The sequence below is a fragment of the Pipistrellus hanaki genome (genome assembly GCF_964339955.1).
Source record: "Pipistrellus hanaki genome assembly, chromosome: 8".
Taxonomy (NCBI): domain Eukaryota; kingdom Metazoa; phylum Chordata; class Mammalia; order Chiroptera; family Vespertilionidae; genus Pipistrellus; species Pipistrellus hanaki.
In genome coordinates, this window is record NC_140510.1 from 28,495,981 (window position 1) to 28,640,159 (window position 144,179).

General features: G+C 39.5%; 1 protein-coding gene across 2 annotated transcripts; it reads left to right on the top strand.

Annotated features, from left to right (window-relative positions):
• The first annotated feature begins 2,849 nt into the window (after positions 1 to 2,849).
• Positions 2,850 to 109,992, top strand: EPC2 (enhancer of polycomb homolog 2). Of its 2 annotated transcripts, XM_084893036.1 has the most exons (14): positions 2,850 to 3,311; positions 41,030 to 41,189; positions 70,778 to 70,923; positions 75,589 to 75,795; positions 82,028 to 82,176; positions 82,961 to 83,093; positions 85,311 to 85,502; positions 89,045 to 89,134; positions 90,467 to 90,612; positions 90,717 to 91,060; positions 102,819 to 102,955; positions 105,743 to 105,902; positions 106,815 to 107,148; positions 108,077 to 109,992. In XM_084893036.1, the coding sequence occupies exons 1-14, from the start codon at positions 3,159 to 3,161 to the stop codon at positions 108,147 to 108,149; spliced, it is 2,424 nt and encodes an 807-aa protein (XP_084749162.1). In that variant the 5' UTR covers positions 2,850 to 3,158; the 3' UTR covers positions 108,150 to 109,992. The 2 variants fall into 2 exon arrangements, with proteins under 2 accessions (XP_084749162.1, XP_084749163.1); XM_084893037.1 differs by lacking the exon at positions 85,311 to 85,502.
• Positions 109,993 to 144,179: the final 34,187 nt, after the last annotated feature.

The window sequence follows — 144,179 nt, forward strand, 5'->3', positions numbered from 1 at the left end:
AGAAAACGCAGGCTGTGTCTCACTTGAAAAGCATGCTGTGTTACCTGCCTCCAACTGTTTTATTCCGGCTCTATCATCATTGCCAACAGGGCAGGGGAAAAGGTTACATGCTCAGAGAAAAGGACAACAAAACAACAACTACCGTAGCAAAAAACCTGTTTATGTAATAAAATCTCAGATTTTAAGAAGTTTCTTCAAATTGCTTTAATTGGTTCTAACTCCTATGCTCAAGGTAGGAAGGTGGAGAGCAGGGCGGGCCATAAGAACAAATACTGGCAGCGATGGTGACGGGCCACTGAGGTCTGATGAGCTCTAAGCTGGAATGAAGTGGTGCATCAGAGTCTCTTGAGGTGATTTATCAGTCAACAGATATACATGAGGTATCTGCTCTGTGTGAGGCACAGAACTGGGGATACAAGATTAACAGAGCAGGTGTGGTTCCTGCCCTCAGTGAGGGCATTGCATCTTTAGGCTCCGGGTCATGCACTCCCTTAGCCACTGGACTGCAAGGTGGCACTGCAGAGGAAACAGGACTTTTGGGGGCCAGGGCTAGATCTGGTTTTGAACCCATTTCTGCGAGTTTAGTCGTGTTGAAATGTGGCAAATTATCTGTCTGAGCTTCATTTTCCTCATTAGTCAAGTTATAATAGTTCTCCATAGGGTTGTAATAAGAATGAAGAAGAATTTAATTAATATGTATATGTTACCACTGCAGTGCCTGGTATATTACAAATACTCAATATTTCCTTTCTTGATGGAAAGTAACAATAAATATGGGACATAGAGAAAAGCTATCCTTTCTGAGCCCGAGAAGTGCTGGGCACCCAGATGGGAGCTCTGCATGACTCATTTCTTCAGCCACCTTGAGGCCTGAACAGGGCTGACCCCTCGCAGCAACATCTTGTCCTTCCTCGCAGAGAACTGGAACTGCTCCAGAGGGTAGCACTCAGAGCTAGACGTGCCCATCAGCCTGAGGAAGGTGTTGCTTACAAGAAGTGAGTCACAGCATCTCCATTGTTTCCAAAAACAAAGTGGAAGGAAAATACTCAAGCCCAGCTAAACTACGGCTCCAAGTCTTGCTGCCAGGTTAGACTATGTAGACAGACACTGCCAGGGGTCCATATGCACCATTTTGCCTTCAAGGAGGGAGATGGAGAGAAAAGGCAGGAGGGAAAAAAGGAGAAAAATGGATGAGAAGGAGGCGTTAATGGAGGAAGTTGGGTTTTTGTTTGTTTGTTTGTTTTTTATAGAAATGACTGTAGGAATCAACTGTTCACACGTCTGGACTTCAGTACACCATCTCCTTTTCCCTGAACGAGGCAGGGTGTTTATTAGCTATTAGAATATGGTAAAATGTGTTACACGCTTTCTAAGGGTTTTGTAAGAAAACTTGAATGCTTAAAGACTAACTAAGAAACTTGGCCAAACGAGGCTGGTGTCAACAATAGCTGGGATAGTCGAGCCAACTTGATTTCCCTTCCTCTTCCCAACTTTCTCTAATCAGTTCAGGCTAACGCAATGCCTCCTCTCTCTGAACTCTCAGGCAATCATTCGGTAATGAATCATGTCCTCCTGCCTTGCATAGTCTCCTGCATAGTTTTCTCCACGTATTCACACTGTGGTTGTTGTCTTGTGGTTCATTTGTTGCTTTGCTGCCTTTTATGTTTCCAGTTGCCCGGTTCTTCCACCCTGGATGGCTCCTACTGTTAATCCATCTCCCCAGCGACCTGTCATCCCACCACGCGGGCAGGAACTTTTATCTCAAACTTCGTTTGGTCTTTCACTCGCAGCTAATACTGTCCCCAAAGCTGCCACTTGGGAAATCGTGCCGCCTTCGTTAAACTTGATCTTTATAATTCTAAAGGACTCTAACATTTTTGAAATCAGAGGAATATATCTATGCGTCCACTACATAACCCTATAAACAGTTTGGGTGATGAGCTCCAGTGCACTTGTTGCATCTAGCAGCCGCAAGCATGAACCCTCGCAGCTGCCACTCCATCCTCCCCGCCCAGGTGAGGACGAGCCACGCCGCCTGACCTCGGAGAGGGCTTTCGGTCCGGTCCGCACTCGAGAAGGGGCTCCGGGGATGGAGGCCGGGGCTGCGGGGATGGAGGCCGGGGCTGCGGGAGCAGCGTCTGAGCGGCAGCGGCGGGCTGGCAGCTCTGCGCCCCGCGGGCAGGGCAGCCGGGGTGGACCTTTCGCTCCTCCCGGGGACCGGCGACCTGGAGGCTGCAAATGAGCCGGCGCTCGGGGCGTCTGCAGACCGCGCTCCCGGATTCCCCGAACAGGTCTATACGGGACACAGCCTCCAGGAAGAGCGCGATACATCGTAGCACGTCCCAACAGTGGTTACATAAGTATGGAAACAAGTGTGCAAGCGCCGGCGGGGCGGCGGCGGTGACAGCCCGGCTGTCACCTTCCTTTCCCGCTCGCAGACCCGGGCGCGCTCGCTCCTTTCCGCGCGCTCGGCGGCGCTCTGCCCAGCGCCGTCCCCCGGGCGCCGGGCGAGCGGGAGCGGCGGCCGCGGAGGCAGAGGCGGCAGAGGCGGAGGCAGAGGCGCACCCGCTCCGTCCGGGCGCGGGGACCCGGCGCACCTGGCACCTGCCGCCGGCGGGAGCGCGGGCCGCCGCCGCCGAGGGCCGCCCCGCGCGCGGAGGGCCGCCGCCCCGCTCCCCCGGCGCCCGCCCGAGGCGGAGCACGCTCCCGCGGGCCGGCCGCGCCGCGGAGCGAGTGGGTGGGCAGGCGGGCGAGGGAGGGAGGGAGGGAGGGAGGGGAAGGCAGAGGCAGGAGGGAGGGAGGGCGGACGGGGCGCGTCCCCGCGGCGGGGGCGCGCTTTCGCGCGGGCTGCCGGGATCGCTCGCCGCCTCTGTGGTAATGTCCGCCATGTTGGCCATGGCGCAGGGAGCGGAGCGGGCGGGCGAGCGGCGGATCTAGTGTTTGGAAGCGGCCGCGGGCGGCGGGGGGCTGTTTTCGGGCGGGTGGGCGCCCATGCTGTGGCCGGGGGCCGTGCGGCGGAGGAGGAGGAGGAGCGGGCCGGCCGCGCTGCACTGAGGAAGGCGGTGGAGGAGGCGGCGGGAGTCCTCCCCCCCTCCCCGCCCGCCCCGCCGCCGCCGCCGCCGCCGCCGCCCGGGCTGTTCCTGTGAGGCGGGGAGACAATGAGTAAACTCTCCTTCCGAGCGCGGGCGCTGGACGCCGCCAAACCGCTGCCCATCTACCGCGGCAAGGACATGCCTGATCTCAACGACTGCGTCTCCATCAACCGGGCCGTGCCCCAGATGCCCACCGGGATGGAGAAGGAGGAGGAATCGGTAGGGACTCAAGTGTTTATTACCCCCCCCCCCTCTTCCCTCCTCCCCCCTCCCCTTTGTCAGTCGGGCCTCGCCATTCACAGCGCGCTTTACGCTCGCTGGAGGGCGCCGCTGCCGCTCCAGCGCAGGAGGCCGTACGCCGGAGGAGTAGCGTAAGCCCTCTCGGCCGGCGCGGCGCCCGCCCGCGGCCGCCATGTTGTTGCGTCCCAGTGTTGTGATTAGCTCGCCGCGCCTCTTACGCTGCCGTAAGGGGGCCTCGGCGTAAGCGGCGGCCGGGAATGGCGCAGGGGATGTTCTAGCCGCACTTGGCGTAGGGCCTCTGTTTACCTTTTTTTTTTTTTTTTTCTTCCCCCCCCCCCTTCTTCCCTACCGGCGACACTGGGGTTAACTCATGGGAGAGAGGGATCGTTTGGCCGGGAAAGCGTTGGTTTTCACTTTTTCAGTTTTGTTTTTTTTTGCATTGGGTTTATCTTGGAAATGACTTAGGAGAGGAAAGCGCTTTCAAAAACAAACAGCTTCCTCCCGGCAAGGTGATCCTGGTTCCTTCCCCGGCCCGTTTGGGGGTGCAGCGGGGCGAGGCGGCGGAGGCCGCGGCGGGCTGCCCGGCGGCGGGTGCAGCGTTAGAGGCGGGGACCTGCTCGCTCCGCCGGCCGCGCTCGGACGGCGCCCGCTCGGTGCGCGGCCTCGGGAGGAACCGGGGGGGAGGGGGGGCCGGGAAGCCGCCAGCCGCCGGCTGTGTGTGCCGTCCCGGGGCCGCCTCCCCGAGCACTGTCATCGGAGGGGTGGGGAGTCTTGTAGGGAGTTGACCTCGTCCTGGTGCATCTAATCTGACAGTTGCATTTTTTGGTAATGCAGCGCATTTAGGCTGAAATGCTGTTTTGTTTTGTTTTTCCTCCCCGATGGGTTACGTTTTGCATACGGTTGAATTTCCTCCGGTTTGACAATGTTGTTGACACCGGAGGAGCGGTGTTCCTTGCACGCGAAGTTTATAGTAACTGCACCCTCAAGGATTTCTTCAATGAACCTGCAGTCCCGCCTTATTGTCAACCCCGGGTGTTCGTGGATTGGCTCTCCTGCTTCTGGGACTGTCAGAGGAAGGCGCGAGGTTTCTGTGATTGGCTTTCTCCTTTGACTTTCAGTATTGCAGGAAATGCTTTTAACAGCCTTTGATTGGTTGCTCGGTTCTGACCTCATTATATTGCCCTGCCATTACTTTCTTACCGCGATTTAATCTGTGGTGGTTGATTACTTGAAAATTTTTACTATTTTCAGTAGAAAATGAATACGGCCGCTCTATCAGGACGAACATTCAACTTCTCTTAAGAAGATGAAAGCCCAGCATTTATGCTGAAAATTTAGAATTAAGTCAACTGTGAAAAGTCTTTTAGTTGTTTGAATAAAACTTCTTAGCTCTTTGTTCCACCGGAAAGGTAATTAAAATAAAAAAGTTATAGTATGCACCGGAATTAATTGAACTTTAAATAACACAACTTTGGATTCCACAAATTTAAGTTTCTGTTAATGTTATTTTGTGGGTTTTGACCCCAAAAGAAAAGTGGCTTCTGAGCCTTAAAGTACAGTTGTGAGAACGTGAGACAGTTTATTCTTGTATTATTTATTATTGTATTTTTTTCCATACCAACAACTGTAAACCTTTGCCCCACCCTGTATTGTATGTAACTACTTGGATCCTATTATTTTGGTTTGGAAAAAACTTGAATCAAAAACTAGAATGAATAATTAGCCTGTGGAAGAAATGTTACTGTTAACAGTGATCAATCAGCATTATATTTAGTTACGGCTTTAGGTCCTTAGTTTGCCGCATGTGCCTTGGTATTTTGTCTGAAAATAGGGGGAAAAACTTGGCAGTTATTTATTTTAATGATATATAAAAAATAAGTGCTTAATTAACCCTAGCACAATTTTATTTATTAATGTTAACATTGGATTATTTTTAGAAGCCTGCATCATCTACCCAATTTTAGGCAAGAAGAAATCCAAATTCTAATAGAACTAGAGTTGTAACTCAGGACTTCTTGTCTCTGTTCTGTCCTTTCTGCCTCTCTAATGTTACAAGTGGAGGTTCTTAAAATTAAAGCAAAACTAAACAAACCCTGACAGTTTAGATTTATACAGTATATGCATTCTGAAGTCTTTTGCTTCCCAGAATGTTTAAATGGGATATTAGTTTTTGCCTTTTCTTTTTTTTCTTTTTCTTTTTTTTAATATATTTTATTGATTTTTTACAGAGAGGAAGGGAGAGAGATAGAGAGCTAGAAACGTCAATGAGAGAGAAACATCGACCAGTTGCCTCTTGCACAGCCCCTACAGGGGATGTGCCCGCAACCAAGGTACATACATGCCCTTGACCGGAATCGAACCCGGGACCTTTCAGTCTGCAGACCGAAGCTCTACCACTGAGCCAAACCGGTTTCAGCTAGTTTTTGCCTTTTCTTTTAAAAATTAACGTAAGTCGGAAGACTTGTGTTTTCATGAATGATAGCCAGTTGTCATCTTTCTGTATCTTGGTTTCTGTAGTGCTCCTCATTGCTTGGTCTAGGTCAAATATTGTAAACTTATGTCTATTTAGAATCTACACAACCTGAAAGATCAGGTAATCAGTGGTTCTACCACCTCCCCTTGAGTTTGTATAGTGGAGGTTGATGTTTTTAATGTATCTATCATTTTTTGAATACTTCTTATTCACCAGGTACTGTACCAAGAACTTTGCCTTATTATTTTACTTAGTCCTTTTTACAACCAATTTGCATAGGTATAATATAAATACAATAAAATGTACCCATTTAAAGCATAAAGTTTAATGAATTATGACAAATGTGTATTCTGATGGAAACATCATAATCAAGATATAAAAATATTTTAAATACCCCAGAAGTTCCCTTATACTTCTTTGCAAGTTAGTCCCTCTCCACCGTAATTCTGAGCAACCACTGATTTGCTTTCTCTCATTATAGAATAGTTCTGTCTTTTATAGAATTTCATATAAATGGAACCATACATACTTTACTGTGTCTGGCTTCTTTTGCTCAGCATAATGCATTAAGGATTCATCCTTGTTGCATATAATAGGCCATTCCTTTTTATTACTGAATTTACATACTGTAATACAGGTGTGGGCAAAAGTAGGTTTACTGTTGTAATACAAATGAATAGTTAATAAACAATAACATACGAATAAACTGTTTTGCACAATCACGACTATAAACCTACTTTTTGCCCACCCCTGTTTCATTTCCTTCCTCCCATCCTCCCTTCCTCATTTTCTCCCTCCCTCCCTTCTTTCCTTCCTTCCTTGATCCCTTCCTCCTTTACTCTTTTCCTCCCTCCCTCCCTCCCTCCCTCCCTCCCTCCCATCCATCCATCCATCCATCCATCCATCTGTTGGATTTTCAGTTGTTTTTAGTTTTTATTTAATCCTGTAACAGCCCTTTGAAGTTTTTTCTATTTTATAGATGAAGAAATTGAAGGGTCTAACAGCTAGTAACTGGCTGGGGTAGAATTCAGATCCTTGCCTTTAATGTCACAAAAGCCTGTTCTCATAACCACTGTGCTTCATATTGACTTCTTACAGAACCCCGAATTATCTTACAAACTATTACTAAGTTAATTTTAGTTTTTGTAAAGAAAGTACTTTTTATAATTTTGGGAACTGTAAATTATATTGATTTGATTAAAATATTAAATTGATTAATATATTTTTTTAAGTATAATTTTTCATCACTGACTTTCGCTCTTGGCTTTTCAAATTTTCTCTTTTTTTTTTCTTGTAAGACTGTTAACTTTGCTTTTCCCTAATGTTGGTGTCATTATGTTTATCTGAGTGCTTGTTATCCTAACCATATAATAAACTTGTAGGAAACTATCCTATTTTATTACTTATATTTTCTCCTAGTAGAATGTAATCTCTATAAGGGCAGGGATCTTTGCATGTTTTGTTCCTTAATATATTTCAGTTCCTGGAACTGTGACTGTCATATAACTTAAGCTTGTTATATGTTTGCTGAGTATTGAATGAGCTTCTATCTCATTTTCTATACCAATAGTTAGGTTTTTATAAAACACTGTGTGTGTGTGTGTGTGTGTGTGTGTGTGTGTGTGTTTTATATTAAACTCATTGTGCGTAATTCATTAGCAGAATTTGGTAAGTTATTTCCCAGGGATTCCTTTTGGTTTCTTATTTTGGTGTACTGTGTACACTTACATACTCATTTGTTTTCCCTCTTGAGTCAGGCCTCTTTAAATATTGAATTTTTTGTAGATAGGTATGGTTGCAATATTAGTCTTTATCTGTGTTAGTTATCCCTCTCATAGGTGTATATAGATTTGTGTAAGATCTCTTTATATTGGAATGAACCAAAATCTACATGAAGCATGTGTTTACATTTATTTTCAAAGAAAAAGATCATGACTGAATTAAATTGTATTTCTCCCCTATATATTAGTTATCTAATTTTTGTCATCTTAACATGTGATATTTTGAATGGTGGAGTAGAAATATATTCAATCTTTTTACCATTTCAAAGTTATTTTTGGTACTAACATATTTTATGTTTCATAATAGAGGGGTTCCAAAGAGGGAATAAAATGAAGTTTTGTAAGCTGACATTGTAAAAACATTAAGCTTTTTTTGTTTGGCTTGGCTTGGCTTGTGTTGTGTTTTTTTTTTTCTCCCCCAACAAAAGCAAATAACAGCCAGGTATCATCTAGGTTACAGGTGTTATCTAAATAAGAGATTGGGAAACTATTTAAAGGGTTCTGTATGTCTATGTGTGTAAGGCTGTGTGCTCAAGTGCTGTTACGATTAAAAGAAGAATATTGATACTGATCTTGACTTCAGGGAACTTAAATGAATCATTGAGGTAAAAAACGTATTTGGAAAGTTAGCAGAAACTACCAGTTTAAGTCAGCCTGACAGACATTAAAAGAGCATTAGAAAAAGTTAATTGTTGGTGCTGTAAAGAGGAGTAAGAGAAAACTGTTACTGGAATATATAGAGATGGCTCCTTAGAGAGGGATTTAACAATTTGGACTTTTAGGTTTGTTTGTATGGGTATGTTGAAGCAAATATTTAGTGCAGAAACACTTAAAACTAGTTCTATGGATGTTACACAGACTAATGGAAGATCCTTAGATGTCATATATATTTTTATCCTCATCCAACCAAGCCACCTGACTATGGCTCTTGCATGTATCTATGTGTTTTTGAATCTATCCTTGTCTATCCTTCTCCTGCTTACAGAAACTTGAGGGGGTCTGCAGTCTTGTCATTTCTGAGCATGCCATTCTCTTTGATCTTTCTCCCTTTTTTGGACATGCAGATGACTTTTATTTCTTTCCCTCCCTTTGTTTCCTGCTATGTCTAAAGCACTAGATACTGTTTATAATCTGGAAGTCACTCAGTAAATGTCTGGTGATTGAATGAATAAAATTGTTGCAGTGGAGACTAGGTTGAAAAAGGGGTAGGATTATGCCAGATTATACAGAATTTTGAATATTAGGCCTAGCAGTTTGTAGGATGGTGTAGAAGAAAGAGAATTGAGGTAGAAACGTGAAATCTGTTTTCTAAGTTTTCGTTCTGTTGTTAACTGGCCTTATGATCTGGAAGAGTTGCCTACCTTCTCTGAGCCTCTGGTTCATCACTACCATCTAAGCTACCATTTATTGAGTGTGTGTTATTGAGTGTGTTGAGCATGTGCCAGGCACTTTCATAAACTCAGTACATGGTTTAGAGCTCATTATGACGCTGGGATGGGTGGGTGCTATTATTTCTTTTCCGGAAAAAGAACCCAAGTTTTAGAAATTAAGTATCAACAGAACATGATAGTGGTGGTATCTGAACTCAGGCTCTGTAGGTTTGTGATCCTGAGTTCTTTTCTTCACCATTGTACTGCTCATCTGTAAAAGGAGTGTGTAGAGAAGCAGATGATATCTAACTGTCATTACGTTTCTACTGTTCTATCACTTACTATTCCTAGGCATAGAGGAGGTACTAAGTTTTGCCTCAGGGAATATTATGAAAGAAACTTCGTGGTGAATTCTTTTTTTAAACACATTCCTTTTTTAAAAATTCAAAGGAATGATCTATCTGTGGTGTAAGTTTAGATTTCATCAGTATTAATTCTCTAAAAATGAGGCCTAAAAATGTTTGGTGGGATCAGTAGGTTGGTTTCAAGTAACAGAAACCAACATTCTTGGAGGTTCTTTCACAGACTCCCAAGAAAGAAGTGAACAGTCAAGATTTGGGAAGGCCATGAACAAGGCAGGTATGGCGACATTGATGTCATTCCAACAATTCCCAGTCTTTTGAGAATATAGGATAGTGGTTAAGTACATGCGTTCTGGAGCCAGACTGTATGGGTTTTGAGTCAGCAGGCAGGTTAATTTCATCTATGAAATCTAATGGAGTTATTGAGATGATGAATTGTACTGTGCTTGGGACAGTTCGTGGCTTGCAGTAAGCATATAATAAGTATTAGCTATTATTATCGTCAGTGTTATATTTCTTTAAGTTCAAAATTCCAGATTCCTGAGGTGAGGTGTTGTTGGTTTGGCCTGCATCAGGTATATGTCTCCCTCTAAGTCCACCAGTCGAGGGGGAGACAGGGGGAGTTAGTATACATGTGCTGTTAAAGTCTTCCTTCCTGAAAATGGGGTTTAGCCAGGAGCTGCCCTGAGAGATCTTCTGGTGGGTATATAACATCATAATCAAAAGTTGTGGAGGTAAATTGTTTAAATTCATGGTTTGACCCAAGGTGAATTTGTATACTTGTTGTGTTTTTACAAACCTTAAATTTGTAAGGTGTTTCATTTTTTTGTTTGGATATTTTTTCCATTGCTTTTCAGAGTGTGTGGAAGAGAGGAAGGGGAGAGAGGGAAATACTGATGTGAGACACATTGACTCCTTGCCTCTGGCATGCGTCCTGATTTTTAGGGGGCGGGGTAATTTGGGGGGCATGAGGAGAAACCCACAACTCTGGTACATGCCCTTGACTGGGAGTCAAACCCATGACCCTTTGGTGCATGGGCTGACACTCTAACCACAGCCACATCAACCAGGGTTGTAAGATGTTTTAATGAGATTACAATAATTTTAATGTATTACATTTCTTGATGGAATTTGAATTAGAGACTATAAAAGAAGTCTGCAGAATCCCTTTAAAGAAAGCAAACCCTTCATTCACATTTACTAATTTTCCAAGTAGCAAGGAATGAATTTTGTGTGACCTCAAAGAAGTTATTTAATCTTTTTGGCTCTTAGTTTTTTCATTTGTAAAATAGAATTGGACTGAGTGATCTAAAAATTACTGCATCTGAGAATCAACATGTTTACCTAGAACTAACAAATGAGAGACTAGATATTAGGAAAATATTAATAGGCAGGGTTTAACTCCTAACACTATTGTATATGCTGTCAATTTTGTTTAGAATCCTTTTTTTTTTTTTTTTTAAATGAGGATCAGTTACATTTACCTATAATGAGACACTGATTTTTTCCTAGAGATCAGTAGGCAGTCCACACTGTAAGTTTTGGTTATAATGAGTTCCCTTGCTTTCATAAGATTTTCTTTTCCTATCTTTACTACTCTTGTTGCTGTAAATGTTCTGAATTTTAACCACTACTACTTGAGTTTATTATAATTTTCTAATATCTCATGTGTGTATGTATGGCTGTAGATGTATGCATGAGAGAATAAGAGCACAAGTGAGAGAAAAGACACCTGTTTTCTCAATTAAACCAAATACTTTAAGGAAGGTATCATATCTTTGTTTTATTCAGCACAGATACCTACCCAGGCACTTAAGTGATAGTTTGTAATTCAGGCATGGCCACTGGGATTGAGTTGGATTGTATTACTAAAAATATAGCCCTGCATCTTTATTTCATTTTAAGTACAGTTGAGGTAGAAAAACTGTACCTTAGGACTGATCCTTGATTCTTCTTCTTCTTCTTTTTTTTTTTTTTTTTTGTTGCATTATTTACACTTAAATGGAATAGACCTTAAGATTTGCCTGCTCATCATGTAGTACTGCTGCTTTTGGGATTTATACTAGAAGATGGCAGTCACTTCCAGTTTCTTTTTAGCACCATTTTCATATACTATCTGCTTGTAGGTTTTTTGTTTGTTTGTTTTTTGTCTTGTCAGCTAGTATTACTGTACAGTTTGAGTAATGCAGAGTGGAAGAGTCAGCCCATTTGCTTGCTCTCTAACTCACATCCTCATATCTTTACCTCCAGCTTTCTTATTGCACTCCCCTTTTTTTGGTGGGCAAAGGATAAAGTTGTTTGGGGAATCTGCAAACAACTCTTAGTTGGTACTGCTAATCTGAGGAAGTTGTTGGAACTTCCAAATTGTCAAGTTCCAATTTTGGTCTCTATCACTTTCCCTCTGGGCAGGTTAAAGAACTTTATCTTATTAAACAACATTTCTTTATCTGTTTAATGGGAAGTATCTAAAAAAAGGTGTAACTTAAAAGATTACTTTTTTTTTTTTTTTTTTTTTTTTGTGTGTGTAAAGACCTAAGTTAGTCCTTTCTACTGGCAATTGCTATTATTTATTACTGGTAATTTTTAGTTATACAGAATTATAAATAATAATATGGAAGAATAAAGTACACAGAGTATTTCCATACATTATTGTGGTATAGTTTCTTTCACATTTTTATCCTGCCAATTAAATATATTTTTATATCTGATAGACGTTAGCAAATTGATACTTTATTTCTCTCCTTCCATCTCTGTTTTCTGGCAGAGCAGTTAATCAAATTGATTTTTAAAATTAAAAACTGAAAATTAATAGCCAAGAGAACTAAATCTTTAGTGAATCCTTGGGGTAATAATTTAGTCTTGAATAATTGATGTCATATTTGTTTTTTAGATTAGAAAGATTAGTTGCTCATAGGTGAAAATAGGTTTTAGTGGTAAAAATCTGTTCAGTGGGTGGTACACGCTGGAGAGCAGAAGCAAGTGAAGTGATACGTTTTAATATATCAGTGAAGCTTAGATGAACACTTAAGTTTGGAAATTTTGAAAATATGCTACTGAAGAGAATAGCCTTGACATTTACTTGATTCTTGAGATTGTTCTCTGGACTGGGACTTTTATTTTTTTATGTTTGTGAGTAGTTAATTGTTTAGGGCAGACATATCAAAAAGTTTATTAATCAGTCCCCTGCCCACTAAATTTTTAAAACTATATATATTTTACTGATTTTTTACAGAGAGGAAGGGAGAGAGAGAGCTAGAAACGTCGATAAGAGAGAAACATCGACCAGCTGCCTCTTGCACACCCCCCACCGGAGATATGCCCGCAACCAATGTACATGCCCTTGACCGGAATCGAACCCGGGACCTTTCAGTCCACAGACCAATGCTCTACCGCTGAGCCAAACCGGTTTCGGCATCCTGCTCACTAATTTCTAATAGCATAGCAATTGCAATAACCCCATAATGTTTCCTCCTTCTGTTCCAGATGGGGACTATTGCACTTGATTTGAGAACCATTATCCAAGCCTTCTTAACCTGATTTGTGACTTGGACTCCCTTGTCTGGTGAAATTCCTCAGAATGATGTTTGGATGCATAAAATAAAATAAACCAATTATATTGAAATGTAGTTATCAATATTAAAACAGTTTTTAATTTACGTATTTAACACATTAAGAACTGGATCTAGACTTGAGTCTAATTAAATTTGAAGTAGTGATAAGTATAAACAATATTTTGACTAGTGCAACCATTGTAATATAACAATTGAAAGATCTGTGGCTGCTTTTGTATTGCTAGTCAAAAGTATTACTAGTACCACTGAGGTCTAATTACATCTATAATAATAATCTATAATAATAAAAGGGTAATATGCTAATCAGACCAGACAGTTGAATGACCTTCTGGACATCATTCCAGACATCCTTCCCAACAAAGCCACGGCAGTGGGAGCCCAGGCAGAGATTGTTGGGGCAATCAGGCAGGCAGAGAGCTTAGGAGCCAGGGTCCCTGATTGCAAAAGGGTGCAGGCTGGGCTGAGGGATACCCCCCACATAACACACACACCAGTGCACAATTTTTGTGTACCAGGCCTCTAGTTAAAAAAAGGAAATGTTGCCGAAACCGGTTTGGCTCAGTGATAGAGCGTTGATCTGCGGACTAAAAGGTCCCAGGTTCGATTCCGGTCAGGGGCATGTACGTTGGTTGCGGGCACATCCCCGGTGGGGGGTGTGCAAGAGGCAGCTGGTCGATGTTTTTTTCTCATTGACGTTTCTAGCTCTCTATCTCTCTCCCTTCCTCTCTGTAACAAATCAATAAAATATATTTTTTTAAAAATAAAAGGAAATGTTAAATATGTAACAAGTTAGTGAAATTAGAGAAAGGATTATTTTCTCACTTAAGTTCATGAATTCTTCAGAGAATATTTTAGGGAATCTAGGGCCTGTGGTTTAGAACTCCTCAGAAGAATTTCCATGGCCCAAGTGACAATCCCATTCTGTGTCATTCTTCTCCCAATACATAGCCAGGCTATAGACTTTATTCCCATATACTTTACAAAGTGGTCCTCCTGATATTTTAACATTCCTAGCTTTTGAAATACAGTAGCTCCACATTATTTAAATATAAAAATTTAATAACACAAAATGATATACATAAAAAGTGTCTTCCCCATGTCCCCAGACACTCTATAGAGGAAACTGTGTCTGTGAGTGTGTCTCCTAGAAAACTTCTAAACACATGCTTTTTATTCAGTGAAGTAGACAAATATTTCTCTAGTTGTATTTGTTTTATAAGTGAGTGATATGTGACCTTATATTTCCTTAATCCACAATCTTACATCGGATAACTTTAAAATTTCTTCCCTCTAAAATCTCTGAGAAATTCGCAGACTGTAGCTTTCTGATAAATTGTTTGGAATTTGGATATCAAACCTTAACCTGTTATTCCCATGTGGGAATTTGGTTGTCACTAAGCTTTGTATATTGTGTATAGACTTTTATTTATTTTTCTATATATAAAACATTAAAATCAGATTAACTATTTTGTTTATATATTCAGATTAACTGTTGATTAAGTGACTTGTCTCCAAGTTTGTTTGTTTTTTTTAACAATTAGATATGGTCTTATCACATAGCAACTTTGATCAGAAAGAGCATGCGTCACATTGGTAAACTGGATCTTCCTTACAGACCACACTCTCAGCTTTTGAGAGTGATGTTTGTGATGTTTATTCATTGAATAAATAGCTCCATGAGCACTGGGACTGTCTGTACTTCCTTTGTATATGTCATCTGGTACAGTGAATGAGATATGGTAGCTGCTTACCAAATATTTGCTGATGGAATGAACAGTACCTGCTGTGTACTTTAAACACGGAAAGAGGTAAAATGTGGTACCTGTCTTCAAGCAGCTTCCAGTCCCGTAGAAAAGACTTGCACATGGATAACTCCATATGAGGCTTAATGTGTCACGTGGAAGATAAAAATGGTACTGTGGAAATTCATGACAACAAGAGACCTATTTGAATAAGAATATATGTTTTTACAAATTAGTTTCAAAATTATGTCCATGTGCCAGAATGCCATAAGTTGTTGGTTTTTTTTTTTTTAATAGATATTTTTTCATATTAGGAAGTGTGTGATGCCCAGGAAAGTTGTTAGAGGATTATAATTTTTGTGATTTAGTGCAGATTCACCTTTTAGGACACGAATGCTGGTGTTAAGAACAGTACCTTTTAAAGCAGCAGTCATCAACCTGTCAGACCTCACAGACCACCAGTGGTCCATGGACCACCGGTTGGCGACCACTGTTTTAGAGTTCTGAGGACAAGAAACTTGGTGTTATGGAGGATGGCCTAAATAAAGAAACCATGCTGCTTGATTAGTATACAAATAATTTGCAGTTTTTACTGGTTTTGGTTTAAAGCACAGGGACAATCTCCATAAAGAATCTACTTGAAAGAAGCTTGTCTAATATTATAGGTGCTTCAATAGCATAACAATAGCAGATACCCTAATGTTTTATTTGAAACTCGTGGTTGGTCTGATACACAAAATTCATGCGAGGGGCTTGGCCCTCTGAGCCACACAGCTGCTTGCCTCGGCCCTCGAGCCCCGGCTTCATCTAGATTCTAGAAGGTTGTCTGGAAAGTCATTTGGCTCTCCAGTCTGAATAGCTTATTACGCTTTTATTATTATAGACAGCCTCAGCCATATTAGCAGAATACATCAGGGCTTTCAAAATACCTCTAAAAGAAATACAAAAGATTAGGTCAGGATCCTCAAACTTAGGCATGCACCAGAATCACCTCGAAGGCTTGTTAAAACACTGATCACTGGTGATTCCCAGAGTGTTGGATTTAGTATAGTTCTGGGATGGGGCCCAGAAGTTTGCACTTTTAACAAGTTTCCGGCTGATCTGATCTTGCTTGCCCAGCAACACCACTTTGAGAGCCACCAGGTTAGGAGGGAGAAGCATGGTTCTCACGTCAGAATATCTCGATACTTTTCTAAAGTACATATTTAGACTTTACCCTAGATTTACCAACCGATTTAACCTTTATGGCTGATTTTGACTTTTTAAGTAGAAAAAAATGGTTAGCATGCATGCCCATGATCCCTTCCTGACTGCCTTGCCATTTTACCACTTCATTAAGAATTTCTGTGCTCTAATTCATTGGCTTTCAACCTATTTTGGCTATGACAGTGTGTGTGTGTGTGTGTGTGTGTGTGTGTGTGTACACATTGATACACACATACATATTTGGTGGATTTTTATATTTCACAGAAGTATAGAGTTGCCATGAACAGTGAATGACTGAACCATTGCTCCTAGAGGAAATACAGGGTTAGGTTCCTGTAAGCCTCTGGGGTGTGTGTGTGTGTGTGTGTTCATTCTTTTCTTTGTTTTGTTTTGTTAATCCTCACTTGAGGATATTTTTCCATTGATTTTTAAAGAGAGTGGAAAGGAGAGTGAGAGACAGAGAAACATTGTTGTGAGAGAGACACATTGACCAGGGCCCGTGATCAAGCTTTCAACCAAGGTACATGTCCTTGACTGGAATTGAACCTGGGATGCTTTAGTCTGGAGACCAATCCTCTATCCCACATGTGTCAAACACAAGGCCCGCAGGCCAAATCCAGCCCGCCAGGCCTTGCAATGTGGCCCGCACCGCGCTGTCATCACTGCACTCCGCTGTCAGTTTATGACATTGTCAGTTTATGACTGTTCAGTAAACCATTCGGCCCGCGATTTAGGCTGGATTTTAGATTTTGGCCCCTTCTCTGATTGAGTTCGACACCCCTACTCTATCCACTGAACCAAACCGGCTAGGGTTGGTCTCAGTGTATTTTCATCAACCAATCTATGCTTACATAACCTTGTTTAACATCTGTTTCTGTTTAAAGATACTTTATATAATATATATTACCTAAGAGGAGCGCCTTAAATTTGTTGAATTTTAGGTCCCATCCTACACCTAATGAATCAAAATGTGCAATTAAAAAAATTAGAAAGGTCCTGGGTAGTTCAAATGCACATTAGAATTTGAGAAGCTTTGGTTTAGAGCAGTTGTTGTTGTTGTTGTTACTCTTCATCCTCCTTATTCCTCCTCCTCCTTCTTCCCCTTCTACTTCTTCACCTTCCTCCTCCTCCACCTCCTTCACTTTAACACACTTAGGGCTTTGACACATTTGTATGACATTCTCAGATGGGGCTGGGAGATGCAGTATTGTTTTAAAAATTCCGACATAATATTGATAAATTCTGAGTGTTCTGCCCTTCTTCAAATGATTGCTTCATAGTGATTTACTTGTGGTGGTAATTTTCTGCCTACTGCCCATTTCAAATATAGTAGTGTTGCTAATGTTGTGATACCCTGGTTATTATTTAACAGGAGAGGAGTGAAAGGAGAGACCAAAAGATACAGGCATCATTTACATATACTTTGCCAAAAAGCTGCATTTAACATTCTCTAAGTGTATTCCCACTGATTGATGGGGAAAGGATCCAGACAAAGGCCCAATAAGATCTGAGTGATGTGGGAGGCTAATTGCCAGGCAATCACACCTAAAAACTCCAAGTCAGTAGCCACTGCAAACGGGCAAAATCTAAATATATAAACTTCCACAGGGAGTTCGCCCCCCTTCTCTCTCTTCCTCTTGGCTCTTACGCACTGGCCCTCTTGGGGCTCCTACTGCAGGGGACTGCGCTGTGCCCACATGGCTCGTGGCCATGCGGGACTTCATGTATGCACTAATGCAGCGGTCGCCAACCAGTGGTCTTCAGGCCACTGGTGGTCCATGAGGTCTGAAAGGTTGGCAACCGCTACACTAATGGACTTTAATCTGGGCTAAATACTAAACCACAAACAACTATAATAGAATGGAAATTCTGGACACTAACCTTGTTTCTGACTCTATTGAATACCCAGCTGCTCCTCTTTCAGGACTGGCTTGGGGGAAATAAAGCATTGTAACCTGAAAAATATAACTCCACGCCAATGAAGACTTCCACATTCCATCTTTCCCTGGAGCCTTCTAAAAATACTTCTTTTAACAGTGCCCCAAGAGCCTGACTCCCACTCATGTCTGGGAAGTCTAGGCCGTTAATTATTCTGGCATCAGTTTCAGAAGGAATTACTTCCCAAGCATTTCTTCAACGTAGAGCTATCTAGCCTGGCACAGTTTTTTGTGTAGGTGGGTAAGTGATGCCCATTTTCTTCTTGAAAATTTTGTGTAATTTATCTGGTGAATAGGTCCATTTGCCTTTTTTGTTATTTCTCTTTTCCCCCCCCCCTCATAACCAGTGATCTAATTCTTGGTTACTTTTTTATATAGGTATTCTGAAAATTTCTGTATGGGTTATCTATCTACTCTTAGTATTCAAGGAATGCAAAGTAATTTCAGAAATGATTTTGATATTTAATAAGTTAACAGGATATCAAATAATGCTTGTTAAAGCCAAATATGAATAATTTATTTTGCCTACTGTTTTAAATTTTCTCTATTGCTCATTTCCATTATTGCATAAAATATTTCAATCAAGCTACGGTATATTACTGTCACCTTCCTGAATTAGTGTTAATGTTAAAGGTCATGGTCTTAATTAGTATTAAGAAATTCTCAAATTAAAACAAGGTTTCAAAAAACCAATAATTAGATTAAAAGTAAACATTTGTTACTTTATCAAGTGAAACCAGTTAGTGTTATGTAACTTATAATTGAGTTCTCCAAAAGTTGATCTATAAGTCAAGTATTCTTAGATTTATACAGTAATGCTTGTGGTAAAATATTTCTACCCAATAAGATTGCTTTCACTTTTATATTTTTCAGTTGTTCAGGCCATTAAAACCCCCTCACCCACATTTCTTTTTTACATTCCCACAGGTCATTAATAAAGGTGGAGATGCTATGGGTCAGTAGTCAACAAACACATTAGTTAACAGAGCAAAATATCAACAGCACAATGATCGAAATTTCTTTTGAGAGCCAAATTTTTTAAACTTCTTCTAACGTCACTTCAAAATGGTCTTGCCCAGGCCATGGTATTTTGTGGAAGAGCCACACTCAAGGGGCCAAAGAGCCGCATTTGGCTTGTGAGCTGCAGTTTGCCAACCACGGCTATGGATGACCCAATTCTTATTTAAAGTTTAACATGTTTTTCAGAAGAGAAAAATCTTTATCCTGTTCTTAGATTTTAAAAGGAACTTATTGCAAACTAGGGTCCCTCAGCCTGGCCTGTGCCCTTTCGCAGTCCAAGACTCCTCAGGATATTGGATAGCTGGTTTCTGCTCCATCCCCACAGGTCCAGTGCAGACAGAAGGGAGCCTGATCCCCACAAGCTGGATCCAGACAGGGGAGAGCCCCATCCTGTGCATTGAGTGCCTGTCCCCTGGTGGTCAGGGCACATTATAGTGACCAGTCGTTTGGTTGCGTAGGCTTTTATATAGAGAGAGGGGCACTTACCTTATTAATTGTTAAATGCCCTTAAATACAGTTTTTAGAAAAAACAGAAAGCTTAATAAGGTTAGTTTCTGTTTCATTGATTTTCAGCTAAACCTGATGTATCTCTTTGGGAAGCATAGTTAATGAAACAAATGTAACTTTCCCTTCAAAGATTGCCATTGGGCAATCGGAGCCTACTGGTTTGGGGGGGGGGGGGGGGAAGGAACCAAGAGGTTGTCAGAGTGGTCAAGTGGTCGTCCTGATTGTTCCGCTATTCAGTCAGTTTGCACATTACTCTTATGTATATAGTAGATTGGAACTTGTTATAAATGTACATTGTTTGGTTCCATCCCAGAACTACTGAATCAGAATTTCTGGTGGTTTGCCACAGCAGTATGTTTTGAAATGAGCTCTATAAGTGATTCTGAAGCACACGAAAGTTTGAGAGCCATTGCTTTGCTGATTACTTCGGCTTTCTAAGGAGGAACTGGGTAGTCTTAAACTCTCTTTGAGTGCAAACTATGTAATTGAAAGTCTGAAAGGTATGGTTGGTTAAAAAGTTAAATCTGTCATGGATTCTTAGATAGGAAATAACACATGTAATTAAAGATTGAGATGTTTGAAAATATATGTGCTAACTGAAAAAAGATTCTGGTGTTTTAGGTACTAGGAATATGGGTTGCATAATTAAAATTATCTTGATGGATCTGAGAAGCTTGACTGAGCTCTCACCTAGATGAAGACTTCGCTGGTTAAAACCGTCATGGTTTAAGACCTCTGGGTTACATAGCAACTGATTCATATAACTCTAAGTTGGAAATTAGGCAGGTTGTTTCAGTACATATTAAAAGGAACTAGTACATTGTTGTATTGGAAGTCACTTTGGATGGAAATGGAATCTGTCTTGAGTAATCTATAAATTAATTTGTGTCTGTAACTGATGCATAAAAATACATTTGACTTGTATATTGATCTTATACCCTGCAATATTACTAACATTATTAGTTTTAGAAGGTTTTATTTTGTTTTTGTAGATTGCATCAGGTTTCCTATATAGAGAAGGTCGTGTTGGTCTGTGCATAAAGCAGTTTTACTTCTTCTTTTCCCAGTCACTCGTTCACTCTTTCTGTCTTTCTGCCTGCCTTTCTCTCTGGTGATTACAGTGACTATATGACTCTCAGTACAATATTGAATATAACTCTTGACAGTGGATATCCTTATCTTGTTTCTAATTTTAGAAAAAAAGTGTTCAGTATATCACATAAGTGTGACTTTAGTTGTGTTTTTTTCATTGGTGCCCTTTGGAAATGCCTATTTTTAATTTTCTGAGAATTTTTTTGAAATGGTAGCTGGGTTTTGTAAATTTATTTTTGCATATGGAGATGATTTATTCTCTTTGATTTATTAATATGATGAATTACCTTGATTTTTTTAAAAATGTAAACCAATGCTGCATTTCTGGAGTAAACTCCATTTGGTCACTTACTATCCTTTTACTATATTGTTGGGTTCTATTTGCTAAATTTTTGTTTACAATGATTGCATCTGTGTTCACAAAGAATATTTGTAGCTTTCTTGTAATACCTTTTCCTGGTTTTGGTGTCTTAGAATGAGTTGGGAAGTATTCCTTCTACTTCAATGTTTTGGAAAAATGTTTTTAGGGTTGGTAATATTTTCTCTCACATATTTGGCAGAATTCACCAGTGAAGTATCTGTCCCTGAAGTTTCTTTGTATGAAGGTTTTTATTTTTTTATTTAATTTATTTATTTTTTAAAATATATTTTATTGATTTAACACAGAGAGGAATTGAGAGGGACAGAGAGTTAGAAACGTCGATGAGAGAGAAACATTGACTAGCCGCCTCCTGCACACCCCTCACCGGGGACGTGCCTGCAACCAAGGCACATGCCCCTGACCGGAATGGAACCTGGGACCCTTCAGTCCGCAGGCCGACGCTCTATCCACTGAGCCATACCGGTCCCGGCTGTATGAAGGTTTTTAACTAAGTTAAATTTCTTTAATGGATATAAGGTTATTCAGGTTATCTATTTCTTCCTCATTGAGCTTTGTTTCTTTCAAGGAATTTGTTCTTTTCGTCCAGTTGAGTTTATATTGGTACGAAAGTGCTCATAATATTCTCTTCTTTCTTATTCCTGACATTGGCAGTTTGTCTTCTTTTTTTCCTTCACTGATCTGGCAAGAAGTTTATCAGTTTTATTGATTTTGTTTTCTGTTTCCATAAAATTCTAAGTACTGCTTGAGATACTTTGTAATTTCCCCTTTAATTTTGTCTTTGTTCTTGGGATTACTTAGAAAAATGTTATTTAGTTTCCAAATATTTAGTGATTTCATAGAAATCTTTATCAGTTACTAATTTGATTGCATTGTAGTCTGAGAGCATAATTTGTATGATTTGAATTCTTGCAAATTTTTTGTAATTTGTAATATAGTTCAGAATATATTTTGTCATGCTAAATGTTCCCTTTCAACACGAAAAGAAGGTGTATGCTGCTATTAATGGGTAGATAGCATTCTGTAAAAGGCAGGTCAAGTTAGATATTATGTTAGAGTCATTATACCTCTGCTGATTTTCTGTGTATTCATTTGTCCTATTACTACCCTGTTTCCCCGAAAATAAAACAGTGTCTTATATTAATTTTTGCTCCCAAAGATGCGCTAGGTCTTATTTTCAGGGAATGTCTTATTTTTCCATGAAGAAGAATACGGTACACATTTATTGTTAAATGAAAATAAAGGAAATGTATTACCTGTGTTCGGTACGGTAGTATGGCAGTTGTCAACACAAACCAGACAAACTGTGAATCCTACAGTATCAAGAATTTACTCATTTATTCAATGACAATCATGTCATCATCTTCTGGAACATCATCATAACAATCCAATTCCTGAATTTCCTGGTGAATTTCATGTTCAATTCTCTCATGTTTAGCCTAGGGGGGCCTTATTTTTGGGGTGATGCCTTATATTTCACTCAGAAGGAAACCTGTAAGTAGGTCTTATTTTCGGAGAGTGTCTTATTTTCGGGGAAACACCGTGGTAGTCAGTGCATGAAATTAGTGCACATTAAAAGGGAATTAATTAGAAGAAATATTTTAACCCTTTGCACTCTGCTGTCCCCTCTCAGGGGACATCAGAATTCTAGCATATCACTCGGATGTCCCCTCTCAAGGGACATTGCAGTTTATTAGTGATTACGGGGAATTGAGTTATTTCAATGCACGTTTCCGCCGCAAAGTAGCGTCGAGTAGCTGGTAGCCAATGTCCAGAATGGTTCGGAGTGCAAAGGGTTAATAATGCTATTTGCTCTTTCTCTATAATAGAAGTGTCAGGCTGGCCCCACCCCCATCAAGCCCCGTAGGGTGGGGGAACATAGCTTTACATCCTGGTATTGGGGCGGGGAGCCCAGCCTCAGGTCCCCTGGCCCTGGCCCATGCCACACAGCCTCACCCAGACCTGCCGCACCACAAGACCCCAGACCAGCCGTGCTGTGGGACCCATCAATGTGCCTCCTGGTGATGGGTTGTTAAAGATGAAAATAAATTCATGCACGTAAGCATGCATGTTCATGTTCAATGCCTGATTTGTCTAAGTTCTCTAAATTGCAAAATAAGTAAGATCTTCAGCTAGATAGCATCATAATGCCAAGTTCTTTATACAATGACACATACCATTTTCTCCACTCAGTATGCTCCATTTGAGTGGATTAACTATATGTGCCTCATATGAAGGGCACTGCTGCTTGCTCTTAATAGAGGAAGCACTAGCTCATTACCTAACACCACAGTGTGGTTTAAATGGCATATACTAACGTGAAGAACAGAAGGAAAAATAACAAAGCAAAAAAAAACACAAAAAAACCCCACACAACATTCGGTGCTATGGACTGCAGAATTCTCTCTTTCCCTTTGTTTTTTTTCTGCTTTTCCCATGAACCTATTTGTGCTCTGCCTCAAATCAACACAGGAGACAAAATTAGATGTCGTAATCTGCATTTTATAGTGCCATTTGAGTACAAAGAGACAAAGAGGTGTTTTTCAATCTTCACTTTTTTTTTTTTTTTTTTTTAATCTATGCAGCTCAAACATGCTCCCAGTGTTCCAGGAGCCAGGCCAACATGGCTATGCAGACACACCTTTGCTAGGTGCTGTCAGGCTTCAGGTCTGGGACAGGGAACGTGCCCGGTGTTGCTGGAAATGAATCAGCTCTCCTCTCTACATAGCAGGAGACTTTTCATTATAAAATGCAAAGCAGCAGCCGTTTTCCATACCCCCATCCCCAGCCCTCCTCACCCGGGCATAGGAAGGGGCTGGGAGGATATTGACTCTTGGCTCTTGGATTTCTCTTATTTAACTGAGTCAGTGACAGCTGCTTCTCTGAGTGCAAGCCAGCCGGCTCAGGGCTAGCTGCACCTGGAAGGCAAGCTGCAGAGCTGACCAGGGGCTTTGACCAAGCCCAAGCACACAGGTCACAGCAACCTCGGCAGATGGGCTGTTCCCTAAGACTCTAGGCCCCTCCCAGCTCCGCACCCCAGCTCCCTGCTCTCCCCCTTTCAACCACAGGTGCCACCAAGGCTTGGTGTGCAGATTCCAGGGTTGCAGGTTCAAGATGCTCTGACTCCTCCTTTCACTTGGAGCCATAATTGCTGGCAGGGACCTTTCCTCTCGGTCTTGGTCTTTTGTCACTGCTGAGGTTTTCTGGGCTCGCTAGACCAGGGACAGCTAGGACCTTTGCCTCTGACCAAGGCCATGCCTGCAGCCTGCCAGGGATACCTCCACCCAGAAAAGTATGGGGGCGTGGCCAACCTGGGTGAGGGACTATGGGGGGGGGGGTGTTGGCTAGCTGCCTCACCCTCAATTGGGGTGGGAGAGGCTGATCAGGGGAGGGGTTGGGCAGGGCAGTGTTATGGTGTGAGGGTCAATTTGCATATTACCTCTTTATTATATAGGATTGATGAATCTCTATAGTTGTAGATATGTCTCTATAGTAAAATCTCTATAATTGTAGATATGTCTGTTTATCCTTAAAATTACACTAGCTTTTATTTTACATATCTTGAAGCTCTGTTGTTAGGTGCGAATTGGGTAGGTTTGTGATGTCTCCTTGACTAATTGACCCCTTTAAACAGTGTAAAATAAACTTCTAAATCCCTTGTGATTTTCTTTGACTTGAAATCTATGTTGGATGTGAATGTGGTCACACAAGGTCTCTTAACATCTATATATATGTATCTTTTTTTTTGTTTTTACTTTTAACCTGTTTATATCTTTATATTTAAAGTCCATTTATTATTGGTAGTTTATAATTGGGTCTTTTTAAAAATTCAGTCTGGCAGTTTCTGTTTCTTACATTTAATATGACTTTTTAAAATAAAACATTTTTAGAGCAGTTTTAGATAGTAAAATTGAGAGGGACAGATTTCCCATATACCCCTGTACACATACATGCATATCCTTTCTATTACCAGAGTGGTACATTTGTTAGAATTAATGAACCTGTATTGAAAAATCATGATCACCCAAAGTCAGTACTTTACAACTGTAAGCCTACTTTTGCCCCACCCTGTAGATTAACTTGGGAAGAACTGACATTATAATTTTGGTGTTCCTATTCATGAAATATAGAATACTTCTTCATTATTTATTTCTTTGATTTTGTTCTTCAGAATCTACACTAAGAAAAGAGAAAGATGCAAATTGACCATACCTTTACCGTGCCCACCAGCCAATCAGGAGTGGGCATGCAAATTAATTCAGTAAAGATGGTGGGTTAATTTGCATACACAGGCGCCTAGTGGCCAGGGGCAGGAAGCTTGCTTTGTCACCATGGCGATGGTGCAGGCATTCCGCACCATCCCAGCCTATCTGGGTAGAGTGGGAAGGCGGAAAGGTGACTCCAGCTGGAGCGAAGACAGTACCGGCAGCCAGGGAAAGGAAGGCTCACTCTTGCACAAATCTTCATGAATTGGGCCTCTAGTTTTATAATATTCCCTCATAGATATTATATATGTTTTGTTAGGTTTATACATAAATATTTCATTTTGGGTGTTGCTAATGTAAATGGTATTTTTTTTAAATTTAAAATTCTACTTGTTCATTGTTGGTATATAGGAAAGAGATTTACTTTTGTATAGTAACCTTAAATCCTGAAACCTTGATATAATAGTTCCAGGAGTCTTTTGTCAGTTTGTTTCAGATTTTCTACAAAGGTGGTCACTTCATCGCAAAGACAACTTTGTCTTTTCCCTGTCTTTATACTTCTTATTTCTTTTTGTCTCATTGCTAGAACTTCTTGTTTGATGTTAAAGCACAGTAGTGAGAGGGAACAAGTTGAGGAAAGTTCCCCTCTATTCCTGTTTTACTGTGATTTGATATGATTTTTTTATATGGTTAGGTAACACTCTGTTACTGTTTTCCTTTTGTTTCTTCTGTCCTTCGTTCCTTTTTCCTCTTCTTCCTTCTTTTGAGTTGATTATTTTTTATGATTCCATTTTAGTTCATTAGCAGTAACTTTGTTTTGTTTCTTTAGTTGCTTTAGGAATGGGATTCTCAATGGGGTCTGATTTATTTTCCAGAGGATACTTGGTAATGTCTGAAAACATTTTTTTATTTTCACAACTTGGGGAATGCTACTGACTTCTTGTGGATAGAGGTTAGGGATGCTGTTTAAACATCTAGAGTGCACAGGGCAGCCTCCCACAACAAAGAATTTATGCCCAAAATATCAGTAGTGCCAAAGTTGAGAACCTATGATTTGGGGATTATAATATACATTTTTATCATAGTCTACATTCAAGTGATATATCACTTAATGCATAGTGTAAAAACCTTATAGTAGTGAATTCCACTTCTCCTTGCCCAGCCCTTTTATTATTTTTTTATATACATAAGCTCTATAATACATTCTTATTATTTTTACTTAAACCACTTATTTTTCAAATACTTTAAAATAGTATAGAGAGATGTATGTATTGACTCTTGTTACTACTACTCCTGCTTTTCATCAGTTTGTCTTATATTCAGACTTCCATCTGGCATCATTTTTCTTTTTCCCAAAGGACATTTCCTATAATGCCAGTCTGCTGGTGAGGAATACTTTCAGCTTTTGTATATCTAAAGAAATCTTTATTTTGCCTTTTTTGTGTGTGATAACATAAATTTATCCTTTTAACAAGTTATAAATACACATTACAGTATTGTTAACTGTGTGCATATTGTTGAACAACAGATCTCTTATTTTTGCCTTGCTTTTCAAAGATTCTGGATACAGAATTTTAGGTTGACAGTTTTTTCTTCTAGTACTCATTGACGATGTTCCAGTCTTTTTTCTCATTGTTTTTGATGAGAAGTCGATGTCATCTGTATCTTTGTTCCTGTATACTAGCTGTACCTGTTAATAATGGCAGGTTTTGTAATCAGAGAAAACACGATAATTTCAAGAGAAACATCAAAAGTGTTTTATTCAAAGTAATGTCCATTGCTCGCTACACATTTCCCCATCTTTCAGGTAATTTGTGGATACCATCCCAATAGAACTTTTCTTGTTTTGAGGCAAACATTCAGAGACCCAATTTTCCACTTCTTTGTACATTTTAAAGTGCTGCTCAGAAAGTGCGTGTGCCATCGATCTGAACAAATGGTAATCTGAAGGAGCAAGGTCGGGTGAATACAGCAGGTAGTTAACCCTTACCAGGCAAGATCTTTTAATGTTTCTTTAACTGGTTTTACAGTGTGTGATGGTGCGTTATCATGAAGCAAAATTACTTAGCCGTGTCTTTTGGCCCATTCTGGTTGTTTAACAATCAAACATGTTTCAAATGATTTTTGTTGTCGGTAACAATCAGTATTAACTGTTTCACCTGGTTTTAAAAGCTCATAATCCATCACACCTTCCAGATCCCACCAAACACAGAGCATTGCTTTCTTTCCAAAGCGATTGGGCTTTGCAGTCGGTGTTGATGGTTGACCTGGAACAACCCATGATTTTGTACATTTGAGATTCTCAAAATCACTTTTCATTGCCAGTCACAATTCTATGCAAAATAAGACTTTATTTTGTGCCATTGAAGCAACATCTTACTGATGACTTTTCGGTTTTCCATTAGTCTTTTGTTCAGGTGATGTGGCATCCATTTTCCCATTTTCCTTCCTTTAAAATTTTTCCCATTGCTTGTCAACGATCGGAAATTGTTTGCTGAGCAACCTTTAATCTTTCTGCAAATTGTTTTTCAGTTTGACATGCATCTTCATCCAATAATGCTTGTAATTGTTGAACTTCAAACTTTTTTGGTTGACCTGGACATTTTTTGTCTTTCACATTGAAATCATCACTTTTAAAACATTTAAACCAGCGTTTACAAGTATCTTGAGATGGAACATGTTCACCATAAGTTTCCCAAAGGATACGATAACCTTTTCTTTAAAATAAAGTAATGAATTAAAACTTCCTGTAAATGCATTTTTTTGGCATGAAATTTGACATTTTTAAGTGTAAAAATATTTATGATATTAACACCTTCAGCAAATTTGACATATGATGTTTTGAAGCTTGCTGTGTGTCAATACAACAAAATAGCATACAAATCAAATCGCATATATATCAACATGTGTGTAATTCCATCTATTGAAAAAAATCTGCATCATTAACTGGTGTACCTAGTATTCAGCCTGTCTTTTTTTCTGGTCTGGTTGGTAGGAACAGGTACTCTTCCTGACCCTGAGTGGCAGACACCGTTCCCTCTAATATTTTGGGGGAGTTTGTTCTTCATTGTTGCATACCTTTGCTGAAGAATCTCTGCTGAATACTCCAGGGAACATCAGGCAGATTTCCTGGGTTCTATCTTTGTGTAGTTCTTTCTCTTTCCTCTTTGGTACTCTGTCATGAACTTTAAAGGTACCTTAGTCTTCCTGGCCTCTTATTTCTGTCTATGTAGCTCATGAAGTCTAGGCTCTGCCTCAGTTCATTCTTTGGCTCCTTGGCATGGAAACTTTTTCAAGGTAGTAAGCAGAGGCTATCATAGGCTCATTCACCTGATTTTATTTTCCATATAAGTCTTTTATTGCCTGATGTCCACTGCCTGGAAAACCATTGTTTCAACTCTTGTCTCATTTTATTGTTGCTTCAGGTAGAAGTGTAAATTCATTCACTGTCTCTTCATCTTTTTTGGGGGGTGGGGGCAATTTTTTTGTGATAAACTTTCACATAACATAATTCACCATATGAAATTGTGCAACTCCATGTTTTTTTTTTTTCTTTTTTGTATATTCATACTGTTCTGCAACATCACAACTAATTTTTTCAGAACACTTTAAGCACCCTAAAAGAAACCTCATACCCATTAGTCACTCTTCATCCTACTCCCCCCACTACTCTACGACAACCACGAGTATACTTTTTTCTCTATGGTTTTGTCTATTTCTGAACATTTCCTATAAAAGGAATCATATACTATGCAACCTTTTAAATAGCATAATGTTTTTAAAGATCATGATGTAGCATAAATCAGTACTACATTTTTCTTTATGGCTGAATATTTCACTGTATATATTCTATCTTTCTTGTAGAGAAAGTTGCTGAAGCATTTTAACTGATTTCTGCTGCTGCTTTTATCTCCCATAGAGTCTATATTTGGCCTTCCAGGTAATTTTAATATGCTGCCAGGGCTGAGAATCAGATTTAGGAAGCACTAGAAGAGAAGCAGTTTTAAATAGATAGAATAAGGACTCATCTTAGATTTTTTTTTTCTTTGTCTACTTTTTTCTCTTCCTGACTTTGATTCTAAAAGGGATCATTTTAAGTGATTTTAAAGATTGGCATTGGTTGCTCTCTGGGTAAATTGTAGAAAATATAGAGAAGAAAGTAAAGATCATCTATAATTTCTTTACCTAATACTTTGGCACATTTCTTTCCAGCTTTTTTTTTTTTTTTTTACTTTTTAATTCTGTGCTTATATATCCCATCATGTGTCATCTATTTACCTTATTCTATTTAAATTATCTTCTCTATTTGAGATTATCTTCAGTGTGTGATTTTGGTTCCTGCTTTTTTTATTTCGTGCATAAACATTTTCAAATATTAATTATTTTTCAAGACATTTTAAGTGGCAGTGTATAAGCCCAGTGTATGGATATACTAAATTACAATTAGTCCAATGATTGAGATAATTAGGTTGTTTCCAATTTTACTTAATATGATTATCTATCTATCTACTATCTGTCTGTCTGTCTGTCTATCTATCTATCTATCTATCTAAAAGCCTAAGCAACCATTATGACTGGACAACCAGCGGGTAGCTATGACATGCACTGACCACCATGGGATATATACTCAATGCAGGAGTTGCCCCCTGGTGGTTAGTGCACTCCTACAGCCAACCTCCCGGGGTATTTCCAGGCTGGTCCCAATCAGGACTGGGTGAGACGGCCCTGATCGGCCCCAATTGCCAGCTAGGCCGAGGGACCCCACCCATGTACAAATTCGTGCACTGGGCCACTAGTTTAAATAGTAGGTTAACTGTTAGAAAATTTTTAAGGCTTAGAAATATATTACCAAACTGTTCTTCAGAACATGCCAGTTGGCACTTTTAAGACATTTTCTAGCACTCATTCTTGAAAGTGTTTGTTTTACTCATCACAATTTTACCAGCATTGCAGATATTGCCTAGCCACCATGTTTTGTATATGTTAAATGTTTATCACACAAGTTAATTTACTAGATTTTAAAAATTTGCTTTGTACTTTATAGTATAAAGCAATTATTTTGTGTGTGGTTCCTTGTTTTAATAAAAAGATATACCAGTGTAACCAGTACCCCAAATAAAGAATAGAATATTTTCATTCCCTACAAAAATTTCCTTTAACCTTTTTGCAGTTTTATCCTCCACCCCCATTTTAGGCAACTACTGATCTGATTTCGATTACTATTGGTTAGTTCTATCTGTTCTCAAACTTCTTATAAAGGGATTCACACAGTATGTAGCTTTCTGTGTGATTGTTGTTCAGTATACTTTTGAGATCCTGAGTGCGGTTAGTTTGTTCCATTCCTTTTTTTTTTTTCCTTTTAAACAAATTTTCTATTGAATAAGTATACTCTTATCTATCCATCTGTTGATAAACATTTGTATTGTTTCCAGTTTTTTGCCATTGTGAGTAAAATTGCAATTAACATTTATGTGCAAGTTGTTTGTGGACATGTATTTCATGTCTTGGGTACATACTTTGTTAGCAGTAGGATTGCTGGGTCAAATGATAAATGTATATTTACTTTATAAGAAACTGCCTGACAGTTTTCCAAAGTGTGATATCATTTAACACACCATCAGTTGTGACCAGTTTCTTAATTCTAGTCATTTTGTGGGTGTCTAGTCAAAACTTTCTGTGGTTTTATTTTATGCTAGTGGCCCAGTGCATGGATTCATGCCCATTGCAAGGAAATTAGAATGAATATTTTAATATCACTGTTTGCCCTTTTTCTACAATAGAAGTGTCAACCAAATTCACAATCAACAATGACAGATTGAAACATGCATGTGATTGGCACTAGTGAGAGCTTTGTATGTATTGTGCATGCGCAAGTCAACTTAACCTTTTATAAGAGAATAGACCTGTTTTCTGGTGGTGTTAAACTTTTTCCAGCCCAGTGAAGCACCCCAACTTCTCTTTCAAGTAATTGTTAGCAGCACAGCAGTAAATATCAACATGAAGCAGGTTATTATTGTTGATCACACAGGGAGACAAAGGATAAATACTTAACTGCAGCAGTGTTTGACTATATTCTGCACAGTGAGAAAACCTGCAGTCATTTTCAAGGTCCACCATTTCTTCTTTTCAGTCGAGTTAAGTTTCTAAGCTTTCTAAATTTCTGTTTTCCGGCTAATGAAGAGAAAAGAGGAATCTACCGAGTCTCCTATCTACCTGCTCCAAGACTTCTATGAGGATCAAATGAGATGATGAGGCACGTGAAAACACTTCACATATATTTGGTTAAAGTGTGAAATGTTTACACCTGACTATAACGCAAGTTGTGTTCCTGGGCTGAAGAAATTGCAAGGAGGCTAGTCGTCATTAGGGAAAGGAAGCCAAACATTGCTACGTGACATCATTACCGGGTGCCCACAGTGACCATTTCTGGGCAGGGCTGTGGGCCGCATTTTACTCCATGGGGTCTCAGTAGCGTCGGCTGCGATTTGGTGAACTGTCACTCCAGTGTGGTGGCAGAGTCTGTGTCCCACTTGGGAGAAGCCAAGTGTTGCTTTGTGGTTTTTTCAAGTTCGAGGTGCCACTGCACATCATGGCAGCTCCTCTGTTGAGTGTCTGCCCCCTGGTGGTCAGTGCGCATCATAGTGACTGGTTGGATGGTTGTTAATATGCTAAAAACACTTAGCATATTAGCCTTTTATGTATATAGATTTCCCTGATATAAAAATTTTGAGCATCTTTTAATGTGTTTATTGGTCATTCCTGTATTTTTATGAAGTGTCTGCTTTCTTTAAAAGTTTGTTTCCTTAGTGAGTTATGAGTTCTTTTTATACAATTATTTATATGGAAAATAATACAATAATCATGTAAGAATAAGCTCTTTTGTGTGCTCACAACTATAAATCTACTTTGCCTCATCATATATTCTGCATACAAGTTTTCTCATGTATATTGAGAATATTTTTCCCCAGTCTGGCTTATCTTTTTTGTTTCCTCAAGAATGTAACATGAAAAGCATTTTTTTTTTTAAAGGAACTTCAGCTTATTAATTCTTCCACTTATAATTTACGCTTTTTATGTCCAGAGAAGTCTTTGCCAAATCCAGGGTCACTGAAATTTTTTCCTATTTTTTTTCTTATAGATATTTTATAATCTAGGCTTCATGTTTAAGTCTGTGACCTATTTTGAGTTAATTTTTGAGTGTAGTATGAGGTAGAAATATCGGGCTCACTTTTTTTTTACCAGTTCATTTCCAGACCATTTGATAAAAAGACTATCCTTACCTCATTTAATTGGCACCTTTGTCTAAAATCCATTTTCTGTGTGTATATTGGTCTCTTTCTAGACTACTTTTTTTTTTTTTATTCTGTTTTGTTTTTTTGCCTTTCCATATGACTTTTAGAATCAACTTGTCTATTTCTGTGGGTGTTTGTCTTTTTTTTTTCTTTTTTTTTTAAGCCTATTGGGGTTTTATTAGGATTATGATGAGTCTATGTTTAAATCAGCTTAGGGTGAAATTTACCTGAGAACGTATTTTTTTTTTTTAATGTTATTGAACCTTCCAGTCCATGACCATGTTATATTTCTCAATTTATGTTCCTGTGTAAGTTTGGCACATACTTTGTTAAACCCTAAATATTTAGTTCTGATGCTGTTATAAATGATATTGCTTTTTTTCTTCTCATTTTTCAGTTGCTAATGTATAGAAATAAAATTGAATTTTTATTATTGACTTACAATCTTGTTAAATTTGCCTTTTAATTTTATCAGCTCTGTTAAGATTCCTTATGCTTTTCTCCCTACATGGTCATATCATTTGCAAATAGTTTTTTACCTTTTTGTTTCCAATCTGTATGTTTTTATTTTTTCCTTCCCTTGCTGCATTGGCTAGAACTTCTGGTAAAATGTGGACTAGAAATGGTGAGAACAGACTTCCTTATTTGTTTGTTACTGATCTAAGAAGGAAAGCATTCACTCTTTGACCATTAAGTATGGTATTAGATATAGGTTTTTCATAGGTGCTTGCTCTTTATTAGCTTGAACACATTTCTTTCTGACAAATTCTTGTTTTGAATGGGTGTTGAAAAAGGTTTTTAATTGTCAAGATTTCTAAATTTTTTTGCTTTTCTTAAAATTCCACTATTTGAATATTGTACCTTTGTGATATCTATTCTATCGTATTTTCCGCATATAAGACGACCCCCTAATTTTACAGTTAAAACATAGGTTTAGGCCTATATTCTCTGTATAAGACTACCCCCCACTTCCGAGGCAACACCAGTTCTTTTTTTAATAGACCGCCTCTCTGACTCTGGCCAATCTGAGCAGGCTTTTTACTAGAACACAGTGTAGCTTTGGGTACAGAACATGTATAATTTGTATACATAAAAAGCCTGCTTGGATTGGCTGAGTTAGAGAGGCAGTCTATTAAAAAAGGAACTGGTGTTGCCTCGGAAGTGGGGGGTCGTCTTATACGCCCGGTCATCTTATACACCAGAAAATACGGTAATGATAATGGAACATGCAAATTGGCCAGGATGCTGTCATGTAATGACCAGTCAGAATGGGGTGAGGTCGCAGCGGCAGAGAGCTCTCAGCACATCTGCACTGGAGGTGTGAAGGGCGTGGAGAGGAAGGGAGAGTAGAAGGGCAGTTAGGGGGATCAGGCCAGGAGGGGAGAGCAGAAAGGCAGTTAGGGGGATCAGGCTGACAGCGGAGAGCAAATAGGGGGATTGAGCCAGCAGGGGGAGCAGTTAGGCAGTTAGAGGGATCAGGCCAGGAGGGTAGGGCAGTTAGGGGTATTAGACCAGGAGGGGAGAGCAGTGAGGGGGTTCAGGCCAGCAGGGGGGAGGGCCATCAGGTCAGCAGGGAAGCAGGCAAGTGGTTAGGAGCCAGTGGTTCTGGATTGCAAGAGGGATTCCAGATTGGAGAGGTGCAGGCTGGGCTGAGGAACCTCACCTTTGTGCATGAATTTCATGCACGAATTTCATGCACCAGGCCTCTAGTGTTTTAACAAAAACAAGGAACTTTTATTCCTTATACCATGGATTATTCTGAACATGTTATTAACTTACATAATCACCACAATAAACCTTTAAAGAATACCTTATCTGAGTTTTACAGATGAATTTCACATCATTATTTTCTAAAGGAACTTAAATTTTTTTCTTTCCCATCCCCTTTCTGGTAGGTATATGAGTATTCATTTCTAATAAGTGAGGTTTCTGTTGTTTTCTCTTTGCATTCTATTTTGGCTTCTCCCCACATCTTTATTGACTTCAATTATTTTTAGACTAGAACCCTGGTACACAAAATTCGTGCACTCATGGTGGGGGATCCGTCAACCTGGCCTGAACCCTTTCATAGTCCTGGGAGCCCTCAGGGGTGTCTGATTGATAGCTTAGCCTTGCTCCCGTCTGGGCCTAAGCCATCAGTTGGACATCCTTAGCGCTGCCGAGGTGGGAGAGGCTCCGACCACTGCTGTTGCACTTGCCAGCCAAGAGCCCGACTTCTGGCTGGGTGACAATCCCCTCATGGTCAGTGCACATCATAGTGACCAGTCGTTCAGCCATTCAGACGTCTTGCATATTAGCCTCTTATTATATAGGATCACATGAAATGTTAACATGGTTCGAAAGTTCCAAACAATACAAAAGGGTATATGCTCAGAGAATTTTCACTTTGTTCTTGTACCTTCTACTCCATCTGTAATACCGTATCTTTGTAATTCTTAAGTTTTATCTAATCAGTTTTATGAAAATTCTATTTGGGACTTTGGGTATAAATCAGTTTTAAGAAAATTCTATTTGGGACTTTGGGTATAAATCAGTTTTATGAAAATTCTATTTGGGACTTTGGGTATAAAGTTCTATAAACTGTAATAGTCTACCTTTTAAGTTGTGCAGGTAGGTCTATAATTTTTTGGTTTTTTTTGTTTTTTGTTTTTGTCCCCTTGATTTGCCTTATGCTGAGTGTTGGGTTAAAGTTACTGATTATTATTGTTTCTTATTTATTACTACTTGCATATCCTATAGCTTTGCTTTGTAAAATGGTTGTTATGTTATTTGATGTGTAGATATTCATAAATTACATAGATATTCAAATATAGGGTGTCCCTCAAATATGGATAATATAGGGTGTCCCTCAAATATGGATGCACACACTTTGAATAATTATAAAGGCAGTGTTTATTAAAATAATTTTATTTTCAAAATTATCAGCTATTAAAATGTGTATACATTTTGGGGGGGACACCCTGTATATACTTACAATATATAGATATAGGTATTTACAAATGATACCTAGAGATTCAAAATCTTTGCTATGAAGTATGGTTTATAGGTCATGCTTGTTGTTCTTTGGCTTGAATTCTACTTGTCTGATATTAAGGTCTGCTTGTTTTTCTTACTGTCTTCCATTACATAGTAAACTTCATATGTGCCTTTTATTCTTTCGGAATGACTTGAACCTGTGTGTGTGTGGGGGGGGGGGGGGGGGGGTGTGCGCATGTGTGCACGAGCTGTGTAAGCATATAGTTGAGTATGAGACAAGTTGAAAATCTTGTTTTAATAGTTGAGTAAAGACCATTTACATTTATTGCTGCGACTAAATATGTTTGATCTCAACTCTTTCATATTTAAATTTTTAAAATTTTATTATATTGGCTGTTTTTAGTTTTTGCTCTTTTCTAAAAAGACTAGAGGCCTGGTGCACAAAATTCATTCACTTGGGCGGGTCGGGTCCCTTAGCCCAGATTGCGAAAGAGCACAGACCAGGCCGAGGGACCCCACTGGTGCATGATCCGGGCCAAGGAGGGATGCAGGAGGTTGGCCAGCCAGGGAGGGACCTGGGAGACCTCCAGGGTGTGTCTGGCCCATCTCACTCCTTCCTGGACCCCAGCAGCAAGCTAACCTACTGGTCAGAGCACCTACTCCCTGGTGGTCAGTGCATGTCATAGGGACTGATCGATCTGTTGACTGTCAGCCCCCTGGTGGTCAGTGCACATCAGAGCAAGCAGTTAGCATATTAGCATATTGCTTACACTTTGGTTGATGGCCTATCAGACACAGAATATTAGGCTTTTATTACATAAAACTATATTTGGTATTTGAGAAGGGTTTTTTTTTCATTCTCCCATTTTTAGTTATTTCCACTTTGGAGTTCAGATTTTGAATATTAGTCTTCCATCCTTTCTCCATCTTTGAAATATGTGTGTTTGTGTATACAGAATTTTGCTGAAATTTTCCAATCTTGGTTGATGGAAACCATGTGAAGATGGACACTATCCAGTATGTTGCCACTAGTCAATTGTGGCTTTTGAAGCACTTGAAATATGGCTAGTCTGAATTGAGGTGTTCTATACATGCGAAAAAGCAAACCACTAAATTTTTTTATCTGTTATTGCAACAGATATCATTTTATAAAACTGAAACTCTGTTCAGTAAACAACATCTTCCCTCTTTCCTCCTCCCTCCAGGCCCTGGCAACCAATTTTTGTTTCTATAAATTTGACTACTTTATACCTCTTACAAATGAAGTGATGCAGTGTTGGTCTTTTTGTGGCTGGGTTATTTCATTTAGCATAAAGTTTATAAGGTTTATCCAAGTTGTAGCATGTGCCAGGATTTCTTCCTTTTTAAGGGTGTGATATATTCCATTACAGGTATGTACAACATTTGCTTATCCATTCATTGGTCAATAAACTCTTGGATTGTTTTCACCACTTGATTCTAGTGAACATAGGTGTGCAAATATCTCTTCAAAATCCCATTTTCATTTCTTTGTATATGTTACCCAGAAGTGGGATTGCTTGATCATATGGTATTTCTTTTTTTAGAATGGTCTTCCAATACATAAAAGCAAGGTGTCTTTCCTTTTTACTATGTCTTATTTAATTTCTTTCAGCAGTGTTTTGTGGTTTTTTCATGTAGAGTTCTTTCATCTCCAGGATTAAGTTTATTTTCTAAGTATTGTTCTCTTTTCAATGCTGTTGTAAATGGGATTGTTTTCTTAATTTCCTTATAGATTGCTCATTGTTATGTAAAAAAAAACCAACTGATTTTTGTGTGTTGACATATCTTGTAACATTGTTAAATTTATTAATTCTAATTTGTTTATTAGTTGAGGTAATTTTTTTTTTCTGTTCTTAGTTTGTTGAGTGTTTTTTCTTTCCATGAAAGAAAGTTGAATTTTTTTAATGCATTAATTGAAATGATCATAGTGGTATTTGTCCTTCATTCTTTTATTATCGTGTATTGATAAATTTTTGTAACTTGCATTCCAGGAATAAATCCCACTTTGTCATGATATATATAGTCACCATACTCTACTTTACATCCCAGAATTTTATTAACCTTGTAACTGAGTTTTATACCTTTTGACTACCTTAACACGTTAAACGCTGTATCACTATACTTTCAGTGTCAGTCACTATACTTTCTGTCTGGAAGACAAAACAGGCTGGGTGCTTAATATGTTAACCCGTTTCCTCCTTCCTTTACCCTCCTCTTTGCAGTATTTTTGTGATTTTGGTATTGGTAATATTGGCTTCATAAAATGACTTTGGAAATTTCCCCCTTTCTTTAATTTTTTAAAAATATGTTTTCATTTATTTATTTTAAGAGAGGAAGGGAGAGAAACATCAATGTGAGAGCACAACATTGATTGGCTGCCTCGGGCATGTGCGCTGACTGTTTATCAAATTTGTGACCTCTTGGTGCATGGGATGATACTCAATCCACTGAGCAACAACATTATTATTATTTTTTTTTTTTTTTTTTTTTAAGAGTTTAAGGATTGTTGTTAATTCTTTCACCAGTAAAGCCATCTGGCCATCAGCTTTTCTAGTTACAGGTCTGTCCCCACTTTTTATTTTCATGACTTAGTCTTGATAGGTTACATGTTGCTAGAAACTTATCTGTTTCTTTTAGATTACCCAATTCATTGGTGTATAATTAATTGTTCTTGGTGGTCTCATGATTCTCTTTATTTATGTGACATCATTTTTAATATCTCATTTCTGATTTCTAGTATTTGAGTTTACTCCCATTTAGTTCAGTAGCTAAGGGTGTGTCAATTTTGTTGATCTTTAGAGAGAAAAAAATTTCAGTTTCATGGACTTTTCCCCCCTATGTTTTTATTTTCTATTTTATTTACTTCTCTAATACAGACTTTCTTTTGCTAATTTACATTTTGTTTGTTCTTCTAGTTTCATGAAGTGTAAAGTTAGGTTGTTGATTTGAAGTCTTTTTAATATAGATAGGATTTTAGTGCTATAAACTTCCCTCTTAATATTGTTTTTGCTACATCCCTTAAGTTTAATTTTGAATTTTTGTTTCCATTTGTGTCAATATTTTCTAAAATCTCTTGAAATTTCTTTTTTATCTTTTGGTTGTCCAAAGGTATATTGTTCAATTTTCATGTTCAGGAGTGGGAAAAATTGGTTTACAATTGAGGTTACACAAAACAGATTATTGTTGTATTATTTATTAATTATTATATTATTTTCCATATGAACAACTGTAAACCTCTTTCCTACCTGTGCATTTGTGAATTTTTCAGTTTTTCTGTTACGGTTGATTTCTAGTTTCATTCTATTGTGATTGTAAAAGATACTTGGTATCATTTCAGACTTCTTAAATTTGATAAAAACTTGTTTTGTGTCCTACGTGTGATCTTTCCTGGGAAATGTTTTGTGAGTACATGAGAAGAATGAGTATTCTGCTATTGTTGGAGTATTCCATTAAGTTCAGTTGGTCTGTAGTGTAGTCTAAGTCCTTTTTCTTTTCTGATATTCTGTCTGATTGGTCTTGAAATCTCCTGTTTGGTAAAATTCTGCTGTAAATCCATCAGATCCAGGACTTTTGTTTGCTGGGAACTTTTTAATTACTGCTTCATTTTCATCAGTTGTTATTGGCCTATTCAGGTTTTCTGATTCTTCCTGATTTAGTTTTAGATTTGTATTGTTTCTAGGAATTTGTTCATTTTTCCCAGGTTGTCCAACTTGTTGGCATATAAATTGTTCATAGGATTTGCTTACAATCCTTTGTATTTCTGTGGTGTCTGTTGTTACTTCACCTCTTTCATTTCTGATTTTATTTGGGTGCCCTCTCTTTGTTTCTCAATGAGTCTAGCTAAGGGTTCATCAATCTTGTTTATTTTTTCGGACTACTACCTCTTGGACTCATTTATGTTTTGTACTATTTTTTTAGTTTCTATGTCATTTATTTCTGCTCTAATCTTTATTATTTCCTTCCATCTACTTCCTCTGGGCGTTTCTTGCTACTTTCTTTCCAGTTTGTTTCGTTTTAGGGGATTTTTAAACACCTTTAATCTTAATATGAAGGGGAATTCTTTTGGGGGGGGGGTGGATAAGATAATATAATTTTCCTTCACCAAGGTACAGCTGATTTGGGAATGGTCTGCTGTGGGTCAAGGGAGAGCGTATACATTAAATGGGAGGTGATTGAAAGTATTTTATAATCTGTGTATTTTATAAGAAATTTTTGTTCAACTTTTGTCTGTTGAACATCATTTTATCTTTCTTTGAATTATCCAGAATTTTTATTGTTGAAGTTTTTGTAATATAAATGCAGACAACACTTAAAAATCTGTGATAAAAATTATTTCTTGTCATTTGCATATTTGTAACTTGGTATTGGTGACAAATACCTCAATCACTTTAGCAAACTAGGGAGCAATTTTCTTGTAATTAAGGTGTTAAATTCTAGTTTATGAATATGTATATATTTAATTCTAAGAAATTCTGTTTATTAAAATTGTAATCATCTAAGGTGACATCTAAGTATGAACCACAAGTGTTAAAAGAGGGCAATGGCAATGTTTTCTCTAATTTTGTGGCAAATGAACTATTTATAATTGACTAGAGGCCCGTGCATAAAATTTGTGCACGGGTTGGGGGCATGTCCCTCAGCCCAGCCTGCACCCTCTCCAATCTGGGACCCCTCGAGGGATGTTAAACTGCTCTTTTAAACGGGCAGTCGGACATCCCTCTCACAATCCAGTACTGCTGGCACCCAACTGCTTGCCTGCCTGCCTTCCTGATTGGCCCTAACAGCTTCTGCCTGCTAGCCTGATCACCCCCTAACCACTCCCATACCAGCCTAATTGATGTCTAACTGCCCCCCTGCCAGCCTGTTTGCCCCCAACGTCCCTCCTCTGCTGGCCTGGCCACCCCTAACTGCCCTCCCCTGCAGGGTTGATCACCTCCAATTGCCTTCCCTTGCAGACCTGGTCCCTCTCAACTGCCCTCCCTTATAGGCCTGGTGCCTCCCAACTGCCCTCCCCTGCTGGCCATCTTGTGTCCACATGGGGGCAGAATCTTTGACCACATGGAGGCAGCCGTCTTGTGTGTGGGAGTGATGGTCAATCTGCATATTACTCTTTTATTAGATAGGATAGAGACCTGGTGCATGGGTGGGGGCCAGCTGGTTTGCCCTGAAGGGTGTCCCGGATCAGGGTGGTGGTTCCCCTGGGGTGTGGGGTGGCCTGGGCGAGGGGCCTGTGGTGGTTTGCAAGCCAGCCACGCCCCCCAGCCACCCAAGTGGAGGCCCTGGTATCTGGAATTTATTTACCTTGTACAATTGAAACTTCGTAGCCTGGATTGGAAGCCTGGGCCAGCCAGGACAGGTGGAAAGCTTGGCTAACCTCCGTTGCCGGGGGCAACCCTATCCTGCTCTCTCCAGCTCCGTGGCTGCCACCATTTTTCTTGGGATTTATCTTCTATAATTGAAACTTTGTATCCTCGAGGCCTAGACCAGCCAGGGTGTGTGGAAAGCTTGGCTTCCGTTGCTGGGGAAATCCAAGCCTCTCAACTGCTCTCTGTGGTCCGTAGCCATCTTGGTTGGGTTTATTTGCATACTCGCTCTGATTGGCTGGTGGGCGTGACTGGTGGGCATGGCTTGAGCAGAGTGATGGTTAACTTGCATATTACTCTTTTATTAGGTAGGATTCTTAAAACACCAAGTAAGATTCAAATATGATTATGCGTTAATGTTATTAAAACAACTTATGTTGCCTACTTTACATTTTCCAGGAACATCACTTACAGCGAGCTATTTCAGCACAGCAAGTATTTAGAGAGAAAAAAGAGAGCATGGTCATTCCAGTTCCTGAGGCAGAGAGCAACGTCAACTATTACAATCGCTTGTACAAAGGAGAGTTTAAACAACCAAAACAGTTCATTCATATTCAGCGTAAGTTTTTTTAACTCATTATTTTCTGTTTGTAATTTAAAATCCTTTCTCTCTCTTGTCCATAGAAATTTAAAATTTTTAATTTGTATATACTGATTAGTAGAAATGTAAAACATTAGATAATAAATCTCTCTGTGCTTATATCTGAACTTGGAGATCATTTTGAGTGTTAGTTGCATTTGGAGCATTTGATATTAATGTAGTGTAGGATTTTATATAGCACTAGTTTTTATAAAATTTTAATTCTGCCTCCTTGATACACTCATGTTTCTTTCCATTGTTATTAGTTAAGTGATAATTTCTTGCCTCTTTTAATAACCTCCTAATTATTATATTAATACCCCCCATCTCCTGATCTTAGCCTTTTCTAATTTATCTATTCACAAAATCCATTAGCACCAGAGTGTCTTTTCGAAGTGTCAGCCTAAATCCTACTGTTCTTTATTGTCTACTAGAGGCTCAGTGCATGAAATTCATGCACTGGTAGGATCCCTAGCAGCTCCTGGCCAGGCACTTCCTCCCTTCCCCCTGGCTGCCCGTCATCTCCAGCTGCTGGCCAGGGCCTCCCTCCCCCAGCCAGCTTGCCCCCTGGTCAACTCCCATAACTCCAGTTGAGGGGACAATGTGCATATTATACTTTTATTATATAGGATAGTAGGATTTTTCAACCAACTCCTCACAGACATGCTTCTGTCTTGTCTAATAGTGCATGCACACACACACACACATACGCCCTCAGGCAGTTTGTTAGAATAGAGATTCCAGCATTCTGTTTAGGCCTACCTGCCTAAGACTCTCTGGTATGCAACTGTTATAAAGAATGTTTTAGCAGTTTCTCAAGTAATTCTGAAACATCTTCATATTTATAGTCACAGGACTTTAAGATCTGTTTTTTTACGTAGATCCTAAGATGAATATTTTTTCACTTCTCATCTTTGAAATGAGATTGCATTTTTAAATTGTTATTGACCTGGATTGAAGTTTGGTTTAACTGAAGAAAATTTACATTTGTTTCTGCCAGGCATCTGAAGATACTTGTCAGTCTGAGAGCATTTTAAATTATTGGCTTGTTTGTTTTATTTATTTGTTTTTGTACCACACTGGTAACTTTAGTTCAGACTACAGACTTGTTTGGAGTTTAGTTCTCAGGGGGAGATTTTCTCCTTCCTTCCACATAAGTGCAAGTAGAGAAATGCTTTTCCTTTCTGTACGACCAGTTTATTTTCTGACCTTACACTGAAGTTGTCCCTTGTGTAGTGCATGCAGCTTTTATGTAGGAGTATGCTATGAAGTCTCCTAATAGACTCCAGTGTAAAGTTTTGGTTTTTTTCTTTTCTTACTATACATAAAGTCATGGTAAATTTGTAGTTGATGGTTTTTTGGTTTTTTTTTGTTTTTTGTTTTTTTGACAATATTTAGTAATAGCCAGATTCTTCATTTTGAAAACAAGCTACTTTGTGATTTATTCTCTGACAGCTCTGTTAACCTCGTTTTCTGTTGTTCTTTCCCTTATTCTCTGCACCATAGGGACTAACTAAAAATTATACACACTTGCCTTGCTTTACATTTCACAATTCCTTGCATGTACTATTCAAGTGTTCTTTCCCTTCTTATAGCTCATTTAAGACATAACTCACTTAAAAAGTTTACCCACTTTTCTCATTCTACTTATCTACTTTGCGTATCTCAGTATTTTGTACATACTTCTATAAGAGGATTCACCATATGCGTTGCAGTTATTTGTAGCCATTCTTTCTCTCTTTTTAGACTGTGAGTTCCTTGAGGACAGAAGACTGTGCTTTCTTTTGTTTTTGTATCTTTAGAATAAAGTGCATGGCTTATAGATGTTCAATAAATGGCATGTTTGTTGACTGATTCAGTTGTTTTTAAATGGCTTTTATAAGTCTGTTAGTTGTCATAACCATTTTCCAGAAACTTTTTTTTTCTCTTAAGCATTCAAGAAAAACATATTCAAACATTATTTGTGATCAGTTTCCTCTGTGTTCTTTCATTTTGAGTTCCATTAGCTTACTGAATTTGCCTTATCTTTGGATTAGGAGGGAGATAGCTGTTTACACGAGGAATTTAAAAAATTTGTCAAGCCAAAGTATATATTTTTTACTTTATTTTAATAACAGTATAGCCAGATAATAGGACTATTTGTAAAATCTATTCTAGGAAACCAAGAAGCAAGAAATTGGATGTAACTGTCCAGGTCAGGCCCATTGGATTCAGTAAACATTAATTTTGTATTGGTGTTTGTTTATTTTTAACTTCATTTCATTCTATTATTGTAATAAATAATTTGAATAAAAATAACAGTTATTTTAACCCTTTAGTCTAGGGGTGTCGAACTCAATCAGAGAAGGGGCCAAAATCTAAAATCCAGCCTAAATCGCGGGCCGAATGGTTTACTGAACAGTCATAAACTGACAATGTCATAAACTGACAGCGGAGTGCAGTGATGACAGCGTGGTGCGGGCCACATTGCAAGGCCTGGCGGGCTGGATTTGGCCCGCGGGCCTTGTGTTTGACACATGTGCTTTAGTCTATCAACATATATATTCTACATACAATGTAATTTTATACTATACATACAAATTTTTTATTCTGCTTTTCTACTGATGTTTTTTTTAAGTTTTTCAAGTTTTTATATTAATAGTCTCTTATTTTCATTTTCAATGTATACTACTTTTTTATCAAGTTGATTTTCCACAATTTATCTTTGTGGTTATTATTGGCTTTAAGGTTATCTGTAGTAAAATGTAATCTTTTGTTACTTAGGTGTTATTTTTTACAGGAAAGCTTAAAAAGTATTTTTTTTTTTATATAACTCCTTTTAAGTCCTTAAATGCAAGAAACTTCAGATAATATTGCTCTGGAGTTTTTCTTCTTTAAATGATAGATTTGAAAGAATCCCCATTAGCCTGGCTAGAAAAAAGACATTGCAAAATTGCCACAGTAAGGTGGCTAGTGCAGGCCTATCTTATCTTGTTGCTTGCCTGGGCTTTGGCAGAAACCTCTTTATGGTCCTGCTCTAGCTTCATGCCTTCCGGTCCGTGGTCCACACAACCACTGTTATAATCATTACCCATTTAGAATTTTTCAAAGACTCTCTGTTGTGAATAGGATAACATTTTAACATTTGTTGTGCCTGTCCATCCACAGTTACCTGTGTGTTTTTTCACTGTGACACCAACTTTACTGAAATAACCTTTTATAGAGAGTTTCCTTCTCTTGACTCTAAGCTCCTGAGGAACAGAAGCTTCAACTCACTCACCATATAGTCCCTATAGTCACAACACCCTACACCCCCAATTCCTGTCTTCATACTTTCATCTACAATAATGAGCTCCTTGCAACTCTCTGTTATGTCTTATTTTCTAATGCCTCCATGCTGCACATAGCCCTTTACTTGTCTCCTCCACTTGTTAAAATATATAACTAGTTCTCCAAATCTCGTCTTTAGGATTACCTTTAAGAGCCTTTTTCTGACCCCGTTAAGTCTTTGGCACTATTTACCTCAAGCTCTCCTGTGCCATGTTTCCACCCTCGGTGTGGCATTGACTGCTTTCAGTTGTGATTGTTGCCCTCTGTTGCTCAAAGGGCATAATGCTCATTGAGAGCTGGGGAATTTTTTCTTTCATTTCACTGCCTAGTATAGTACCTAGCATGTGGTTAGGTATGTAATTATTTGCTGAATAAATAAATGAGTGAGTGAATGGATGGATAGTGTGGATAAAAGCATGCATAATAGGGCATTTTTTTTTACATCCATCTTGTAGAACTCAAAATTGTATGCAGAATCAAATATAAGAATAAAATTATTGGTGTGTACAGTGAAATTGAGAAATCTGTTGTGTGGAGAATAGGGGAAAGGATATGTAGGGTAGCACCCTCTTGTTATCTGTTAGACAAAGAGGGGAACTCTCCCAAAGTAAATTGAATTCTGCTGTTTTGGATCTGTGGCCAAGATCTTAAACTTCGGCAAAATGCCTGTGTGTATACCCTACTATATACCTCAGTATACTTGAAGCTGGCTCCTTCTCGGTCTGATAAAGCTGACCAGTGTATACTGGGAAAAGAAGAAAAATCCCACTTATTTAATGTAAAGTGAACCTGTCTAGTGCATTCGATTTTTAGCAAAAGGGAGACAGATGTTGGCCTAACACCCAGCTTCAATCTCATTATCTTGGAATGTCCTTTTCTATTTTCATGAAACAAAAATGATGGTAATTGACCCTTAGTACTGGCAGGACAAGCATGTTTTGATTAGAAAGAATTGGAAAAGATCCCAAATGAAGAGCATTGTTTTGTTTATATAGTAAAACTTCTTGGTGAAAAGCATGCATTGTAGGAAGATCATTTTCTTGTAAAAATGTCACTAGGATATGTATTAAGTCAAATTGAGCACAAATCCTATTAGATGACATCACACTTTTAAGTAAATGCTAAAAAAAAGTCACAAGTACAAGCTGATTGTATCAAATTTGTGGAGAATCACATTCCAGTGAGGCTGGATTCCAATTTGGGATAATTAGAGGGATTATAATAGGGACATTTAGCAAGGCCTGCTACTGAAGGTCCACATTCTGATAGGTACCTTTAATTAGTTTCCTCTCTTCTCAAGAATGAGTTGACCCTCCTAACTTTGGATAAACATGTGAATGCAGATCCTAGGGCTGAAATGGTCGACCATTATCTGGGTACCTACTAATCCAAGAAGGAGGAAGAACTCCAGAACTCAGAAAATATTAAATATTAAGATAATGCAAGGTATTTTGGGCAAAAACAAAATAGTCATTTGGCAGTCTGGGATAGAGAGACCAAAGAGAAATTTGGGTACAAGGAGAGTACCCCTTGGGCCTATATGCATTTATTTATGTCCACGATGAAAAAAAGTTGTTTGAGGTGATTGAATAAATAATATATTAAAGACCAGGGTTAAAAGAAATCATGGAGAAAATAAAGATAGTATAGTAAGAGGTAAATTTGATGCATAGTGTTACATATTTTAGGCATGATGTAATTAATAGACAGCAAAAAGTAATGCTGGTCTTTAGGTGCATATTTCAGTGCTTGTTTCCTGACACTGAAGCATTCAGGGCCACACAAAGAAGATACTATGATATAACACCTGATTGTGCTAACAGGAGTTGCCAGAATTAGGCCTCCAACACATTCACTTAGAACTAGCATCTCCAGGAAGATTCTTCAGTGACAACACACACACTGCCCTGAGAGTTGACACCTTTTAGCATCTTACCTATCACCCTGTCTGTCATAAAAGACCAAATTTTCTTCCATCTGATCCCAGTAATATAATTTCATGAACTGCCTATGTATAAAAATATTTTCTCATATGCTTATTTCCTGAAAATTTTAATAGATTAATTTTCCCCCCTACAATTATGGGTTAAAAGCAATATAAAATATTTAACATTTACTAATTTTGCCCACATTCCAGTGTTTTACATATGTTAACCAGTTAATTGCCACACGTCCAAAACGGAAATTATCCCCACACCCTATGATATTTTGAATATAATTTAAAAAATCATCTGACTTTGGAGTTGAATAAAGGATGTCTTCTTGGTAGGTGCTTGGCTTGATTATTTCTTTATCTGATGCCGTTTCTGGGGATTGAATTTTATTTGCACAAAATCGCCATACGATTTTGAATTGTGCATTGGGCTCCTAGTATAATATAACAATAAATTCATTAATAAAATGATAATAATTTTCAGTTCTATGGAAATATCAACAAAAGCGAGCATGAAATAAAAATAAACCTTCAACATGAAAAGCCTCAAAAACACTCAATTTTGTTGATGAACCAAAGACGAAATCTATTAAAAAAAATAATGAAGAATGTACACCATGTTTACCATTTTAGGTATGAAATTCATGAAAACATAAATCTCAACTGTCTCAGTTCATCTCTCTTGTGTCTGAGTGGCAGCCCTATGTATCAGTATTGGAATTTCTTCCATATGTGCGAGGATATTTACAAATTTTCTTTACAAAACGAGATGTAACTAACAAGTCTAATTTTACAAATTTTCTTTACAAAACAAGAGATGTAACTAACAAGTCTAATTTTAAAATTGGGCGACCAGAGCTGATAAATGAGGTTTGCGGCTATAGACGTGCATGGCATGTTGGAAAGGTCCGCCACTTGCGTCTATAGATCCTAATGGCTACAAAGGGTTAAAACACAAAGGAATCTTATGAGGCAGGTAATATATACACACACACACACACACACACACACACACACACACACACACACACACAGTATTTTGTTGATGTTGTTAGTGCTTACCAGGGAATATTTTTCCCATTGATTTTAGAGTGAGTAGAAGTAGTTGGGGGATAAACATCAATGTGAGACACATCAATTGGCTGCCTCCTGCACATACATGACCAGGGTCAGGATTGGGCCTGCAACCCAGGTACATACCCTGACCGGGAATCAAACCTGAATTATTTGGTCCTTGGGCCCACACCCTATCCACTGAGCAAAACTGGCCAGGGCTTTGCCTCCTTTTTAAAGGATTATGTAAGGGGATCAATATAGTGCAACCAGCAAGAGAGAGAGTCAGAATTAAAACTCAGGCCATCTAACTCTACAGGTGCCCGGTTTACTTATATATTCTACTCAGTCATGCCTCATTGTTATAAGATGCAAATATTGATGTGCATTAAAAAAATCCATTACCATTCATGTGTGGTTGATAATAGAATCAGCAGGGAGAATAAAATGTTTCTTTTTCTGATGGATAAGTTGCAGGATAGATGATAGGTTGTCTGCTGATAGAAAAGGGAGATCTGGATGTGAAAGACAGATGCAAACACCTGCTATGACATTTCTCTGGTTTGGCCTGGCAGAGTTGTTTAAATAGTGAAGACTGCTGTGTATGAGGATGAGAGAAGATGCCGGGAAGAGGAAAGAGATTGAAGAAAAGAGAGCCATTAGAGTAATAAAAACACATTTTATAATTTTACTTGTTAGTGTGGAGCTCCAGTAAAAGGGAGTGAATTTTATTAGCATTTAGAAAGGCCTCTGATCTAATATTTGTAAAAGCCAAAAATTATGAACAACAAATACATATCTATCAACAATTGAATCTAAAAAGCAAGTGAATTAAAAATTTGATGAACGGAATAAACTGGTGAATGTAATAGAATCAGGGGCATAGAAAGGGAGTGGACTGATAATTCTCAGGGGGAAAGGGGTGTGGGGGGTGTGGGAAGAGACTGGACAAAAATCGTACACCTATGGATGAGGACAGTGGGGGATAGGTAAGGGCAGAGGATGGGGTGGGAACTGGGAGGAGGGGGTGGGGGAGGAACAATTGAAATAATCTGAACAATAAAGATTTATTAAATTAAATTTTTAAAAAGAATACCCTGGAAGGATTTAACAATAGATTAGAAGCAGCTAAGGACTGAATCAGCAAATTAGAAGAGAAGGTAGAAAAATATACCCATTCAGAGCTGCAATTGGAAAACAATATTAAAAGCAGGAGTTTAAGAGAGCTTTGGGACACCATGAAATGTAATGTTTATATAATAGGGTTACCAGAAGGAGGAGACTCTGAGCAATGAATAGAGAACCTCTTTAAAGAAATAATGACAGAAAACTTCCCTAATCTGGTGAAGAAAAAAGTCACACAAGTCCAGGAAACACAGAGAGTCCCGATAAAGATGAACCCAAAAAGAATCATACCAAGACACATCATAATTAAAATGGCAGATATTAAAGACACAAAGAATCTTAAAAGCTGCAATAGAAAAACAAAGTTTCCTACAAAGGAGATCCCATTAGACCAGTGTTTTTCAACCTTTTTTGGGCAAAGGCACACTTGTTTCATGAAAAAAATCACGAGGCACACCACCATTAGAAAATGTTAAAAAATTTAACTCTGTGCCTATATTGACTATATATAAAGTAATTCTCTTGAATAGGAATCAAACACAAAGAAAGTATTTTATAATTACTTTATTATGAAATATTAAGTAAACAAAATAGTGAAAAATTATAAAATTCTTGTCTGCACCTACGGCACACCAGGCCGCGGAACAGCGGTTGAAAAATGCTGCATTAGACTGTCAGTTGATTTCTCAATAGAAATACTTCAGGCCAGAAGAGCTTGATATAAAGTATGCAAAATAATGAAAAGCAAGGGACTAAATCCAAGACTATCCAGCAAGGCTATCATTAATAATTAGAGAAATTGCCGAAACCGGTTTGGCTCAGTGGTAGAGCGTCGGTCTGCGGACTGAAGGGTCCCAGGTTCGATTCCGGTCAGGGGCATGTACATTGGTTGTGGGCACATCCCCGGTGGGGGGTGTGCAAGAGGCAGCTGGTTGATGTTTCTCTCTCATCGACGTTTCTAGCTCTCTATCCCTCTCTCCTCCTCTCTGTAAAAAATCAATAAAATATATTTTAAAAAAATAATAATAGAGAAATTGGAAGTTTTGCAGTAAAAACAACTAATAGTTTATTACCACCCAACCAGCAATTCAAGAAATGCTACAAGGATTATTGTAACATGAAAGAGAAGGGGCAGAACACAGGCATAAAGAGTAAAAATGGTAATAAGTATTAATAATACCCTTAAATAATGGCTTAAATATTCAAATCAAAAGGCAGGTAGCTGAATGGATAAGAAAATGTGATTGAGATATATGTATGTATATGTATGAATATGTATATTGATACAACAAAGAGAATAAACACTGGTAAACATGTACCCAATATAGTAGCACCCAATTATAAAAAAAAACAAAAGACAAAAAACAAACAAACAAAAAAAACCTCTGGGGGACTTAAAGGGATAGAGTGACAGCAATTTGGTCATAGTAGGGAACTTTAATACTCCCCTGACATCACGGGATAGTTCCAGACAAGAAGTCAATAAGGAAACAATGACCCTGAATGACACACTAGCTCAAGTGGATTTAATTGACAAATACAGAATATTTAATTCCAGAGCTGTAGAATATACATTCTCAAGTGTACTTGGAGCATTCTTAAAGAGCACAAGCAAGAACACAAATGAAGTCACTACACATTCAAGAGGATTGAAATCATATCAAGCATCTTCTTGGATCATAGTTGCATAAAACTAGAGATCAACTAAAATAAAAACATTCAAGCACATGGTGGCTAAATATTATTAAACAGTGAATGGCTTACCAATGAGATCAAGAAACAAAAAACTTCCTGGGAACAGATAAAAATGAGTGCACAACAATCCGAAATCTTGGGACACAGCAAAAGCAGTCCTGCGAGGGAAGTTCATAACATTACAGGCCTACCACAAGAAACAAGAATTCCTAACAAAGTAACTCTATAGCTTAAAGATTTAGAAAGAGAACAAAAAAAGCCAAGAGTAAATAGAAGGAAAGAAAAATAACAATCAGAGCAGAAATAAACGACAGAAAGACTAAAAAATATATATGAGATCAGTGAAACCAAGAATTGATTATTTGAAAAGATAAACAAGATTGATGAACCCTTGGCCAGATTCATTGAGAAACAGAGAGGAGACCCAAATTAAATCAGAAATGAAAGAGGTGAAGTAACCAGAGACACCACAGAAATACAAAGCTTTGTAAGCAAATGCTGTGAACAACTATATGCCAACAATCTGAACAACCTGGATGAAATAAACAAATTACTAGGGAAATACAACCTTCCAAAACTGAATTAGGAAGAATCAGAAAACCTGAATACAACTGATAACTGATGAAATTGAAGCACTAATCAAGAAAATTCCAGCCAACAAAAAGCCCTGGCCCAGCCAGCTTCATGGGATTTTACCAAATATTCAAAGAAGAACTAACACATATCCTCCTCAAGCTATTCCAGAAAATTCAAGAGGAAGGAACAATTCCAAACTAATTTCTCAAGGCCAACATTATCCTAATTAAAAAACCAGATAAAGAAACTACAAGAAAGAGAATTATAGGCCAATATCTCTGAGTGATAAAATCCTCAACAAAATATTAGCAAATCGGGTCCAGCAATATATTAAAAAGATGATATATCATTACCAAGTTGGATTTATTCTGGGGATGCAAGGCTGTTAAAATATTTGCAAGTCAGTAGATGTGATAAATGGAATGGGGGGGAAAATCACATGATCATATCAATAGATAGAGAAAAAATATTCTATAAAATCCAACACCCATTTTTTATAAAAACTCAACAAAGTGATACTAGAAGGGTTGTACCTCAACATAATTAAGGCATGACAAACCTACTGCTAACCTCATACTCACTGGGCAAAAACTAAAACCATTTCCCCTCAAAATAGGAATAGAACAGGAATCACCACTCTTATTCTACATGGTACTGGAAGTCTTAGCAATAGCAATCTGACAAGAAGAAAAACTAAAAGGCATCCCAATTGGAAAGTAGGATTTAAAACCATCATTAATCACAGATGACATGATATTGTGCATAGAAAACCTTAAAGATTCCACAAAAAAATCTAGATTTAATAATTGATTCCACCAAAAAATCTAGATTTAATAATTCATTTAATAATTGAAACCTTAAAGATTCCACCAAAAAATCTAGATTTAATAAAGATTCCACCAAAAAATCTAGATTTAATAATGTAGAAGGATACAAAATTAACACCCAGAAATCATTAGCATTTTTTATACCAATAATGAACTCTCAGAAGGAGAGACTAAGAAAATAATTCTATTTACCATTACAACTAAAATGTTAAGATACTTAAAAATAAACTTAACCAATGAATTAAAAGATCTTTACTCAGAAAATGATAGCATGTTGAAAAAAGAGTTGGGAGATATAAATAAGTGGAAGATTATACGATGCTTATGGGTTGGTAGAATCAACATCATTAAAATGTCCATAATACCCAAAGCAATTTATAGATTCATTGCAATCCCTATTAAAATACCAGTAGCATATTTCACAGATCTAGAACAAACTCTCCAAAAATTTTTGGGGAACTAAAAAAGACCCCAAATAGCAACAGCAATCTTGAGAAAGGCACAAAGTTGGAGGGTTCACAGTATCATATATCAAGCTGCATTACAAAGCCATTGTAATCGAAACAGCCTGGTACTGGCATAAGAACAGACATAGAGATCAATGAAATAGAATAGAGAACCTGGAAGTCAACCCAAGCCATTATGCTCTCATATTTCATAAAGGAGGCAAGAACATACAATGGACAGTCTCTTCAATAAATGGTTTTGTGATAATTGGACAAGTACATGTAAAAAGATTAAACTAGACCACCAACTTATATACAAGAATAACTTCAAAATGGATAAAATTTAAATGTAAGTGGTGAAACCATAAAAATCCTTCTGGAAAATGTTGGCAGCAAAAAAGCCAACATCTCAAGTAGCAAAATGTTCACTGATAAAACACATAAGGCAAGAGAAACGAAGGAAAAAACCAATGGGACTACATTAAAATAAAAGGCCTCTGCACAGCACAAGAAACCATCAAAATGAAAAGGGAGTCCATTGTATGGGAGAACATAATTTATATGATACATCTGATAAAGGGTTAATTTACAATATATACAAAAGTACTTATAAAACTCAACAAAAGGAAGACAATCCAATAAAAAAAAAAAAAATGAGCAGACGACCTAAATTGACACTTCTCTGAAGATGACACATAAATGGCCAAGAGATATAAAAAATGCTCAATGTCACTAACTTACCAGAGAGATGCAAACTAAAACAGCGAGGTATCACCTTATACCTGTCAGAATGACTACCATCAATAAATCAAGTGCTGGTAAAGATGTGGAGAAGAAGGAACCTTAGGACACGGCTGAATGGAATGCAGACTGGCACAGCCACTATAGATAACAGTGTGGAGTTTCTTCAAATAATTAAAAATGAAACTGCCATTAGCCCCAGTTCTCCCTCTTCTAGGAATATATCCTAAGAAGACACAATAATTAGAAAAAAATATATGCACCCCTATATTCATAACATTACTTATAATAGCTAAGATCTGGAAACAGCTTACGTTCCCCATCCTATATATGCTAATCGACCTTTACACCCTCAAAATGATGGTGCCCAGTCCCCTTAACCTTGCTGAGGCGGCAGGCACACACCTGCCTCCAGAGTTGCCCAGTCTCTTCGGGCCCCAGGCCCCAGGGCCTGCCTGTGGTGCAGATAAGCCTCAGATGGCAGCTGTCCAGCCACCCAGGGCCAGCTGAGGCTTGCATTGCCTGCAGTGGCAGCAGCAGAGGTACGGTGGGGGTGTCGCCTTCCCCTGACCACCAGGTTGCCTCCCATTCCCGAGGGTTTCTGGACTGTGAGAGGGGGCAGGTTGGGCTGAGGGACCCTCCTCCCTTCCAGTGCATGAATTTTCATGCACCGGGCCTCTAGTCAGTATATAAATGGGTAAAAAGAATTGCGATACAATAGCATACTATGCATCTGTAAAAGAGAAGGAGGTTGCCCTTGCTGGTTCCGCTCAGTGGTTAGAGAATCAAACTGAAGACTGAGCGGGTCTCTGGTTCTATTCCCTGTCAAAGGCATAAACCTAAGTTCCAGGTTCCCCAGCCTCATTAGGGGAGTATGTGGAAAGCAACCAATGTGTCTCCCTCACATCCATGTTTCTCTCTCTTTGTCTCTCCCTCCCTTCCACTCTCTAGAAATCAATGAAAAAAATATCCTAGAGTGAGGATTTAAAAAAACAAAAGGATCTCTTAGCCTTTGAGACAGCGTGGAGAGACCTGGAGAGTATTAGGCTACATGAAATAAGCCAGTCAGAGAAAAACGGGTATCACGTTATCTCACTTATATGTTGAGTCTAATGAGCAAAATAAACTGACAAAGAAATAGATCCAGATACATGGAAGCATGCAACAGACTGATGGGAGTGGGGTGGGGTGGGTGGAGGGAGTGGAGAAGGGAAAGAACTTCATGTGTATATGCATAACCCATGGACACAGAAAATAGTGGGGCCTGGGGAGGGGCTAGGAGTGGGGGTTATTGGGGATAAAAAGTGGAACATCTGTAATATTTTCAACAATAAACATAAATTTTTAAAAATTGTTTTCTCACTGACATTCTTCAATAAAGTCAAACTAATCAAAATTGTAGAAATATAAGACCACTTCACCCACTACCACTCCCCAATGAGACCTTGTTCAGAGTAGTTGTTTCTCATCACTGAGTTATTAAAACTCTCCTTTTTTTCTCTGATAAAAACTAAGAAAATAGGGTGTTTTGGTTTGTTGGATTTTTTTTTTGGGGGGGGGGGTTGTTTTTGTTTTGTTTGTTGCGAAGACATTCTCTATAATGAAAAGTAAAATGTTCATTGCAGAAAATATTAAACCATAGATAAAAGTTGTGTTTCCCTTTTCCCAAAAAAATTCCATTATATTTTATTTTTAAAGCTAGAATAATACAAAGAATTAGTTCCATATTTTTCAGTAGTCAACAGTAATTTGTAAGGAAAGCAAGCTAGTACTGAACATTTTTATTTGTTTACACTCTAAGGAGTTTTAGACCCATATTATTTGTTTTTTATATTAGTAAAATATGAATTTGTATATTAATAAATTAGTAGTCTGCATTAAGAAAATATAATTTGCATTTCAAAGGAAAAATTGGATTTTAGGCTTTTAAAAAAATTTAATAGTTCATTATATTCCACAAATGAGGGTGAGGGGTTGTTGCTTGGAGGGAGTGACAGGGAAGAGGTGAATGGGGGGGGGGGGGGCGGGAGAGACTCATGTAATAGTTTAAACAATAAAGAATTTTTTAAAGAAGTTTATAGTTATTTTTTCAAGAGCTAGTATGCAGTGAACTATTTTAGGTAAAGTCTTTTTTAACTCACATTTACAATCTCACCTAATCCAGCTACATAATCTTTTTGAGATATAAAGTTTGTAAGATGTCAGTATTTCTGTCCTTTCAGGGAATATATATAATTTTAGTTTTCCTGAGGAAATAATCTCTAAGAGTTCTTCCCCTTTCCCCCCCCCCCTTTTTAAAAAAATATATTTTATTGATCTTTTATAGAGCGGAAGGGAGAGAGAGAGAGAGAGTTAGAAACATCGATGAGAGAGAGTCATTGATCAGCTGCCTCTTGCACACCCCCTTCTGGGGATATGCCCGCAACCGAGGTACATGCCCTTGACCTAAATCAAACCCGGGACCTTTCAGTCCCCAAGCCAACGCTCTATCCATTGAGCTAAACCGGTTTCGGCCCCTCCCCCCCCCCCTTTTTTTTCCTTCTTAAGGGTATTGCTATAGTGCTTAAGAAACAAAGTATGAATAACCTGATGTTAATGGGACATTGGAGCTCTGGTATTTATTTAGTTATTGACTGTTTTAACTTGAATCAAGTTATCTGATTCATATAGGTTTTAGATACTTCCACTGTGTGGGGGGAAATCATACCTACTTTATATGATTACATGAAAAAATAAAATGAAATATTATTATAATAACCACTGATTATTTGACATGTTTCTACCCCCTACAAACATCTAACCAGGTGCCACAAAACCATAACCACATCTGCAAAACTCTAGGCAAGAGCCAGTGAAGTCTAGATTTAGAGAACCACGTTTTGAACAATTTTAGTATTTTGTAACTGACTAGATAAGAGAAGATGAGAGAGAACAGAATTGAACATAATTAACTGTCCAACTGTGGAATGTGGAAATTGAATATGTTTAGGTGTGGTTCCATAATCTCATGCTAATGAAACATATGGAATATTTATGATTAGTCAAATATTGTTAGTTTATGTTTTACTTTATTTCATATCCATGAAAACTATATGAAATATCGTTAAAATTATTTGCTCTATTTTACAAGTGATTGTAATGGTCTGTTATAAATACAGAGCGGTTTAGGAACATGTTCCTAAGACCTTGTAACTAGGGGAGCCAGAATTTGAACTAGGCAGTCAAACTTCAGAATTCCTGCTTTCTCCTCCCCCTAGTTTTATGGAGCTGCTAGAGTCCCAGTGGATGAAAGTCATGCACAGGTAGGGTCCTTAGGCCTGGCCAGCAATCAGGGCCCGTATGTGGGGGCGTCTGGTGGGACAATCCAGGGACTCCCACTGGCACCTGCCTTGGAAGTGACCAGCAGGGCTGTCGGTGGACAGCACTGCATGCTTGTCAGCCTATCCCACCTTGCCCCTCGATTTCTCTGCCACCACTGCCAGTTGCCTCCCTCTGTGGGGCACCCGGTTGGGCAATCAGGGGTTCCCCACTGGCAACTGCCTTGGTTGGGGCCTGCGGGCTGGGGGCAGCTCCTGCGTTGAGTGCCTCTGGTGGTCAGTGCATGTCGTTCCACTGGTGGTTCAGTTCCGCTGTTTGGTCTATTTGCATATTAGGGTTTTATATGTATAGATAATTGGAAGTTTGGACCTTTGGAATGTCTTCATCCAGTTTGCCCTCTCCTCACCCCTAGTAACCACAAATCTGATCTTTTATTATTAGTTTGGGGTGTTTTTTTTTTGTTTTTGTTTTTTTAAGATTTCACATTTAAGTGAGTTCCTACTGTACTGTTTGAATTATTTCACTTAGCATAATGCCTTCAAGGTTCAACCATGTTGTCACAAATGGGATTTTCTTTCTTTTTTTTGGATGAATAATATTCATTATATGTATATACCACAAATTCTTTATCCATTCATCTGTCAGTAGACACTTAGGTTATTTTCATGTCTTGGCTATTCTAAATACTACTGTTGAACATAAGAGTGCAATTATCTTTTCAACATAGTATTTTTGTTTGCTTTGAATTTATTCCCATAAGTGGGATTGATTCCTGGATCATATTGTATGTAGTTCTGGTTTTAGTTTTTTGAGGAAGCTCCATACTATTTTTCATGGTGTCTGTACCCATTTTCATTCTGATCATCAGTACACAGGGTGTTTTTGTTTTTTTTTCCTCAGTTTTCTTTTTTCTTTTTTTTTATCTTTATTTTTTATTCATTTACCTATTGAAGGACATCTTGCTTGTTTGCTTCCAGTGTGGGGTGATTATAAAAAGAACTGCTCAGTATTTTTGCAGGTTTTTGTATTATATCTCCTTTAAGTATTTACGCTTTATTATTATATAGTGCCCTTCTTTATCCCTGATAACTTTTCTTTCTCTGAACTTAGCTCTGTGTGAAACTATCATAGCTACTCCCACTTTCTTTTGATTAGTGTCAGCAGGATGTATCTTTCTCCATCCTTTTAATCTATATGTGTCTTCATATTTAAAGTGGGGTTATTGGTAGATAATAAGTTGGGTCTTGTTTTTTGAGCCATTCTATTTCCTTTAATTGCTGTAGTTATACTATTGATGTTTAATGCAATTATTGATATAGTTCGATTTATAGATATAGTACCATGTTTGTTACTGATTTCTATTTATTTGCTTGTTCTTTGCCTTTTATTTTTCCTTGAATATTTTATATGCTAATTTTTTTCTGTCCTTTGTTAGCATATCACTGTATGTTTACAAGTAATCCAAGTTCACTTCCAAGTAACACTATATCACTTTCTGGGTAGTGCATCTACCTTATAAAAACAAAACATTTCTGATTCCTTCCCCTTGTTCCTTGTATCGTTGCAGTCATTACTTTTGCTTATTCATAAGCATATGTAATCAGATCAAATATTATTTTGCATAAATTGTTATGTGTTAGATCAGCAGACTTGTGACCTGAAACTCGAATGAATGAATAAATAAGCTACAATAAAATATTTTTCAATTCTTAAAACTACTGTCTTTACATTTCAGAGGACAATATAGTAATATCTACTTAGATCATTTTGTCTTCATGAAAGGGGAAAAAAATAATACAGTGAGACTTTTCTTAAAAAATGCTCTGATGATTCATAATTATTGTAATAAGCCATGATCTTAATCCTCAAGAAACATATCCATAGAAAAACCATTTGGGAAACTCTGAAACAGACTTCAAAACTTGTATTTTGGAAAATATCTAGAGGAGTTGGGGAAATAATTCATAGTGTTTTTTGTATACAATTCGTCCAATTTCAGTTTCCTCTAATTTATTATCATGCGTTACTGTGGTACCTGTGTCAAAAATAAGAAACCATTACATTACTATTAACTAAAACCCAGAGATTACTCTTGATTTCTCTCAGTGTAGTTCTAATTTGGATTTCTTGTTATGAATTAGGTTGATTGTCTTTTTTTATGTTTAGTTGCCATTAGCATTTTTATCCCTGAACTGTTAACTGTTTTTTGCCCGGGTGTCTATTGAGTTGTTATAAAATAAACATAATTAGAGGGAGAATAAAAGGATCATTATCTTCACACACCTTACTTTAAAAAAAAAATGTTTCTATTGATTTTTAGAGAGAGGGAAGGGGGAAAGAGGAGAAAGAAACATATATGAGATTATTTTTACTTTTTTAAATATTTTATTGTAGCTTATTTATTCATTCATTCATTAGAGTTTCAGGTCACATCAGTTGGCTGCTGCATGCCCCCTGACCTCTTGGTGCATGTGCCCTGACCTCTTGGTGCATGGGTCTGTGCTCAACCACTGAGTTATACCAGCCAGTCCACACACCTTTAAAAAAAAAAAAAAAATCACTACTGTATTGCATTCCTTGGGTCCTGTCTAATATAATTAAGGTCTATCCCCTCTGTAATGATGAAAATCTCTACCTGAAAAATTCAGAGAATTCACTTACCCACTCTCATAGTCTGTGTTGTAATCATTGCTACTAATTTTTGCCAGTAATGCTTGTTATTTATATCAAATGTTGATTCTTCAAAGGGAGAAATAAATGTTAGTTGGCTGGTCAGCAAAAGCACTAATAGTATTTATAGTATAAACCTGGAGGTTTTTTTTTTTTAGTCAAGTAGAGCAACTTGAATCACTGTGTGATCTTGTGGAAAGTGGCCTTGGACTCCTCTGTACTTCCTGTATCTGTATATTGGGGAGGGAGTGTAAGGAAGGTCTCTGGCCAAGTCTTATTACTGTAGGAAATCTCAGAGAATCAAAAGTGAAGGTTTGCATTCTTGACTCTCAACATCAATGATCTCTTGGTACAATATTGAGAACTGCTTGGCTTGGAGGCTATCAGAACCTTGGAGAGCTCCAAATAAAAGAGGATATGGTATTGGGTTGCTTCTGAACTTTGATAGACACTTGCTTGTCAGTAACTATTTTTTAAAGTCATGTGAAGCCTGAGAAAAATATTTATAAGTTTTATTTATTTTTAAAATATTTTTATTGCTTTTTAGAGAGAAGAAGGGAGAGGGAGAGACAAAGAAAAATATCCATGTGAGAGTAGAACATTGAGCCACAACCTGGGCATGTACCCTGACTGGGAATTGAACCAGCAACCGTTTGGTGCACAGGATGATGCTCAGCCAGCTGAACCATAGTCAGGGCAACTTACAAATTTTAAAATTTCAGCCAGTGTATCTTGTTTTAGACATAAGTAAAGATTATAATATTTTAAGAGCAAGGACTTGTGTTTAGATCAGAGGTCCTCAAAACATTATCCAACATAACTTGGGAACTTGTTAGAAATGCATATTCACAAGCCCTTTCCAGATCTACTGAGTCAGAAGTGTGTGCTCAAGCTCAGTAATTGATTTACAAGCCAAGCAGATGATTGTGGCGAATGCTAAAGTTCAAAAAACACTGGTTTAAAGGTTTAAAGGCTTTGATGATACTTGTGTCAAGGAGAGACTTCTGAGCCTTTGTCAAGTCCCATGGTTAAGAAGTATATGGGATCTTAGGAAGATGCTTTATTCAAACTGCTTCCGAGTTCATGATTCTGCCTAGTCAGAGCCTACTTCAGTGAACACTAGGTTTCATGTAACTAGGTCTAGATGTGCAATATGGAAAACCATTTAACTCTGCTTTTTTTTAATCTTCACCGGAGAATATTTTTTCCATTGATCTTTAGAGAAAGTGAAAGGGAGTGAAGGAGAGAGAGAGAGAAGAAAAAAAAGAAACATCAATGTGAGAGAGACACAGGGACTGTTTGCCTTCACACATGCCTGACTGGGGTTGGGCATGGAACCTGCAACCATGATATATGCCCTTGGCCAGGAATTGAACCAAGAACCCTTCAGTTCATGGGCCAATGCTCTAACCACTGAACAAACCAGCCAGGGTTAACTCACTAACACTGCTTTTTTAAAATAAATGTGTGTGTTTGTCTATTATACATGTTGTACTTGAGGTATCGTCAGTGGGTTCATAAAATTAATAAACATAATATTGTTGTATGAGAAAGGAAGTGCAGCCAAAATCGGTTTGGCTCAGTGAATAGAGCGTCGTACTGTGGACTGAAGGGTCCCAGGTTCGATTCCGGTCAAGGGCATGTGCCTTGGTTGCGGGCACATTCCCTGTTAAGGGATGTGCAGGAGGCAGCTAATCGATGTTTCTCTCTCATCAATGTTTCTAACTCTATCCCTCTCTTCCTCTCTGTAAAAAATCAATCAAATATATTAAAAAAAAAAAAAAAAAAAAAGCGAGAGAGAGAGAGAGAGAGAGAGAGAGAGAGAGAAGAAAGAAAAAAAAGGAAGTGCGGAGTTGGAGATGAGATAGACCAGCAAGAACACCAGTTCTTTTAGTGATACTGTTGAAAGCCATCACAACTCATGACGTTGACATTTCAGCCTCGCAGCAAGACCCTGGTGGTCCTGTGTTTCTATGTGCTTCATATTTCATGTTATTTGGCCAGAGCCTTAGCACTGGCCCACACACTACTCTTGAAGTTTCAAGAACATAACTGATTCAGTTAAATAACAATCCCAAGGTAAAAGTCTAATAGGTGACTACCCACTTAAATTCAGAGCCTGCTCTTCTGTCCAAAGCCACTGAAACCTGATATCTCCCTTCATGCATCCCTGAGTTCCCAATATGCCTGCCATTTTCTTACTGGTGGCCATAGATTCACATGAATGGAATTCCTGCTAAAAGTGTTTCAACCAATCAATACCTGCCAACAAGGTCAGTCAGGAGGCTTCTGTTAAGCCCCCTGAATTGGTCAGCATAGGTTATGCGCTCATTTCTAGATTTAAACAATATTCAGTTACTATTCTCACCTTATTCTTAAGAGGCAAGGGAAGAGCATACAAATAAAAGGTCCTACTGCAGGGAATTAGGGTTGCTTGTAAACATTTTATTAACCAGAATTTGGCTGCTTAACTTCTGGGTCTAGCTCACCCTGCATTCTTGTATAACTTCATAACTGAATCAGAACTAGATGGTCTTACCTGGCCAAGGGATGATTGGAACTGTCACCTGGAGCTGTCCTTCTCAGAACAAAGAGCACTTCGTGAATTTCTGATGGCAATGCAGTGATGTTTGTGGCTGACTCTTTAGTGCAAAGTTCAGAGGGGGAAATAATTTTTTAAACCAAGATAAGGAGAATCTGAAATGCTGGAAGAGGCAAGGTCTGTTTGCCTGGAACCCTGTCTGTGCCTATGTATGTAGCACTAACAGTACCCTCCAGCCCCATGGGAGGTTTGAAATGGTTTGGCCACTCTTGGGCATTAATGGCTAAACGAGATCCTGAAGAGGAGCCTGAGGACAAAAGAAGTAAGAGTTAAATGTAACAAGAAAATGCAGATAACAAGGGGCCATTTGGCAGGTCTCTGGTTGACACCCCAATGGACATACTTACATTCACTTGCTTAAACATAAAAGGAAACAAACTTTTTCAGGAGAAAAAACTACCCTGTAGTATTTCAAAACAGTGTTCTCTCACAGTCTTCCTTTGCCATTTTAAACCCATGCCATATGAGCACAAACCTACCCTGTCCAGTGAACTCTTAGAATGCTATCGTTAATACTTTCAAAGAAGAGCCTTTACTTCTCTGCCGATGGGGCTCAGTGGTTGAGTGTCCATCTCTTGAGCAGGAGGTCACAGTTCGATTCTTGGTTGGGGCACATGCCTGGTTTGCGGGCTTGATCCCTAGTAGGAGGAGTGCAGGAGGCAGCTGATCAGTGTTTCTCATCATTGATGTTTCTGTCTCTGAAATCAATAAAAACATTAAAAAAAAAAAAAAAAAGCCTTTACAAACAAGGTACACTTGTACCTCTGTTTTAATTTGTTGCCTTCATTAGAGGTATTGAGTATTGGCAAATACTTTCTAGAAGTTATACATTTAGGAAACATAAAGATGCATGAAAGTAGTGTAGTGGCTTTGTATAAAGATTGATTTTGCTTCTTTTTAAGAAATATTATTGCTAGTTCTTAGGTAAATATTGGAAATTTTCTAGACTTGAAATAACTTTAGGAAAATATTGTCTTTGTTTATTTTAACTTTTTTTTTTTTAACAAATGCCTAAGTATCTGATGCACTAGGTTCACAATAGCTTATTTTATAAGCATTTTAGTCAACAGGTAATTATTTTATCTGGAGATTATTTTGTATTATATTTGGTTATTATTGTAATTGATAAGCTTGAACCTTTAAGTCCAAAGTCAAAGAAAACAAGATTTTGATTTCTATATTTTTGTTCTTTTTAATTTTGAAAGAATTTTTTATTGCTGCTATTGTGATTAGAAAGATTTAATTGAACATCTGTGTGGCAAAGTATTGAGCTCTGAGTCAAAGCCCTCAAATCTGTGCTCCACTGAAGTCCTTGACAGGTCATGGTTTTCTGATCTGTAAGACAAGGTGTTTCTAGTTCTGCATTGTGTAACTTCTTATCCTCGTAAATTAACTCGTATGTTTGATCTTCACTTTAGCTTGCTTCTTTATTGCTATTTATCCTCACCCAAAGATATTTTTTTCATTGATTTTTTGATAGAGTGGAAGGGAGGAAAGGGAAGGGAGAGAGGGAAAAAGAGAAACATTGATGTGAGAGAGATACATTGATTGGTTGCCTCTGGCACATATTTGCCCAGGGCTGAGGATCAAACCTGCAATCCTGGAGAGTGCCCTTGACTGGGAATCAAACAAGATCCTGCCACTGCCAGCCCCTGCTCTAACCAATAAGCAACATGGGCCAGAGCTGTTTTTGTGTGTGTATGTGTTTTAAAAAAACAATGACCCTAGTAGTGGTATGCCAGAAAGAGAAAAGTTCACAGGAAGGAGTAGGGTAGGGGGAGTTAAATGGGGGGAAATTCAAAATGGATTCCAGTCGAAGCCGGTTTGGCTCAGTGGTAGAGCGAAAGGTCCCAGGTTCGATTTCGGGCAAGGGCATGTACATTGGTTGCGGGCACATCCCCGTTAGGGGGTGTGCAAGAGGCAGCTGGTCGATGTTTCTCTCTCGACGTTTCTAGCTCTCTATCTCTCTCCCTTCCTCTCTGTAAAAAATAAAATATATTTTTTTTAAAAATGGATTCCAGTAGTAAGAAAAAACTTAAAAAGATAAAAACTATTCAAGTTTTATTTTATGACATTGAGATTTTCACTTTTTAAGCATTGCTTCAGTAACCATATTTAGTTATATAATTTCCCTCCACACCTGGTGTTTTTCCACCAACATGAGAAGAGGGAATAATGTGATTAATTGAACATCTGGGTTCTGGTTTGTGACTGACTATCCTTAGGAACTATGAATTTTTAAGATTTTTACCTCTGTTTACTAGAGAAGAGATAGCTGCTATGTAATTTGAGTAAAGCTAATTGGAATCTGGATCTCTCAGCATATTTTTGTTTATTGTATTTTTCCTCTTGACAAGTTGCACATAATTTACAATTTTTTTAAGACTCAGTAGCACTTAAACTCGGCATCCCCATGCTTCCTTTCTGTTGTTAGTGCCTGGCATATTATAGATCCTCAATAATACAGGTAGAATTTAAGAGAAAAATCAGCTTGTAAGGAAAAAACTCTGAAAGTATAGGAAATGTCTCCATTCTCACTGCATTTTGTATCTTTGGCCTCTCTATTTTCTTTAATTCCTGTTTAGAAGACAAACAACTTCAGGTTAAAAATGTTCCTAATAAAAATGGAGTAATTTTGATAATACTACTATAAGCATTTAAATCAGAACTTGCCATTCTCATATAACTTTATCCACTTTTGAAACAGTTTTAAATCTGTTTTGCTTAGTTAGTTGCTATTTTAAGTCAGAGAAAATATGTATGTAGATGAATGAGTTTTTATGTTATTTTTTTAACTTAAAAGTAAAGGTAATTATTAGGGTGTGAGAGAAGTATCTGATAGATATTAACAAAAGGTAAAAAAAAAAAAAAAAAAAAAAGGTCAAGCAATGCATCCGTCTGCCCCTTCATTGGAAGTATACAAGATGAATTAGAAAGCCCTTTTTTTTTTTCCCTTGTTTTAAAACTTGATTATAATTTTTAACAACTTCTTTTTTTTCCCCCATAAGAACTGTCTCGGGTTTTATTGTTTTTGTTTTAATAGACTACTTTATTATCTGAACTATAATAAGATGGGAGGGAGGAGGTTGGCGTCTCTGGGTGTTGGTCTTCCTTAAATGGAATTCCAACTTATTTTCCAGCAACATGGTTACTAGCTTAGCCTCTTGAGCCACACTAGCCAGACCTTAAAGCAGTGCTCTTAAGAAACTTTCCCTGCTTTGGAGGAGGAACTCCTTCAGAAATTTTTATTCTTAATCACATTTCTCTTGAAAAAATTTTTTATTGTTTTTGTTTAAAATTTCCTCAGGAGTCAGCTTTGCCCCATGTGATTCAGGGGCATTGTGTAGTGGCACCTTTAGAATCCTTATGAATCATGGATTTATACATTTTTATTATGTTTCAATTTACTGCATTATTATCTTCATTGATACTCATATATACGACTGTCTTTGGTCAGTAGGAAAAAATGTTATTCAGTTTAACTTCTGAGTCTTGACATTGCCAGACCAAAAAGCAAGAAAACTAAGTTATTGGCTCACCTAGTACAGGGGTGGGGAAAAATAGGTTTACAGCTGTAATAAAAATAAAACAGTAATTAATAATACAAGAATAAACGGTGTTTCATGTACTCAAAACTGTAAACCTACATTTGCCATACCCTATATTTCCTGGCTCAGATCTGAAAGCATCTATTTCTCCATAGAGCTTTTGTTCCTTTCAGTGACAAATCATTTGGAGACTACAGTCAGGGCACTGGGTTGGCCATTGTCTCTTAAGACTTTTTAGTGGACCTCACTAGGAAATAGCTAATTAAAATTTTTTAAGATAAAATCTATCATGAGTTTATATAATATTTCTTACTCTAACTCAAGACAATAGTGTTTTAATCTATACGTTTACAACTTTTTTTCTCCCAAAGTTGAGCTAAGTCTTATTTTCAGGGGATGTCTTATCTTTCCATGTGCTAGGTCTTATTTTCGGAGGATGTCTTATTTTCGGGGAAACAAGGGTAGTACTGGGTCAGTGTAGTTATCCATGTGGAAAAACATGAAACTAAGAAATAAATATTAAAAGACAGTGTTAACATGTTTAAGGAGAAAAATGTGAGGATAACTTTTTGACCTAAAGTTAAAAGTTTTTTTAAGGCAAGAGCAGAAACCATAAAGGAAAGATTGCATTATAGTAAACCTTTAAATTTTCATACCACAAAAGAATCAAACAACAACAACAAAGGAGAAATAGATGCACTCCTTTTAGGCAAGTTGGAGTAAAAGGAAAACAGCATGGACTTCTCGATCCAGCAGACTTGGGTACAAATTGTCTGTGTGAGCTGGTGCAAAGTAATTAAATCACCTCTAAAATCTCAGTTTTGTTGTAAGCAAAATGAAGATACAGGTACCATGCCTTTCAGTATTCCATGAGGATTAGAGAAAATGTATATAAAGCATACATTTTAAGACAGTAGGAATTGCATCAGTGTTTTAAGCAATGTATATAAAGCATACATTTAAAGACAGTAGGAATTGCATCAGTGTTTAAAGCATTACTCATAATAAATTATGAGTAATTGTAATTTACAGTACTTTCAAGCAACAAGTGAATTAGGGTTTTATTAAGCTACTTAAAACTAACTGGAACTGTTTAAGGCTACAGACAGATCAAAGGAAAACAAATTTCTGCTTAAAACTTTGAAATATACTCTATTGACCCTTGTGGAAACATTTTTTACAAGGAATAAGTGTTTTAAACAATCACTTTTGATTGTAAGGTTGATGTTCATTCATGTAACTAAAGCAGAAAAGGTGGAATTAGTATAAGGATTATTAATGGCTGCAAACTGAAATTGGAATTTTTTACTATTTTCCTCTTAGTTTCTGTTACTTCACAACTTTGGTCTTCATGAACCGTATTGTAAGTGGAATCTTTTCACCTGTTGCTCCCATCATTAACAACCTCCTCCTCCTCCTCCTCCTCCTCCTCCTCCTCCTCCTCCTCCTCCTCCTCCTCCTTCTCCTTCTTCTCCTCCTCCTCCTCCTCCTCCCCTCCCTCCCTCCCTCCCTCCCTCCCTCCCTCCCTCCCTCCCTCTCTCTCTCTCTCTCTCTCTCTCTCTCTCTCTCTCTCTCTCGTTAAAAAGTACATATTTTAAAAATCGAAGTGATGCCTGTATCATTACATTTAGTTGAAAATTTTTTCTTCTAAAAAGGGCAGTATGTTCCCCATTCTGAGATTCAACTAACTTCAAATATTTTACTTCTTGGTGTTTTTTTGTGTATGTGTGGATTTTTTTGTTTTTGTTTGTGTGTGTGTTTTTTTTGGTGGTGGGGGGGTATTTATCTTTATATTTTTAAATAATAGGCTTATATAATGCTTTTCAAACTTTAAAAAAATAAATTATTTTTTTTACTTCTGCCTATTTAAAATTTACTTTTCTTCTCAGTATACTTTCCATGTTCCATATTTTGGCTATAGTTACATTATTAAATCATTATCCAATGTATGCAGTATTATCATTCTGCAAATATCAACAGTTTAATAAAAATTTCATATCCTTTCTTGTTTAGGTTTTATTTTCAAAGATGACTTTCTTATCTTTATATCTGCTTCCTCTTGTATGTACCTTTGGTTAAGTCACCACAAATTCTCCCACAGAAGTGAATAACTTTCTTAATATGTTCAAACAGTCAGATAATTTGTCAGTTTTTCTTCTTCCGTGGAAATTATTTTTTCTGGAATCATACATTATGTTGCTATATTCTGGACTGGTTGCTTTTAGGCTTATTGCTTGGTTATCATCCATTATCTTGGGAATTTCTTTGCTTTTCTCATGTGTTCATTTCCCCATTTCCTAGATTCCATGCTTTCTTCCTTTTGGACTTACTCCATTCTAATGGAGCACACCTTCTGATAGCTTTCTAAGAAAGGGTGCATGGAAGGTAAAAATGTTTGAGACCATGCATGTCTGAAATTATCCTTATTCTAGCCTCATACTTTATTGATAGTTTTGCTGGGTAGAAAGTTTTGAGTTGAATACCTTTATCCTTCATAATTTTGAAAATTGATTGTGCTATTGTGTTGCTATTGAGAAATCTGCTCTTCTTTACTTTTTGCTATTATAGTTTTAAACTTTAATTTTTTAATGTCTAAGTGTATCCTGTTTCTGCTCTTTATTTTTCTAATTCTATATACAATAATAAAGGGTTAATATGCAAATTGACCAAACAGCCAAACAATTGGTCGCTATAACACGCACTGACCACCAGGAGGCAGGCGGTCAATAAGGAGCTGTCCCCTGGTAGTCAATGTGCTCCCACAGGGAAAGCACCACTCAGCCAGAAGCCCTGAGCCGGGTGCATGGCTGGCAAGGCTCCTGCCTCCACAACAGCACTAAGGATGTCTAGCTACCAGGCTTAAGCCCGCTCCCTGGCCGTCAGACATCCCTGGAGGGCTCCCGGAATGCAAGAGGGCAAAGGACAGGCAGAAGGACACATCCCCGAGTACACGTATTTTGTGCACTGGGCCTCGTGTGTGTGTGTGGTAAAAAATACATAGAGAAGAAGGGAGAGAGAGAGAAATACCCACCAGCTGTCCTTTCTCAAATATTTAGATTATTTGACTGTCCATATTTGAGTAAGATCATTTATCTAATGTTGTTTGTGGGCAATTGGTCTATTTTCCCAAAAAGAAAGAATTCCGTTTCATTCCTGGATAGCTGACTTTTTGTTTTGGGGGTGGGAATGAGATAGTGGGGTGGCAGTGGTGGGAGAGTTCATGTTCAACCTGTAGACTTTCACTTAATCTTCTTTGGTATGGAGCCAGTACCTTCCTTCAGCATGCCTTGTACTCCAGGGTCCACTGGCTTTCTGGATTAATCTTTACAAATTAAGCCTTCAGACTTCTACCATTATTAATAAAAATGGAGTTGAAATTCCTCAACAGACAATCTGATACTTACCCCTTGAATTAGACAAACTTGCCTCACCACTGGCTGGCCACTGGCAGAGCATATCTCCAAATATCGGGGTAAAATCAGCCCCATTGTGGGTGGTCAACTCACAACTATAAACCTACTTTTGCCCCACCCTGTATCTATAATAATAAAAGCATAATATGCTAATTAGACCAGACGTCCTTTGACGACCTTCTGGACAAAGCCAGGGCTGCGAGGGAAGCCCAGGTCCCATGTGCCTGAAGGAAGCCGGTGCCAACAGCCGTGGGAAGGAAGGCCCATTCTTGAATGAATTTTGTGCATTGGGCCTCTGGTATCCAAATAAAAGGCAATCTAAAGGACTTTGAAAGGTCCTTTTAACTTGAAGTAATCTCTCTCTCTCTCTCCCTCTCTCTCTCTCTCTCTCTCTCTCTCTCTCTCTCTCTCTTCCTGTCTCTTTCTGTCTCTCTTTCTGTCTCTCTCTCTCTCTCTCTCTTTTTTTTTTTTCGGTGGTCTGCTGGCTGCTGGGCCACCAATAGAGAAGCAGTCTGAAGGCAATGTGCTCTGACCCCTGTATAGAACCCCAGGGCAGGCCCCACCCCAGCAGCTCATATCTAACTTCCTACCTAACAATCCCACTTCTGGAGAACTATTACCAGTAATCCTTTAAAAATATTTTGTGCAACCCTGGCCAGTTTGGCTCAGTTGATTGGAGTGTTTGTTCCTTACACCTAACATTTGTGGGTTCAATTCACAGGTCAGGGCACATACCTATATTGCAGGTTTTATCCCTGGTCAGGGCCCATATGATATTCTTTCTCACATCAATGTTTCTCTCTCCCTTCCCCTCTTGCTAAAATAAACAAACATATCCTTGGGTGGGGATTCAAAATAATAAAAATAACAAAATATTCTGTGTATTTATAAAATTATACATACTCATATACTCCTTTTGTTAAAAAAGATAGCTTAGTACACTATACAATATTCTGTACTTTAGGCACCCCTCCCCTCCCAGTATTTTTATTGAGTTTTAGAGAGAGAAAGAAAATCATCGATGTGAGCAGACATTGATCCCCGCACCGGGATTGAGTCCAAAACCTGGGCATGTGCCTTGACTGGAAATAAGCCAGCAAGCTTTCAGTGTAAGGGATGATGCCCGGTGAATGAATTACACTGGCTAGGGCTGTACCTTAGATTTTTTACTCAATGTTCATAAAGATTGGTTTCATTGCATATAAATACACATACGTCATTGTCATTTAATCTTAGGGCATCAGTTTATGTACAAACCATCATTTATTGCTCTAGTCCATTGCTTGTTTTATATTTTTTATTTCTCATAGTGTCACATCTAAAACTCTTATTTCTATGTCTTTGTCTCTGTGTAAGTTTATCGGATAAATTCCTACAATAGAAATTAAATGTAAATATCAGTTTATAATTTACTTTTTCACAGTGCTCGAGAAGGCCTCCTTCCCCCATTCTTTCCAAAGTAGTTTATCAAAGCTGCGTTGGTGGTATAGTGGTGAGCATAGCTGCCTTCCAAAGTAGTTTACCATCAAGTTTTAGATCTTAGTCTAATAAGTAAAATATACCATTGTTACTGTATTTGCACTAATTTAGTCAGGTTTATGATTTCTGAGCTTGTACCTTTCCATACAAGATTTTGCCCTTACATTTTTTTATAATATTTTATGTGTTTTATTTTTTACTATAAAATTTGATAAATATATCATTTGGTATGATGGCAGGAATCAAACTTAATTTTTAAAATATATTTTTATTGATTTCAGAGAGGAAGGGAAAAAGAGAGAGAGAGAAGCATCAATGATGAGAGAGAATCATCGATGCTGCCTCCTGCATGCCCCCCACTGTGGATCAAGTCCCTGACCAGGAATTGAAGTATGACCTCCTGGTTCAGTGGACACTCAACCGTTGAGCAACACTGCCCTGGACAAACTTAATTTTTTAAAGATAATTAGTCTTTCATGCCAGCTCCTCCCCTTTTAAATAATCGGTTTTGTCCTTAATGATTTTAAATGCCATTTTCATTATATTTTGTACTTGAGTTTATTTCTGTATTCTTAATTTTGTTTCACAGATTCTCATTGTGCTACTACATTAACATGTCAATAAATATTTATATTTTTGTTGCTTTTAGTAAACTTTAAAACGTATATAAATTAAAATTTTATATTTTCATTCTTCCCTTTGTCTTTGAAGCCAGTTTATAGATGTCTGCTCATGAGCCCATCTTTGGTCAATGCTTTATAGTTTAAGAGTATTCTGTGGTCATATGTAAACAATTTTTCCTGATTTGAACACTTTTTCTTTTCTTTTCTAGCCTTTAATCTAGACAACGAGCAACCAGATTATGATATGGATTCAGAAGATGAGACCTTATTAAATAGACTTAACAGAAAGATGGAAATTAAGCCTTTGCAATTTGAAATTATGATTGACAGACTTGAAAAAGCCAGTTCTAATCAGGTACTGTACATTGTAAAAATGTCTTTTGTCTTATAATTAATCCAATTAGTAGCTTTATTTTACATTTTCTTTAGACTTAAAATTATATTGCATTTTACTGTCTTTTGAATTTCTCTTCCTCACATCCTAGAATTTCTATTTATAATATTTCTTAAACTGAATATGTAAGCATAATTTCTTTCTTTGGGAGTATAAAGAGTACTGTTCTGACATTTTTATTGTTTGGATATAAAATAGTACTACTTACAATATTATAATGTCTTTTTGATCCTTTTCATAGGGCTATCTTTTTAGTGCCTCAGTAACTAAATTGGCTTGTTTGGGTCTCTAAGGCAAGCATCTCATACCAAGTCTTGCTCAGTTGCTCAGATTTATATTAAGGTACTCCTATTTTAAATTATTTTAGAGTTATTTATGTATTAAAATTTTAAGTGAAGGAAAAATTATTCATAAAGAAGTGAATTTTCCTTAGTGAGACAGTCTTTATTTGGTATACAGAATTTACATTGGTATGGTCTTTCTGAAAAGTAATTAGGTAGCATATGTCAAGTATAAAATGTTTATACCTTTTGATTTAGGAATCATACCTCTAGGAGTTGTTCTCAAGAATAATTAGTGAAAATATCAAAGATTTTTAAATAGTGATGCTCAGAGTAACTTACAGACTGTTTTTATTGTGGAATAGCATACAGTCATTCAAAATTATTAGTTCATTAGAGGCCCAGGGCATGAATATTCATGCATTGGAGCAGGGGGTCCCTCAGCTGGGCCTGCCCCTTCTCACAGTCCAGGAACACTCAGGGAAGGGAGGCAACCCGGCAATCAGGGAAAGGCGACCCCCCCATCACACCTCTGCTGCTGCCATGGCCAGCAGCACAAGCCTCGGCCGGCCCTGGTTATCTGAGCCTCAGGCAGCCACCATCCGAGGCTTGCCAGCACCTCAGGCCAGCTGGGGGACTGAGAGGACTGGGGGACTCCAGAGGCAGGTGTGTGGAGTGGCCAGGGCTGCCTGGGGTTGGGCCGGGCCTTGCCACATGCCTGCCCACCCTGGTGGGGCTGAGGGGACTGGGTGTTGCCATTTTGTGGCTGTGGTCACTGCCATCTTTGAGGGCAGGGCAGTAGCATATTCCCTCCTATTGGCTGTCATCTTTGTGATGGCATAAGGATCAATTAACATAGTCCCTCTTTATTAAATAGGATTTTATAATTAGCCATTTCAAAACCATGATACCAAATTGTTTAAATGGAAATGAGTTTTATTTAAAGTTTTAAATTTATACTTGTGCATAGAATAAAGAACAAGAAAGTCCAACAAAATGGCAGCAATAATTTTATTTAAGTTATAGAATTATTGGTGTGTTTTTTTTTCATTCTGTTTTCCAATTTTACTATAAACATGTGTTGATATTGTAATTAGATTTTTTAAAAACTAACTTTTAAAACAAATGTTGGTATACTTGTGTGATATATTAATATAAACTTTTATATTGTAAAGTGACTTTGCTCGTATTTAGCCTTTCTACCAATCTCCTCCCAGGTCTTGCCAGTCTGGTCGCCCCTAACTGCCCTCTGCTGCCAGCCTGGTTGCCCCCAACTGCTCTCCCCTATAGGCCTGGTCCCCCACAACTGTCCTCACCGTCAGGCCTGATCTTCCCTAACTGCCCTCCCCTGCTGGCCAGGTCACCCCTAACTGCCCTCCCCTGCCGACCTGGTTACCCCTAAATGCTCTCCCCTGCAGGCCTGGTTCCCTCCAGCTGCCCTCCACTGCTGGCCCAGTCACCCCTAACTACCCTCCCCCCCTTGCCAGCCTGGTTGCCCCTAACTGCCCTCCCCTGCAGGCCTGGTCCTCCCGAAGTGCCCTCCCCTGCAGGCCTGCCCCCCCCCCCCTCAGTTGCCCTCCCCTGCAGGCCTGATCACCCCCAACTGCCCTCCCTTGAAGGCCTGGTTCCCTCCCAATTGTCCTCCCCTGATTGCCCACAACTGCCCTCCCCTACTTGCCATCTTGTGGTGGCTATTTTTTGTCCACATTGGGGGGGGGGGGGCCATCTTGTGTGTTGGAGTGACAGTCAATTTGCTTATTACTCTTTTATTAGATAGGGTGTTTGTTTGTGGGTTTTTTTAAACAATTTTAGGCTCAGTCAGTCTTTTGGTATTTTTACTGTTTTCCGTGGTTGCTCAGAAATTACAGTGGCCAAAATTATATTAGAAATCTTCACCTCTTTGTTCTTTAATATGCTTTTTTTCATTCAGTCAGTAATATTTATTAAGTGCTCAGCTGAACAGGAGAGGTGACACAAGTTCTCAAGTTGTGGAGCTTATTTTCTAAGTAGGGACCAGATAAACAAAAAGCACTTAAATAATACAATTAGCTATACACATACATCATCATTATCTTATTTTAGTTCTCTTTGCTCAGTGACAAGCTTGCGTGGGTGACCAGGCCAGCAGGGGAGTTAGTGAGGAATGACCAAACGACTGAACAGCAGTGGGGCGACCAGGCCATTGTGTATTGAATTCTTATGACCTGAAATACAAAGAGGGTACTTAACCAGGCAGAAGGAAATTTCTAGCAGGAGCAGAAAGCATCAGAGAAGGAAATCCGTGGGAGTGTTTTAATTCCCTAATGCCTCTTGCAACAGGATAGTGTTATTTTGATAGTATTATTATATAAGACACTCACTACCGCTCTGCTGTTTGATGGAAAGAATTCGATCCTTCTCCCCAGCCTAAGATTAGATTAAATTTTTTATTTACTGAGTGAATGTTGTAAAATTTTTATCAGAAGCAGAATGACCAAACAGTTCAAGCACATGTAGCATAACCACAGCATTGTTTGCCTTGTTCCCCGGAGCACACGAGAGCTGCTAATGATGCTGTGATGCTGTCAGCGTGAGGGGGAATTTCATCACATCCATAATGCTTGATTCTTATTCTGCCACTGTCCTTGTAGACTTTGGGGGCACAAATCACCATTCCAGAGAACTTCAACCAAAGTTTAAAAAAAAAAAAAGTGTCCATTTAAAGTTGATGTTTGGAAATATTGATTCTTTTCATTTGGTCTCATGTTCCAGCCTCTAGCCCTTCACTTGAAAGACAAAATTGCTCAGCTTCTCAGATGCATTTAAGCTAACTCTGCTGAGACCTTGAATAAACCAAAGAATGGCCACTTAAAATTTTAATGCAGTTGTTACATGGACTAGAATACTTGAGTTCACATTGTCAGTGTATTTTCTTTCTGTGGTCAAACTATCTTGGCAGCCAAATTATATAAGAAACCAACGAATGAGCCCTAGTAATCACTGTCATAGGATTAGAAGTCCAAGTGATCATTACATTATTCTATAAAGTTATACCCATACTAGAGGCCCAGTTTACAAAATTTGTGCACTGCAGGGGAAGGGAGCATCCCTCAGCCTGGCACCCTTCTCTAATCAGGGACCCTTGAGAAATGTCCAGAACCACTGGCTCCTAATTACTTTCCTGCCTGCCTGCCTGATCGCCCCCTAACTGCCCCCCCTGCTGCCTGGTATCCTCCAACTGCCCCCCTGCCAGTTTGATTGCCCCCCAAGTGTCCAAAAGGAAGTCGGATGTTGGAAGATATATGGTCACCTGGTCTAAATAGCATATTACCCTTTTATTAGTATAGATAAGTCAGATCATACTAGATTTTTATTTGATGCATCATGCCTTCCTTAGATGACTTCATAAAAACACCAGATCAATTCATATTTGGATCTTATAATTTGAGTGAGAAAATTTTGCCCTTCGTTTCATAAAGAGCAAGGAAACATATGACTAAGCAAATTTTTACAAACATTAGTTTGAGATTTGTTTGCAATATACTGGCTGCATGATAAAGGAGTATATCCCTGAGATACTAATGACAGAGTTACTACAGAAACCATCATAGGACACTGTCACATAACAGAAGGAGTGTTGAGAACAGAAATTATCTAGAATATAACCAGCTTGGATAGAGGAATTGCTTTTAACTGTACTTGGTACAAAAAATTTAAAATTACAGGGTGTTGAAACTTCTGGAAATGTGCTAAAAATTTTCCTTTTGTAATTTTGAAACAGGCATTATATATTTAGTTACAATATATAAGGACATATAAGGTTGGGCAAAAGTAGGTTTACAGTTGTGAATACATGAGTTTACTTCTTGTATTATTTATTGCATTATTTTCCATACAAACAATTGTAAACCTACTTTTGCCACAACCTGTATTTATCTTTTACTTTGGAGAGGGAGAAAAAGAAAGCTTTATCTTGCAGTTTTTGTTGATAAATACACAGAAAAAAAAGTTAAACTATTGAAAATTAGTGGATACTCAAGTGTGTAGAATCATAGAATATTAGAATTTTGAAGGACCAAAGTTGTCTTCTAGTTCAAGACTTACCTGAGGCATAAATCTATTGTCTTCCCAACTATCATTCATCCAAGCTTCTTAAATATTTTAAGTGGTGATACTCCCTACCTATCAGGGCAAAATATAAATTTTCATTTAAATCTCCTATTAATAAGTCCTTTGATTGAATTGAATTGTGTTATCTGACATCATGATATCTTATCACATTTTTTACCAAATATATAATTTTAACTTTTTTTTATTTCTCTTTTTCAAGCATTGTAGTTGATAATATGTAATTTTTTAAATTTAGCTTGTAACACTTCAAGAAGCAAAACTGCTGCTAAACGAAGATGATTACCTTATTAAAGCAGTATATGACTACTGGGTGAGAAAACGTAAAAACTGCAGGGGGCCATCCCTCATCCCCCAGATAAAACAAGAGAAAAGAGATGGCTCTACTAACAATGACCCTTATGTTGCCTTTCGGAGGAGAACAGAGAAAATGCAAACTCGAAAGGTAATGTTTAAATTTGAATTAATTGAATGTACCTTAATAGTATTTAAGACAAGTATTTTTTTTCTGCTAACAATTTGAATAATTTTCAATACTTTGAAAATAAAGAGACAATATGATATTGTTGAACTTTATGTTAGATATCCCGCTTTTCAGTAGATTTTATTGATAACTGTATACAGTTTTTTTCTAATCCCATGCCCCTTATAAATCTATTGATCATACCAGTTTAGACTTGCAGTTGAAGTGATATAAGGAATTATATGTCTTTATGTACCTTGGACATTTTTGATCTCTTCAGTAAACTATGACAATCTGTACATATTCTTTATTTGGGAAGCCCAAGAACTCACAGTTCCTTTGAAACCATATTCTAATCCTTGCAAGTAAATAATGGCCTTTACTGTCTCTAGCTACGATACGATCGTGGGAAGTAGGGAAAGGTTCATTTTCAAGCCTGTTATGCCAACAGTCAGAGGTAATACAGTGGAATCTTTTTCTCCTTTTCTGAGTTGTCAGGTGTGTCGGATTTCAGATTGATAAAGGTGTCCCCATTTGGCAAGTTCATAAGCAGTATAAGCCAGATTTTTAAGTAAGAGGTCTCATGCTGTGGAATGACATGGTAGAGGGAAGCATTATTCAGATGAGTGTTCATTGCCTTCCTTTTCTCATAACTAACAGTAAGAACCACACATGGTAATACATTCTCTAACATTGTAAAATACTAAGAACATAAATGTAAAAACCATAAGGAAATATAATTGTAGGCAAAACATTTTCTGTGAATTTCTGTTTCTCCTAACATTGAAAGCTTGTCCTCCTCAGCTGTTAGTGTAACAGCTGGAAGTTTAACAGCTGCCAGGGATAGAACAGAACTTTAGGAGAAACTCGCCTACTGGTTAACAAGCAGAGTTACATAACTCTTTCTTGGATTTCCCTGGTGTAGATGGCATTCCCTAACTTGAGCTGAGTTTTCAATGGTGTTTTAGTTCTTAACTAAGGAAATCTAAGATATGTTATGAAGATTTAGTGCCTTAGAAAAGATTAGAGTGAGATAAATTTGTAAATATAATAAAATGTGTAAATATAGATTATTGGGCATGAGGAAGGAAAGGTTTGTCTGAGTCATTTGAACTGCTAGTGGTTTTTTAAAAGAAATGTAATTAGATATATTACAAAGCATAAACTTTTAGCCATGTCTTGAAGGAAAAGTGTAAGAAGTATTTATTGCATTTTAAACAATATTTAAATGTTTAAATGTGTTTTATTCTTAAATAGGTTAAGTTACTATTTTCTAATCAGTGTTGAGAATTGCTCGTTATGCTTTCTTGTGTTTATGTGTTTCTCCATTATGTAGTAACTAGTCCAGCTTTCTCCTGAATCTTAATTCCTACCCTTATTCTTACCAGTGGTGTGGTTTCTTTTCCAGTAGTCTTTTTATTCCTATGTTTTCAATTGTGGGGCAAAAGACTATTCCCCTTCATGCATGCTGTTGCTGGTAGAAATGTTTATGTTTCAAAATGAGAAAGTTGGGAAAGCAGTTAACAGTGAGTACTCACTATCCCTGCCCCAGGTGTTTAAGAGGTGGGCAAGCATTGGGATATGCAAAAATGAATACAGCTCGCAAAGATTCTTTGCTTTCTTCTCTATTGCCACAAAATCCAAAGACAAAAAGTAGGGGACTTCTGAAATACTTGCTTGGTAGTCTATAATTTAATTTTAATTCACCAAACTATTATTTAATCTTGGAATATTTAAGTACTTTAGGCCATTCTTAAATGAAATAGTCTTAAGGCACCAGCAAGTCTAAATGTACTGATTGGGAAGTCTTGAATCCCAATATACATTTAGTATGTTCAACCCCAGAGAAACAATTGTTAGCATGTGTGCCTTCTCTCCTGCCTCTCTGTGGGCCAGAAGAAGCAAGACAAACAGGAGAGGGAAGTCTCATGGTAGTGGTTGTCAGTGTGACTGCACGTAACAGTCACCTGTGAATTATCCTTGGTTATAAAAAGATCTACAGTTAATTCTAAAGTGAAGCAGTTTGAGAACCAGTTCCCCAGGGATTTGGCAGTAAGTCAGAACTGGAATAGGAAGAAAGGAATTGGCCTTTAGCAGAGACACGTTTGAGGAAGAGTAAAGGGAATGAGTGGGTTTGAATGTAGGGGGTAGGAGCATCTTAAAAGCATATAGAAAAGGTGTCAGTATAAACTCATGGATTTTAATATATCAGTACAGTTAGAAATATATATAGCTCTGTGCACATGTACATGCATATATATATTACATACATATTTCCTAACTCTATTATCTGAGAGGGTCTAGAAGCAATGACTCAGTAGCAGTGGGCATGCTTCGCATGTAGACTGTGACTTTAAATACTGTTTTTCATAAAAAGAAACCGGGCTTCTTAGAAAAACGAGTGATTCCAGGTCTGGGGCTGAGAAACCATAAAGATAAGCTTGTTACATTCTGCTATGCTGGAAAATAAAAATGTGATTAAAATATGTTGGAGCTATGTCAGAAAGAGGACTCCACTGAGCAGAACTAAGAAAGTTTGAGTGTCAGAATAAATAAGAATAATGGATAAACGATAGAATATAACTAACCCATGAGTCCATAATGATATCAATGGGTGGATGAATAGATGATTGATATACAGACCCATAGATAAGACAAAGGTACTCTTTTCCTTAAAAGAGAACTGCAACTTATAAATGTCAACGGAATCATTGAATTTGAAAATCACCATTTGGCAACTACCATAGTAAAAATGTTTCAAGCCAGAGTTAGAATCAGTGTATACAAAATTAGTAGGGGGAGATTTGATGAAAAACAAGATACAAAGTTCTACCGCATACTTTTTGATTTAAAAAGGAAAAGTAGTAATTTTACTAGAGAAACCTGGCAGGTGTCATCGTAATCAAGTGATCAAAGCTAACATCAGCACTAATAGAACAAATAGATATAATTTAACTTGAAATATGGTGAGAGAAGGATATAATATTATAGTGATAGTCCCACTAAAAATATATAACCTGAACTTAATTGTGGAAAAACATCAAAGAAACTCAAATTGAGGAATGTTCTGTAAAAATAAATGGCTGCTACTCTACAAAAATATCAAGGTCACGTCTGACCTGCGTGGCTCTGAGGTTGAGCATCAACCCATGAACCAGGAAGTCACGGTTTGATTTCTGGTCAGGGCATATGCCTGGGTTGTGAGCTCGATCCCCAGTAGAGGATGTACAGGAGGCAGCCGATCAGTGATTCTCTTATCATTGATATTTCTCTCCCTCTCCCTGAAATCAATAAAAACATATTTAAATACATGTATCTATAAAAAGGTCATGATCACTGTAGAAAATCAGATTAGAGAAACATGTCAACTAAATGTAGTTTTATCCTAAATTAGATCCTAGATAGAAAAAAATTATTACATTTCAATGAATTTTAATAATAAAAATTACTGTTGTCCCACTTAATGCCCTTTTTAACAATTATATAAATATATAAAAATATAACTATTATGTTGCTGTAAAGAACATTAGTAGGACAATTAGGTAAATATGAATTAAATCTAAATTAGATAATAGGAATACATCATCTTAATTTCTTGATTTTTATAATTACTATGATTATATAAGAATATTATTTTTAGAAAATACACTTTAAACTTGTTTAGGAATAAAGGGGTATTTATCCTCCTTTTTTCCCCAAAAAAATTCTTTAAAATACTACTGTTAATAAATGTATGTTTCTTAGTTCATTTGTAATAAAAATACCAAAGACTGGCTGTGTGGCTTAAACACAAACATATATTTCCCACAATTCTGGAGGCTCGGAAGTCCAAGGTCTAGGTACCAATAGATTCAGTGTCTGATGAGGGTTTGTTTCCTAGTTCATGGACGGTCATCTTGCTGTGTCCAGAAAGCCTTCTTGGGTTTTCTTTATAAGATCATTAATCCATTCCTAAGGACCACACTGATAATCTAATCACCACCACTTCCAAACACTAGAATTTCAACATAGGAATTCTCAGGGGGCACAAACATTCAGCCCATAACAATATGCATATATTTAAACATATAGCATATGTGCATGTATATGTATATATACAGGGTGAAGCAAAACTAGTTGTGAGTACATAAACAGTTTTCTTGTTTATTAATTATTACATTATATCCACACAAACAGCTGTAAGCCTAGTTTTGCCACACCCTATATACATAGAGAAAAAGATAAAGCAAATATGAAATATTAACATTTGGGGAATCTGGTTGAAGATGTATGAGAATTCTTTATGCTGTGTAATTTGTTTTATAAATCTGGGGAAAGAAAGAATTAGGAAAGGTAGTTATTTGGGCCTACAGAGAGCTGGAAGTAAATGAGTAAGGGCAGAAGCACATAGTTCAAAAGGAACCCTTAGTGAAGAAGGAGCAATCTTAAAAGCTTCTCGTGCTCTTTTGGATATTGTTCAGCTGGCTTGTAGCCTTGTATTATTATTTATGACTAGAGGTCTGGTGCATGAAATTCGTGCATGGGTGTGGTCCCTGGGCCTGGCTGGTGATTAAAGCGTGAGTATCTGGCATGGAAGGGCAGGTCCCAGTTGACCTCTGGGCCCTGGGCAGCACCTGGGCCCCCCCAGACCCTCACACACCCCCCTCTGCCTGATTAATTGAGCTCCTGCCCAGCTCCCTCAGCACCTGGGAGCCGGGCAGCAGCCCTGCCTCTGCTGTTTGCCATCTGTGGGGGTGACCAGCAGGGCAGTTGGGCCCCGCTTGCATCCATCTTGGCTTGGCACTGCCCACTCACCTGCTCCACCATCCCACCGCTGTCCCGCTCTCGTCATGGCCCATAGGGGCAGGCAGTGCTTCCACTGCCACCCACTGCCAGCACTTGTCATGTTCTGTACCACCCTCTGGTGGTCAGCGCACATAATAGCAAGCAGTCGAACTCCCAGTCAAGGGAACAATTTGCATATTAGGCTTTTATTATATAGGATTGTAATCTATTTGTCTCTCTTTCTTATAAGACTTAAAGCTTCCTGCGGAGAGGAGACATGCAGTATCCTGCACAGAGTGGACACTTTAATATTTGCTGTTGATAATGCTAATTATTTTTCAATTAGAGGGTATTTTTGCTGCCTAACCCCCCTTCCCTCCAAAAAAATGCTTAAAATCATGCATTAGATTTTGCCTTTTGTCATACACATACTACTGAACGGAAAAAAGATTTTCCTCTTGATGAGATAAAGGGATGAGTTATTAACATAGTATTTCTTAATGTTTGATATGCAGTACCTTAATGGGACTTAGTTTAGATTATGTTTTGTAGGTGTTGATCAATTTTAAGATACAAGAAACTATGTTTAAAAGAAATAAAAGAATAAAACTTTGAATCTTTCTCAAGTTTTATTTTCTCTTCTATAATCCTCCAGCATAAAATTTGGCTTTCTTCAGGTTCTTTTTAATAATCATATTGCATTATTAAGTCAAGGATGGAAACGGTAACTTTTGTATACAAGTAGATGCTGCTAATTATAGCTGAGCATTCTCTGGTTATTAAACACAACTGTTGCTCTAAGTTTGTTCAAATTGTTTCTACACTTCATAGTTAGTATTTAATACTCTGAAACTCATAGTTATTCCTAAATCTCTTTTCTGCTCTGCAGTGAGGTGCCATTACAATGAATCATGATAATCTCAATCTTTGAGATACATTATATCCCACTTTTGGTTTTATATCTGAGTTCCTGAAGTGAAGCTTTGCTTGTCATTGTGCATGTTTACATTGTAGTATATTGAATTTTCCAGTCCCCAATTGCAGAGCTGGATGGATGAAGAGAGACCCATTTTGGCTATTTTTAGGTAATCTTGATTTGACAGAACTGTTCTCTCTGTCATTGAAAAACACCTTGCTACAATTTAAATGGACTGCATTTTCTAATACATTAGCTTTTGTTTCAGGCAGATTTTAAAAATTTGGTTACACTGGAATTATCCCTTCTATGTCATTCTATTCAACAGCTGGTAACACTTTTTTTATGAATATTAATTGAGATATTTGCTTATACTTACATTTTCAGAGTTAGGTTTTTTTATGTGGTTGTTTAGATGACTTTTTAACTTTTAACATTTTTAAATTTTATAGAATGTAATTGTTGGATGAAACTAGAAATGTGGATAACTGGATTAATTGCTTATTCTTTTTAAATTGTCTTTATTTTCAATAGAATCGTAAGAATGATGAAGCCTCTTATGAAAAGATGTTGAAACTAAGACGAGAGTTTAGTAGAGCCATAACAATTTTGGAAATGATTAAGAGAAGAGAAAAAACAAAACGAGAATTATTGCACTTAACCTTAGAAGTTGTGGAAAAAAGGTAACACTGCTACAATTATATACTAGTGGCAATTTTAGTCAAATTATGGATAGTATATAACCAGATGAGAGAAAGAGAGATTGAGTTTGTTGTTGTTAAATTTAAAACAATTGAAATGGATATTCTAACAAAATCTACTTTTTTATTTATTTTTTTTAAAGAATTGTGGTTGCTACTTGTTTCTTTTGAAGCAGATTGTTATAATTTGGGGGTGTTTTTGGGTATAGTGTAGATCCTCAAAGTACACCTGATTTTTTGTTCTTGTTATTGCAGAATCATTGAATTGTATTTAGAAAAGAACCTAGAGATTATTTTGTCTAATTCTCTGTATTAAATTTTCTATTAAACAAAATTTCAGAGAAATGAATGTTTTATTTATTGTATTTTCTAAATAATAGAAATACTTTTTGTTTCAATGCATTTTGAAAATATATTCTCTAATTTATTAGTCATTTTCCTGTATAATTATACTGTCCCTAAATCTAACAAAATTTAATGTATTTCCTGGAGTTATCCTTTCCTATGCTTCAAAATATAAAATATACAAGAAATTTGTCTTCTGTATACCTAAGAAATTTTTTTGTTTTGGGTTGTCGTTTTGTTTGTTTGTTTGTTTTAGTTACTAAATCCCAATTATGAGCTTCTTTATTCATGCAAATTTTGTTTTAAGAATCTTGATTGTTTGCTCTGTTTGATTAGTTGTGTTCTAATTTATTGAGGTATCATTGGTTTTTCTTCATTTTTAAAATATGCAACTTTTTTTATATTTTGTTACCTTTTCAAGATATCATTTGGGAGACTATGGTGGTGAAATCCTTAACGAAGTGAAAATCAATAGATCAGAAAAAGAGTTATATGCCACTCCAGCAAATCTTCATAATGGAAATCATCACAAAGTCCAAGAATGTAAAACTAAGGTGAATATCCTCTGGAGAGAAGCATGTATGATAATATTGATTTCACAGTTATTGGTTTTTGCAGTTGTCCTAGTATAGTTTAGTTAAAGAGAGTAATTAACATGTGTTTAGTTCTTACTATTTGCCAACACTTTGCTGGGTATTTTATATACATGTGGCTTATTAATTCTTATAACAAGCATTTAAGATAGATTTTACTTCTGTGTGACTTCCAGATCAAATAGCTAATGAGTGGCAGATTCAAGATTTGAATCTAGATCTTATATCAAAGACGATATGCTTTCTACTGTGCAAGCTGCTTCTGTAGAGAATAAGGTTAAAGTTTAGTTATTACCTTTAGCTTTAGCAAATCCTGCATCGTACTCACTGGCAGGCGTCAAAATCTAAAATTAAAGCATTCTTTATTGAGACTATTGAAAGTTATTCTTGTTGTCATCATCATCGCCAAAACCAGCAATTATCAATTGCTATCTACACTACATAATTTGAAAATGTCCTCTGACTTCTAGACTACTATTTTTTCCTAGTAATTACACAGTGATTACTTTAGTTTCTTAGAATAAAGGATTATATTCATTCATTTTTCTCTTGGCACATTGATTAAAGTATTCAATTGTATTTATTCCGTATTCACTTGGTATATTGATTTAGTATTCAATAGATAATACAAAAATTAGTAAGACCTTTAATTTTAGGAGCATAGGTTTAAATAAGGAATTGGTATCAACTGAAGCATTAGACAATAGAGCTTTGCTGTGTAGCAAGATTTACAAGTGACTTAGGCTGTTTGTGGAAAATTCATCTTTTAAAAAACATACACAATCCTCATTTTTCATGGGTTCATTCTTAAAGGTCAAGGAAGAATATGGAGCAGGAAAACTCCTTTACTCAACTCATGTTGGTTCAAACACCAAAGTTCTTTCTTATTAATCACAGGCATCTAGCCCACTTACCTGATAACCCTTAAATCACATTTGCCTCTATAACCAGCCAAAATGTTATCAATGCAAAAAAAAAAAATGACATCTTCTAAGTTATTTTTTAAATCCACTTTACTAGTATATAGATAAATGCTTTTCCTAGGTATGTGATTGGCAGGCATAAAATCTGAAAATCTCAGCCCCAAATAACTGACAGAATTAGTCTTTATTATATATTGATTCTTACTTTATGTCATCTCTAAGAAAAAACATTCAGCCTATTTAAATTCTACTTTTAGATATGGTTGCATCCATAGTTGTTCTAACTATAACAAAGTTAACTGTACTTTGTCACATCCCCCACTTTAAAATATAGGCACTTGCTAAGAAGTTTGATTTTCTTTTAGTTGGTATAACTGTACCCAGTGTATGAAACAATTTATTATATCTCACTTAAATAATTTGGCATTTAAGCAACATTTTCATTGTGTGTACCATTTTGACTATAAAGTAGTTTTAACAAAAATCTGAGAGCTACATGGGGAAATGTATAACTTCCTAAATATTTTTACTGCTTGTACTTTGGTGCTCAGAGCAGTCATTTTCAAACTTTTTAAAGTGATAGGTCCCTTTTATTAAAAAGAGTGCCAGTATGTTAAAACAGAAACAGCTGCTCTGTTGAGGAGAGGTGGGGTCTGGAAACCCACCCTGTCGGCCTACCTTTTTCCCATATGGCCTCTGAAGTACCAACAGAACTCTGTGGAACTTGAGAACAGTTTGATTATTGTTCAGATGAGGCAGTAATTATACATTCTAAAAAGTGACTTTTTTTTTTCCTAGGTAATAAGCTATTTCCCCTAAAAAAAAAATAAATTAAAAAAAAATTGAGGTTTTTTTTTTAGTTGGAAATAAATAGAAATTAGTTAATAAATTCATAATCTAATTCAAGTTTTTAAAATAAAAATAATTTTCATCATTAGGACAATGATAAAACTAAAATGTAAATAATTTTTAAATGCTGGATTGCAATAGAGCAATTTTTTAAAATCACTAACATCTTAGTTTAAGTATTAATAACAATAAATAAGCAAATTTAAGTACTATAATTAATTTTTATCTTATAGACAGTAAGAAATTTTTAAATTTATGATTATATAATTTTTGCATAATAAAAGCAGTAAATAAAATCACCTCTGGGGTAAAAAAATGTATGTTTTTCAAAGAGCAGTATAGTTTTTCATGATTTCTAAAATGATTTTCATTTCTTCCTTTGGGGGGAAAATCGTCATGTTAACAGCACCCTCATCATTTGTCTTTGAAAGAAGAGGCTTCTGATGTGGTTCGTCAAAAGAAGAAGTACCCAAAGAAGCCTAAAGCAGAGGCTTTGATAACATCTCAGCAACCCACTCCTGAGACTTTGCCTGTGATCAATAAGAGTGACATTAAGCAATATGACTTTCACAGCTCAGATGAAGATGAATTTCCACAGGTGCTTGTTTTAAAACTATTTTAAAAACATTTCCTTCTAGTCTTTTATATTGCTATATTTTAAAACATAATTGACATCTTAGAGTTTTGATTCTTGCTCTCTTCACCTAATGGTATAGCATAAATATTTTCCACATTATTTTTATAGCCATTGAAATGGTTTTTATTTTTTGTTGTTTTCCATCAGTAGAATAGTATTTATTCTATTATGGAGAACTTGGGTGGTTTTCCACTTTCTCTTTTAAAAGAAATGAGCATCTCTATCTTTTCTCTCTATTTAAAATAGATTATTAGAAATGAAATTACTGAACCAAAGATTATTAACATTTTAAGACATTTAATACATAATTATAAATATTCACCAACAGTAATTCCCTTTTTTACCACCATTATAACTTACAGCTTTTAATGTTAATTTTGCTAATTTGTTTGGCAGTAACGATTTGATTATAAAGATATTTAGAAGAACTGATTCAAGTTTTAAACTTGTAAAGATAATTCTCTTGTTTATACTGCAACAGTTTATAGAAAAAATGTTTGCAATTAAAATCTTAATATTACTTTCATAAATGCTATTTTTAAAACAAGACTTTGCTCTTGCTGGTTTTGATCAATGGTTAGAGCACTGATCCTCAGACCAAAGAGTTGCAGGTTCAATTTCCAGTTAAGAGCACATACCTTGGTTGCAGGTTCCCCAGCCCCGGTAGCAACCAATAGATGTTTCTTGCCCCCCCTCTCTCCCCCACTTCCCTCCTTTTCATATTTCTCTTCTCTCTCCCTTCCATTCTCTAAAGCATTTTAATATTGTTTTATTGATTTCGTAGAGGAAGGAAGAGGGAGAGAAAGATTGAAACATTGATGAGAATCGTTGATCAGCTGCCTCTGAGCCTGCAACCCAGGCATATGTCCTTAATGGGAATTGAACCCAGGACCCTTCAGTTAGGCCGAGAGTCTATCAACTAAGGCAAACCAGACAGGGCCCCTTCCACTCTCTAGAAATCAATGGAAAAAATATCCTCAGATGAGGATTTTTAAAAATACCTTTATTTTATAAATAGTAAAGGTTCAATTTTTTAAAAATTGTTTAGCACCTGGTGTAGCAATATCCTCCTTTTCTTTTTCTTTTTTTTCTTTTTCTTTTTTTCCTTTTTCTTTCCTATATGGTATGGGCAACCTAAAGAGAATATAATAACAAACAAGCTTTTTCATATTTTAGCATTGTGACTTACTTACTTTAAAAGAAATTAAAAAAACAAAACAAATAAAATAAAATAAGAACACCATCACAGATATATTTGGAAGCAAGACTGTTTAAAAAACCCTTTATTGTAATTATTTAAGAATCTAGAGTTTATGTAAACTAGAGGCCCAGTGCACGAAATTCATGCACAGTTAGGGTCTCTAGGTCTGGCTGGCGATCAGGGACTATCCATCTTTGGGGCAACTGGCAGGGTGATGCTGCCACAGCTGGTCGCCTCCCCCTGCGGGGAGATCAGGGAGCGTCCACTGGCACCTGCCTACGCCAGCATGGCACCAGCCACTCACTGGGCCCGCTCCCTGCCACCTCTGCCAGTTGCCTCCCTCTGCAGGGCGACTGGTGGGGCAATCAGGGGGCTTCAGGCTGGACGCAGCTCCTGCATTGAGCGTCTGTCCCCTAGTGGTCAGTGTGCATCATAGTGACTGGTCATTCCATTGTTCGATCAATTTGCATATTAGTCTTTTATTATATAGGATATTTACTTTGGCTAGATTATATGTTTTACTCTTTTGTCACTGATTTAGTTTTTTATCCCAGATGATAAATTAGCATTATAAGTATTGTAAACAATGCACAAAGATGTGTTTAATTTAGAATACTCTTTTTAAAAAAATATATATATTTTGTTGATTTTGTACAGACAGGAAGGGAGGGAGAGAGAGAGTTAGAAACATCGATGAGAGAGAGTCATCGATCAGCTGCCTCTTGCACACCCCCTACTGGGGATATGCCCGCAACCAAGGTACATGCCCTTGACCGAAATCGAACCCGGGACCTTTCAGTCCCCAAGCCGACGCTCTATCCATTGAGCCAAACCGGTTTCGGCTAATTTAGAATACTCTTGAAAAGCACTTAGTGAAATAATATTACTTTTGTCAGAGGATCATCCAATTAGACTTATGCAGGGCTTTGAGTAGCCATGAAACATTAATTAAATGACCTTTTGAAAGACTGAGGGAAATAATGTCCTAACAAATAGTAGATTTTCAGATAGAAAGTGTAGGGAAGGGTTGTAGGTAGAGAAAATAGCATACTAGAGAGCACTGTTTGCAATTTGGCATTGCTAGAGCATAAAACACAGAAGAAAAGAAAGAGTGAACAAAATGGTGCCTGGAGTACTATCCAGATAGCAAATGGCCTCTATCCTATACTATTGGGAAATAATTAAAGAATTTTAAATCAGAATGTGAGAGATATAGATATATATTGGCCTATACTGATGGTACATATGAGAATTTGTTTTGCTATACAGTCCCTTTAAGAATGATACCATGTGATACTGTGACCTTATTGCTAGCATCGCTCTGTCCATCCTGATAATAGGGCACACTCAACATACTAGTCATACATTCCTCAAACATTAAGGTATCTTCACTTCTGTTCGAATTCTCATGTTTATTCACATAGTCCGCAGCTCCCGTAATCACATGAAAATTGTATTTTGAAACTTTTAGGTTTCTCTGTGTCCTTGTACAAGGTCTTTTGACAACCCTGTCATTTTTATAATGGTATCCCCATATTGCTAAAGTAAGTATTTACCTACAGTTGGACATCATTAAGCTATTTAAAATATTGCTCTTGCAAATCAGGATTTTATTGGTAAAAAATCAATAAAATAATCATATGCTTTTTCTTTGTCTAATAAACAAGGAAAAAAAGAAGACTTAAGAGAACAAATGTTTTAATCATACTTATCCACTGGTTCGCAGTAGAGCAGAACTGAAACTCCTGTCTCTTCTTGATCATGCTTCTGGTTTTCCTAAAGTGGCTCTCTCTTCCTATAGCTCAGACCAAATCCTAAAGTCCACTCCTTGGGAAGAAAGGGGATGCTTTATGCAAAGAATGTCTAAGACTGTGATACTTTCTATGTGCATTTTAGAAGAGGTAGATGATTGGCAAAGGAAACAAAGTGTAAAATTCACATTTGGGATTTCCTCTCAAGTTTCAGGTTTGGGGCTTGGTTCTGCAGGAGATGAATCTGCCCTAGCTTTCTATTTCTGTATCCTCCACAGGGCTGGTGGAGCTATATTGTAACCTCAAACAAATGCCTTGCTCCCCTGGATGTCCCTGCTTAGTGGTAATTACCACAGTTTGGAAATAAATGTGGAGAAAACATTTTCCTTCTCAAAAGAGGAAGAGAGGGATTTGTGAGGTTCAAAAATTTGCAAGTTAATATAGGAGTGATTTACTATTTATGACCAGATTCTAATTTTAGACCATTACAAAGGTTTATCTATTGACTTTTGATAACTCCTAAGTAGAATGCCTCAATCCTCGTTTTTCAGGTACCGTCCCCCGTATCAGAACCTGAAGAAGAAAATGATCCTGATGGTCCCTGTGCTTTCAGGAGGCGAGCAGGATGCCAGTATTATGCTGTAAGAACTTTATTTTTTGTCATGTTTTTGTGAACTGGAATTAGCAGGTAACTCTTGTCAAGGTGACTTAGTCTTGATCTAGAAATTGGAAATCCTTCAGCATTTTTTATTTAATACATCCTGTGCAAGTGCTCAAAGGTACTGAGTTCTTTCAAAAGATATCAGAATTCTTCACTTGAAAATTGATGACTCATATTTTAGAAATCTAGTTTCACTTTGGGCTTTCAGTGTAGCTATAGCTCAGCAGTTAATGAAAATTACTCAGTGTTATTGCTATAGTTAGGTAATCCCAGAATATCTAATTGAACCTTTGATGACTGCCAAGTATTTATTAGAATTTATTGTTAGACAAGCCATCTTGTACCTACATGTCCAGTAAGTATCAAACATAAAGAACCATTTTTAAATTTTATCTAATCATTATATTCATAACTATTTTACACACTTAGAAATTATTTTGTGCTATTAAGTCTAGTTTTGGTGTAGCATTATATCAAAGAACAGGCCTCGCTCCCAAATGTTTGGGTTTTCAGATAAAATATAACTATATAGTTATAAGGATGCCTTTCATATATGGCTTGTGGACATCGTTTGTCATATAGCCTTTTCAGGGTGTGTGTGTTGTTGTTGTTGTTTAAATATATTTTTATTGATTTTGGAAAGGAAGGGATAGGAAGAGAGAGATAGCAACATCAGTGATGAGAGAGAATCATTGATTGGCTGCCTCCTGCACTCCCCACACTGGGCATATGCCCTGACCAGGCATCGGTGACCTCATGGTTCCTGGATTGACACTCAACTGCTGAGCCACACCTGGCTGGGCAGGGTGTGTGTGTTTAATGTAGAAGAGGTAGGGAATTGTTTACTAATTATGCTAATGAGAGAAGGAAAATATTAAAGGGGCAGAAGTGCTAAAACACAGAAAAATAGAATAATAAAGGGGATGAGAAGATAAAGAAATGGACTAATATGTTCTTAAAAGTAAAGAGAAAGTGTCAACTTGACCTATGCATGCTTAAAAAGTGTAATTTTGGGTCCAAAAAAATTTCTTCTGGTTTATCTCAATAGATGCTTATTACTAACTTCACCATCTTTACTTTTTTACATAAATGTTAAAAGCCATCTTATTCTTTAAAGATTTATTTCTTTTTAAAATATACCTTAAATGTGTTTATATTTGTAAACTAAATTCAATTTGAATTTTTAAATTTCTGAATATCTAAATTTAATTGTTTTCCTAATGCTGTAATTACTTTATTTTTATCATGGTTTAGCTTTTTATCATTTCAGATTTACTCCATGAGTTTTCATTTGTTTTTCCTTCCTTTGTAGCCTCGTTTGGACCAAGTTAACCATTCATTTGAAAATTCAGAATTGGCAGATCTGGATAAGTTGAGATATAGGCATTGCCTTACAACACTCACAGTCCCAAGAAGATGTATAGGATTTGCAAGGAGGCGAATTGGCAGAGGTGGAAGGTAAACTATTTGTTTTGACATGGATTTTGTTTATAAGATATAAGAAAACTTATAGGAAAATGTTAAGTTCTTCCATATAATATTGGTTTTATATTGTTTTCCAGGGTCATAATGGACCGAATATCCACGGAATATGACCCAGTCCTGAAACAGATAGATCCTGAAATGCTGAATGGTTTTTCAAGCTCTTCCCAAACTATAGACTTTTCTTCTAATTTCTCTCGGACCAATGCTTCCAGTAAACATTGTGAAAATAGACTGTCCCTTTCTGAAATATTAAGCAATATCAGATCATGTCGACTACAGTGTTTCCAGCCAAGGCTACTAAATGTACAGGACAGTGATAGTGAAGAATGTACCTCAAGAAAACCAGGGCAGACTGTGAACAATAAAAGAGTTTCTGCAGCATCTGTAGCTTTATTGAACACCAGCAAGAATGGCATATCAGGTAAGCTGTCACTTTATTAAAGGTATATCCTGCTGGTTTTTTCCCCTTAAATTTCATTATATACTTCGTAAACTTACATGGTAAATTTTGAAGGTTATTTTCATAATCCCACTGAGAACTGCAATTTTATCTTAATCTACCACATTTCCTTCCATCCTAAGAAATTAAACCTAATTATTGTGGTTGACATTTTAACCAAAATATCCTGATACCTGTAAAACTATTGAGTTATCTGAGTGTGTGGGCCTGCAGTGGTGACTGTGGAAGCAGAATGCATAGGGATTCCTATGGGCAAAGTGATTGTAAGCTGCAACCATATCATCACTGCACAATGCTGTCCGCTTTGGTTAAAGAAAATGTTTACTTTTAAGTTTTAATTGTCCTTAAAAATAGCCATTGCTCCTCAAGAGTACCATTGAAAGCTTTTTTTGTGTGTGTAAAATGATATTTTAAGAGGCTTTCTATGAAGAGTTATTACTTTTATCTGGTAACTTAACTTTCTAATTGAGATTTGAAAGTTTTTTTATTTTAAGAAACATTGTGCTCTGAATAATTTAATATTTTTATGACATGTACATTGTAAATAATGTATAATATCTAGAGAATCAAAAGTGTAATTTTGATTTGTTTCCCTCTGTGGATAGCTTCTCTTTATGCAAGTATGTATAATTTATAAACATCCTTATAACAAATGCATTGCAAATGATTCATGATATCCAGAAACAATATAGGTGTGACTTGACTTATACTGGTGATATCCTTTTTTTCTCTTATAGATAAAGATTTCTAAATTAGTTCCTGGATGGTGTATTTTAGTATGCAAAATTATGTTAAACTTATTTAAAGTGATTTTTGAATCATTTTAGCTTGAAATTTGTTCTCAATAATGTTCGGTCTTTTAGTTAGTAAACTGCTTATTTTCAAACTGAAATAGAAATATTTATGTGTTTAAAAGTTGTAATGGGAAAATGAATTTGTTTGAATGATTAGAAGTTGGGATATCATTTCTCCAAATTAATTGGTTAATATTCTCCTGAATGAATTTAGGTAAGGAAAATGGCATCCTGTTACATAAACTTCATAAGTCTGTGATGTTTAATGAGCTTTTGAAGCTGAAATGGATAAATACCTAATGTGATTTTGAGGTGACAAGATTGTCAGAAATCTAAAGATAGTAGGAAGTTGATGAATATAGGTCAGATCTTTTTTTCAGCCAACTCCAAGACATTGTTCAAATTATTGAACTGAACAGGAATTCCTATCCCCAAAATTGTTCAAAATAATTTTTGCCAAAAAGGGAGTTTAAAAAGCCCGTCAATATAAGGATTTATAATTAGATTTGACCATAGAATGTGTTTCTACTTTACCAATGTATATACCAAATAAAAAAAAGATTTTAATTTATTTCTTCGCAGCTTGAACATACTTGCAGCTTTTCTTCTATACAGTCCAATCCACTTTTGATCTATCTGACTTGACTCTTTTCCAAAATATATTCACTTGTTGCATATTATTGTATCATCAATACTCTAAATGTATTAATCCAGAAAAAAACTTAATGTAACTTAAATAATTTCATAATCAGCTTTAGAATTTTATGATACTACCATACATTAGCACAAAAAGGCATTTAAGTGTTATCTACCCTAATGAAAGAGTAACATGCTAATTGACCGTACCTTCACGACACCCACCAGCCAGTCAGGAGTGAGTCTGGGTTAATTTGCATACACAGGTGCCGAGCAGCTAGGGGCAGGGCGGGACGCTTGCATTGTCGCCATAGCGACGACTCAGGCATTCCACACCACCCCAACTGCTCCGGTCCTCTGGGCAGATGGGAAGGCGGGAAGGCGACTCTGGGGCCAAAGAAAGAGGCGGTGCTGGCAGCCAGGGAGAGGAAGGCCCATTCTTGCACAAGTCTTTGTGCATCAGGCTTCTAGTAATAGCTAGAGGTCTGGTACACGAATTTTGTGCACGGGGAGGAGGGGCTTAAATGGACAGTCGGACATCCCTCTTATAATCCCGGACTGCTGGATCTCAAATGCTTGCCTGCATGTCTGATTGCCCCTAACTGCTTCTGCCTGATCACCCCCTAACCACTCTCCTGCCAGCCTGATCAACGCCTAACTGCTCCCCAGCTGGCCCAATTATCCCTAACTGCCCTCCCCTGCCAGCCTAGTTACCCCTAACTGTTCTCTCCTGCCAACCTGGTCACCCCTAACTGTCCTCCCCAACTGGCCCGGTGACTCCTTACTCCCCTCCCTTGCCAGCCTGGTCACCCCTACATGCCCTCCCCTGCTGACCTGATCACCACCAACTGCCCTCCCCTACAGGCCTAGTTGCCGCTAAATGTCCTCCCCTGCTGGACTGGTGCCCCCCAACTGCCCTCACCTGCAGGCCCAATCACCCCCAACTTCCCTCCCTTGCCAGCACTGGTCACCCCCATTTGTCCTCCCCAGCAGGCCTGAGTCCCCCTCCCCCCCCCAACTCCCCTTCCCTGTAGGTCCAATCACCCCCAACAGCTCTCCTCTGCTGACCCAGTCACCCCTAACTGCCCTCCCCTGACGGCCATCTTGTGGTGGCCATCTTGTATGTTGGAGTGATAGTCAATATGTATATTACCTCTTATTATATAGGACTAGAGGCCCGGTGCACAAAACACGTGCACGGGGGGAGGAGGGACGGGGTGCAAGGATGGTGTTCCTCAGCCCAGTCTGCACCCTCTCCAATCTGCTCGCCTGCCTGCCTTTCTGATTTCCCCTAACCACTTCTGCCTGCCAGCCTGATCACCCCCTAACCACTCCCATGCCAACCTGATTGCTGTCTAACTGCTCCCGTGCCAGCCTGTTTGCCCCCGCCGTCCCTTCTCCTGGCCTGGTCACACCTGCAGGGTTGACTACCCCCAACTGCCCTCTCTTTCAGACATGGTGCCTCCCAACTGCCCTCCCTTGCTTGCCTAATCACCCACAACTTCCCTCCCTTGCAGGCCTGGTCCCTCTCAATTACCCTCCCCTGCTGACCTTCTTGTGTCCACATTGGGGCAGGATCTTTGACCACATGGGGGCAGCCATCTTGTGTGTTGGAGTGATGGTCAATCTGCATATTACTCTTTTATTAGGATAGAGGCCTGGTGCACAAGTGGGGGCCAGCTGGTTTGCCCTAAAGGGTGTCCTGGATCAGAGTAGGGGTTCCCTTGGGGTGGGGGCGGCCTGGGCGAGGGGCCTGTGGTGGTTTGCAGGCCAGCCACGCGACCCAAGTGGAGGCCTTGGTATCTGGAATTTATTTACCTTCTACAATTGAAACTTTGTAGCCTGGAGTGAAGCCAAGCCTCCTGCTTGCTCCCTGACTGCCGCCATTTTCTGTTTGGATTTATTTACCTTCTATAATTGAGACTTTGTACCCTTGAGTGGAGTACTAGGCTGGCAAGGGCAGGGGGAAAGCTTGTCTTCTTCCATTGCCAGAGAAACCCAAGCCTCCCTCCTGCTCTCTGTGGCTGTAGCCATCTTGGTTAGTGTTAATTTGCATACTCGCTCTGGTTGATTGGTGGGCGTGGCTTGTGGGTGGTGTGATGGTCAATTTGCATATTACTCTTTTATTGGATAAGATAATAAACACTCCTCAGGGAATTTAAAGTTAACTGCCAGGCATCCAAAATGGAAACCATTCCCAAGCGCCGCATCATTTTGAATTTAATTTAAAAAATCAATTTGCAGTGAATATTATAAAAATAAATATATTACAATTTGGGTGTGCTTGAATATTTTCAACTGAAAGTTCTCATGAAAAATTATTTTTAAATTGTTCAGAGCTGCCACTTAGGGAAAAGTGTGTTGTTTTTTTAACAGACGAGTGTGATGTTTAGGGAAGGTCTATTGCTTGCATCTACAGACATTTATGGTGTTCAGTGTTAAATCACAAGAGTTAAAAAATTATAACATCATAGATAATAAGATTTTTATTTTTGCCTTTCTCCTACCATTGGAAAAAAAAGATCTGTGTAATATTTCCTGTCTTACCTTTTTTAGTATTCTCAACATAATACTATTTAAGCTACAGTAGAATCTGTTTTTTAATTGAACTCTTAAAATATATTTTTACTACTAAAGGATTTTATTTGAAGTTTTCCTTCTCTGCTAAGTGTGATCCTCTAGTCATAAAAGTCACAAGGCTTTTTGTTTGTTTTTAACAAATTTCTTTCATTCCAAAATAGTAGGCATAGATATATAAATGCATAATGAAACAGGTGTTTTAACAGCATTTTTACAAATAATCACAGAGCTGTGGCAGTTTTAAGTATCCATTTGTACCAGATATATATAAAGCCAGCAACCATAACGACCAGTTGCTATGATGCCCCCTGTGGCCAGTGAACCGGTTCAATCAGGGGATGGGGCCATTCAGCCAACCTCCCATGTCCTCCCCCCTGCCGACCTGCCCCTGATGGTACTCTCCCACCCCAATCAAGAGGGGGGCAGCTGGCCAAATGCTCCCTCTCTTCCCCCAACGCCCTCGCCAGCCCCACCCCCGATCAGTCAGCTTCACCACGAAAGGCCTGCTGGCCCGCCCATGATCACACCCCCTCCCCACCCCAGTAAAGGGCAGGGCTGGCCAGCCAACCTTCTGAAGCCCCGCCCCCTGGCCAGACACATCCCCAGTGGGCCCCCACCACCCTGATCAGCCCACAGCCCCTCCCCCTGGTCCGCCCCATCCTTGATTGTCACCCCACCTCAATAGGGGACGGAGCCAGTTGGCCAACTTCCTGCAGCCCCTCCCCCGGCTGGCCTTGTCCCTTATGGGCCCCTACCACCCTGATCGGCCCCCAGCTGGCCCTGCCACTGATCCCCCCCCCCCCCTGAAATAGGGGGCAGGGCCATTCGGCCAATCACATGCAGCGCCCCGACTGGCCCCACCCCAGATCGTCCCCCAATCTCAATCAGGGGCAGGGCCAACTGGCCAACTACCCATGGCCCCTCCCCCAGGCCACTGGCCCCTGATGGGCACCTGCTCACCCCATTCAAGGTGGAGCCCACTGTCCAATCACCAACAGCCCTTTCCCCCAGCCATCCCAGACCTAATTGGGCCCCAATGGGGATGGGCCAACTGGTCAACTCCCTGCCATCTCCTCCTCCTGACAGGCCCAGCCCCAATCTGCCCTGATTGGTGCCAGGCTGGCCAGACGCCACCCATGCATGAATTCTTGTACTAGGCTTCTAGTTTTCTCAGTTCTGGTTAGATAATTTTAAGCAGATTCACTTCAATAAGTATTGATAGAAATTCCTTCATCTGCCTAAAGCAAAGGATGTAGGTTGTATTTTGATATTTGATGGATGCATACAAAAGGATTCAATCCTCCTATACGTGGTTTCTTTTAGTCTATGTGCCTTTAACACTTTTGCCTTCTGCTTATTCTTAGTTACCTTGGTCTTGAGAGCATGTGTGTTTAAGAGTACCAAGACTGACACCTGACCATGTTTGTTCCTGGCAGGGTATCAATGAGCTAGACAAATTATAAGTACTGAATCTTCTGTTTCACAGAAGGCAAATCCAGCAAATAAAAGATTTAATCAGAAAAAGAAATATGATACACTTGGAAGTAATATTTATTTGTATCACAGGTTCCTTAGTTCCTGTTTTTTTAAAGGGTTTTGTAAATTTTTTAAAGATATATTTTATTGATTTTCCACAGACAGACAGGAAGGGAGAGGGATAGAGAGCTAGAAATGTCGATGAGAGAGAAACATCGACCAGCTGCCTCCTGCACACCCCCCACCGGGGATGTGCCTGCAACCAATGTACATACCCTTGATCGGAATCAAACCCGGGACCTTTCAGTCTGCAGACCAACACTCTATCCACTGAGCCAAACCAGTTTCGGCATGTTCCTTAGTTCTTAAAAAACAACTTGAACTTGAGGCCTAGTTGCAAAGAATTTTCTTTTAGTGAGTGTGTTGTTTATAAACCAGTTAATGTTTTTCAAGTCATAATCCCTATGTCCTAAATATATTCCAATTCTTATTTTTGTATCATACATAAAGGACTTAAAGGAATAAATATTGAAATGTGTGTCCTAAGTATTAGAAGAACTAAAACTAGTACTTCATTTTAAAGCAGAGGCACGTCTTATAACTATTAAGTAAAATAAGGATATGTTTTCTTGTTGAAAAATTATTCTCAAAGAATAGAATCAGGACAGAGAAAGGAAAAGTAGGTTGTGTTGAACATGGCAAGTGAACAACCAAGGATTACTTATTTCATACATAATTATTTAGGATATTTGCAAAGCACTATATTAAGTGTTTAAAAGTTGCAAAGTTTTACAAAACAATAATCCTTACCTTCAAGAAGTTTACAGGCAGATATTGCATTCCTTATATAAAAAGATGACAAAGTTTTGAGTCATTTAAAAGTGTAGCATTATTAAACTATTCTTTTGATATGCTGTTCTTAAATCCAGACCTCAAGAAAATATAGGCTGGATTAATTTACATTTAATCTTGGTTTTGACTAATGCATGGTTGCAAATTAACTTTCCTTATTTGTCTTAGCATACTGAGTAGTAGATACCAGCAACCTTTTTTTTTTTTAATATATTTTTTTATTGATTTTTACAGAGAGGAAGGGAGAGAGACAGAGAGCTAGAAACATTGATAAGAAAGAAACATCAACCAGCTGCCTCTTGCACACCCCCTACTGGGGACGTACCAGTAACCTTTTGACCATCCTCAGAAAATTACCAATTTGTAAAATCGTTAACATTTTGGATAGTTTTACGAGAAATTCCTGATTTTTTTTTTTTTTTTTCAGTTTCTCTTCCTTTCTTAAATTGCCAGAAAATGTTGGCAAGCATAAAAGTTTTAAGATAGCCCAGTCAGTGTAGCTCAGTGGTTGATCATTGTCCTATGGACCAGGAGCTCACAGTTCGATTCCCAGTCAGGGCACATGCCCAGGTTGTGAGCTCAATCCTCAGTATGGCGCATTCAAGAGACAGCCAATCGATGATTACTGATATTTCTGTCTTTCCCTCCCCCACCTTTCCTCTCTGCAATCAATAAAAATATCCTATATAATAAAAGGCTAATATGCAAATTGACCAAGCAATGGAACAACCGGCTGCTATGATGCACATTGACTACCAGGGCCAGACACTCATTCCAGCTGCTGCCCCCTGGTGGTCATTACGCTCCCATGGAGGGGTGGGTAAGGAGAGTGCTGCTCACCTAGAATCTGGGCTCTCAGCTGTGAGCATAGCAGCAGTGGTGGGAGCCTCCAACCTCTGCGGCAGCGCTCAGGATGTCCAACTGCTGAGGAGCAGGCCTAAGCCATCAGTTGGACATTTTTTTGAAGGCCCCCAGCACCGGGACTGATAGGGCACAGGCTGGGCTGAGGGCGCCCCCCCCCCCCAAATGCACGAATTTCGTGCACCAGGCCTCTAGTATTTACATAAAAGGGAAGATTCTGCAATATCTACCTATTCGAATGTGTTTACCCGGGGAGATTTGCATAACTTTTTACTTAGGGAAAGGAACACTTCCCAAGGTGAGACTTGGAATAGTGAAATACTGCCATCTTCACAAAACATTCAGCTTTGTGGTTACTTTTAAACCAGTAGGATTTGGAGGCGTTGGGTAGGGCAGATTTATGACTGGCATGAATTTCACTTCTAAACTAGCAACTTCAGAGCAACCAGAGGAAAGAACTTGGGTTGATCCTAAGCAACAGAAGCAGACAAGGTTTCTCTTTTGTACATTCCTCTTTCCCTTTGTGACACTACCACCGAACCAAAGCTCTGGGCCCCTGTCCTGTATCTCATTCCTAAACAGATTTCTTCATGCTATAGTATGACCTTGTCCTTATTATATTAATGCTTACCTCTTGATAACTCAAAATTATTGTAAGAAATAAATATCTTGTGGAAGTATTTCAGTAATTTTTAAAAGGAAAAATAATTAGTAGAGAAGGTACTTTCATTCAAATTACCATCCTCCACCAATCAGTAAGTCAACCCTGAGAATAATTCAGTCCTGTGTCTATGCCACTAAAACCATGCATTTCTTACCATTTTCCATTCACCCTAACAAAAGGAAAGTGAGTCAGTTACAAAGACTGTTTTGTTTGAGTCATGGTACTCGTTGCTGTTTTTGTCTAAAGAGTTGCAATAACACTAACAATGCTCTAGAAAATTCTGAATGAGGAACTGCAGCTTGTTTCAATTACAAGCACCTTATAGTAAAGAAGATGCTAGGTAACAAGAATCAATATGTTAAGTTTGAGGTGAGAGAGAGGAGAAACAACAATGAATGTAAAATTTAAAGCATATTATATTAAATTCTCAACCAGTAATGGAACCAGGAATGAGAATCAGTCAGCTTAAGTTTAAAAAATTGGGAAACAATGACCATTAATTTGAATAATTGGATTGCTCTTTGGTTGTAGATACATCTGAGAATACATTGTATCCTGTGTATCTAGGAAACAATATGGGGTTCCTGAGCAAACTAATGGCTCTCAACAGAGCAATAAGTAGACATAGCCCCCAAAATGGGCAGTTTTATCAGCATTCCTTTTTTGTATATACAAATGATTATTCATAAAAGCAAGTTGAATTCCTATAATTAGCAATACTATAATTAGCAATGTTTGCCGTGGACTACCAACCAAAGTAATTATTTTAATTTTAAAAAGTACACTTTCTTCTTTCTACTAATTTAGTATATACTTTATTCTGAATTAGTAAGATTTTATGATGGTCTGACTTAAAATATTTTGGAAATAGAAAAGTTACTTATCCTCATTTCTCTTTAATTTTAAAATAGCCACTAAAAGTATATTCCTTGTTTGGTTTATTATTCACTTAAAGTTAACCACTGACTCAGCTTTTTACCACAATATAATCCTTAGCTCTGGACAAGCATAATACTGGGTTTGAGGAGTGGACCATGTTAACACCAGATTCCAAGTCAATTTTTTTTTTTTTTAGTTGATTACACTCCTTACACATATAGGACTAAACAGATTTTTGGGGGGTGAAATTTTCCTTCCTGCCTTTGTATCTAATAAACTATTTTTCATCTTTCCCAAGGTTTTCAAACAGCTGGAAATTCATGAATACTTCATATTTTCATTTGATTTTGAAGATTGTACACTTAGAATTAAAATTATTATTTTCCATTTAAAAATAGAACACTTGCAGTGAATTTAATAAGTGCAAAGAAAGACATTTGATTTTGTTGGTAATTCAGTAAGATAACTAATGTGTACTTCAAAAATACAGGTAATATTAACATTTTAGTGAGCACTGTCATAGCTCGAGGCTTTTTAATTTTCTGAAAATAAAATTGCTGTCTGTGTAAGAACTGTTTTCCCCTCGTTGTCTAATACATGTTTTAATGGTGATTAGAATTGTGGAAGCCCTGGCCTGTGAGGCTCAGTTGGTTGAAGTATCGATCTATAAACCAAAAGGTCATGGGTTCAATTCCTGGTCAGGGACCATACCTAGGTTTCGGGTTCAAGGCCCCCATCCCCCACACCCTCGTGGCACATATGGGAGGCAACTGGTTGAGATAGATCTCTCTCTCTCTCTCTCTCTCTCTCTCTCTCTCTCTCTCTCTCCCCCTCCCTCCCTCCCTCCTTACCCCCCCTCCCCCCCCCCCCACCACCACCACCACCTTTTCAAATCAGTAAACATCCTCCGGTGAGAATTTTTTTTTAATTGTTATAATTTGGAATAGTAATGAAGACCTATTAAAGCTTTGTTCATCTCTGATGTCTAACTCCCTTTTCATACAAAATAGACTATACTATGTATAACTTATTATATATCTGATTAACCATAAAATTTTTTTCCCATTTGTGATCCTACTATACAGAATTCTTTGGGGACTGGTTAAGTAAGCTAGGTTAAGGGTCTATCTCCTATGTAAACTTCTTTAGGTTATATTGATTAGATTGCTTGATTGCATTCACAGGTTGACACATTTATTAGTTGGTATTTTTTTTATAAGTATTTGTTCTTCTCAACCACCCTATAGGACATCATAGCAGGGACCTTCTTCTTAATTTATTTTTTCCTATAGTCACGCCTAACTCAATACAGCACTCTTCATCAAAATAGATAGTAAATCCTTGTTGACTGAGAGAAGTACCTTGTTTCCCTGAAAATAAGACAGTGTCTTATATTAATTTTTCCCCCAAAGTTGCGCTAGGTCTTATTTTCAGGTGATGTCTTATCTTTCCATGCGCTAGGTCTTATTTTCGGAGGATGTCTTATTTTCGGGGAAACACAGTAGTTGGGGGAGAGGAAGGCAATAAAGAAAAATAGAGCAGCCCTGCTGGGTAGTCCAGTTGATTAGAGCAGCTGCAGACCACCGGTGATCCCTGAGGTCTGAAAGGCTGGTGACTGCTGATTACAGCATGGTCCCGATACGCCAAGGTTGCAGATTAGATTTAGATCCTGGTCAGGGCACATACAAATACAAGAAACAACCAATGAATGCATAAATAAGTGGAGCAAGGAATCTTTCTCTCCACTCCCCCCCCCCCCTTTCCTCTCCTTCCTTCTCTCTCTCTCTCTCTCTCTCAAAATTAACTTTTTTTAAAAAGCGAAATTATTCTAGTAGTACATATATTCTGATGTGATTTAATATTTCTTGACTCGAATAACATAGAAACTGCTATGGAAATAGCTTTGTGTCCTAAATCATTTTATCAGTGAGCTACTTAAATATGAAAGTTTGTATACATTTGTTTGAGAAAAATATTTCTTATATTACTTTTACTTAGCTAATTTTTTCAACAGAAGTTTTAGATGCCTTGCTTTTATTTTAAATTACTAACTTTTAATACAGTTGGTTACAGCATAATCAGTTCTATCTGAGGAAACATTGTATCTTTAATTTTCTGAATATCTCCCCGATTTCTACCCCATATTTTTATAGCTAGAACTTATTTTATACAGCTAATCTATTGGCTTGGGCTGTGGTTTATGGCAGCGATTTTCAACCAGTGTGCTGCAAGAATTTTAAAACATGCAATATCTAACTGGTCAGGGCCACTGACCTTCTTTTCCTTACATTGTCAAATAAATAAATGGCAACAGCCAACACAATAGCCGTCCAGTGTAAATGAATCAAAATTATACCTATTTTTTTGTCAGATTAAAAAAATTAATAAAAAATAAAAAATGTAATTTTTTGGTGTGCCAAAGACTTTTAGTAATTAGTTTATGTGTGCCATGAGATGAAAGAGGTTGAAAACTGCTGGTTAATGGTTATGTAAGATGAACATCATTGTCTTTCACTCTGATTTGTGATTTTTTTTTAAAAAAAGGTATTTTCATATTGTCATAGATGAAAACCAATCAGAACCAATTACATTATTATAGATGGTCCTGTGTTCTTATTATGGTTATAACTTAACTTAGCCTTAATATTATTTGCACTAATCAAAGTTTTCTCATTGTAGTTAACATAGTGTAGAGAAGTAAGAGTGATCACAGATAATGAGTCTGAATAAATGATAGAATTGTCATATCAGGGATATGTTATATAGTAAAAAATATAGGAACTTTTAATATAAGGTCATGCATATTAGCATAAACCACTTTTGCTGAAAGATTTGTCATTTTTATTGGATTCTTTGCTGATGATGTATATTGTGGTTTATAATTGCTTTTCATCTTAAATGTGGAATAAATTTGTGTTTTATTTATGTTGTTAAAAGTACTTTTAAACATACTTCTGAAATTAATGTTCTTTATTAGTAACAGGGGGTATCACAGAAGAGCAGTTTCAGACACATCAACAGCAGCTAGTTCAAATGCAAAGGCAGCAACTTGCTCAGCTTCAGCAGAAACAGCAATCTCAGCATTCCTCGCAACAGACACATCCAAAAGCACAGGTAAGCCTGTCTTTAACCATGCTTATTTCTCTTCCTTTCTCTCATAATTACATAGTCCTGTTCACTTGTAGTCAAGTCAGAGGAAATAATCTTGATATTGCCACTCTTTTTTTTTTTTTTTTTTTAAATATATTTTATTGATTTTGTACAGAGAGGAAGGGAGAGAGATAGAGAGTTAGAAACATCGATGAGAGAGTCATCGATCAGCTGCCTCTTGCACACCCCCTACTGGGGATATGCCCGCAACCAAGGTACATGCCCTTGACCGGAATCGAACCCGGGACCTTTCAGTCCCCAAGCCGACGCTCTATCCATTGAGCCAAACCGGTTTCGGCGATATTGCCACTCTTGATTTTAAAGCTCAAACCTCTTAAGTGTCTTTTTAGTTAATTTACATAATTTTAATTTTATATGACCAGTTCATATTTTATGAGAGGCACATTAGAACCAAATAGGATATTTTTAATTAAGGAAAAAATGTTTTGAAGGGTTATTGAGAATTTGTAAAAGCAACTGCATACTTTTAGAACCATTATCCCCCAACTCTTACTGTCCCTCCAAAAAAATATTTTTAAGCACTAACTTTCCTAACCGCTAGTGCCATGTGGCTGTGCCCCAAGCTGAAAGATATTTACTTCTCTTGAATTGTGCATTAACTCTAAACATATTTTCTTGAATCATATTTCCCTGAAGAAAAAAAATGCCACCAGTTGAGGTCCATAAGCACCATTAAAGGAAGACACTATGGATAAGAATAAAAATACCTGATAAAATTATAATTGCCAGAAGAGAAAAAGCTTTCAACACCTTGAGACTCATTTTGGACTTTTGGCCTCTGAAATATGTATGACAATGTTTGTTGTTTAAACCACTAAAAACAAAACTAACTGAGAAGTGTATTTCAGATTTGAGCCATCTGAAAAAATAAACCCAGTGTTTTAGTTCTTATATTTTTCTCAAATAATAATGAGATTAACTCAGTTTATTATACCTCTGGCCATCATCTGCCCATAGTAGTTAGTTCAGTTCATTCTCAAAGGTCAGTACACCAACCTTGAGATCCCATGTCCAGCAACATGAAAATCTCAGTCATTCTAGGGCTCCTTAACACTCCGCTATCATCTTGGTGGGTTTGGGACTGGCCCACATTCTAAGGTTGTTGGCTGTTAGTAATAGCTACCAGTTTTATACAGAATCAAGAGTAAATGCCATTCAAAGAACCTAAGTAGACACTTCAAGTCAGACATACAGATGGCCAAAGGACATATGGAAAAATGCTCAATGTCATTAATCATCAGAAAGATGCAAATTATCTAATGAGGAATCGCCTCACACTGGCCAGAATGGCTACTATCAACAAATCAACAAGCAAGTGCTGGTGAGGATGTGGAGAAAAAGGAACCCTAATACACTGCTGGTGGGAATGCAAACTGGTGTCACCACTATGGAAAGTAGTATGGAGTTTCCTCAGAAAATTAAAAATGGAGCTGTCTTTCAACCCAGTGATCCCACTCCCAGGATATATACAAGAATCCTGAAAAAACCAATCAGAAAGACTACTTGCACCCCTATGTTCGTAGCAGCTTTATTTACCATAGCTAAGATCTGAAAACAGCCCAAGTGCCCATCAGTAGATGAATGGATTAAAAAGCAGTGGTACATTTGCACAATGGAATACTATACAGCTATTAAAAAAAAAAAAGATCTTCTCTTTGAGATAGCATGGAGGGACCTGGAGAATGTTATGCTAAGCGAAATAAGCCAGTCAGAGAAAGACAAATATCACACGATCTCACTTATCTATGGAATCTAATGAACAAAATAAATTGACGAACAAAAAGCTCCAGAGACATGGAAGCATGCAACAGACTGATGAATCTCAGAAGGAAGAGGCAGTGGGAAAGAGATTAACCAAAGAACTTATATGCATGTATGCATAGTTCATGGACACAGACAATAGTGCCGTGAAGGCCTAGAGTGGAGGAGGGCAATGGGGGACATCTGTAATACTCTCAACAATAAAGATAAATTTTTTAAAATAATAAATGCCATTAAACTTGCCTTTTTATTTCCTTTTTTTTTTTTTTTTTTGAGTTTCTTGGGTAACCAGCCTGAAGTGTTTTCAGCCTGCTCCAGGATTAGACCAAGACACGTTTTCTTACATTGTGACAAAGATTTTATTTTGCTCATAGTATCAAGATTGTCAAGTATGTTTAAAGGCATTCATTAACACTTACTGGAAAAAATGTATAGAGCATTAAAGGTTTTTTGTTTTGTTTTTTTTCAATCCCCTAGTTCTTTCTGAGAAATAGTTATTTTAGTCACTTCTCTGCTTCACATGACAAAAATAGTCTATGAAGCCCTGGATCTGTCTCTCTCTCTCTCTCTCTCTCTCTCTTTTTTTTTTTTCCTTTTTTGTTAATCCTCACCAGAGGATTTTTTCCTATTGCTTTTTCAGAGGGGAGGTAGGGGGAGAGAAAGAAGCATCAATGTGAGCGAGATACATCAATTGGTTGCTTGACACATGCCTCAGGTGTGGGGAGTAAACTGGCAACCCAAGTACATGCCCCTGACCAGGAATCAAACCTATGACCCTTCAGTGTATGTCTGACTTTCTAACCACCTCGCAATACAGGGCGTGGCCAGAGCCCTCTGTCTCTTAATCTAAACACTTGTAACTGTTCCGCATGAAAAAGCAACAGCCTCTTCGTGGGTTTTGCCCGTTTCTTAATATGTTCATGGAATCACATCTAAAAAAAAATGGGTTTAATTTTGTTCATTTTACAGGGCTCAAGCACCTCTGACTGTATGTCTAAAACACTTGACTCAGCCAGCGCCCACTTTGCTGCATCTGCAGTGGTCAGTGCGCCTGTTCCCAGTCGCAGTGAGTCGGCCAAGGAACAGAACACTGGGCACAACAACATAAACGGTGTTGTCCAGCCTTCAGGTAAGCCTGTGGTTTTGTGTGGTACTTACTAGCTCAACGTTGTAACTCAGTGATTTGAGGTATGATTTTTGTTTTTAAATCCGTGGGGAAGATGTACCAAACGTCTTCTGTGGATAATGAGTGGTGGAACAGCTGGATGTGTTTTAGCATTCAAATAGAGCCTGCTTCCTATTTCCTTTGTACTACACCCACTGGATATCTACCTCTGTGACTCCACCCTGCCTGGTTTTATCCATGTCCTGTCAGTTGCCTCATAACTTAGGAAATGCATCAATCTAATCACTAAACATCACCGCTGAATTATCCATGCTTTGTTAAGAAAACGAAATTCTGTGTGGGATGATCAATAAGATTGAAATGGGTTTGCCTCCCCAGTTTACATACTCATAGGCCTGCTTTCTCTGACTCCTCTTGAAGTGCAGCATTGCTCTGAAATCCTGTCTGCTTCTTACTACCCCGAGTCCTCAGAGACTTGCTGTTCTTAACATCCTTCAACTACTGCTCTAACTTTAGGATTTTCACTTGCTTTGGCATGCATCCACAATCTTGATGGATTCTCCTTACTGATGTTCTTACATGTGTTCATTCTAATAGAAATCCAACTATAGTCTTCACCTGCCCTCAGCCTCCATAATGGACCACTCTGTCCTATTATACAATTTCCAAATATGGAGGCAACAGAATAATTTGTAAAGCCCTTTTATGTAGAAAGAGGGTGTCTTTGTCTTTGGGGTTATAACAGGTGCATATGTTGTCCTTACTAATCAGAAACTGTCTTTTGAGAGGCCATTATGTGGAAAGTTGACATGGTGTTTAATTAGATTACAAATGTTTACATATATTTTTATTATTAAAATCTTTTAATATGTCTCATGACATAAATTGAATGATTTTTTTTTTTTCCTCCTTCAGGAACCTCTAAAACATTATACTCCACCAATATGGCTTTATCATCCAACCCAGGGATTTCAGCCGTACAACTTGTAAGGACAGTTGGCCACACCACTACAAATCACTTAATCCCAGCCTTGTGCACAAGCAGTCCTCCGACACTTCCCATGAACAGTTCTTGCCTGACAAATGCAGTGCACCTCAATAACGTCAGTGTTGTTTCTCCAGTCAATGTGCATATCAATACACGGACTTCAGCACCATCGCCAACAGCCTTAAAACTTGCCACAGTTGCTGCCAGTATGGACAGAGTGCCAAAGGTTACTCCCAGCAGTGCCATCAGCAGCATAGCAAGGTGTGTGTGCGCTTGTTTCAGGCATCATTCTATCCCTTTCTGCTGGCTACTCTGAGGGAGGAAAAGACTTTTTTTTACTGCTCAAGTAATAGATGTCTGTTGATTGGCTTGCTCTTCAACAGATACTGAATATCTGCTTAGTGTAAAGTGCTTTGATTTATTATTTGTTTGAGGTCATTACTGCAGTGTTTAAAAGCCAGCCAAATTATAAAACACAGGAGAAAACCACATAAATTGGGAATCATCAATCCAAAAGAGATATATCACAGAGCCTATTTTAGGAACTTCAGTTACTCTTATATGACTTACTAGTAGTTTAAACAGTCTGGAAGATTAGAGTTGTTATTAACATCCATGTCAGAGCCTTAATTTTCAAATCACATTTGTGTTTTCTTCAACATTAAACACAAGAGGAAAGTAAATTATTCTATGTATATATTAAAATTGATAATATTCTGGGATTAACTAAATCTTATCTTTCTGTGAAATTAATACATGAAAACAATAAATTAAAAAATTGATTTGCATGGGTTAATAATTATATTACCTTGAAGCTGAAAAGTTAAACTACAGTAGAAAGTAATTTAATATTGTGCTCCTAGTGATCATTGTTTTGGAGCATCATAAGCTCCATCTATTGTAAAAAATTGGATTGTCCTATGTTATATATTGCATAAGTAATTTTATCACTTGCTTCTACTGAAATTTGTGTTAAATTCCTTTTCCCCCCCTAAGTAAATAGTTATAATCAAGTAATTAGGAACTAATAGGATTTCTTAGCTGAAGGGAACTTTTTCTCATTCCTTTATAGAAATAATAAAAGTTGGGAAATGTTCTTGGGAAGTACATGTTTAGTTATAGTACATAAAAAGGTATCTGTAAATGCTAGAGAGTGTTAATGTTTATTTTACTCTTTGCCTTATTATAGAGAGAACCATGAACCAGAAAGATTGGGTTTAAATGGAATAGCAGAGACAACAGTAGCTATGGAAGTGACATAACCTAAAACATGTGGCTTTGACCTGTGCTGATGGTGTGCAGTCATTCATATTCCAGCTGAATACAAAAGGCGACACTCTGTGGATCACAGAGGTTAACCATGGACCTAAATGGACTACAGTATATCGGATGTGTAATCCATATATGATGTATATTTTGTAAAATCGGGAAAATCACTACCTTGTAAAATAGTTTATTTGTATCATCAATATTATTTCTGTTACTTGAATAGTAGATATTCATCATCATGCTTTTGCACTTGAATTTGCAACTGAATGGATTTAAAAAAATAATTCTTTAATGGGATCATGAGCATGAAATGGGATCCTACATCACTTGTTTTAACTATTTATTTTGCCATGTTTACATTTTGTATCTTGTAAAAATAAATCCAACTTTGTGTCTAAAACGTTAAAGATTCATAGCTAGGAAATGAAATTCTTGTAATTTTTTTCTAAAGGAACTGTAAAGTTTTCACTTGGTTCATTTTGTTTCACAATTTGACTAGATGGACTTTTTGGTAAATACTTTAGTGGCATTTCACTGTCAAATATGAAGTTCAAGGCAAAATAGTATTTTCTATTACTGTGCAGGGGAAAGGGATGGATCGATACATGCAAATTTAATGTAGTAACTCACTTTTCCATATATTTTGAATGTATATTTCTATTTATAATACCAGTTTATAAAAAATAATTACACAGAAAAAAAGGACTAGGAAAAATTATGCATCTAGCACATTTAAACTGTGCAGATATGAAAATTTTTCAAGGATTACATTTTATCTGAAGACTGCATATTTTAACTGGCTTTAAAACTGTAACACACCACATAAAGGGTATTTTACCAGGTATGTATTGCATTATTATATCATTGCAATAATTATTGGAAGTCTAGATATCGAGCCATCCCAGGTGTTGGGAGGGGGGAGGGTTGTGGCAAGATTGTCTTTTCAATTTTGGAGAGTTTTCCTGTGGCTACAAGGCAAGTAACGGGTTGGAAAAAGTCTGACTGTAAGCGTTGGACACCTTCATAGTGTAGTGTTTTAGTGACTTTTTTTATACGGTTCTTGTAAATTAGATACGTGTAGTGGTGTTTCAGAATGTTTGTTTATGCACTAGTTCAGACAACTTTCCCTGTTACTTGTTCTTGATAAGTGAAAACTGCAGGGAAATAAAAATACATATCAAAACATGGCCATGCTGCATATGTGTTTATTTCACAATGTGCACACAGTGTCAGTAAAATTTAAGGGAGACGATAGCACTTAACAGCACTTTTCATTTTCACAGTGCTTTCCAAGCATTAATGAAAAGGACTATAAGGAGCTCATCTGTGGGCACTATTGGGTTTCAGATAATCCAATATAAACTACCTTTGATATGAAAAGTTCTTGAAATATTTTACAAATGTAAGTAATTTGCAGTATAACATTCATTGAAATCTCATAAATGAGCCTCATTTTATAAATAGAAGTTTAGAGTAGAATTATATTGCAAGGGCGTTTTGTCAAGTAAGTTCTGGGAAATGTAAATATTTTTAATGAATATGATTAAAACCATTTCAAACTTACATAATTTTATATTTTACATTTTTTATATCTGCAGTTCTAAAAGTTGTAAATTGATATGTCAGTTGAATTAATGGGCCAAGATTTCTGCTGAGAGTGGTTTTTATTCAGGTCCTAAATGTGTAAAGCAATTTATGGGCAAAACCATAGAAAAATAAATAAATTTAATTTCTTCATTGGTTGTGACCTGATAGGATCCATGCTCGTTTCTGCCATTCTACCTCTGGAGTTCTCATTGCTAATGATATAAAGGAAATCATTTTGTTTGATATGTATCATGACTGTTTTCATTCTGCCTGTAGTTGAATGTATCTCTTCGTTATTAAGAACTTAAAATAACGTTAGTGCCAATTTTGGAGAAAGCTTTTTTTTCCATTTTACTAAAACAAAGCATGAAGTGAATTTGCCTTATGTGATATACATGTTAAAAAATAATTTAAGTAAAACAAAAGAACTATCCGTTTGTACAGTTTCTGGAGATGTGACAAATCCAGAATTTATCAGACTGATGACCCAATTTATTTGTTCTTTTTGAAGTAAAATAGAAAAATAAGCCTTCATTATTTTGGTGGTTGTAACTGTTTCATGGATGGCATTTCAGTTACTTGGACACACATTTCAAAATCTTTCGTGACCGATACTTACTTTCACCTTATTAAATTGAAGAACAGTTCAGTTTTGCATGGCCCTCCACTGGGCAATACCACCATCTCTCTCTTGGTTTTCTGAGGAAACTGGTGTTGGTATTAATAATTCAGTAAGCTCCTAGAGTCCTTGGAGGATTTTTTTTATGAGGTAGTAGGTCTGTTCGTTTGCTTGTTTATCCTGTGCTTGGGATATCTTGTAATTCAGTATAGATAAAAGTATTTATAAACTAGTCTTCCACCTACCTAAAGAGAGTAAGTACCCTTTCTTTCCTAGTAATTGGAGATCATCATTATGCCCAGGTATTATGAAGGTAGCTCTAAATATATTTCACCATGTGTTGCATATCTTTTGCAAAAGTCCAAGGGAGGGGGGCAATTCCTGGAGGGCACATTTAAAATTATATATACTAGAGGCCCAGTGCACGACATTCGTTTACGGGAGGGACGGGTCCCTCAGCCTGACCTGCACCCTCTCCAGTCAGGGAGCTATAATGGCTTTGGCCCATCTTGTGGCTGTGGGCACCACCATCTTTGTGACAGAGTGACAGTTAATTTGTATATCACCTTTTTATTAGATAGTATATATGTGTGTGTGTGTGTGTGTGTGTGTCATTCACACAGATTCTTTTTAAAAAATAGGGAATACAGTATTTGCAACTATGCTTGGTGTTTTTTATTAGCAAGGTGGATTTTTGGTGGGGAGAGGGAGGGCAGTAAGGAGGACTAAAATTTCAGAAATGTGTCCCTAGTAAATACTGCTGTGTTTGAGTATAATGCTCTATTTTGATCAAATTTTGTTGATCAGTAGTAACACACTTTTGACTGAAATGTTTTGTTGTCCATTAACTGCCATGGCAAATTAAATTTCAAAAGGCTAAGGATATCTCAATAATTGTGACTACTTTATCCTATAAGACAAGTGATGTTTTAATCACTAACCACAGCACAATAGAGCACGTGGAGTTCTCTCCCAGTGATTGTTCATTTAGTCCTAACAACAGTTTTAGAAAGTGAAGTTTAGAGAAGTTAGATAACTTGCCCCACATCACATAGCTGGTAAGTTACTGAGCCAGGAATCAAACTTAGGTAGTAAACACTCTCAAGCCACTGCATTCATCTTTAATGTGAAAGAAATGTTCTTCAAAGAAGTACTTACTGTATCTTTCAGTCCACTTATTGACAGCATCTGTAGCAGGGTTTTAAAATTTATTTAGAAAACACCCCCTCTTCCACCTCCAGGCACTTAATGTTGGCTTTTTACTTCTCAGACAGTGCATTAGATCCAACTGGCTCCTAGCCATCTGTCCGGCAAACCCAAACTAATTAGTTTCTGCTCTGTCAGACCTGGCCGGTAAATGCTCAGGCTCTCACTTGACACAAGGCACTGGGACCTGAGTCTGGGCCAGGACCTGGCTGAGTTTTGCCCTTTCTGGGCCTGGGTGTTCCTATCTGTAAAATAAGCAAGTTTTCCTGGAACTCCAAAAAGGAGGCCACACAGACAAGCTTGGTGGAGGTGAGGGTATGGCCCTCATGTCATTGGTTTCTCAGCAAGGAAGTAATGATGTGAGATGGGAGACAGATACAGTCTAGACAACTTTTTTTCACCATGAATATCATCAGGGCTGACTAGAGTGTGTAGTTCTCTTATGTGTAATGCCGCTGAGTTTGGGTAGAACTAATAATTCTAACCAACTTCAGTGACAAGTCTCAGAAGGACGCAGGAATTAATATTTTTTGGAGGAGGCGTCAACGGGAGACCAGACAGACTACACAGGGTGCTAGACTGGCAGAGAATTTGTTGAGCTGGGAGATTATATATATATATATTATTGATTTTTTACAGAGAGGAGGAGAGAGGGATAGAGAGCTAGAAACGTCGATGAGAGAGAAACATCAACCAGCTGCCTCTTGCACACCCCCTACCAGGGATGTGCCCGTAACCAATGTACATGCCCTTGACTGGAATCGAACCTGGTACCTTTCAGTCTACAGACCAACTCTCTACCACTGAGCCAAACCGGTCTTGGCTTGAGCTGGGTTTTAATGCCTCTGCCATTTAATTGCCTGGTGATTTTATCGCCTTCCTGTATCCAAGCTTGTATCATAGGACTGGTGGGTGGAATTAGGTAACCTCCAACATCTCTGTCAGCTCCAGTGCTGCAGGAATCCGACCTCCCGTCTCTCTCCACTCCCCTGCTGGCTCCCTTGCTTTTCAGAAAATCTTGAAATGGAATCTTCTATGTCATATCAAGAGTAAGAGTTCATGAAATATTCCTTGTCGGAGCAATGCATATTTGAACAAAACTTATACTTCCCTGGCTGACAGGTCAGAGGAACATGGCAGGTCAAGAAGATGACAAGATACCTCAGAGCACTGACCCTGCCTCAGAGTGAGCACCTGTTATTCTCAGGGAAAGCCAGGATTACGTTTCACTGCCAGAGCACGAGACCAACCCCAATCACAAAGAAAATTCTCTCACCTTCCATATACAAACTATGGTTTTGGCCATAGAATACTGACCTTTTAAATTTACTGATGTTGAAAACCTTTCATTAGTGTATACAATGATATTATGTCTTTCCTCTGCTCAGTCCCAGGACCCCAGAAGGTTGTGGGCACACGCACACCTTGTCTTACTAATGCCTGTCCTTTATGTGCTCTTCTCACTGTCATGAGTAGATTTTGGTCAACCTAAGTGAACCCAAATTAGGGAAAACCAAGATGCAGGCTTTCAGCTTTTATTTGTATTTTGTTGTTTTGTTTTACTTTTTTAAGGTTTTTATTAATTTCTGGGGAGACTAAGAAGGAGAGAAACATAAATGTGAGCATGGAACATCCTTCACGCCTTTTACCGGGAATCAAGCCCACAACCTGGGGAAATGCTCTGGGAATTAAATTGGCAACCTTTCAGTGCACTGGATAATGCCCAACTGACTGAGCCACATGGGCCAGGACCAGGATTTCTGCTTTTAACATAAAACATTATTAGTTATCTGTTGCTGAGTAATAAATTGGTACATGTAGTGTGAGTGAAGAGTCTAGCATAGCACAAGGCAGAAATCCAGGCTCTGTGTTCTCATCTGGAGGCTCAAGTAGGGAAGGATTCCCTTCTAAACTCCCTCTGGTTGTAGACAATTCACTTCCTGTGGCTGTAGAATTTGTAGCAATTTGCTTCTTCAAAGCTGGCAGTGGGAGAGAGTTTCCGCTGTGTGTGAAGTCTCTTGCTTGAGGGAAGGCCTGGACCTCATAAAGGGCGTGGAGTATCTGATTAGGCCAGGCCTGTGCAGCCTGATCTGCTGTGGTTGGTGCAGTCAACTGATTGAGGACCTACATCCATGAAGTCCTTTTCCTTTTGCCCTATTTTATTAGAAACAAGTCACAGGCCTTATACTCAAAGGGAGGGAAGGCATAGATGCTAAGAGATGGGAATACTAGGGTTACTCCAGGGTGTGTCTGCCACACGTCAATAATTGGATCAATCCCATCCCGCTACCACTCACCAGTCTTCCCCTATAAAGGAACAATTGAAGGTACTCTCCAGTGCAAACATCGTGCTTCTTTGTGAGCCATAAATTCCACAGTCCTGGATGTCAGGGAGGAGGTGAGGTCCAGCTGGAGATAAGCCTGCCCACATCAGCAGAAAAGCCATGTGGGAACGAGTGGGTGAGATTAGCTAGAGCAAGAGTAGACCAGAAGGAAGGAAACTGAGCAGCAGAACCTCAGCATCGATGTAGCCAGGGGAGGGGGAGGCAGGCGGGGGGCAGAGAAGAGACAGGGTAGCCATGGGGGGGGGGGGGGGGGGGGAGTGTCTGGGAACCCAGGGAGTTTTCTAACTTCCTTTGGGAAAACTCTGCAGAGGAACAGTGCCAGTGAATAGCAATGCGTGGTTTTGGTTGGGAAGGAAATACAGGTGATGAGGATTTAGCAGTGAGGTAGAGAGTAGAGAATGGCCTGATCAGAAATTCTGGGTTCAAGTCCTACCCGGGTGCTTCTCGCCATCACGCCATCACAGGTACAGATGTGTGAGTCTCATCCCAGGCTGGTTGAATCTCTAAAAGTGGGATGTTGTTTACTTCAAGATTTTTAAAATTATTAATTTTAAAACGTATTCTTTGTTGGCATTAATCCTTTTTATTTGCTATAAGGTTGGTTGATTGTGTTTGTAAGTTTACCAGATGGTGTTTGTTCACTGCAGCTAAGGTTGGGAATGACTAGTCTGATCTTTCTATTTACTGGTTGTGACAGTGAACGAGTAACTGTACTGAAAAGTTCAGAATTTATTTCCTTAGCTGCAAAGTAAGGGGGGGATAAGTTACTTCCCTGAGTCCCCTTAGCTCCAAGGGAATACAGAGAATGCCTCCCACTGAGAGAGCTCCATGGCTCCACAGTACTGACTTTGAAGAATTGCTTGTAACAGTGATTTCCAACCAGTTTGCCTAAAGAATTTTTAAATCAAGCAACATCTGACTATTTAGATGCTTTACCTTAGATTATCAAACTTAAAAATGACAACCTTCAACACAATACCTGGGGTGAATGAATTAAAATTATACCTATTCTTTTGTCAGATTGGCAAAATATATATATATTTTTGTGCTACAGGATTTTAGTAATTAGTTTTTGTATGCCATGAGTTTTTTGGGGTTTTTTTAAGGGTTGAAATTGCTGCCATATAACAAATGCAGTTTCCTGCTCTTGTAAGGTTTTGAGATCATATGCTTTAAAAAAATTTGTCATGTAGTTCATCACAGATTAAAATTGTGGTTATTTAAACTCTCTACAGCAATTCGTAAATATACCTCACACCTTCCCATTTCAAGCAATCTAAGTTCCCAAATCACACCAGAACATCAATATGCTCCGAGACAGAATTGTTCCCCACAAGGAACTAATCACCCACTTAAAAAAAAAAAAAAAGAAGTTTCAATTGTTTTTTTAGAGAGAGAGAGAGAAGGATACAGAGAGAGAAATAGAAATGAAGTATTGATGAGATCTGCCTCCTGCACACCCCCTACTGGGGATAGAGCCCGCAACCTGGGCATGTGCCCTTGACCAGAATCGAACCCGGGACACTTCAGTCTGCAGGCGAATGCTCCATCCACTGAGGCACATCAGCTAGGGCCGTGGTCTGCAAACTGCGGCTCTCAAGCCACATGCGGCTCTTTGGCCCCTTGAGTATGGCTCTTCCACAAAATGCCACGGCTTAGGCAAGTCTATTTTGAAGAAGTGGCATTAGAAGAAGTTTAAGTTTAAAAAATTTGGCTCTCAAAAGGAATTTCAATTGTTGTACTGTTAATATTTGGCTCTGTTGACTAATGAGTTTGCCAACCACTGAGCTAGGGCAACCTAAGAGTCATCTTGATTCTTCCCTTCCTCGCCCCCACCTCTGCCCAATACAATCCATCAAGTCTTTGACATGAGCTCCAAAATATATGTTAGGCCCATCCATTGTTTCCCTTGTTCAGATGACCACCACCTTGTCCACACCGTGGCCATCCTTGGCACTACAACAGCCTCATGACACTCCCCCACCCGCCCAACCCCCACCGCTTCCATTCTTGCCCATTTCCATCCATTCACACGGGAGCAAATAGCCCTTAACAATCAGACTGTCTCAATAGTCTCCTAAAGCCTTCCCCATTGCTTCCCGTTTACACTAAAAATCTGAATTTCTGCCATGACTTGCAAGATCTTCTGTGTCTTGCTCTGGCTTCCGCTCCATAAGCATCCTGTGTTACATCCTCGCCTCAGCACATGTGAGCCTCATTGGAAGACCTTGGTTCTGATGTTAACAACTGATTTCCTGCCTCGGTGCTTTTGTGCACAGATATCCCTTCTGCCTAGAATTCCCCTCTCTGCCTATTTTAGGCCTTGAGGACCCCTCCAGAGAGCTATTGGTCCCCTGGCCTTCCCCCTCTTATTCTCTCTCCCGGCCCCTTATCTGTCAATGACATGAAGGAAATAATTTTAATTGTTTGTTTACTACTCCCTTCATGAGCCTCATGATGACAGGGACTGTTTTCTGTTGTATCTCCTGCGCTGGGCACAGACCCTGGCACATGGTAGTTGCTGAAATATTTGTTGAATAAATAAGGAAACAAACAGCAATTAGAACCATCAAACAGAATCTAGGCATTTCCTTGTTATATTTCATTTTTATTGTTATTTTAAACCAAAACATGATGCTCACTAAACACAGTTTCATTTCTCTTGGACTTATTAAGCAAACAGACTTGAAATCTAAAATAGTTCAATTATGCTTAAAATGATTGGCCTGTAGCTTCAGAAACTCATTTCCTGGGGAAGCTCTCTTGGGAGGTCGCTGTCATCTGCTTTGAGCTGTAGTCTAGCAGATGGCTGTGGGTGGGTAGTAGCAGAAAATAGGTTTTGTTTTAAGATTCCCTCAAAGCTATTTTTCTGCTTATACAGAACTAGTGGTTGTGCTCAAGTATAAGAAAATCTAGAAGCAGATTGGCTAGCTGCTGGTTTTGTCATGGTGTCTGTGAGCTAGAAGTATTTCTTCATCAAAGTTTGCTGAAAGACTCGTATCCATGGTTTGTGACTAATCAATATTTCCTTATGCATTATGCTTTCTGGGTGTATTTTTGTCAAAAAATATCAGATTTCAACACACTTGCCAGAAAAGTAGTGAATTGGTGAAGTTTTCCACTTAGCACTCACCATCTTGGTCCAACAAAACTTAAGCAGTTTTTAGCTCTTAGTTTTAAGTCCTAAGTTTGAAAATATCGGGTGGCCGTGTTACTAATGAACATTTAGAGAGTTTAGTATACACATTTCATGGGTTTAGAGGCCATTAACAACTGCATGCCTTGAAGTTAGTATTTTAAATATCCATTTGCATCTATGGTAATACTTAACATTATTGCATGTAAGTAGAAATTTATTATTTTAAACTTTTTAATTGCAAGCTAACTTTTCAGAATGTATATATTCATGAATTCAGCCTAATTTCATTGGATTAAAAATCCTTGTTTGCAAGTATTTAAATTAGATGTATCTTTCAAACTAGTAGTTTCACTGAAAAATCATAAATTAGTGGAGTAGTAAGCTCCTGCTACTAATGCTCAAGAAATCTGGAGAGATCACATGGAAATCTGGATAAGGTGTCTTTTGATTTAAGTTTTCAAAATATCTGAATTTATCATTTTAAGCAGCAACAACTGTTGACCACTCGCTTTGTTTAAGACACCCTTGGGCACTGTCAGGGATATAAAATGTTAGGTTTTGGCCCTGTGGTAAAAAATACATGCACATGTACCAATGGGGAGGATGAGGATGGAAAACAGCCAACCGATGATGGGTCTTGGTTCCAGCTCCTGCATTGGCCAGATGGGATGTTTAAACCCCCCTAACGTGGTTCCCGGACTCTAGGGCTTCACACTGCTCTTAAAATAAAAACCCAGCTCTCTGCCCTAACCTGCACAGCCTTTCTTGGCCTGCTGCCTGCTCAACTCTTAGAGCAGATTTACCTCTGTCCTCCCCGTGGCCACAAGGGCCTTCTGGTCTACCGGGTATCTATCAAGCTGTTGCTATCACAGCCTTGTGCTCTCCTTCCTCTGAAATACCCTTTCTTCGCACCTTCACATGACTGTAGCTCCTTCTTATACAGTTTCCAGCCGAACTACATCCTCAGGGGGCCTTTCCCAACCTTTCCTAAATTCTGCAGTTAAGCTCTCTATCACTTCACTTTTGTTTTACTTTCGTCATAGCATGTAATTCTACCTAAAATTATTGGTGTATTTGTCCATTTACTTGCTTGTTGCCTGATTCTCCGACTTCCAGTCTCATTAGAGCTGGAACAATGCCTGTCTTATTCCTGGCTCTGTCCTCAGTACCTCCTACAGCAGCAGCCTGGAGTGTAAACAGAGGCTCAGTAAGTAGTTCCTGAATAAAAAGTGAATGACTGTGCTACGCTGATTCCATCAGGATTTCCTGAGAGCCTAAATTAATTAATTAATTAATTAATTAATAGACTTCTGTCTATTCCTTCAGAGATTCTAATTCAGGCTAAATGAGTCCTAGAGGTATGCTTTTTTTGTTTTGTTTTTAAATGTTAGAAATTTCTTTATTATTATTGATTAAGCACCAGTTTAATACTGCAGATAATTTCAAGTCTGCTTTTAAATTCTGCCCGCCCCCCCCCCACCACCACCGGAAAAAAAATTTCTCATATAGTACCCAGGTTTAGGAATCAAAATACTAACAAGTGATCCTTTGGGATCTTCTGGTGAAGTCTATTCCTGCTTTGACTGCTTTATTGGATTTTCCTGATGCTCTACTCTTTAAGACCATACAGGATATGTCTCATTCATTCATTCATTCATTCATTCAATAAATATTCATTGAAGCCTATTATTCATTCATTCAATAAATACTCACTGAAGGCCTATCACATACCAGTGTTTTTAGGTGCAGGGATTGAGCAATGAAGACATTGCACAAAGGTTCCCCATGCTTTCCCCATCCCCCTCACAGATAGCCATGTTTCCATATTTATTAGTTTCTGGCTTGTTCTCACAGTGTTTCTCATTGTGTTGTCTGTGTCAATGAGTTTTTTGTTTGTTGCAGTTTGAGTAGATATTCACAGAATTCTGGAGGGTATGGGATTTTGCACTCTCACTAGTCATGTTTGAGTGTCTGTTTCCACTGAGCCTCACCAATAGTGTTTTTAGACTTCAGGTTTGTCAACCTGAGAGGTGAAGATACTATTTCATATGGAAAGAGATTATCTTTTCATAAACTTAAGGACCACTTTTATGTTCACCATTTTTTAAATTGGATTATTGGTCCTTTACTTAGTTTCTAGCAACACTTTACAAAAAAAAAAATAGCACTTTACGATAGGATTGCGAGTATATGTCTTATGACTTGGCTTAATATATTTATTATCACACAATTTTTTTGTTTATGTAGTCAAGTGCATCAATTTTTAATGCCTTCGATTATTGAGCATGGTTAAAAGAGCTTTTCCTACTCATAAATTATAAAGAATTTATTCCTTGGATATCTTCTAAGACTTGTATCATTTCATTTTTTTAATATTTAAACATTGATCCATTTGCAGTTTATCCTGGCAAATGATATGAGATATAGGTTCAAGTTTATATTTGTCCAATATTTTATCAAATTTTTATTAGTAAGTACACTTTTTCTTCGTTGATGACACCCTGCCTTTATCATATTCTAAATTCTTACATATATTTGGGTCTATTTCAGTTTGTTTGTTTTTTCTATTCTATTGGTGTTATCTAATTGTGTGCCAATATCTTATTGTTTTAATACTTAGGCTTTATAGTATTATAAATATCTGATAGCTCCTCTTTTTATAAATTATTCTGCCTGTTTTTTCTATTTTATTTTTCAATATGAAGTTTAAATCATTTTATTTAGGGTACCCTCCTTTATCATGCATAGTGATTTTTGGTCTAAATTCTATCCTACCTGATATTAAGGAAGGATCTTTTCTTTCTTAATGTTTGGATTTTACAGACACACTTTTTTTTTTTTCACATAACATAAACTTAATCATTTTAATGTAGTGGTTCTCAACCTTTCTAATGCCGCAACCCTTTATGTATTTTTTAAAAATATATTTTATTGATTTTTTACAGAGAAGAAGAGAGAGGGACAGAGAGTTAGAAACATCGATGAGAGAGAATCATCTATCAGCTGCCTCTTGCACACCTCCCACTGGAGATGTGCCGCAACCAAGGTACATGCCCTTGACCAGAATCGAACCCAGGACCTTTCAGTCCGCAGGCCGACGCTCTATCCACTGAGCCAAACCAGATTCGGCTAATGCCACAACCCTTTAATACAGTTCCTCATGTTGTGGTGACCCTCATGAAGTAGCAATTATTTTCATTGCTACTTCATAACTGTAATTTTGCTACTGTTATGAATCATAATGTAAATATCTGTGTTTTCCGATGGTCTTAGGCAACCCTGCTAGCGATTCTCAACCTGTGGTTTATGACCACAGGTTGAGAACCACTGCTGTAGAGCCTAAGACCAGGGATCGGGCCTAAACCAGCAGTTGGACATCTCTCTCGCAATCTGGAATTGCTAGCTCCTAACTGCTCACCTGCCTACCTGCCTGTCTGATCATCCCTAACTGCCTCTACCTGCCTGATTGCCCCTAACCACTCTGCTGCTGGCCTGCTCGCCACCAACTGCCCCTGCCCTGCTGGCCTTCACACCCCCAATTGGCCCACCTTGCCAGCCTGATTGCCCCCAACTGCCCCTCCCACCAGCCTGCTCACCCCAACTACCCCCACTGTTGGCCTGCTTGGCCCCAACTGACCCCCTCCCCTTCACTACTGGCCTGCTCTGCTCCAAATAACCACCCCTGCTGGCCTGCTCAGCCCCAACTGACTCCCCTGCTGGCCTGATCTCCCCCAACTTTCCCCCCCCCCCCCACCAGCCTGATCACCCCCAATTACCCTCCCCTCCTGGCATGATGGGCCCTAACCACCTTTATCCCAGCCCCACCACCATGGCTTTGTCCAGAAGGACATTCAGAAGGTCTCCCAGTCTAATTAGCATATTACCCTTTTATTAGTATAGATGCTGCTGTGAACATGTATTTATTTAAAAATTTTTTTAATTATAGCTATCCTAGTGTTTGTGAAGTGATATCTCATTGTTTTGATTTGCGTTTTCCTGACAATGAATGAAATTGAGCATGTTTTCATGTGTTTGTTGGCCATTTGTATATTTGAAATGTCTATTCAAGTATTTTATTTATCTTTTAATTGGATTCTTTGTGTTTTTATGTTGAGCTTTATGTATTCTGGATACCAGACCCTTATAATTTACTAATTTTTTATTTGTGCCTTCTCTCTATTATTCTTTGTCAGCCTAGCTAAAGGTTTTTCAATTTTGTTGATCTTTTCATAGAATCAACTTTTGGTTTCATTGATTCTATCAATATCATTTTTTTTTTTTTTTTTAGTCTGCATGTAATTTATCTCCATTCAAATCGTTTTTTCCTTCCTTGCTAGCTTTGGGTTTAGTTTGATCTTTTTTTTTTTTACTTCCTTAAAATGTAAAGTCAAAGTACTGATTTGAGATCTTTATTCTTTTAATATAATCTTTTACTGATAAAAATTTTGCTCTGAGCACTGCTTTTGCTACATCTGTAAGTTTTGGTGAATCATATTTTTGTTTTCATTAATCTGAAAGTATTTTCTAAATTCTTTAGTGATTTCTTTTTGAACCATTGATTATTCGTAAGTGTGCCCTTCAGTTTTCACACATTTGTTAATTTTTCTGTTTTCTTTCTGTGGTTGTTTCCTAGTTTCATTCTATTGTGGTCAGCAAAGACACTGCATAATTTCAGTGTTTTTAAATTTATTGAAACTTCTTTTGTGACTTAACCTATGCTCACATATGCATCCTGGTGACTGTTCACGTGCACTTGGGGAAAACGTGTATTTCTGCTTTTGGGGAGAGTGCTCCATATGTGGCTGTTAAATATAGTTGGTTTGTAGTGTTGTTAACGTCCTCTATTCCCTTATTGATCTTCTTTCTAGGTATTCTTTTTAAAGAAATATATCTTATTGAATTTTTACAGAGAGGAAGGGAAAGGGATAGAGAGCCAAAAACATCGATGAGAGAGAAACATCGACCAGCTGCCTCCTGCACACCCCTTACTGGGGATGTGCCCGCAACCAGGGTACATGCCCTTGACCTGAATTGAACCCGGGACCCCTCAGTCCACAGGTTGAGGCTCTATCCACTGAGCCAAACCGGTTAGAGCTAGGTATTCTTATAGCGAGAAAGGAAGGGAGAGGGAGAGAGGGAAACACTGATGAAATATTGATGCTCCCCCACCAGGGACAGAGCCCACAATCCAGGGTGGGGCCCTGACGAGGAATTGAACTGGCAACCCTTGAGCCACACCACCCAGGGCTACCACATCAGTTCTGTCAATATTTACTTTATATATTTTGGGGCTCTCTTGTTTGGCCTGTTCATGTTTATAATGTTATATTTTTTAATGAGTTGGCCCTCTTATCGGTATATATTTATCCTTGTTTCTTGTAACAACTTTTGACTTAAAGTCTATTTTGTTTCTGATATTATCTTGCATTTTTCTCATATTCCTGATATAGCCAAGCCAGCATTCTTTTGGTGACCATTTGCTAAAAATTATTTTTTCCTTTCCCTTTCAACCACTTTGTGTATTTGGGTCTAAAGTGAGTCTTTTCTACATAGCATATAATTGGGTTATTTGTTTTTAATCCATTTTTCCAATCTCTGCCTTTTGATTGAAAAGCTCAGTCCATTTATATTTAAAGCAATTACTGATAAGGAAGGCCTACCTACTGCCATTTTTCTGTTTGTTTTCTGTATGTAATACCTTTCCCCCTCCATTTTATTTAGTACTGCCTTCTTTAGTGTTTAATTGACTTTTTGTGGTATGCCATGTTGATTCCCTTTCCATTTATTTCTGTGTGTATCTTTTTAACAGAAGGCTTTCTGAGGAGTCTTCTCAGATGAAGCTCCTTTCTCTTTACTTCCTTGTCATAACACTTACACTTTAATCCACTGCAGACACCTCATCTGCCTCCAAGCTCATCCTCCAGGTTAGACTTTAGGACAGGGAGGGGCCTTGGTGCATGTATTAGGCACAAAAAAAAAAGTAACTTGTTGGTTGAATTGGATTGCTTCTTCTAATGGGAAAGCGCAAGTTGTCCCCTTTTCCAAGGTGGTCCTTTTCTGGACATCTGGGGTTCTCTTTCCCATCTTGAGACAGCCCATGTGGGTGCAGAGGGCTGTGGCACCTTGTCCTCTGGAGCTCTGTCAGGTCACCTTCTATGCATGGCCCTGCTCAGACCAGCAGGCTGCCTATTAGTGAGCCGGGAGCAACTCTGCCTCTGCCCTTGGCGCAGGAACCTCTGGCCCTTCCACAGCCGCCCTCCACCACCCGCCCCACCCCGCCTCCCAATTAGCTGAGAAGCTTTCTTGCCGCTGACACGGGGCCAGGCCTCCTGGACTCAGTGCCAAGAATCCTCTTGTGCTAATTTATAACCACAATACCCGACGTCTAACCTTGAGGATGTCTGTGAGTCATGCACTCTTCCCGGGCTGGCGGCCAGGCAAGAGCACCGGGGCAGAGGCTTCGGATAGTGCCACTCGGCATGGTGGGCACTGGCCATTCGGAATGCTTAACCTGGTCCCTTCACTCGCCATTCTTCGCTGTTTCCTTGCCTCAGCCAGACCCAGCCACCCAGGGAGTGGCAAGCCTAGGGCGGGAGCCCATCTGGGGGCCTTAGATGGGCTCTGGCAGCCCCCCTAGCTGTGCAACCAGGAACTGCTTGGGGCCTGAGGGGCTGCAGGACCTCAGCTGGGTTCCTTTCTCTCTCTCAAGAAACTGCTTGTCAACATCCTGCCTTCCCTACCACTTTCCCCGAGCTCCTGCGGGGAGGGCATCCCCCTCCACGGGGGAGTCTGCGGGAGGACACCCCCTCCACGGGGAGTCTGCGGGGAGGACATCCCCTCCACGGGGAGTCTGCGGGAGGACAGCCCCCTCCACGGGGAGTCTGCGGGAGGACATCCCCTCCACGGGGAGTCTGCGGGGAGGACATCCCCTCCACGGGGAGTCTGCGGGAGGACAGCCCCCTCCACGGGGAGTCTGCGGGAGGGCATCCCCCTCCACGGGGGAGTCTGCGGGAGGACACCCCCTCCACGGGGAGTCTGCGGGGAGGACAGCCCCTCCACGGGGAGTCTGCGGGAGGACACCCCCTCCACGGGGAGTCTGCGGGGAGGAAATCCCCCTCCACGGGGAGTCTGCGGGAGGGCATCCCCCTCCACGGGGGAGTCTGCGGGAGGACACCCCCTCCACGGGGAGTCTGCGGGAGGACATCCCCTCCACGGGGAGTCTGCGGGAGGACAGCCCCCTCCACGGGGAGTCTGCGGGAGGACACCCCCTCCACGGGGAGTCTGCGGGAGGACATCCCCTCCACGGGGAGTCTGCGGGGGGAGATCCCCCTCCACGGGGAGTCTGCGGGAGAAGATCCCCCTCCACGGGGAGTCTGCGGGGAGGAGATCCCCCTCCACGGGGAGTCTGCGGGAGGACAGCCCCTCCACGGGGAGTCTGCGGGGAGGACAGCCCCCTCCACGGGGAGTCTGCGGGAGGACAGCCCCCTCCACGGGGAGTCTGCGGGGAGGACATCCCCTCCACGGGGAGTCTGCGGGGAGGACAGCCCCCTCCACGGGGAGTCTGCGGGAGGACAGCCCCCTCCACGGGGAGTCTGCGGGGAGGAGATCCCCCTCCACGGGGAGTCTGCGGGGAGGACAGCCCCCTCCACGGGGAGTCTGCGGGAGGACACCCCCCTCCACGGGGAGTCTGCGGGGAGGACATCCCCCTCCACGGGGAGTCTGCGGGAGGACATCCCCTCCACGGGGAGTCTGCGGGGGGAGATCCCCCTCCACGGGGAGTCTGCGGGAGGACAGCCCCCTCCACGGGGAGTCTGCGGGGGGAGATCCCCCTCCACGGGGAGTCTGCGGGAGGACAGCCCCCTCCACGGGGAGTCTGCGGGAGGACAGCCCCCTCCACGGGGAGTCTGCGGGAGGACAGCCCCCTCCACGGGGAGTCTGCGGGAGGACAGCCCCCTCCACGGGGAGTCTGCGGGGAGAGCATCCCCCTCCACGGGGAGTCTGCGGGGGGGCATCCCCCTCCACGGGGAGTCTGCGGGGGGGCATCCCCCTCCACGGGGAGTCTGCGGGGAGGACATCCCCTCCACGGGGAGTCTGCGGGAGGAGATCCCCCTCCACGGGGAGTCTGCAGGGAGGTGGCCCCAGCTGCCCGCAGCCAGTGTTCAGGCAGGAAGGCTGCTCCTCGGCCTCCAGGCCAGGCCGCTCTGCTTCTGCTTCTGTGTTCTCACCTGCAGCCACCCTATCCCCTCTCACCCCCTCTCCAAGGAGGCAGGCATGGAAAGCAGCCTGAAGCAGGGCCCTTCCCCACCTGCCTGTACAGGAGGGCTCAAGTGTTCCAGGAATGGTTCTCAAGAGAATAGTCTAGATGAAGGGGCCTCAAACCTCAAGGTGCCTCAGAGCCGCTGATCTGATCGCCGGCCCCACCACCAGAGTTTCTGACTCAGCAGGTCTGACAGGGGACCCGTGACTGCCCACCAACCCTGTTGGCCCCGGGGACCTCACTGGGAAAACCACTGCTCTGCATGTCATGCTTCAGGTACCAGCCACCACCTGCCACTGCCGGACTCCAGTCTCCACTCCCCCACCTCAGGCATCCTTGTTTTGCAAAGCATGGCACCTGAGCTCTGGGGTGTGTGTGTGTGGGTGTGTGTGTGTGTGTGCTGATGTGGGCCATGTGTGCTTCCCCTCAGTAAGTCTTAGACATTCTCTCAGAGAACGCTTACTGACCAGGAACACACATCCAATATCGTTTCGCACACTCTGTCACACCCAGGTTATGATGGTAATGTTCAAAACTCCACAGAAGAATCACATTAAACGTCTCCTCTCCCTTACCCTCAACTGAGTGATACCGGGGCTCTGATTCCAGAACAACTAAGGATTTCTGGGCTCGTTGCTCTGAGCTGTAAATATCACAGAAAAATCAAGAAGGGTCTTATTTTAGAGAAACCCATTTCTCCCGGGCTGTCCTCTCCCAGGTGATTAAGATGTTGGCTTTTCAGGAATCCCACCTCGGCTTCTGAAAGCCACCGCGGCATCAGTGGAATATTGAAAAGGAAAGCAGGGCCCCTCCCCCGCTAGCTGCCAGCTCGCCTCGGAGAGGCAGGGAAGCCTCATTAAATGACAGCGAGTTGAAAACCGCCGGTTTGCATGCATCACTGAAACCCCTGTGCGGTCGTCATTTCCGAGCGGTGATTGCCTGTCTGCAAGGACACCTTGGATGCTTCCCCAGATGGCTGCAGGCTTCCAAATTGGACCTGGTTTTTGTGCACTGACGTCTGCCTCTGCTGCCTCCCGGGAAGGAGGGGGAGGAGGAGAGAGCAGAATTTAAAGAGCTCCTTAAATTAAAACCCAAATCATCTCCAGGCTGCACAGCAGCAACGGCTTCAGCCTGCACGCATTCTCTCTGCGCTGCCGGTGAAGCCTGGAAATGGAGCAGAGAGATGGCTCCCGCACCGCCTGTCACTTAACTCTTCCCGCACCGGAGGGCAGGGCGGTCCTCAGGAGCCACGCTGAGCAGCAGCAGGAAGCACAGAGCACATTTTGAGTGAGAGGTTCTGGATAGTAGAATCACTTGGGGAAGTATTTTTGTTTGTTTGTTTGTTTGTTAAATATCTTTTATTGATTTTTTTACAGAGAGGAAGGGAGAGGGAAGAGAGTTAGAAACATTGCTGAGAGAGAAACACTGATCAGCTGCCTCCTGCACAATCCCCACAGGGTGCGTGCCCGCAACCAAAGTACATGCCCTTGACTGGAATCTAACCTGTGACCCTTGAGTCTGCAGGCTGAGGCTCTATCCACTGAGGCAAACCGGTCAGGGCTGAGGAAGCGCTTTTTAAATACCCAAGCCTGAGCTTCTTCCCAGACCAAATCAACCCGAACCCCTGAGGTTGGGGGGCTGGGCATCACTACCTGCCTCCATCTCTAACGTGTAGCCAGCATAGAACACCACTGCTGTAAGGCCTCACTGGCACTTATCTACTGGAGCGCTGATACTGAAAGGCTGCTCCAGCCCAGTTTCCATGGGGATCAGTGTGGTGGATGTTCTTTGCCTCCCAGGACTGTGGTCAGTAGCATGGGAAGTCAGTGGGCGCAGAGAATGAAGGGCTCAAAAAATGGTAATTCTATTTTGAGCTTGGGTTAGCAACGGAGGAAAGATCTTGGAGTGTAGAGATGAAGTGAGAAATAAAATTAAAAACAAAATCTAAGGAAATGAAGTAGCAAGCCATGGATTAGAAGACAATATTCATAATATATATATATATCCAGTGGGGGACCCAGATTATAGAAAGAATCCCTACAAATCAGAAATAGGAAGATAAACAACCCAATAGCAAAGGATCAAAAGACATATCTCTTTTTATATCACAAAAACAGATATAAGATCAACCAATAAGTGCATGGAAATATTCATGTCATTAGAAAAATGCAGATTAAAATTGCAATAGCAGGAATTTAAAAGATTGATAATACCAAGTGTTGGTGAGGATATGGAACAATTGGAACATTGTGGGTAGTCATGTAAAATGGTTACAATCACTTTATATACTTGCTTGGTAGCTTTTCCTAAAGTTAAGCATATACTTGCAATACAACTCCAATTCAAACCCAGGAGGAATGAAAATCTATGTCTACAAAAAGACTTCTGCATGAATGTGGATTTCATTTACAGAAAAACACTGGGAACAACCCAATGTCTACCAACTGGTGAGGTGATTAACAAACTGTGGTTGCTACTGAGTCTTAAAAACGAATGAGTTACTGATACAACCTAGATACATTTCAAAATCATTATGTTGTGAGAAAGAATCCTGACACTGAAGAGATTATTCTGTTTGATTCCATTCATATAGAGTCAAACCAAACAAATCTAATCTATGTTTGGTGATAGAAAACCAACCAGCGGCTATGTCTGAGTGGATGGTTGGGATTACCTAGAAAGAGGATGGAAATGTTCTATTTTTCGTTGGGGTGATAGATGCATGAGATGTGCACTGGTCAACTTTTACAATTAAACCTGTGCATTTTAATATATGCAGGTTATACATTTAGAATAAAGAGTTGGAGGAAAAAAAATGATAGCAATTCGCACCAGAGACCCCATGTGGACAGGTGCAAAGAATGGATGCTGGAAGATAGATGAGGGCGCAGCCAAGCTCATCACCAGCTGTTTCGCTTGGTCAGAGAAGTTGTCTGTGCCTAAGAGGAGGCATAAAGCATATTTACTTGGCATATTAATTAAGGCTATGTGCCCTCCACAGAGGACCGTGATCTGCTTTCTACGCTTCCCATTCTGTAAGGTTTGTGTAAATAAAATCTTCAGACAGGGCCAAAGATTCCATGCGGGTTTTCAACTTACATATTTACCGGAGGCTAACTATTAAATATGAGGTCTTAACCCAACCAGCAAGTTAACTCTCGAGCAAACCTGAAGAGGTTCCAAGTGGCCAAAGAATGGACAATTTGAGCACCGCTGAGGATGATGGTCTCAGTGGACCGAAGCACATCAGCTCTGTGTGAATAGAGCATACACTCATATTAATCCAGCAAGGACAACAAAAGTAAATCTAATGGGTCACCGTTGGAGGATACTGGGAAACCGGGCCATTATTTTGAAAAGTGTAAATAAAAGGAAAGAATTAATCATTTATCCTGCTTTCTCTTTACTCACTGTACCACCGGGTAGAGCAAAGACAAGGATAAGTTTACTTTTAAAGAAGTATTTCAGCTGATAAATGAAGAAAGAATAGTGGATTTTGAAAATCACAATTTTGGACCTGGGAGCTGTTAACATGACAAAAAGAACAACCAGACAGACATCTTGCTGGAAGCACGCACCACCATCTAGCAGGCACTCATGCTGGAAACATCTAGCTTGATCCTGATTAAGCCGACAGACTCAAGTACTCATACAGAAAAAGGAAGAACTTGTTAAATAACACCCATGGGATGCAATCAGCAAAATCCAGTTTTGGAAAACTGTAGGACTAATCTGTTTTTTTCAACAAATTAATTGTAAGAAAAAAACATGGAAGGCAACTTACAGATTAAGAGAGACTGTAAACACATGTCAACCAATTGCAATGTTTAAAATGTGGACTTTATTTGGAGTCCAATTCAAACAAGCTGTAGGAAAAAAAAAATGCCATTTATAAGACAATTGGAGTTGTGGCTATTTATGAGATATTTGATAATATTAATCTATTGACATTGCAACTATATATAAAAAGGAGTCCTTATATTTTTTGAGATTGATATTGAAAAAATGTACAGATAAAATAATATTATATGTGGGATATGCTTCACCATAATATGGAAGGAACAAGTGGAAGGGGATATAGATGAAATAAGATTGACCATGAGCTGGTACATTCTCCTCATGTTTAAGTCGAGGAGGTGTACAGAGGAATTCATTATACCATTTGCCCTACTCCTTGTCTGTATTGAAAATTCTCCATAATAAACATTTAAAAAAATATATATTTTATTGATTTTTCACAGAGAGGAAGGGAGAGGGATAGAGAGCTAGAAACATTGATGAGAGAGATAACATCGACCAGCTGCCTCCTGCACACACCCCACCGGGGATGTGCCCACAACCAATGTACATGCCCTTGACCGGAATCAAACCCGGGACCCTTGAGTCCGCAGACCGACTCTCTATCCACTGAGCCAAACCGGTTTTGGCCATAATAAACATTTTTAAAAGGGGGTCTGGGACAAGGTTTTGATAACAGTACTATCTTGTTTGAGTTTTGTTGTTTTGGATCCCAATTAATTCTCAGCATTGATAGGGGAAAATATGCTTAAAAAAAATCTCTGTCAAAATGTAAATGTAACATTACATACATAGAAATAAAATATATCATTTTTAAGTAAGGGAGGCCTTCTACAGTCTGTTCTATGCTTCTTTGTCTCTGGGTCTATTTTGTTCATCAGTTTATTTTGTTCATTAGATTCCACATATGAGTGAGATCATGTGATAATGAAGGCAAAAGATATAGGATCCTTGAAAATCCAGTAAAAGAAAGAAGGGAAATACAGGAACATCCCAGTGAGAAAGTTTTCTTGTGCTTAGTTAATTCCAGGTGCTTGTTTGTGTAAAGAGGGCCCTGTATGTTTGTAATGCCAGAAAAATGGAAGCCCAGACTGTTGACTCTGAGCAGGATTTCAGTAGGAATAAAGGCAGATTTCCATCTTATTTATTTGCTCTTATTTGAATTTTTAATATAAATGTATTGGTTTATGGAACTTTATTAAATATTTAAAAGACATGACAAATTTTAGCCACACATGGGGACTGTGTGGCCTTGAATTTCTAACTCCTTTCTCTGGGGCAGGGCCCAGCTGCCACCTTTTCACTTCTGCCCCAGGTGATTCTGTGCAAGCAGATCAGGGATCACACTTGGGAAAACTGAGTCCCGGGGTTAGGGGGAATAAGGGAAGAGCAAGGTGTCTGAATGCCAGGCTATTGTAGGCAGAGAGAAGAATGTCCCGAGCCTCTGGCCTTGGGTCCCTGCCATCTCCTGGCTAAGCCTGGAACTCTGTAGGTGTTCACACATACAAATAAGTGTGCAAGTGAACAAGTAGGTGGGAATTGGAGCAGTGGCAAGTGATTATAAGTTCCAGGATAAGGACAAGGAGGGGACTGCTGAGCAGAGTGGAGGGGAGGAGTTTACTGGAGTAGAACAGATTCACATGATGCAGGAATCACTGATGAAACACAGCACTGCCAGCCTGATGGTGCTAAGCTTCCATTTCACCATCTCTTAAACAAAGACAGGGACAGTATCCACATCACGGGCTTCATAAGGATAACACTTGTGTTTCATACAGGGTCATGTATGTACTGTTTAGCAGGGTTAGTGCCCATTAACTGTATCATTCATATTACCACTTGCATTATTATTAATGTGTGCAATTGACTCTCCAGGCCACATGTGTCAAACCCAAGGCCCGTGGGCCAAATCCAGCCTGCCAGGCCTTGCAATGTGGCCCGCACCGCGCTGTTATCACTGCACTCCGCTGTCAGTTTATGACATTGTCAGTTTATGACTGTTCAGTAAACCATTCGGCCTGCGATTTAGGCTGGATTTTAGATTTTGGCCCCTTCTCTGATTGAGTTCCACACCCCTACTCCAGGCCCTCGGTAACTGTGCAGAAGGTCTGTAAGTGTTGGCAGTCAAGCAGGAAGAGGTGAGATCATTGAATGACAGCAGCTCAAAGATGAGGGATTTTATTTTATTTTTAAAAATATATTTTATTGAGTTTTTACAGAGAGGAAGGGAGAGGGATAGAGAGCTAGAAACATCGATGAGAGAGAAACATCAAGCAGCTGCCTCCTGCAAAATATCTCCCCTCCCCCCACTGGGGATGTGCCCACAACCAAGGTACATGCCCTTGACTGGAATCGAACCTGGGGCCCTTCAGTCTGCAGGCTGACGCTCTATCCACTGAGCCAAACCGGTTTTGGCAAATATGAGTGTCGATAGTGAGGGTCTGGAATCTTCAGGGCAAGGTCAGGAGAAAGCCACCCACCTCCCAGCCCCAGAAACTTCTCACTGAAGAATGCCCCTTCAGAGCATTGGGGAAGTCAGAGGCTGGTTGGCTTGGAGGCAGAGTCAGTGCTCTGGGAAAGCAGATATGGTTCCCTTCCTCCTGCCCTTCTGTATCACCAATCTGATTCTCAGTGACACGGACAACCAAAATGCTCACTCTGATCTTGTTCCAATTCGTGGACACTCGGAGTATGGAGATTTGCTCTGGCCAGTGTGGCTCAGTTGGATGGGCATTGTCCCATACACCAAAAGGTGACAAGTTTGATTCCAGGTCAGGACACATATGTAGGTTATAGGATTGATCCCTAGTTGGGGCACTTATGGGAGGTAACCAATCAATCTCTCTCTCTCTCTCTCTCTCTCTCTCTCTCATAAATAAGCATAGCCTTGGGTGAGAATTAAAAAAAAAAATTTTTTTAAGATTATGGATATTTGCTGAAACCTATAATTTGGAATTTGAGATTCATACTCTGAAATGGCCAGTTTGGTTTTCATGAAAAAGATCCATGAGATGCTAAGGAACCGTTAGCTTGATTTTTCCTTCAAAGAAATATTCCAAAGTCGTAGCAATTTAGTTTACTTCTTTGGGCATCAAAATTTAGATTAGACTAACTCTTTTTAAAAAGCTTTACTAAGATATAATGGGCAAGCAGTAAACTGCACATATTTAAAATTTGGTACATTTTGACATATACCTACTTGTGAGACTATTACAATAGCTAGGCTGACTTTTTATAAAAAATTAAAGTGTAGTAACTGCCCCTTTAAACATTTGCTCACATACACACACACACACATAACACAGGCACACTCCAATGTTTTTATATGGTAGGAAGGACTACCCTGATCAGAATTCACCTTTAGGTACATAGGACATGCAGTACCCAAAATTTATTGGTTTACATGTTTTTGTTTGTTTGTTTTAAAATATATTTTTGTTAATTTCAGAGAGGAAAGGTGAGTGGGAGAGAGATAGAAACATCAATGATGAGAGAGAATCATTGATCAGCTGCTTCCTGCATGCCCCCTATTAGGAACCGAGCCCACAACCCAGGCATGTGCCCTTGACTGGAATTCTAACCCAGGACCTTTCAGTCTGTAGTCTCTATCCACTGAGCCAAACCAGCTAGTGTGGTTTTCTGGTTTTTATTATAAAAACTTTTACTTTTACAATGGTTTTAGATTTACTGAAAAGTTGCAAAGACAGTGCAGAGAGTTCCTGAGTCCCCTGTTGGTAACATCTTACATTACTACTAGTAGCCCTGCAAATCTGTGTGCCAGTAGCTCGCCGATAGCTCATAGCTCGATGCTGCCCTCCAGTAGCTCTCTGCCCACTTCCCCACCCTCTTGTACCTCCCCCAAACCCCTCATAGCTTGCTGCCCTGTCTCCTCCTGTAGCTCGCCACCGCCTGTTTGTAGCGAGCTGCCCCACCCTCCTGCTGATCTGTGATCCGGTCGTTATGTGGTCGTCCTTACACTTCACGATGTAATGACCATTTGCATATTACATCTTTACTAGATAGGATGCCGTATTCATCAGAGCTAATGAACCAGTATTTGAAACATTATTATTAACTAAAGTCCATATTCAGATGTCCTTAGTTTTTACCTAGTGTCGTTTTTTTCTGTTTCAAGATCCCGTCGAGGATACTGCATGAAACTTTGGCATCATGGTTTGTTACACCCTTCTTGGCTTCTCTTTTTTTTTTTTTTTTTTAAATATATTTTATTGATTCTTGTACAAAGAGGAAGGGAGAGAGATAGAAAGTAAGAAACATTGATGAGAGAGAGTCATCGATCAGCTGCCTCTTGCACACCCCCTACTGGGAATATGCCTGCAACCAAGGTACATGCCCTTGACAGGAATCAAACCCGGGACCTTTCAGTCCCCAAGCCAATGCTCTATCCATTGAGCCAAACTGGTTTCGGCCCTCTTGGCTTCTTCGAGTGGATCTTGACAGTTTGAGGATATTGATCAAGCATTTTGTAAAATGTCCCATTCCTTGGGCTTGTGTAGTGCTGTTTTCATGATTAGACTGGGATTACAGGTCTTTGAGAGGCAGACCATGGGGAAGTGCCATTCTCATCACGCTGTATCAAGGGTACACACTATCAGCACGACTTACCACAAAGACGTTAAACTTGATTGTCAGTGGTGTTTTATGTCATCCAAAATGTCCAGAATATGTTTCCAAAAGAGATTCTTAAAAATGTCTACAAGTAGAGTGTAGCACCTTTTTTTAAAGACAAGATAAAAGTAAATCAATATTTCATTAAGAATGGTTACAAGGCTTTGTGGCCTCACTGAGCCTCGTAAGACACAGGAGAGCAAAGGGCCTGCTGGGGTGGGAATTGTGTCCCTTAAATACCTGCCCTGACCCAGCGACTTCCTGCAAGTGTGTGTTCTCTTCTCCCTTAGCTCACAGAATCCTCCAGAGTGGGGACTGTGTCTTTGGATTGGTTTGTCTGCACTCAGCACCAGCTCTGAGCTGCTCAGTGCTCCACACAGCAGGTGCCAATACATGCTTGCTAAGTAGCAGAGCAGGTGCCGCCTGGTTGGGGATGAGAGGACCTGCCTCCTGGCCTCGCCTTCTCCTGGCCTTTCCTTCCTCCCTATGTCTCAGGCACCTCTCTGCTGGCAGGAAGAGGGCGAGAAGGAACCTGGGATAGGACGCCAGCTTTCATTGGGTTCTTCAGGGGAGGGTCAAGGATGTGGGGCTTTGGAAAGAAGCAGCAATCAGTTTTGCAGGGAAGGGAAGGGGGAGAAGGACACAGGTAGGTGTTTAGTATCTTGTGGGTTGCACAGTGACCTTGCTTTTGTCTCACTTTATCATAGTATCAGGGTGTTCCGTGAGATCACCCATGTCCTGACCTTGGTGTTCCATGCTATCCTTCAGGTCCTCATGCTGGTGTTCTGGGACGGTTTCTGTGCAGCAGGATAACAACACGCCTTGGCTGTGAGCATCAGAAGTCAGGAGTGCCGGAGTCAGGGGCTGCCTTTTTCTTTCTCAGTCACTTGGGTCTTCTTTTATTTCTTTTCCAAGAGCTTTGCCTAGGTTTTCTCCTTTTGTCCTCAGGAGGAAGGCATCTGTCTCAGTTTGGCTTCTCTGGAATGCAGAGCCTGAGACAAGGATGTGGTTGGAGCTTATCTCAGGAAGCAGGAGGGAGAAGGCAGGGACAGTGGAAGAGAAGGAGGGAAAGTCACCCCAGAGGATGTTATGGAGATTGCCGCTCTAGGCAAGAGAGCCTCTACTCCCCAGGATCACCAGAAGCACGCAAAACACTCCCGCCCAGATCTTCTGCCCAAGCCGGAGAAGCCAATTGTCCCCCCAGCTAGGCCGCGGGCCCACTGGCTCCCAGCTGCCTTTGGTTGAAGGTTGCTGATGGGGACACTGACTTCCCTGACTTCCAAATCAGGGAGCCTGCTTCTTCAGAGAAGGGCCTGAGGCACCGAGATTGAGGCCTGAGGCTTGGAAGCACCTAACCTGCTTCTCAACTGCAAAATGTTAGCAGGAGAGAGAGCCCCCAAAGAACCTTCGTCCCAGCTGGAGCTGAAAACAGAGGCGGCGCTGAAAGCATGTGTGAGAGACTCCAGCATCCCTCCTAACGCACAGGTGAGGGGAGGGAGGCATGGGGAGGTGAATCCACATGTCCGAGGCCACACAGCCACGATGACACAGGCAAGATTGTCACTCAGGCAGTGTCTTTAATTCATCTTGTACCTTTTAACCATTATGCTTTTCTGCCCACTGTTTGGCTGTGTCTTGCTCATGACTTATGGATTCCATTCAGTACTCTCATCTTGATGCACTTGCTCCTGGCCCTGTGCCGGAACCCATCATTTTTTACTTGGCGAGGCCCTCCTAGTTCATTTGTCTCCCTTTCCCACTTTCCTCTGAGCCTCGTCACGACAGGCCCATGTCCTGAAGTGCTCCTTCCCACCACTTCCCCTCAGCCAGTGCTGTCTCCTAGCAAGTGAGTAATTGCTGATATTCCCGCTTGTGCTGTGAAGTGTGCCCGGATGGGGGGGTGGGGGGAAGAGGAAGAATGTTGAGCCTGTGGTTGAGAGGAGCTCATGGCTCTCCTTCACCCACATCACATTGCATATGGAGCACCCATAGCCTCACTTGTCGATGGTCCAGAGACTGGTCCCCATTCTCCCCGCATGCTCACTGACCTGTCTGTGGTGTCAGACCTCATTAGCCACCTTAGTCTAACGGTTTCATCCAACCGGCCTTTATTAATCCTTCTATTTTAGGTCTCAAATCCCTAGAAGTCATGGACCATCTCAAGAGTAAAGTGGGAAGAGGCTTGCTGACTCACCCTGCAGCTGAGTCAAATTTTCTGGGTTGAGTAAAAAAAAAAAATGAGTAGACAGAGATGTACAACAGCTGGGGCTGTGGTATCCGATTCTACATAGGACTGTACATGCCTATTTTATTAGCTCCTTGAGCTGAATAACCATGTATGTGTTCTTTCCTTTCTGTCCCCAAAGTATGATCGCTAGTGAGGTCTGAGTAGACATGTGTCTGGGGATGTGTGGCTGCCTCCTGCGTCACTCACTGGCCGAGAAGTTGAACAGGGATGGATCATCCCCAAGGGGCGTAGACGTGGGCAGTTAGGCCTGGATCCTGGGCCTGGGTCCTAGGGGTTGCTGTAGGAAAGCCTAGGAACTTAGACAATGATGGAGAAGCTCTGTAAGTTGAGGGAACTGAGTCCAGAATTTGAAATCAGAAAGGAGGCAAAAACAAACAAAAAACCAGGGTTCCAGCCAGCAGCTGGAGTCAGCATCCAGAGCATTCTAGAGATAGCCAACAAGAGCAGCAATAAGGAATGGGGCTAGATACACAGGCAGAGCACCAAGGCCCCTCGCCGTGGCTCCCTCCTCTGCCGGCACATGCCTGCAGCCAGAGACAGAGCTTGGGGGCGTTCATGACTCAGGCAGAGAAGAGGGTGGCTGGGCCTGTGGCTCTGCAGGCCTTTGGTCTTCTTGGCGTCTCCATCTCCTTGGACACCTTGGTCTGTCTGTCCTTCACTCCCCTGAGACCTCTCCTGGGTAGCTCACGGTCTGCTGGATGTGCTGTTTTTTGTCTGGAGGTGGGCAGAGTTTGCAAGGAGGCAGCTGGTAGGTGCCAGCAGCAGGTGGAAGCAGAGCCTGGGGTCAGGAGATGGAGAGGGCTGGACACTGGTGTCCAGAAGGAATTTTTGCTGATCCTCTAGGACTCAGCTGCCCAGTGTCCATTAGAGCTAGGGCCAAAGTGCCTTGGCAGTTTCAGCAGTATTAATGGTATCGGAGAGAAAATGGGGTCAATGTAAGAGAGTACAGTACTGGCACACTCACTAGCACTCCTGTTAAAGAATTTGGAAAAGTCCAAGCGTTGCTGAATTTGTAATAAATACTGAAGGTAGGTAAGTGGAAGAGCAAAACCAAGAGGAGGAAATGCCCCCAGGCAAATATTTCCTTTGTTTTCAGGTCACCATTTCTCGCTGGAGCCTCATTCCTTGAGTAAATCTCCCACCCACTAGCGTCAGTGACATCAACAAACAAGCAATGAGCACCTACTGTGTACGCAGCATATAGGCAGGCACTTAAGATGCAAAGAAAGAAGTGGGAACATCCTGCCCTCCAGAGGCTCACAGTTGCGATAGGAAGGAGTCAGTGGAACTCTTACAAGGGGGCCTAGACCGGGTCTAGGTGAGGGACTGGGATGTTGCTGCCTGTGTAACAGATGGAACCGTATTTTGCCTTTAATTTCAGTATTGTTCTTGGCTGACCGCTTCCATCCTGTGGCTGCTTTTTCTGGCCACAGCAGCTGCTGGACAGGGTCCTTAGTGGCCCACACTGTTGTCAAAAGCATCGAGTCAGGAGCATTGGGCGACTGACTCATCCTCTCTGACTTTCAGTTTGCTCATCTGTAAAGCAAGACAGTTGGACTTTGGAGTGGACTCTTATCAAAGGCCTTTTAAAGGCTAGTAGAGTGGTGCTTCTCATACTCTGACATGCAGTTGACTCACCTGGGGTTCATGTTAAAACGCAGGTTCTGCCCAGGCTAGTGTTGCTCAATGGTTGGCGCATCTACCCAAGCACCAGAGGGTGGCAGGTTCAATCCCCAGCCCCAACTGGGGCGCTTGCAGGAGGCAACCAATCTCTCTCTCTCTCTCTCTCTCTCTCTCTCTCTCTCTCTCTCTCTCTCTCTCTCTCTCTCTTCCCTTCTATTCTCTTTAAAACTCAGTGGGGGAAAAATATCCTCTGGTGAGGATTCACAGAGAAAAGACAAAGAGCAGTTTCTAGCTCAGTAGGTCTGGTTGGGCCTGAGAGTCGGTGCTATGGCTAAAGGGTTAAGGTCCCAGGCGATGCTGATGCTGCTGGTCCATGGGCTGCACTTTGAGCAGCAAGGAAGGTCACATCACACGATATAATGGGAAAATCCAAGGCTTCCGGTGAAATAGCCCTGAGTTTGAAGTCCAGTGCTGCTCTGTGCGGTCCTGGACACATTCTGAAACATCTCTGAACCTCAGTTTTCTCACCTGTTAAATGGGGACAATACTACCCTCCCTGTTGGAGCCTCATTCCTTGTGCAAATCTCTCCCGCTCACCCTCCTGCGATGGGGCCAATGAGATCAAGTTTGCAAAATGGGTCCCATAATGTTCCTCTGTAGAAAGCATCCAACAATCAACAGGCGCTCCCTGCCCCGCCCTCCCGGGAACCTCTCCACACCTTCGCCAGGACCACCATCACAGACACACACAGAATCCATTCATCGCTCAGGCCTCCCACGGGAAGTCACTGGGTCTGGGTGCCTGCTGTGGACTTTGCATGCATTTGGCTGCTACAAAGGAGCAGGATCTGCCCCGAGCTCTTTAGAATTAAACTTTTGAATTAAACGTCCCCTATGGCAGCGAGGGCTGGCCTTAGGGTGAGTAAAATGTGCAGGTTGCCCTGGCGCTCTTGCAGGCGACCCTCACAGGCTGAGACTTCTGCCTGTACCCAGGGGGCCTCTCACACGCCCTCACTTACTCCCTGACCCAGTGTTTCCCAGTGGAGCTCCTGAGCGGCTTGAAGACTCAGTGATGTGGGAGAGATAGTTTGTCAATTTGGTATACAGGTCCTCTAGCCTGATCAATTATCAGCGCCGCTTCACAGAAACAGAGGCAAAGCCCTGTGGCCTCAGCTGCCCTCCTTGCTGATGTTTGTCTCTCCCAGTCCCCCTAGCCATGCAGAGGCTTCACTCATCGATCTGTTCCCTGTGCGAGCCAAAACTGAAACTCGATTGGTCTTGGCAGTCCTAGAAAACTGCTCCTCAAGTGTGTTTCTGGCCAACAAATTCCTCTCCTTTTTTTGCAACCGGGTGTATCAGCAAATCCTTGTCAGCTCCGCTTTCAGAACGTAGCAGGAATCAGATCCTCTCTCACACCTCCCTGTTCACGGACCTGCCTCTCTCCTTCCCACCTCTGCACGAACCACCCAGCTGGTTTCCCTGTGTGTGAGTTTGCTAGGGCTGCTGTAAGGAAAGCACCACAAGCGGGTGGCTTCACAGCTCTGGAGGCGAGAAGTCTGGAATTCAGGGGTCAGCCCTGCGCCTCCTTTGCCAGTGTCACTGTCTGATCACCCAGGTGTGGACGGTGGCCTGGCAGCGAAATGCCGGTCTGTGCCTCCACTGTCACAGGGCCATCTCCCTGCGTGTCTGTGGACACATTTCTTTCCTAAGGACACCCTAGTGACCTCATCATAACTTAATTATATTTGCAAAGACCTTATTTCCGAATAACATCACAGACCCTAGCACTGGGGGCAGGACTTGTACAGATCTTTTTTGGGGGGTCAGGGAGATAGCACAATTCAAGCCGTAACACCCTGCTTCCAGATTTACCTAATCCCCCTCATTGTCCACACATCTTTTTATAATTCGAATCAGATCATGACACTCCCTTGTTTAAGCCTTCCACGGCTCCCCATTCCATTTAAAATAGACTCAACACTGAATACTTACTACCATGGCTTATAACCCTAAGGCTGCCCCTGCCCCCGCTGACCCCCTTCAACTCCATCGCCTATGGCTCTCAGCCTGCTATGGCTCTGTGCCTAGCTCACTGCACCCCGGCTACTGGTCTTGCTGTTCCTCAAACTCTTGTGGTTGTTCAGCCTCAAACAGCCTCTGAGCCTGAGATGTTCTCCTTTCCCATAGTCACGGGGCCCACACCTTTGCATCATCCAAGTCTCTACACCTCAAGTGCCACTTCCTCGGCGTCATCTGCTTTATTTATACCATCACTTCTTATTCTCTTAACAGGCTTTTCCTCCACAGCACACATCACTAGTAGATGTCCTACATCACAGCTTTGGGCACTGCAGTCTGCTCCCCTACTAGTCTGGGGGTTTCAGGAGGGCAAGGTCTCAAGCATGTCTGAATCCATAGAGCGTGGATCATGGCAGACGCTCAGTCAGTATTTGGTGAATGAATTCATGAACACGCGCCTCCGTTGGTGATCTTTCTGTTTCTTCACCAGTGCCATCTTTTCCTTTTCTTCAAAATGCTCCACCTTCCCCACTTTCCCCAGTGCCCTTTCAGTGTTGCCATTTGCCATGCAGTGAATTATTTTAAATGCATGGTGTGTGTGTGTGTGTGTGTGTGTGTGTGTGTGTATCCTTGACATTTTCTTGTATTTCCAACATGACTTTTTTTTTAAGCAGTCTCCAGGAAGCTTCTTATACTTCTTTGACCTTTAAAATGCTGCCAGAGAAGGATTTTTAAATTCTGCTATCTCGAAGATGCAGTGGTTCATCTTCTATTGCCCCAGGACCAGCATCTGGTTCCTCCTCTAGACTTCCATTCTCAATCTTCCCTCCAGTTCAGATCTTCCGTCTCTTACTGGACCATTGCAATAGACTCCCCACTTCTAGATTCTCTCCTCCCATCAATTTTTTAAAGAAATGGTTCTATTGAAATATAATTCACATACTATATATTTTATCTGTCAAACAGGTACAGTTTTAGTGGCTTTTAATATATTCACAAAGTTGAATTGTTATGAAACCATCATAACAATCAATTTTAAAGTATTTTTATTTCCCCCCCCCCCTTCCCCCAGAAATCCCATTCCCTCCCCAGCCCTAGCCAGCCATTAATCCACTTTATGTCCCTATAGATTTGGCATATTATGGCATTTTATATAAATGAAGTCATACAACAGATGTTCCTTTGTGACTGGCTTTCTTTGCTTAACATAATGTGTTCAGGGTTTATCCATGTGCATTTATCACTAAATTCATCTCTTATAATTAAAAATATAAAAGATAATAATTCAGTTCTTATAATTGCTGAGTAGTATTCTATTGTGTGGATACATGACAGATTTTTAAAATTTTCTTCATGGGTCAGTTTCATTTGTTATCCAATTTATTGGCGTTCAGTTACTCATAGTATTCTCTTATATTCCTTTAACTTCTATAAGGTCAGTAGTAATTTCCCCTATTTCATTTTTGATTGACCAAAAGATAGGTGCTACTGTGCTAAGAGATGCAGTTGACTGAAATTAATTGTAATTTACCAACTAAGTTTTCCCCTGGAAGTTACAGACTTTCAATAGATTCCAGAGTCCCAAAATAGCTGTATGTCCCTTAGCCTCAGTTCACTTTTCTTCAATCATTTTTTTTCTGTTCCTCAAACTCAATAATTTCTAATCCTCAGGTTTTCTTATTTTTTCTTCTGCATTATCTAATCTGCCTTGGAATTCCTCTAGTGATGTTTTTCACTTTAGTTATTACATTTTTCAGCTTCAGAATTATATATATATATATATATATATATATATATATATATATATATATATATATATAATTGATTTCAGAAAGGAAGGAAGAGGGAGAGAGAGATAGAAATATCAATGGTGAGAGAGAATCATTGATCACTGCCTCCTGCATGCACCTTGGTAAAGCCCACAACTAAGGCATGTGCCTTTCACCAGAATTGAACCTGGGACCCTTCAGTCTATAGGCCAATGTTCACTGAGCAAAACCGGCTAGGGCCAGAATTTCTTTTTGGATTCTTTTTTTTTTTTAAGTTTTGTATCTCTTAATTGGTATTTCTATTTTGCTGATACATTGTTTTCTTGACTTTCTCCACATTTTACTTTGGTTCTTTGAAAATCTTTAAGGCAGTCGTTTTAAAGTCTTTTTCTAGTGGATCTGCAACCAGGTTTTTTTAGGGACAGTTTCTATATTCCCTTTGAATGGACCATACTTTCTGTTTTTGTTTTTGTTTTTGTTTTTGTTTTTGTATGTATTGTGATTTCTTTTTATTGTTGAAAACTGGACATTTGAATCAAACTATATGATAAGTCTGGAAGTAAGATTCTCTCCCTTCTCCAGGATTTGCTAAGCTTTGTTTTTGTCTTTGTAATTCTTGTAAGTTATCTCTGTGCTAAGGATCAGGCTGAGGTGTAAACTTAAGGTCTTTTCAGGCATTTTCTGAGCCTTTGCTTTTCTCTGGGCATGTGCTGTGAGTTTCTAATGTTTCCTGTATATGACTTTGGTTTTAAATGTGCTAGTCTTTGCCCTAGCTCAGGGGTCCTCAAACTTTTTAAAGTGGGGGCCAGATCACGGTCCCTCAGAGAGCTGGAGGGCCGGACTATATGAACTACTAATTCCTACTGTAACACCTCGGCTGCGCTCACTGCCCAAAAAACCTGGCGGACCGGATCAGACTCCTCTGCGGGCCGCATGTGGCCCGCAGGCCGTAGTTTGAAGACCCCTGCGAGCTGGTTTGGCTCAGTGGACAGAGCATCAGCCTGTGCACCAAAGAGTCCCAGGTTCTATTCCAGTCAAGGGCATATACCTCGGTTGCATGCTCCTCCCTAGCCCAGGCCCTGGTCAAAACTCCTGCAGGAGGTAACCAATTGATGTGCCTCTCTCACGTTGTTATTTCTCTTTGTCTTTCCCTCTCTCTTCCACTCTCTCTAAACATCAATGGAAAAATATCCTCGGGTAAAGATTAAAAAATAAATAAGCAAATGTTCTAGTCTTCAATGATCTAGTTTTCAATGTCTGGCTCCAAAAATGAAACAACTGAAGAGGGAGGAGAGGCATTGGTCCTTTAAAATCACCTGGAAGTCATGCCAGCCAGAGGTGAATTGCTTAACAACAATGGGCAGAGATGCAACAATGGTCATGGCCTCTTAGCACCTCTGTGATCAGAAACAGCATTCAGTGTTCAGAGCACAGAGATCCCTAATCTTTGTCCAGCCTGGCTTCTCAAAGCTGGGTGCAAGCTGCTCCAGAAACATGTACATGATAGCCTGCCCTTGGGGTGCGGGGTGGAAGATGGATGGCTGCTACTATGCTAAGAGATACAGTTGACTGACATGAGCTGTAATTACCATCCAAGCCTTCCCCTGGAAGTTGCAGACCTTCAGTAGACTCCAGAGTTCCAAAATAGCTGTATCACACAGCTTCTGCCTGGGCAATTGCTGTCCTGGGTGGGAGACACATTTCTGGTGCTGTCTAGTCTCCCGTCTGCCCAGAAGCCTCCCAAGACTAGTTTGTGTTGTTTTTTCCGCCCAGAATTTGAGGTTTGTTCTGACTCTAGAAGGGCTGTTTTTAACAATCCCTTTCCTTAGTCTTCTCTGCTGAACTAGCTAGCCTATGGTTTAGCTTATTGGCTCTTGATGAAAAGAAGCTCTTTTTTTTTCTAGAGAGCTTCTTGAATGATTGTACACTCTGCTACAAATAAAGTGCGTTCCTTTAAGAGAGAGAGAGAGAGAGAGAGAGAGAGAGAGAGAGAGAGAGAGAGAGAGAGAGAGAGAAGACTTTGGAGCTCTCTTTTCTTACACACTGCCTCTCCCCTTGGGCAAAACCTCTGAGCCACTGCTCTGAGCATGGGTTGGTGTGGTAACCTCCGGTCTTCTTGGCTTGCTTCTACCTTACAAATGAGCATGCTTGGGTGAGAGTGATTGAAGCCTCGGTGTTCTTGGTTTGTCATGCCTGGAGCATAACCTCTATCCTATGAGTTAGGCTGCATGGAAGAAGAGAGCTCACCAGAAATGTAGCCTCTTTTACTTGGAGGTAGAGGGGAGGAGAAATGCTGGTGGCCTGCCTCTCTTAGTGAGACGCAGTAACCACCCATGAAGAGGTGAGGGGAGAGGAAGCTCCGTCTTCCTGTCCACACCTGCTTGGTGTAGCTTCCATGAAGCTGAGATGGATGGGATAAGCAGAGGGAGGAAGTGGGTCGTGGCTCAAATGCCACAGGTGCTTGCTGTTCTTATCAAGTGTAATAGGTTTCCTTCAATAAATGTTTCTTCCTCTGTTGTATGCCCTTAGGACAATTTCCAGAGACTTCAAATGCTTGTTTTAAAAATAATTTCACCAGCTTTGCTTGTTTTATTGGGGAATGGACTTCAGAGCTCCTCATGCTACCATCTCGAAAGTGGGACTCCAGTCCATTTCACACCACCCCGACCAGGTGGTTTTCTTTGGGGCATTGTAATTAACATCTTAATTGTTTAAAAACTTTCAAAATGCCCATGTGAGGGACCACTAGTTGCGATTTAATATCCACTATCCCCTTCCTCCTCA

Coding starts and splice junctions, on each gene's coding strand:
- EPC2 (XM_084893036.1), top strand. CDS start 3,159: ATGAGTAAACTCTCCTTCCGAGCGCGGGCGCTGGACGCCGCCAAACCG. Junction 83,094..85,310: donor TCCAAGAATGTAAAACTAAG/GTGAATATCCTC, acceptor TCATGTTAACAG/CACCCTCATCATTTGTCTTT. Junction 91,061..102,818: donor CAGCAAGAATGGCATATCAG/GTAAGCTGTCAC, acceptor GTTCTTTATTAG/TAACAGGGGGTATCACAGAA.